This window comes from Capricornis sumatraensis, chromosome 14 (genome assembly GCF_032405125.1).
Source record: "Capricornis sumatraensis isolate serow.1 chromosome 14, serow.2, whole genome shotgun sequence".
Classification (NCBI taxonomy): Eukaryota; Metazoa; Chordata; class Mammalia; order Artiodactyla; family Bovidae; genus Capricornis; species Capricornis sumatraensis.
Window position 1 is genome coordinate 40,212,472 of NC_091082.1, and position 144,179 is coordinate 40,356,650.

Consider the following 144,179-nt stretch of genomic DNA (forward strand, 5'->3'; position numbering starts at 1 on the left):
GTGGCACACAGCTTAGTTGCCCCAGGGCATGTGGAATTTTCCCAGACCAGGGAGTAAACCCCTGGGCCCTGAATTGGCAGGTGGATTCTTAACTACTAGACCACCAGGAAAGTCCTACAGTAATTTTTTTCTTTTGCCGTAGTAATTTTAAAAATTTATTGATTTAGCCATGCCAGGTCTTTAGCTGTGGCATGTGGGATCTTTGATCTTCTCTGTGGCACACAAGTTCTTTAGTTGTGGCATGTGAATCTAGTTCCCTGCCCAGGGATCGACCTCAGGCCCCCTGCATTGGCAGCATGGAATCTTAGCCACTGGACCACCAGGAAAGTCCCTATACTTTTGTTTCTAGCTTTTCCTTCTCCTTTTCTTTATATCACCTGTCAACCTCAAAAATAAAAGTCAGTTATTTTACCAGCAAAATGAGTTTATTTGGGAATAGCAGAGAATTACAATTCAGGACAGGCAAGTTTATGGTGAATCATGGGTAAGTCTAGAGAACAAAGAAGGTTTTGCTTTTGTTAGGTTTTAGAAGGAAATTGCTAGAGTTGTTTTCAACAAACATTCATTGGAGAAGAGCCAGAGTCGGAGGCTGTGGCAGTTTCTCATTGGATGCAAGTGGGAGTTAATGCATTTTTTCTGAGTGAGGGAAGGATTTTCTTTCCTTTTTTAAGAGCAGGAGATAGGGATTAAGAACTGCCTTGCAATGCAGGGGATGTGGTTTTGATCCCTGGTAGGGGAACTAAGGTCCCACATGTCTTGGAGCAACTAAGCTTAATCACCACAACTAAAGAGCACACACACCACAACAAAAAATCCACTTGACACAATGAAGATCTTGCGTGCTGCAATTAAGACTTGACACGCCTCCCAAAATAAACAAATCTTTAAAAAAAAAAAAGCAGGAGATAAAATTGCTCTGTGAACAATGTCCTCCCCTATACCAGAAAAAAATTAACATTCTTTTCTTCCTTCTTGCTGCTGGTTATGCAGATTGCAACAAGTGGCAGGTGTGTGAGAGCTCCCTCTTTAGGGCTTTCTGACTCCATTGAAGATGACGGTTCCTTTATTTTCATATTTCCTCCTTTGGTCACCATCTTCCTTTGAGAGCATGCTTGACCAAGAGTCAGGTTTTCCAGATCTAGAGCTTTTGGTCCTTGGTGCCAGGGAGGGGCTTTATTGGTGGCTGTGCTCCATGTCGAAGGGAAAGTGCAGATTGAAAATCATTGAGGCCACATTTGAGGAACAAAGAAAAGTAGGAGGGATAACTATCAGGCATTTCCCATCTAAAGTCTATGTCTTATCAAGGCCTTAAACACTGGAGATCATCTTGAACTGGTAGGCTATTACCACCCTAGCAAACTTGGGTCTACTCACCCATGCACAATAAAGCTTATCTACTGACACCTGATTGTTGTGGAGGAAAGTGTAATGCTTATTGCAGGGCACCAAACAAGGAGTCCAGGCAGCTAAGTCACTTCAGTCGTGTCCGACTCTGTGCGACCCCATAGACGGCAGCCCACCAGGCTCCCCCGTCCCTGGGATTCTCCACTGGAGTGGGTTGCCATTTCGCTGCTGCTTAAAAGATCCGAACTTCCTGATGGCTTTCAGGGAAAGGTCTTTAAAGATAAGCTGAGGGAGGGGAGTTGTGGGGTGCATGCTCAGCTCATGGAAATTCTTCTGATTGGTTGGTGGTAAGCTAATTGGGAGTCAACATCATCAATCTTTTGGTTCCCACCTGGCTTGGTTTCTATGTGCTTATGAGCAACATATAGCTAACGTCATCCACTTGGAGGGGCTTTCATTAGCTGCAGAACAACTCAAAGGGATATAGCTCAGAATATTAGCTATAGCCCTTGAGGAGCTAAAGATTCTTGACTTTATGGCTAAACTGTGATTATTTTGTCTTACTTGATTGTTTTTCTTTCTTTGTGCATTTTCTCACTTCTATGATTAAATTTATTCTTTGAAACTTAGGGAAGGCAAGTGGAGGACATGCAAGGGTGAGATCTACCCCAGAAGGCCTCATAGGGTCCTGCTCAGTTACACTGGGTATATGTCATTCTTACAAAGGTTTAACGAGCACAAAAATGATTATGCAAAGCAGAGTTAAGAGTAATATAAGTTCAGTTTGTATTATGGTTCTAAACCATGAGCCCAAATGTAAAGGTAACACTAAATAGGTTTAAAACAAACAAAAACAAAACAAAAAAAACCTAGGGATCATCAGGTGAAATTTATTGTAACCAATGGGCTAGTTTCCTGATCTTTATGATTGAGTTTTTAATCTCTCCAGAGGCATTTAACTATGTGTAACAGGTAGTATTTGCTACTGAAAAAAATGCCTTCTTGTTTAGCAAGTAGGTAATGAGGGGATATGCAATTTTCCAAAACTACTTTAGCTAATGAGTCAGGTGATCGTTGCTGGGCTGCTATGCTTTGGCTGTGGAATTGACTAGCTCTCCTAATGTTAGGGAGTTTGAATCATGCTTTCATTGGAACTTATTCTGACCTAGAGGAGAAAGTCTCTCCCTATGGAGGCAGACTCAGAGTCAAGTAGGCTTCTTTTAAGAGGTGAATGAATGGGAAGCTTCAAATGTTTTACTCTGCAGCTGATGTCAAGTGATTGATGAGTGAAATTAGCAATAGTGCTTGAGACAAGTGAAAAAATGTGTTACAGGATGGACGAAAGGGTCACCACTGTTGTGAATAGATTGATGTCTCTAGGGGCAAACCCAACAATTAGGTAAGTTTCCCCCTTTTGTAGTAGATTGAAAATGTGGACAAGAGCATTGTCTTTCCAAGAAGAGGGAGAGGATAAGGCAATAATAATAGAGGAAAAAGTTACGCAAGTCTGGTCCAGTCATCTTGGGAAAAAAGATGTGTCCTTCAGCTGTTATCTACTTCAGTTCCTGGTCAGTTTGATTCAGTGGTCTTCAGAGCTTGTTATAGGATGGGATGCCAGGTGGGGTCTTCTTTAGCTGTGAGATGGTTACTGTCGTTTAGTCGCTAAGTCGTGTTGGACTCTTGCAACCCCAAGAACTGTAGCCTGCCAGGCTCCTCTGTCCATGGGATTTCCCAGGCAGAAATACTGGAAGTCGGTCGCCATTTCCTTGTAAGATGTTTACTCAAGGTTCAAGTTTCTGGTGTTCTGGCACATCTGGGTAGTGAGAAGGACCTCTGTGTCCAAGGACATTCACAAATTTTATTCTTATTGATTCCAAACCAGAAGGGTTGGAAATGTTAATTTGGAAATTTGTAATCAGATATATGAGGAAAAAAGAAGACTTTAGGATCTAGTCCAGCTTATATGTATATAATAAAACTTTAAAGAAAACAGGACAAGGATCTAATATCTACAAAGGTGCAAACATAATTTCTCTCCCCATAATTTTCTCCCTTTTATCAAAAAAATCATAGTAAAACTAATTTGTTTGTATTATATTTGGCCTGATTATTTACATAAATGTAGCAAGAATAGTGATTGACCATAGTTCTTTTTAAGATTACTGTGCTGGAACCTTACAAGCAAGGTGCTAGGCTTAGTTTTTCCAAGAAATTCCTTAAAATTGGTCATATCTGAGTCTATGTATCTCTCTCTCAAATATGACATTCCAGTCAAAGCCTTGGCAATGTAGTTAATATTTCCTGTTGTATACTATTATAAGAACAAGTTCTCACTGAATTCATGTAAATAACTAACAGTACTGTCAGGAAAAGAATATTTAAAGAGTTCCCAAATTCTGAAGGGATCAGGTAGGAAAAGATGAGTATTTCATCTTTGTTTACAACTACTGTAAGTGACAGATGCTTAAGAGAAAAATTTCCTTAGATGTGGAAAAGAAAAAATTAGGAGACTAGCATAAGAAGTCATAAAGATTATAATCATCCTCTAAAAGACTTCATTCAGGAAAAGTAGAACATTAGGGAACCAGCATAAAAAATCATATGAATTATAGTCATTCTCATTTGTTCATTCCATCTCCTGTAATTCTTGTTGATCTTGGGTTAGTGGCTTTATGAATCAATCAATTTTCCATTAAAGCTTTATAAGTTTTTACCTAGTTCAGTGTTATGATCTTAAAGTTATCAGAAATCTGCATTCTAATTATTTGGGGCAGGGGTCTTTTCCACGATTCTCCTTGAAGATGAAGCATTTTTATAGGAATATTTTTGCAAAGCATCAGAGTAAAACAGTAACTCTCTATGGTGACAAAAGCCTTAAATGTCCATTATTAGAGATCCAATAGGAGCTCATTATAGTAGAATGGACAAGGGAATTTGGTAAGTTCTATGATACACATTATAAGATAATTAGAATTATGAATGGTGCATGTGTGTGTATGTGCTAAGTTGTGTCTGACACTTTGTGATTCTATGGACTATAGCCCACAAGGCTCCTCTGTACATGGGATTCTCCAGGCAAGGATGCTGAAATGAGTTACTGTGTCTTCCTCCAGGGACTCTTCCCAACCGAGGGGCAGAACATGTCTCCTGCACTGGCAGGCAACTTCTTTACCACTAGTACCACCTGGGGAGCCCTTATGAATGGTAATAATACACCAGAAATATCAGATTTCAAGGAATGTTATATTTATGAAGCATTTATAACACAGATGCAATATAAAGAAGGCTTAGTATTATTTACTTGACAATGCTTCCCATGCACTTTCCCAAATAAGTCCAATTAGTTTAATATCTCCCTTTTTATGAACAGAGAGAACAGATCCTCTGAGATGCTCCAGGGCCCTCCAAAAAAATCCCAAAGTTAGTTTAAGGTCAAAAAGACTTCAATTATAGCTTGATTTGGGGGAAGATTTTCAAAAATATCAAAAATTTTGGACGTGACTAAATTGGATCACAGATCATTATAAAATAATATTTATTCATTTAACTAAAGTGACAAAAAGATTTCAAAGGTTAGAGCATTGTTGCTGGGGCAAAGGAGGAAACTGCCTTCCATTTTTTTAAAAGCAGGAGATAAAATTCCTATGTGAAAAATGTCTTCCCTTATCCTAAAAGAAAAGTAATATTCTTATCTTCCTTCTTCCTTGTTAGGCAATCTGCTCGGAGTGGTACCCGCATGAGAGCTTTCCCCTTTGGGGCTTCCTGATTCCGTTTAAAATGAGCTTTAACGGCAACTGAAACGGGAGATGGTGATGGACAGGGAGCCCTGGCGTGCTGTGATTCATGGGGTCGCAAAGAGTCGGACACGACTGAGCGACTGAACTGAACTGAACTGAAACACTAAACACTACACAAAGGACTTGGGCTCTGGACTGACCATCTAGGCACCCATTCACTCCTCACTAGAGGTAGTTAACTAACTTTTAAATCCTGTAAAATAAGGATAAGATAGTGTTACCTACCTCATAGGGTTGTTACTGTATTCTGGCATACATTACAATGACATTGGCATTTAATTCTAATAAGAAGATACAGGACTCTGCGTATTCTGTAGATTTTCAGGCCTAATGACCTCTACATTACTGCTTTACATTCGAGTTTGCCCTTTTCTGATGCCCGTTCGCATCTCTTACTTTCAGACCTTTACTTTCCAATTCTAAATCTATAGTATGTTCCAATTTCATCCCATTTGTATTTTGAAATTCCATCCTTCATGTTTTGTATACACTATCTCATTCCTTAATAAAAGCAAATTAAGAAACAACTTAAACATTTTTCACAAACTGAAACGTGCACATGGCAGACACCAACTCACCGGAATACACCGCTTTGACCAGAGCGCTGCCGGGAGTTGTAGTCTGACGCACTGGCACGTACCTCCCCGCCTCTTCAGTTTGAAAAGCCCGAGAAAGGGCTGGTGGGCGGGGCGTTGAGGTTGAAGCACGCTCGAAGCCCCGCCCCCATCCTTTCCATTCTGAGTTCGCACTGGAGGGGCGCGCCCGGCCGCGGAAGGGGCGTGGCTTTTTCCTGGGGCGGTGCTGCCAAGGCCGGCGTGCGCGGGGAGGTCCTGGTGCCCCTCTGAGAGGGCGGCGGGAGCGCGGGGCGGGCCTGGCGGGAGGGTGGCGACCCGGCAGGCGGGGCGGGGGCGGGCTGGCTCTGGCTCCTTCTTCCTCCGCATGTGGCTGGCGGCCGTAGAGCAGTTCAGTTCGCGCACTCCAAGCTACTCGCGTCCCCTTCGGGCTCTCCTCGTGTCTCCGGAGCCATGGCGTTTGCCGAGACCAACCCGGCGGCATCCTCCTTGCCCAACGGCGACTGCGGCCGCCCCAGGGCGCGGCCTGGAGGGAACCGGGTGACGGTGGTGCTCGGCGCGCAGTGGGGCGATGAAGGCAAGGGGAAGGTGGTGGATCTGCTGGCGCAGGACGCCGACATCGTGTGCCGCTGCCAGGTGAGGCGGCAGGGCTCTGACGGGAAGCCGGCCCCTTAGCTCGGGCCCAGAACTCGCATCCACCGTCCGAAATAAGGTGTCACCTTGAGGTTCTTCCCTCTTACTACGAGCTGCGGCGACGTGGAGAAATGGCGGGAGGTCGGAGACCCCTGACCTGGGTCTCGGGCTGCGGGCTCGAGATGGCTCAGGAGGAAAATGCGGCTTGACTCTGAGAGGCTTTGAGATGCGCGATGCCTGGGGAGTTGCAGTGTTCGGTCCGAGGACCAGTGCTCAAACCCAGGACTGGGGCCGGGGTGGAGATGGGAGACCGCTCGAGCTTGAGGAGCTACCGCCCGAGGCCTGCTGGCGACTCCGCGCAGAGACCCTAGGGGGCCGCAAAATCGTCCCCGTCATCACCCATCCGCCCAGGGGATACCAAGTGGGCCGAAACGCCCGGAAAGCCAGACTCGCCACTCCCCCACCTGCAGGCCCGAGCTTGCCGAGCTTTGCCTCATCGGGTCCACTCTGTTGACAGGAGAACCCACTTTTGGGCTTAAGGGCGGTTTATAACCGTGTAATGGCCCCGTTTTTTACTCGGTACCCGGTATACTAAGGAAGATTAATTTTACTTGTTGGTCCTAAAGGTGGGCATCCCAGCTCTTTTACGAGTGAGGCAAATGAAAGAACACCACAAGTGTCAAATCTAGTATTTAGAAATATTTACATTGTTAACGCTCACACCTAGAGTGAACTTTCGGGAAATGGAATAGTAATAATATACTTCCTACCGGGAGACACGTGGTTTTCAGTATAAACCTTCTTCCTATTTGTCGTTTGCTTTGAAGCAGCCAAGAGACTAGGCCTTTCTAAAGGCTCATAGGTAACTGTTACGAATTTCAAAATTCGAAATAGTTGAGCAATAAGCCCTTTCAGAACGAATGGTAATGTCTGAAGTTAACTGCTGTTTAGGTTGGAAGAATGTTTCTTCTTCATGAGCTGTGTACATGGCATAATAGTGCTGTGTGCATTCTAACAAGTTCGTAGGCCTGCTCGATTAGAAGTGTTCTACCTGAAGTTGAATACCATTTTGGCAGGCAGAAAAAAGTAATCATAAGTACATCAAAAGTTAAATGAGAAAATCTTGTTTTTTGCTTGAGGAAATCCATCCTGCCCGTTTCTGGGTTAAGATCGCTGTTGCACCAATTGCTTCTTAGTATTACCACTAACACTGCCACCACTTATCTTCTATTCTTCCACCTCTCTGGCTACACACGTAAGTAACATAGGAGGTTACTTCATGACACCCCTAAAGGTGTTGCCTCACACTACTGTAGGAGCTGCTCCAGAAGACTGACCATCACCTTCCTTTTCTCTTAAGATCCTAGATTGCTGTGCTATGGCAAAGTATGGGAATACCTAACTCTTTCTGGGCAGGAGGAGAGGTTGAGACCCCTTTATCTACTTCCCTGTCATTTCTGATATCTTCCTAATACAGAAAGGGTTGTGGTTTAGTTGCTAAGTCCTGTCTGACTGTTGCAAACCCATGGGCTGTAGCCCACTGGGCTCCTTTGTCCATGGGATTCTCCAGGCAAGAATACTCCAGTGGGTTGCCATTTCCTTCTCCAGGGGATCTTCCCAACCCAAGAATCGAACCTGGGTCTCCTGCATTGCAGGCAAATTCTTTTATACAGAAATAGCTAACATAAATAACAGAATAAATATAGATTGTAAGAAGTTTTGGGGGATGTAACCACTTTGCATTTATTCTAAAAGATCCTCAATTTTAATAATCACTTTGAAAAGAAGTAGAACTTACTTGTTGGTTGGAGAGGGTATTACCATGTTACTGTAAAAAGTAGTCTTGAAGGAGGTCATGGGCTGATCTGATCTGATGCCCTTGGAAAGTCTGGAGAGAAATGATTGAGAAGGAGCCAAGTTTGGCTTTAGAATGTTAGCTGAAGATAGAGGAGACATGTATGAGCAAACTTGTTAGGCTTGACTTACCTGTAAAATTTTGACTTACTACCTTCCTTATATAATTTAAAAAATTTATATTCTTCTAGTGTTTTATGAACCCAAAGGATTCTTATTTCTTGTTAATGCTGGTAGATAAGTAATGAATAGATTTAAGAATATCCGTTGTGATTCACTTTGGTAACTATATTATTTGGTCAGTCCCAGTAAGCTGACATCTTAGTGAAGTTCTCCTGACTTATAAAATTGATAGTTATGGACTGTTGAAATTCTTAAGATGTATAGAGAGCTGGGAAAAGTCAACTTTTGGAAGGACATTTTGGACTTGAATTGCTCTGTTTGATGATTTAAGTTTTGTGTATTATTGAAAATAATATGCACTTTTTAGAGTTTAATCAGTATATTTTGTCATATTCATGCCATAAACTCAGACTTTTATAGTGTTTCTCCAGAAGTGGTATACACATAATGTGTCTCTAATGGAATCATAAAATAAGGAATTTCTCCCAATAAAAATACAGTTTTTTAAAAGAAAAGCTGACATTGCATTTAACTATTTATTTTAAATATAAAATGTCTTTTTGGAAAGAATAGGTGCAAAGCTTGTGGCATTTTCATCATCATTTTATTTTATTTTTCCTTTTCATCATCATCTTAGATTTGGGACTTATAGGAAGTTATAACTTGTTAGATACTTATACTTTAGATCCTTAAATAAGTGTGTAGGACTTGCATGGATGGATGACTTAATTCAATAGGTCTTGTAAGAAAAAGAGAAGAAGAATTACGTATAGGACCAATTTCTGGCGTAGTTCATTCATCCAACAATCACATAACAAATATCTATAGGGGACCACTTAGCCCCAGAGTTTTAGCTGACAAAGGCAGGGCTTGTGCTCACAAGGCGTTTATAGTCTAGTGGACAACTGTTACTTAGAAAAGTATTGCCAGGGTGGGGATGGAGAAGGGTGTTAGTGTGGGTTTTTCAAAAGGTTAAAATATGGGAATAGGAAGGCCCCTTCCTGGCAACTCAAAAATAGTTTTATTAGAAGGTCTATTACTGTCCCCCCACCCCAATTCCCTCAAAGTAAATTAGTCTCTATTTTCTTTATTTCGTCGAATAGAAACTACAGAGATTTTGACTATTGTACTTTATATCAGGCTTTAAGCATGGGTTTGTTTATTGTTCTGGTGAAAGTAAAGCTTGGTAGTCTTGGCTATGACAGGCATGAGGTTAGTTGCCTGTGATCAGGGTAGGTAGAACAGTATTTCCTTTCTTTGTGTTTTTTCCCCAGGGTTTTAATGTTAATAAAGAGGAAATACTAAGTAAAATTAATTATAAAGGGAAAGTGTGTCCTGTCACATGCTATATGTAAAGTTGGCCATAAAACTAAGCACAATGAAAAAAATGTTTGTAGCTAGATGTGGGTATCTGCTGAAGGGTCTGAAACCAGCTATTAGCAAGTGATGAAGAAATGCAAAAGACATACCAGCAGCAACTGAGACTTTCTCCTTGAAATACTCAGAAAGGTTGAGAGATAATTTAAAAGAAAATAACTTCAGTGTTTTTTTAATGCCTTGACCTTATACAGCTAAAATTATCTTCTAAACCACCTTCCATAATTTTGAAGCTGGTGGAGAATTAGCATTTAAGGTAAGCCATTCTTCCAGTTTTATAACAATTGCTGTTTCTTTGTCTCATATCAGGATTGTTTTCTATATATAGTATTTTCCAAGATTGTACATAAGTGATTACCACTGTGTGGTGTACTTGGTTAAATCTTGCTTTCTTGGATTATTGTGCTTTCCCTAATATAATGCTTTCCAGGTGGCGCTAGTGCTAAGAACCCACCTGCCAATGCAGAGTGGGACACAACTGAAGTGATTTAGTACTATTAGAATGTAGGTTTCTCAGAAAGAGGACTCATTCCCTTTTTGTTTTCGTCCATAGCACCCAGTACTACATGAGGCAGTGTGTGCTTAGTCACTCAGTTGTATCAACTCTTTGCAACCCCATGGACTGTAGCCCGATAGGCTCCTCTCTCCATGGGATTCTCCAGGCAAGAATACTGGAGTGAGTTGCCATGCCCTCTTCCAGGGGATCCTTTCCAACCCGGGGATCGAACCCAGTTCTTCTGCATTGCAGGCAGATTCTTTACCATCTGAGCCACTAGGGAAGCTATGTGAGGCAGAGAGGAAGTAAATACTTAACAAATATATGTTTTGTGACCTGGATCACCCTTAGAAATTTCTTTGAATTCTGTAGTTTAGCCCTTTCCTGTATTATTTTAATACGTGCTCAGTCGCTTCGGTTGTGTCTGACTGTGACCCTGTGAGCAGTAGCCCACAAGACTCCTCTGTTCATGGGATACTGGAGTGGGTTGCCATGCTCTCCTCCAGGGGATCTTCCCCGCCCAGGGACTGAGCCCACATCTTCTGTGTCTCCTGCATTGCAGGCGAATTCTTTGCCACTGAGCCACTGGGGAAGCCTTATTATTTTTAATATATTCCTGGACAGTTTAATTGACTATTGATGTGAGCTTAATGTGGAATCCCCAGCATTCCTGGGATTAACAATTGTTGCATAGTATTTTTAGCTAGTATTTTTTTATGTTGTACTATTAAGTTCAAAGGCTTTACTCCTTTAAAGTTTTATCTCCTTTATCTATGAGAAAATAGGTAACTGATAATTGTATAATTTTTGTGCATTTCCTCAACAAATTTCAGTTGACTGCCATGTGTTTCTATTAAACAGTTTTTCTTTGCTGAGGGCAGTAGATCTCTAAGTTGTTCACTATTTAAGCTTACTGTATTAGTATAGATAATATGGCATTATCTTTATTTTTGAGGCATAAATTTTTAAATTATATGAACTTATCTTCAATAATCTGACCAATATTATTCTGTTTCTTTAATTTTGGTGAGAAAGGTTGGATTAGTTTGGTAGTTTTAAGTATCTGTAGGAAAAATTGTTGCCTAGAACAAATCTAGAGTGAACTTGTAAATTGATAATGTACTTAATAGCTTACTTAACAGTAATTGGATACAAATCTACGTATGTTTTGGGGACTAAGTCAGTATTGACACCAAAGATTAATGTGGATTAGCTATATAACAGTAAGTGAAGATTGGTGATGTTAGAGTACTTTTTATCAGTTGAAAAAGGGATGTTGAGGTGTTCAGTATTGTCTGGGGAAAGCATTTGAAAAGAACACTGAAGTGTGTATAGCACAGGGAACACAATGTTTTGTAACAACCTATAAGGGAAAAGAATCTGAAAAAGTATATATATGTGTATAACGAATCACTTCACTGTCTACCTGAAACGAACACAACATTGTAAATCAACTATGTATTGTTGTTCAGTTGCTAAGTCGTGTCCAACTCTTTGTGATCCCATTAACTGCAGCACGCCAGGCTTCCCTGTCCTTCACTATCTCCAGGAGTTTGCTCAAACTCATGTCCATTGAGTCGATGATGCCATCCAACCATCTCATCCTCTGTCACCCCCTACTCCTTGCGCCCTCAATCTTTCCCAGTATCAGGGTCTTTTCCAATGAGTCAGCTCTTGGCCTCAGGTGGCCAAAGTATTGGAGCATTAGCTTCAGCATCAGTCCTTCCAATGAATATTCAGGGTTGAAGATTTCAGCTTGTGATTCATCCAGCCCAGCATTTTGCATGATGTACTCTGCATAGAAGTTAAATAAGCAGGGGGCTAGTATACAGCCTTGATGTACTCCTTTCCCAGTTTGGAACCAGTCCGTTGTCCCATGTCCAGTTCTAACTGTTGCTTCCTGACCTGCATACAGGTTTCTCAGGTGGCAGGGAAGGGGGTCTGCTAGTCCTATCTCTCTAAGAATTTCCCACAGTTTGTTGTATGCTTCAATTAAAAAGAAGGGGGGGGGTGACAGTTAATAGAGGACAGTTCCCATGGCTACTCTGGCTCCAAGATGGATGGTTCTTTACATTGAACCAACTTTTAATTATATTTAATTCAATGTAATAAAATTCCTCTTTAAAAAATGGGAGATCCATGACATTTTTAAAAATGGGTCTTTTGTCTATATTATGTTTTGAAAACCCATTTAAAGGAAGGGTTTTATTCATGAGAGAAATTTTTTTTGACTTGAAATCTGCAGTTCAATGTCAGTGTATTTTAAGAAAATATCTCCATAAACGATTAGGGGAGTTTTTATCTGGCATTTATAAAGAGCTGCATAACATTGGTTTATGCATTTTTTTGGTTGCATGTCTGATCCTTCTATCTATGACTGTGGTCATCTCTGACCCTTGTTAAGTGTGTATATTAGAGCACACACATGCACCTAGAATCTGGAGCTTCTTAATCAGAAACCTGAGATCCTCCAAGTCTATTCCTCTTCCCATTTTCCTTGTGAGTTGTTTTATAATGTAGTTTAAGGTACAAAATACAAGATACCTGAGATTTTTGTCATCCGTGTAACACTTATCTGTGTATGAGACTGGAAGGTAAATGTAATCCTGTAAGGTAAAGCAGATGTCTTAAGCCTTTAAGAGATAACTGAGCAGTGCACTTGGATGTCTTTGCTAAAAAGAAATTCAGATACCCTGTATATGTTTTCCTAGCTAGTGTGTCTGGTTACTGTCGAATAGTTTAATTTGATCAGCTTACTGCTGGTAACTTAAACCTGCTCTACTGTGGAATCACAAGCTAATTGCAGTAATTTGAGTGTTTTTATAAAAGAACAGTCATCTTTGTTTATAATTCCTTAATTGCTGCGGATTGCTGTGTTTTAGTATTGGCAAATAGTGAAATCAACAACAGGACATGGGCTGGAAGGGTCTTTACCAAGAAAATCAGCACAGGTAATCAGCACCAACTCAAAACAAGACTGTTAGGTTTCTGAGGAGCTTGAAGACTAGATATGAAGTGGAAACCCTTTTTTGGTTGCTAGAATAGTTCAAAGGTATGGGTCTGAGCATTGCTACTCTCTGCTGTAATCCATAGTGTTTATTCTGGCTTTTTTTTGATTGATGTTCATTTTGAGCTCTATGATTACAGTGTAGTATTCATGTATTCAGAGGAACAAGGACAAAGAGAAAACACAGACTATTTTGGAGGCCAAACTAAGTGGCCTGAGTAATGCCTCTGTGCTATGTGCATGAAATTGTTAGCCCTTAACACTCTTGCTATTAGATAGAAAAGAGATGCCATTCTTTCAGGCCTGTAACATTGACTGTTTCCATCTCCTCTCACAGCAGAAATTCACTTAGTTGGAGTGATTTTGGAAAGAGGAAGACCTAGTAGCAAACTAAGTCAAGACTCAGGAGTCACTTTTGCCGACTAGTGTCATTTCATTCCATTCTAAAAAAAAGTTTTTTTTTTTCTTTTCCTTTCCTTTTTCTTCTCTTTCCTCTCTTGGACCTTCTTAGAAACTTACGTATAACAACATTTCCTGATCCAAACTTTTATATAGACTTGGGCTTGATAGCCTCTGGTTCTGAGGAGCTATGGGAAGAAAATTTAAAACACTTGTCATCTGACTTTATTAAGTTTAAAATCAAATTGGGGAAAAAAGTGTACATGAAAACAGTATAAAAGAGCTAAATATTCTTATTTTGAAATATACAATCTAAAACCCCAAGAAACCAACCAATGGAGCCCCAAAGTGGCTTCATATTGAGTGGCAAGTCTCTTTGAGGAAAATCATAAGTTTATAATGGCTTTTATGATATTTAAGAGAACAGTTACAAAACAACTAAATAATATTATATTATCCCTATGTCCTCCAGTACCATGTTTTAGAGGTTTATTCTTGATGGCATAGATATTAAAATTTAGAAATTAATTTTTTAAATTAGTTTTTAATTGAAGTATAGTTGATTTACAAGTATTAGTTTCAGGTGTACATAAGTTAATCATCTTAAATTCAGTTATTACTAGTGCAGGATGTGAATTTAGAGAATGGGCTGTATACATACCATCTTGCAGGGACTTTGCTTTGTGAATAATTTGGATTCTTTACAAACAATGGAAAAGAGACTGTCTTAAGCAAAATGGGGCTATGTTTAAAAGAATACCTAGATGGCTAAACCTTGGAGTGGCCTGGCCTTAGGCAGCTCCTTGGATCTCAGCAGGCAGAACTGGCGGTTTTTCTCTTTAGGATGCTCTCTTAGGTGATAGGCATCTCTCACAATCAAATTCCCGAGGGAAGCTTGATTGGCTCAGGCCTGGATCAGGTTTCCTCCTCTGGATCAATTACTGAGGCCAGAGGGGATGATTACACATTATATGATTTATGAAGTAAATGGTAAGGGGGAGGGGAGGCAGAGGGACTCAATGTACTGAAGGTATAACTGACCTTCAGTTCATTTCATGGGAAGATAAGAAATGAGGAAACAATTCAGGGTTATTCTCATTTGTAAGTTGTTTTCTAATGTATTGTAGACCTTTGGTGCTTTTCTGGAGGGAAAATGTGTGGTGTTAAATAGGTTTTTATTATTTTAACTATAATTAAAATAATGAGACTTAGCTGTATTGGTTTTAAAACCCTAAAAGTACATACAAGAAATTTTGCTCTTCATCTTGGAGAACATAGAATTTTAGTTCTGCTCTCCCCCACCTCCATCATAATAATATTCTAATTTATTTCAATGAGGTACAGTTGTGTGTTTTTTGGTCATTAAGAAGCTTGTTTAATATTTATATTCAATTTTAATGTAAAAATAATGGTCAAAGAAAATCAGTAAAATAAACACCAAATTAGAGGATGTTTTTGTGATTGTGGTGAGTGCTGATTGGATGACTGGATTTTTTCCTTTAAATATTCTTCACTTTAATATTGTTAATTTCCTTTTGTTTTGAAGAGGTGGTAGAATGGCTTTATTTTCAAAGAATTGTAGAGTTTTACTTTTCTAAAATTATCATTGTTGTTGTTGTTCAGTTACAAACTCTTGTCCAACTGTTTTTGACCCTAAGCACATTAGGCTTCCCTGTCCTCCACTATCTCCCGGGGTTTGCTTAAGTTCATGTCCATTGAATCGGTGATGCTGTCTAACCATCTCACTAATTAGTCCATATCAAATAAGTACTAACAGTATCTAGAACTTTATTGGTCACTGTGGGGGAAGCAAAGTATTGAGCCCTTGTATTTAAAGAGTTTATATTTGTCATCTTATATCCCCGCTGAATTTTACATTTGTTCTTGTTATTTAATGTAAGAAAAATATATAAGGCATTATAAACTTATGTTTTTCCTCAGAGACTTGCCACACAATATGCAGCCACCTTTGAGCCCCACTCATTTGTTTAATGGGGTTTTAGATGGTATATTTCAAAATTAAAAATGTTCAAAAGTGAAGACATCTAAGATTCATAAAGAAATATTTTCTCAATTGATATGGTTGATCTGCAAAACAGCATTAATTACTGTTCCACAGCTCCTTGTTTCTATAACAATTGAACATATTCTGTTTTTTAGTTAAGTAGTATAAAATACACAGCTTTGATATTTAGAAGTATTTGTTAAATGCTGCATGAATGAGTGGGATCATAAGTGTTATGGGAATTTAGCAAAGCAGCAAGAGGTAGTTTACATATAGCTATTAATATAAATATGTGGTTAATGTTGTATCTGGGAGGATACTTTTCCAAATTTGCTTTGAGGTATCGTTTAAAAGTAGAATGAAAGATATATTTATCTTCTATCATTTATCTGGCCTTCCCAGCGCTAGTTAGGAGAAACATTAAACATAATTAAACATATATGTCCTTGCTACTTATCTAGGTACATACTGCAGAGAGTTGCCCATGTGAGAAGCTGTTCATCGCAAATGTGGGAGTCTGCAGTTTAGAGTACAGTTGGGCCTCCATATCCATGGGTTCTCTATCCAAGGATTCAACCGTCAATCAAAAATAAATTGAAAAAAAAAAAAATCCAGAAAGTTCCAAAAAGCAAAACTTGAATTTGCTATGCTGGCAACTATTTACATAGCATTTATGTGGTATTGGGTATTATAATTAATTTGGAGATGATTTAAAGTATCCCTGAGGGTTTGCATAAGTCATATGCAAATGTTGCACTATATAAGGGACTTAAACACTTGTGGATTTTGGTGTCTCTGGGGGTCCTGGCACCAATCTCCTGTGGATACAGAAGGAGGACTATCTGCCCTGGTAATGTGGTCGTGGGTGTTGGTGGTTGGGTGAGACTGGCAATGGTAGTTCTACTGAAACCTCTTTGTTTTTGCTGTCTGCTGCTAACATGTGACCCCTGCTTGGACCTGTGTTTCAGAACAATTTCCTCAGCTCCCAAGAAGAATTTCGTATATTCCACACAATTTATGGGCTTCCCTGGTGGCTCAGATGGTAAAGAATCTGCCTGCAATGCAGGAGACCTGGGTTCGATACCTGGATTGGGAAGATCCTCTGGAGGAGGGCATGGCAGTCCACTCCAGTATTCTTGCCTGTAGAGTCCACATGGAGAGAGGAATTACAGTCCATGGGGTCACAAAGAGTTGGACACGACTGAGCGACTAAGCACATTGCACACAAAACTTACACATATTTTAGGTTGGCATCCAAATAGGCAGTTGAAATTTGAAGCTTCATCTGAGGCTTTTTGTGACATGACCCTATACTAAAAGTTTTATCATATATAGATTTGTCAAAAAAATGCCTTATGAGTGGCTCCGTCTCAGTTCACCTCAGGACTCTTCTGCACAGCAAGTGTTTCAAGATTAGAAGCTTTTACACCCCAACCCTCGTAGGGCACTAGTGACCAAACATACTAGCTAATGCACACATTTTCTCCCTTAACTCCTCAGCAGGATAATTTAGGGTTATTCTTGAATATATTTAACCATATTTTCCTACTCAATCAAACAATTTAAGTGGGATTTAAACCATATAGTAATCCTTACTAAGGCATTGACTATTGAACAATCTTGTTTAATGTTTGAATGAGCAAGCTGTTCACGAAAGTGTAATTTCAAGCCTTTTGCAGCTGAACTTTTCCAGCCTGAACCACCACCTGTGTGTAAACTTGGAAGAACTCAAAGAATATATATTGCCCTAAAGTCATTTATCACCAGTCACAATGACCTGTTTCAAACAAACAAATACATCAGCCACTATCTTTCCATCATTACGTCCTGTCTTAGTAAGATACTATCTAAGAGAGTACTAGGCTTTGTTATACACAAAAACAACTGAGTTAAAAATTATTTATCCAAATGACTATATTAGTATATCTTTAAAAACAACTGTAAAAAAAAATGAGTAAAGAGACTTATTTTAAAAGTCTACATCAAAATTACAAAGTAGATAGTTTGTTTTATATTAAGCAAATGAATTAAAAAGGAAACCGGTTCTGCTTAAATAATAACATTTTATTGATTGTTTCAAAGCACTAGTACTTTATAACAGTTTAATATGAATTCATTAAATTTAGTGTTTTATAACAATTTAGAGTAAATAGTTATAATAACATTAACATTTTCCTAAGATTTGAAGAAATTTTAATGAGTTTTCATACTCTGAAAATATTTTTCCTGAAACTTGGAAGTTTCCTAAATGACAGAAAGTTGTGATAAAAAGGCTAATTTTGGTATGAGGGATAGAATGAAAGAAAACCCATAAAAACCAAGTAAGAATTGTCCTGTGGGTTATTTAAGAAAGACTAAGATCAATATGTTCTTTTTTTTTTCCAGTATATTCTTTAGTTTATGTAATGTTTTAGGATTCTGTCAGAGTTGGTGATAAACTTGCCCAGGGTAAAATAATAATAAAGTATGTACCAGGAAGTATATTGCAACATTGTTAATAAAGACGAAAGATTGGAAACAACCCAAATGCCTTTCTGTGGGACCAGTTTAGTAAATGTATGTGTCCTTATAAAAAAGAATACAGTGCAGCTGTTGAAAGAATGAGGTTTTCCCTTTGCAAGGTTATAGAGAATGAGCTTTAAGATTTGTTAGGTAGAAAAGCAATTTGCCCAGGTATGTATCTTTGCTATTATTTGCATAAGTGGAATATGCAAATATGTGTTTGTATATGCAGAATTACTTACGGAAGGACACAAAAAGCAGGTGGAAACAGCAGCCTTGTAGCAGGGAAGGGGAGAGAAGAGTACGAGAGAGACTTCACTTTTTACTGTACATCCTACTGTGCCTTTTATATCCATTTGCAGATATTGCCTACAAATAAGTAAACAGTAAAAAAAAATATTCACCTGTTCCTTTGATGGTATCAAGTGAAGGAGGTATTGCTTAAATCCCTGCTTCTGTCTTCCTGTGTCTTGTCACCTACCTGTTATCTGGTGGACTTCAGGCTACCACTGCCAAGTCTTTTTTTTTTTCTTTTAAACATACATGACATAACTCTAGTCTTTAAGCAAGGAATTCTTTGTACAGTGCAAAACACTGTAAATAAGTATTTGCTTTGTTGAAAATTTTTTTTGCAGGACCTATTCTGGCATTTTTGTGAATTCATGATGACGGTAAAAGTACGTAAATTTGGTAGCCTTGTGATCAAGTTAAACCAGTCATGTCCTGCAAAGATGTTGTTAAACTTTTTATTTGTTCAGATATATTCCTAGTTTGTTGTTTATTTTTAAATTATTGTTAGTGTTCTGTAGATGTTTAAACATAAATTGATTTGTGTCTTTTCCTCATGCTTTTTAAGCTTAGAAATTAGAAAAATTGTCTGATCACTTAATACTGTCTCATTTGTACCTGATTTTTTTTTTTGTACCTGATTTTTATAATTCAGTTTCACATTTTGTTTCATAGAGTAGAAATTTCACCATGGATTTTTACTATGATGCTCAGCTTTAGAAGTTCCTTGACCCAGTGTATTACTTTAGCCAGAGACAAGCAGATTCAAGGAACTGGTCACTAACCAAGCTCACAAGACTGATTTTAAAATTTAAAAATTAGTCTTCAGGATAACTAATAATTGAGGGAATTGCTTGGGAGATATCCTAGTTGATAAATCAATATAAGAATAATAATTTTAGGTCAGAGTTGCTTGTCACACTTTTAGGACAATGAGAATTATATGAATATTTCTATCAAGTTAGGATAGATTACTTTTTCAGCTTTAAGGATATTTTAAAGATCAGTGTCATGGATAATTAAGTAGATTGCTACATGTTCCACATAGTGCCAGAAACAGAATAACAAGCTGATTCTTCCCTGTACTTTGTTCATTTTTTTCTCTCTTTTTAAGATGGAATATGTCTTTCAGTCTTCCAGAAATCTGAATTCTCCAATTTCTAGATCCTGTTAGGAATAATCACTCAAGTAAGGAAAGGAGAGAGGATGGCCAAACTGTTGTAAGCCTCTAGAGAATAAGTATTCGCGGCAGATACTTGGGTTGCCTCAAGTAACATTGTCATTTTAGTAGGAAATCATTAATTCACTTTGGAAGGAATTATATTGCTTGTCATATTCATTGTTAGGTTTAGTTTTCCCAATCTTGTATTTCAGGGAGGAAATAATGCTGGCCATACAGTTGTTGTAGATTCTGTGGAGTATGATTTTCACCTTTTACCCAGTGGAATAATTAACCCGAATGTTACTGCATTCATTGGTAAGTATGTAAACTGAACTTAGGGATTTTCTTCCCCCAGTTGATAATAGTGTTTATTTTTCATTAAGCTTATTTAATCTCTAATCAAATGATTTTTTGATTGCTTATTAATCCTGACAGTGGTACCTCCTGGAATATACCTGACTTTCACTGTTTAACACATCTTTTAGATCTTTTAGCCCTAATACTTTTTGGAATGATTACTTTGCATTTATTTCTTATTGGCATTCTTAACTGTGTAGCAAAGTGTTGGATCATCAAATCAGGTTTCCAAGCACTATGAAGCATAGTAAGAAAAGCGAGAAGTCTGTGTTTCATGGATGGATTCTGAATGCTTGTAACATAAGATGCAATCTGACATTTTCTCTTCTAGTCTTTTATTTTTAAAAATGCTAATCACAACCCAGTAAATTGATTTTATGGCCACTAATTGGTTTGAGTCCCCAAGTTGAAAGACTCTGATCTGGTTCAGTTTGCCTAAAACTATATAACTGGTTCCTTTCAAAATAACAGTTTCACTTCATTTCAAAGAAATTTCAAAGCTTGTTGAGTGTCGTTTTAAGTGTTTTCTATTATGTGTATTATGTTCTATTGTGTATTTACATTTTACTACTTTTTAAGACTTGGAGTCATTTCCGTGGTAACTCCCTGATAATTAGAATGTTCTACTAATCAAAGTGTATCACTCTTCTACTGTTCTAGATAAGGATTATTATAAATGTCTTTGTTTAAATATCATTATGTATTACAAATATAGATGTCTAAAGTTGGGATTTATATGTGTGTATTTTTTTTTTTAAGGAAATGGTGTGGTGATTCATCTACCTGGATTGTTTGAGGAAGCAGAAAAAAATGTTCAAAAAGGAAAAGGTATGAAAGAATGAGTCTGCTTTGTCTGGTAACCAGTTATTTGTTTTTTGGGGGAGATGGGCGGGGATAAAGTTTTAAAGGGACTCTCATTCCAGAAAAAAGTCACATTTTTATCTTCTACTTTAAAATTGCAGGTTATTGTAGGACATAATTTTTATGTCTTAATTTTTATTTATTTTAATAAATTTTTATTATATTTTATTCATTATAATCAGTGTTCTAAACAAAAGACAAGCATAGCAAATTCATTGTGTAAGTCCTGATGTTTTACACATTGGTTGTCTGCAAACCTTATCTTTAGGTAGCTAGAATTACTGTATGTTGGTGGCACGACTCTAGGAAACAAGCTCATTGTGTCACTTGTGCTTGCTAGCATCTTCTTCTGCACAAACCAAAATTAGCTTAAGGCAGTTTCAGGAAGCCACTTAGCCCATTTTGTACACCATTAGCCTCATTTCCGAGAAGATCTGGAGGTCCCTTGGTTACTACTACCCAGGACAAAAGAGGGTTGTTTAGATCCCTCCCTCCAAGTGAGGTAAACTCTTCTATGCAGTATATCCACTTCCATCTAAAAAAAAAAAAAAGAGAGACTTGATTTCCTGCCTTCTCTTATGTTTTCTGGAGTTTTGAAAGTCCATTTACATTCAGTTTGGCTGCCTTTCTAGGGTTTGAGGGGACTGTGACAGTACAAATAAAACATAATTGAGAAAAATCATTAGTGTAGTTTCCCCTTAACTCATGTTTAATACACTAAGTCCTATTAAATTTTTAAAGTTTATCTTTCATGCATAGAAGTAGCAGTCTATCCATCCTTAAGTGTTCCTGACAACTAAATCTGACTTAAAAGAATCCTGTCTTGCTTCTCTCTCTGCAGTCTTCCCTGAAATTTTACCTGTTTGTGTGTCTGCTTTCTTTAATTGGTCAGGTCGAGGTTCCCATGCTACTCTCCGCTGTTCTTCATCCCCCTTTACAGTTTTGCCCTCCTGTTTTTCCTTCTGCCCTACCTAACTCAGCTGAATCCACCTTACTGAATTTCTTTGTAATATTTACTTTGTAATATTGCCTAAGCTAACTTTAGAATACGTATGTGTTTACATGTCAACAACTATGGGAGGGCTTAATATCTTCTTTATAAGGAATATTTTTAAAACAAATCTTTGAATATTATCAAAAGTAATTAATTTTTACTATTCAAATGCTAATTTTCAAAATTAGTATTTGGTGGCTTATCCTTAGAATACATATAACCTGGGCTGGGTGGCTAATCCTTAGAATACATATAACCTAAGGTTCTGTCTTTAAAGAAAAATATTTAAATTCATTTATTTATTCATTCAACAGTCATTTTCTTTGAACATTTATTGGATGCCAGACCCCGTGTTATGAAAACTCATGACTCCTACTCTCACGCATTTACACTTAAATGGGAAGATACATAGATCTTCTTATAATTCAGTGTGATAAGTACAGTAATTGATAGTACTTTGGAAGAATTAGTGAGAACATTTTATTATTTTGTTTAATCACATTTTTTGTAATTGTCTTGAGAAAGGGCACTATTCCCAAAATTAACTCCCTTTTCTCAAAATCCTGCCCATGCTCTGCTCCTCACTCCCCACCGCTGACAAAATGGTATTTTGTAGCATTTGTGTTTTTGGATGCTTAAAAGTATTTTATGTGGCTATGGCTGGCTTGAGTTTGGAACAGCTTAGAGCAAAACATTTAGAAAGATAGAATTTGTGAATGAGTTTGTATAATGACAGATGAGAAAATTCTTGTTAAATATATTTCCTATACAGAAGAAAAGATACTAAAATGATTACTTCAGTGAAAAACACTTTTTAAACATTGTATTTCTAAGGAAATTAAGATTTAAAAATTATTATACAAATGTTCAATTAAGCATGTCTATTCTTCCCTTCCTTCTAGGTCTGGAAGGCTGGGAGAAAAGGCTTATCATATCTGACAGAGCTCATATTGGTAAGGGGATGCAGTATATTAACTGTCTTTTTATCAGAAACATATGAAAGCATTTAATAGATGATTTGATCTTTAATTTTATTGAAAACTAAGTAGGATGAATTGTAACAATTGAGTTTAAGTACATGAAATATTATTAATATTTTTTTTCTGTTTCTGATAAGGACTAGGTTAAGATTACCTACTTCTGAAGAATTAGCTAATCAAACGAATAAGTAGTATTTCAAGAGGCTTTACTACTTCTGTTTGAAAATAAATGATTTCAAATTTGCACATATTATTTATTTGCACATATTATTAACCTATTTATATCTTTATATTTATGGCTCATTGTCAACAAGTATATTGAGACTTTGCTTTTTATTCATTGTGATAATGTTCCTTTTAATTGGAGTATCTAAACTATTTACTTTTAGTATAATTAGTGGTATGGTTGAATTTATATTTACTCTTTGTTTTCTATTTGTTCTTTTTTTTTCTCTCCTGATTTCTCTGGGATTTGATTTTTTTTAATATTATCTCCACTATTAGCTTATGAGGAAGAGAAAAGGGAGATGATCAACATAACCCCCAAATTATTCTAGAGTCCAAAACTTGCAGAGAATATCTTAGTAAAATGAGCTTTATAGAATTGTAGGGTAGGCTATTCCAAAATTACTGTCTTAAGGACTCATTTGTAAAAATATGATCGATTGCAATAAATAGGAATGAATGATCAGGTATATTTTCATAATAATATACCAGTTAGGATTGTATTTGTCATAAGGAAGCTAGGCTGAAGGGATTTGTAACTTAAGTAATTTAAAACAAAATACATTTTGCTTTCCTACATTACTTTTGAGTCAATAACAGCTGATTTTGTTTTTTCTCCCTCAGTATTTGATTTTCATCAGGCAGCTGATGGTATCCAGGAACAACAGAGACAAGAACAAGCGGGAAAAAAGTATGTTCGGGTTTTTGTGGGTGTGTGTGTGAGCAGTTTTAAGCATATCTAGTCTTTTTTTATTTCAATTCTAGGCCAGAAGTTTAAGAAAAATAGCTATTAGACTATCCTGTTTAGATTTCAGAGAAAATCAGTAAGATCATGAAAATAACCATCAAGCAAATAGCATAAATAGAAAACATTCATAGTAACTTAATTCTTTGTGGTCAGCTGACCATTAAGAACTGGATCTTTCTTTTCTAACTCAGAGCTTGTTTTGATCTATTTTTAAGTTTGGGTACCACAAAAAAGGGCATTGGCCCAGTTTATTCTTCCAAAGCTGCTCGGAGTGGACTCAGGATGTGCGATCTTGTTTCTGACTTTGATGGCTTCTCTGAGAGGTAACTATCTTGTATTTCGAAATGGAAAGAGCAAATGGATTTTTAGAATTTTTAAAACTCAATATGCAAATTGATAAAAATCTGTATTCTAGTTGATTCGTGGTGGTTGGCTTTTTTGTTTCTTTTGAAATACTAAAGTTATTTTTTATTACATTTGAATTGGTCCTTAATTTGAGATTAACTTCATGAAAATAACATGATGTCGATATCATATGAGTACCCCCAGAAAGACAAAGCCAAAATTATATTTAAGGATTGGAATTTAGAATACTTTACGGAGAAATAGACATGTTTCCTGGGGGATGTGGCAGTGCTATGGTGGGGTCTTCATATCCTAGGGTCTTGATCCTTAGATTTTCAAGTTCAAAGACATTGCTGTATCCTTTCACCTAGAAATAATTAGGTTATCAAGTATTTGTGAACTAACATGTATCAAGCTCAGCTTGAAAAGTAGGAATGCCACCTTGACATTTAATCACTGTAGAAAAATCTCCATGGGAAACCTAATAATCATCAGTAAACTATATGGTGTCTCAATGATGAGTTAGTTGGTTGCATCTAATAACAGCCTCAAAGATCACTCGCTGTATCCATTTTCAGTCAGCAGTTTGTCTGTCTGCATTGTTAGGGCACCTCCAGTGAGAATATTGGAGACAAGTTGCTAATGTCTGCCGCTGACTCTCCTAAAAGCATTATTTTAGACCATCCCCTTTTATCTTTCACAGAGTATAATATAATTAATTCAGATTTAAGTCTTGTGGTTACAGATTTGAGTCATTCTCTGCTCCTCCTGCCCCTCACACATCACCTTAATTATATTGTTGATATTCATATCAGCAAAACATATTTTGAATGTATCATTTATTCATATGACTGACCTTAATTAGATTCTGTTTCTCAGAGTGTAACTTCATTTTGGGGATTGTTATTAAGACCACTTAACTCCAGAAATCACTTGAATGGAATAAAATTATTCAGAATATTTTAAAACAGAGCTAAGGTCTTGATTTATCTGTTTTTTCTCAGGTTCAAAGTTCTGGCTAACCAGTACAAATCTATATACCCTACTTTGGAAATAGACATTGAAGGTGAATTACAAAAACTGAAGGTAAGTCTGAAAGCATATAGGCCTAAAAGGACGTGGCATGTTTGAGTAACTTTACATGATGTGGCTTTAACAAAACATCCAGTGGGAACCAGGGAGCAAGAATAAAGTATTTGAAAAGGAGTCTGACAGGCTACAGTGAATGAGATCACAAAAAGTTAGACATAGTAGGAACCAAATCATAAGTCTTATGTTGATGTTATATGCAGTAATAGGAAGGTTAGCTACTCAATAATTTTGAGCAGAAAAAAAGGACTAACTTTGTATTATATTAAAATCACTCATAAGCATTTGGAGGATAGATCAACTAAGGGACAAATGAGAGATGATAACTTTTAAAGCTAACCAGCACATTTAGGACTGATACCCCAAAGGGTCTGTTAAAGGGACAGCTCTAAAGCACTGTACTCTTTAGAGACATAGAAGGTTATTGACCAAAAATTAGGACCACAGTTGGTGCCTAAGTTGGTCAGTAATCAAGTTGCCTATCCTCTCCACCCTTCCCTTCCTCCAAAATCTTTGGAGTTTCAAGCTGCTGACTGTTACTCTTTCTTTCCTGTGAATAAGTATGACATCAGTTCCAGAACTGAATAAGAATTTACATACCTTATATGTCATTTTAGAGTTGTAGCAGACCTTAGGTATACCTACTCATTGAATTTCTTCTGAAAAAGTGACCTTCAAGGGACACTGTGAATGTTAGGTATTTGGATTTCAGTATATTGCTTAGAATAGACTGCCACTTTGTTTTCATTCTGTCATTCAACAAATATTTTAAATTTATTAGTAGCAATTTGAAAATATTTACATGCTAATATACAGGTGTATTTTTTCAATTCTATTCTATACATATTCCATATGAATGTAAAGGATATGAATAATAGTGACCAGAATTAGGTAAGAAGATTCTTAATAGGTGTTGAACAGTATTCCCCCCTTATCCTTGGTTTTGCTTTTTGTGGTTTCAGTTTCCTGTGGTCAAGTGCGAGACAACTCTTAAATTTTAAATTTGAGACGTTCTGAGTAGCGTGATGAAACCTCTTGCTGTCCTGCTCCGTCCTGCCCAAGACATCAGTCATCCCTTTGTCCAGTGCATCCTGCCCATTAGTCGCTGACTAGCCATTTCCCTTGCCAGATTGACTGTCCTGTTATCACAGTGCTTATATTCAAGTGACCTGTTTAACTTACTAATGCCCCCAAGGTACAAGAGCAGTAATGGTGGCAATTTGGATACACCAAAGAGAAACCATACAGTGAAACTTCTTGACTTAATAAGGAAAGAGAAAAATACGCTGTGTTTGCTAAGGTCTACAGTAAGAATAAGTCTTCTTTCCATGAAATTGTAAAGAAGGAAAAAGAAATTTGTGCTAGTTTTGCTGTTGCAAAAGTATAACAGTGTTTTACACAATTATTATATTATTATAGTATATTGACATAAGTGTTCTATTTGATTATTGGTTATTGTTGATCTCTTGATGTGCCTCATTTATAACTTAAATATTATCAAAGGTGTGTATGGATATAGAAAACATAGTGTATGTAGAGTTTGGTATGGTCTGTGGTTTGAGGCATCCCCTGGGGGTCTTGGAACATATTCCCCTAGGATATGTGGGGGGACTGCTGTATGTTGAACCAGGACTTTAAGGAACATGATGAATGGTACAGTCATTCCAGCATTAAAAATAAAGGACTAAAACAGGAAGAAGCATGAGACTGGCTGCTAGAGCCAGAGGGGGATTATGTGTCCATCAATTGGTATAACATACGCAGTGAGTTCATGAGTGGATCTTGGAATTTCCATACTGGTCTGGCTAAACATGGTTGAAACTAAATTTTATTGCAGTTATACTATAGGCTTTGGGGGAACTCTTATTTATATTTTTAATTGAATCTCTAGAATTAAGCAGTATTATTATACTTTAAACATGTTTTGAGAAAGTTTTATCATGTTTATGTGAGTTAGTATTGATATTACTAGTAATACTGCTAAGGTATTTTACTGTAATGGAATACAGTGGGAAAAGAATATTAGTAATCAATTATTGATACTTGCTTGCTTGGCAGTGTCACTGGTGGCCCTCACAACATTTTGAGAAAGACTTTGATGCGCTTATGGTTATATGGACTCTCAAGTGCTGCTTTTTTAATACCTACAAAATATAAAAGCACAATATTCAGTTCTTTTTATTTTCCTAAAAGCTGGTATATGAAGTATGAGTACTGGGCTGTTCAGAAGATTGTTATCATTATTTGCAGTGAGGTTGAAGTAGAACCTTTGAGTTTCATTGTATTTCTGCTGCTGCTGCTGCTAAGTTGCTTCAGTCATGTCCGACTCTGTACGACCCCATAGACGGCAGCCCAACAGGCTCCCCCATCCCAGGGATTCTCCAGGCAAGAGTGGGTTGCCATTTCCTTCTCCAATGCAGGAAAGTGAAAAGTGAAAGTGAAGTTGCGCAGTTGCGACCCCATGGACTGCAGCCCACCAGGCTCCTCCGTCCATGGAATTTTCCGGGCAAGAGTACTGCTTCTCTTCAAATAGTGTCTCTTTTCTGGTTCTGCAGAATCAGCATGAGAGACCAAAGCCAATCCAAATGTTGCAATAGGGTGAGCATTGTCACCAGTCCCTTTCTCCTTTCCAGTTGTCAGTTTTCATCGTCAAAAGTTGGGTAGTTTTTACTCACATAGTTTACATTGTAAATTTAATAGTATACATCGAGCTTGGTTTTTGTCTTTGTATATAGGGTTATATGGAAAGGATTAAACCAATGGTGAGAGATGGAGTTTATTTCCTGTATGAAGCTCTCCATGGACCACCAAAGAAGATCTTGGTAGAAGGTGCAAATGCAGCACTACTAGATATTGATTTTGGTAAGTGAGATACAGTTTACAGGGAGCATGACTGAGTCCTAAACTGCTTAAGGTATGCATAATTAATGTTAGCATTAAAGGATTTTAGAATAAGGCTTTTTGCTTGTATATTCAGAAATGATGAAAGTTTGTCATCTTATCCTAACCCTTTTTTAAAAAAGGGAATATTTTGTGTTTTGCAGTTCATTAGAAAAATGAAATCACTCTTTGGGTCAATGGGATTTTTGTTGTTGTTTGGTTTATAGCAATTCCAGACTGTATTTCCTTGGAACTGAAAGATGATTAGATGAATTCTGTGAAAGAACCTGTAATTCAACTTTTTAAAAACTATCAAGAGCTAATAATATACATTGTTACTAAGCATGCACATCCTAAGATCTCTGGAAGTCTGTTTAATTAACTCCCTGGATGTGAGATTCTGAGTTTAAAAATTTGATGCTTATCATCTTCAAACTACTGCCTTTGTTGGCCTTTCAAGCTAAACCTGATCTCTCAGTATAAGACTGTTCTCAGTTGTTACTAACATTTCATTGACTTTTGACTCCAAGTAAGCCAATTAAAGTGTATTTCTGTACAGTAGGTATATATTCTTGATATCATAATATGCCTATCCAATCTGGAAGAAAGCAGTGTCTAATTAGCATAGGGGATAGTTCAAGTATAAAGAGGATCTTGGGGTCAGGGTTGAGGAGGGTAGGAAGTACACCTTTGATTACTCTTGTCATTTCTGGGGTTTTTTCCCTGAAGAGACATCAAAAGCTCATAAACTGTGGAATACCACAGAATTCTTGGTGTACTTTTGTCACTCCAGGCTGCTGGGGTATCCGTATCAAGGGAGTAAAATAAATTTACTCCTGTTTTAAATTAACAGGAAAGTATAAAATATAAATCTACATAGTAGGATAACACCAGAGTTTTGGCATTAAATTAGGTGAGTACCTACTGGACAGAACCGAGTAATTGCATGTACTCAAGGAGCATCTGTAGTATAGCACTACAGCTATAGCTTAACCACCTATGTTTTTATCTCTACAGACAAAAAGAATCAGGAATAAAACATCGAGGCTTTGAAAGGGTGGTTCCATAAGTCTGTCAAATACCTAGAATATACTCAAAGGCAGAATTTTAAAAAATAACGTCTATCATTTGTGTATATTTTACTGTTTGTTTCTGTTTTTAGGAACTTATCCCTTTGTGACCTCTTCAAACTGTACAGTTGGAGGTGTGTGTACTGGCTTGGGTATGCCCCCTCAAAACGTTGGAGAAGTGTATGGAGTTGTGAAAGCTTATACAACTAGAGTTGGTATTGGTGCCTTTCCTACAGAGCAAGACAATGTAAGCCTGTTTCTCAGTAAATCTGATTCAAAAGTTTGAAAATTAAAAATCATGCTTTTTTTCTTAATGAATTATTGTCTTTTATGCATTTCACTTAATTTGCAAGATTAATCAGCACCACTTTAAAGAAAATTACATATACCTTTATTGTTAGTGGCAACAGATTGGCAACAAAAGGGGAGAGATTAGTGGGCACTTAAAGGTAACTGTAATTGCAGGCGAGTGAAGGTGGGTTACGAAGGGGATTAAGATAGTAGAGGGAGAATTTAAAAATGACAGGTATCTTTCACCAAGAGCTTATTAGGAGTCAAGGTTGAGGAAAGTGGTCTCCAGACATTGTCTAATCATAGCCTACTGTTTACTTGGTGGTGACCTCAGGCCAGCCACTGTTTAATTGCTATAAACTTAGAAGCTCTTTGTATCCTCACAGCAACTCTGGGAGCTGGGTGCTGTTACCATCCCCATTCTACATATGGGGAAACTGAGGCCTGGAGAACTGAAGGAACTGCCCCAGGCCACACAGATAAACAAGGCTGAAATTCAAACCTGACAAAGCAGTATTTTAGTTGTAATTCCGTGAGAATATGTGTAATAATGAAATGATGGCTTTAATCAGAAAGGTATAAATTAAGGAATAGATACATGATAGATGGGAAAATTAGGTTGTAGGGAGTGGCTGTAGCTTAGAACTTTGAGCATTGTTTTCAATTTTAATTTTCTTCAAAAGGACATTGTGGTAGCAACTACTAGATGGGAATTTGCCTTATGGTTTTCAGGAAAATCATCAAACTACAGTTCTTAGAACAAATTGGACTAACTTACCTATTTTAGTAAATATTTATTAGCAGCTTAGTTTTTAATATGCAATATTTATATATGTTAATCTAAATTTTTAGAAGTTATCTGTATAATGTAAAAAAATGTTGGTCTTAAAACAGTAGTTAAAAAATAAAGTCAAAAGTGAATGTATTTCAAATAATGCCTCCTTCACATAAAATCTATCTCTGTGAAATTATACCTTCCAATTTAGTTATTTTTTCTGAAAGATGTTTATCTCTAAGAAACTTCATGCCTTGTTACATGATCTATACCATGTTATGTGATCTACTAGATTTAGAGTATTGGTATTCTAATCCTAAAGTTTTATTTTCCGTTCTTTAGGAAATTGGAGAATTATTACAAACAAGGGGTAGAGAGTTTGGTGTAACGACAGGAAGGAAAAGAAGATGTGGCTGGTTGGACCTTGTTTTGCTCAAATATGCTCATATGATTAATGGCTTTACCGCGTGAGTATTCTTAGAAACACGTACTTCATAAATGACAGTTCATGAGTACAGGTTAAATTTTGTGGAGTGCAAACTTGAGGTAGTGCACTAATACAAAAATTTCACTCTTTAGACTCCAAATGAAATTGCAGTTCAGAAGTGGACCAAAATACAGGGGAGGGGTGCATAAGGAGAGAGAGAGCCTAGTTGTTCTCCCTAGACATCCAAGGTTGGGAGAGAAAATCTTGATGCTCTTACATGCAGATAAGTTCAGAGGGAGGTAAGACAGGCAGGTAGAAAGGTGAGTAGGTAGATAGATGGAGCAACATAGAGTGTGTATATCAGAGGGGAGGCAACGTAACTGGTTCAGTGGATAGGCTTGATTGACATCTGACTTCTGGATTCAGATATCAGATCCATACATTATGCCATGTGACTTTGGGTAAGATAATCTTTCTATGACTTTTTCATCATCTTTAAAATCTAAATAATAGTACTGTCTACATCAAAGGGGTATTTTGAAATCTAGATGAGAGTATATAGCATGCTGCCTGGCGCACTAAAAATGCTCAGCAAAAGTTGCTATTAATATTGTATACACATAATAAATATAAAAATGTATTCATGTTTGTATTATTTAGGCTTAACTTTTAGCAAATATTAGAATAAAGGGTAAAAAAATAATCTGTGGACAAGAATCTCGGACCTAGTGTTTTATCTAATTTCTATAGATTTTCCTAGAAAACTGTTTTCCAGTCAATTTATTGGGAGATTTTGATGTGTTATGAAGAAATCATCACTCTCATTTGACAATTTCTGACCAGAAGGGTAGTGTTAAAGGCGAATGAAGAAATGAGGCTTGATCGCATATGTGTTATGTAGCGTACACGTATCTTGTCCTTCACGTGGAATAGTCAGTTTTGCTGTGTCAGCCACAGAATGCATCCTTTACTCCAGGCCGCCCTCTCTGGATATGTATTAGTTGATCCTGAGAAACTGAGCGAGAGGATGTGGATCTATCAATCAGTGAAAATCTGTTACAGTTATTAGAAAAGTGATCAGTTAAGTCATTGTTTTTAATAGAGGAAAATATATCCATATATTGCCGTGTAGTGTTTTATGTGTGGTATGCTTTAAAATATAATTCTAACCAGTTTTCAGAATTGCTTTGAAACTTTTAGCTTTGTATGAATTCTCCTTTACTCCTTCATCAAGTTGTTGACATCTCCTTTTCTTCCAAAATTAGGTTGGCGCTTACCAAATTGGATATTTTGGACATGTTTACGGAAATCAAAGTTGGAGTTGCATACAAATTAGATGGTGAAATTATACCTCATTTTCCAGGTACTCTTTTATTAGGTGTATGTATCAGAGCAATTCATAAAACTCTTCTGTATAATTTATGATATACAGCCACAGACTTGAAATGCCCTTTGTGAACAGTACAAGTATACTCACTAGCATTTGTTTCATAGTTGCTGTGGATTTGGGTGCTGTGTCATGACAAGCTTGTGTTCACACTTGAAATAGGAAAGAAGAGACATGGTACCACTGGGCCCAGTTATGCTGCTCCTGAATCTTATCTTCCCTACTTTGAAAGTAACCTCTCTGTAGGCATTCCTTGAGAAATGTGAGATAGGAGAAAAGAGCCCTGCTTGTCAGGGTAAGCAGGCTCTTAATACATTAACCCACTGTGTCCGTCAAGCTACAGGAATGATTTTTTTCTAACTTATGTGTCTAAAGTAGATGGATGTAAGGAGATTTCCTACTAGAGCCAGTGAGTTTCTTCAGGCATATCTTTAGTTATATGAGTTCTTCAGTTACTCAGGAAGTTCCAAAAATGTTTTCATTTTCCAGAAATAGAAACTGTTAAATTGTTTAGTCATCCTGGAAGACTAAGAATATGTCAAATGAAGAAATATTGACTAGCTTAATGGAACTTGGTAGACTGGTAGGTTTTTGACCAGTCCTTGGGAATTGAGAACTGTGAGTTCTTAGAAGCATGTTTAAAGTCATTATTTGTTAGCTGACATCTGGGCCATCTCCAGTTTGGCTTCTTCTGACTATTTTTTTCCTTGATTGTGGATCACTGTGTCTGTGTCTTATGACTTTTGGTTGAATATTGGACATTGGGCATAATATGTTGTAGAGACTTGGATTCTGTTATCTTACTCTGAAGAGTATTGGTTCTTATTTTGGTTTATTTTAGTTGAATTACTGGCTTGTCATCCTGAACCTTGTATAGCTTGGTTTTTTTTATACTTTGTTCATATAGTATATGGAGAATGCAAGGTGTTTCCCAGATCTCTCTAACCTAGTGTGAGAAAGTCTCCAAGTTGTCTCTGTGGGTCTTGGCAGAGCTTAGGTTTAGGCCTTGTTGAGGGGTGGATGTGGGGGGTTGGGGGAGCGGGCAGGGTGAGGGAGAGTCTGTAGTAGATTTCAAGCTAAAGTTTGGTTTTTACTTTTAGTGAACAGCCTTTCTGTTGTCTCAGCTGGATGCCAGGAGAGTTAACAAGGTGTAAAGAGATCTTTCCAGTCTGGCAGTGCTGGAGCTCCAATATACCCTGTCCCTTCCCTTTCACCAGCACTGCTTGACCTCTAGAATCTTTGTCCCACTCAGCTGTGTGACAGCTGCTATCCGGTAAGCCTCCCATGGGACCGTGTATGTATAGTTGAGCTTTAGCCATGGTACCTTCATACCCATTTCTGGCGGAGGAATACCATCTCTGTATAGCTCTCTCCTCTCTGATGCTTGCCCTTGATGATTCTAGCTGCTTCAGCTTTCCTGAAATCTGATATCTATGTTCTCAGGTCAGTGGGACCACCATTCCCTACTGACTCCAGTGTCCTGACTTTGCTTGATCAAGAAATTGTCTCTGGCAGAGAGTTAAGTAGTTTCAGGAATTGCTTGAGTTTTCTTCCTCTCAGAGATCACAGTTTGTGCTACCTATTGACCGCTACCTGGAAAGAGCTGTCATGTATTTTGTCCAGTTTTACAGTTATTTATGCTAGAAAAGTTCGTCTAGAACCATATACTCCATCGTGGCTAAAAGGAGAAGCCCCACTGAGTCTCTTGATTTCTTCTTCTATGGTCTGTCGCAAGCAGCGCGACTTAGTGTGGTTCCTCACTTTCTCTAGATGTCCACGAACGTTCCTAACATGATGCATTCTCATTGTATCATGGATCATAGGAGAGAACTCGTGTATCCATATATTCTTATTAAACTTTTTATTCCACCGCTTGCAGAATCCTTTCATCCTGTACCTTTAGGATCCAGTTCTGTACATATTCCTTTTGCTCCTACTGGTAAATACTGGCTCAGTCCCACAGATCCTTCAGAATATATTTCCTCTCCTCCTTTAGCAGGCCCCGTGACTTCTTGGCCAACTTATGTTTGCATGTCAGGAGAGGAGGCCCTGAGAGGCTTCTGCATCATCCTCAAGCCAGGGGAAGCCTCAGCCATTCTGCAGGCCATCAGTGAATCTGTAGAAGGATTCAGCCAAATGTCTCAAAAGTCTCAGGGTCCCACTTTTTTCTCAAACAGGATCTGGCCTTGTCATAGCAGATTCGCTGGATTTGAGAGTTCAGCTTTCTCTGGAGCTCTGCCGTCTGTATGACTGAGTCCTAAGCCTGATCCTCAGCTCTTCCTGCTCTCCACTGTAGGAGATGAGATTCTCTCTAGGTGTTTCCATTAACCTTTGATTGTCTTTGTCCAGTTCATGAATGGCATCCATCCAGAGCTGTTTCCCTTGTGCTCATTTCTCAGTACGTCAGCTATTGCCAGTGCCTTACCTCCCACCATGCATCCCAGTTCACCTTCTGTGAACAGTTGCACTACTAGAACATGCCAAAGGCTGTACTCTCTCTACCACTAGCAATCATCCTCATTGCCAGCCTGCTGGCAACAATCCAGCTTCCACACCCCATTCTAGGAGCCTTCTTCCTCAGACCACTCCTGGCACCAATTGTCTTACTTTTGGTTCCCTGGGAAACAGTCTTATGTTACAGAGATGTACGTGTAGGTAGTTTGTTCACAAGCGCTCTGAGCAACAATGTCTGTAAGGGAGGGAGAAAGAAGTAGCAGGATTAAGCAGCAGTTGAACTGCCAAGAAGTTCCATGAAGAACCCTCAGTTGGTCCCATGGGAAACTCTAGGACTAGAATAGTCCTCCGGAGTAGTCCCAAGTTAACGTAAATAGGCAGGTCCTTCATATCCCCATTTTGATTAGTCATTGGTATGGGCTGCTCCAGGGATACCGCTGAGGAGATTCTGAACTGTGCGTTCTCAGCAGGCAGTACGCCCATAGCTGGGGGATTAGCGTGTGACTCCTGAAGAGGAAGTCTGGACAGTGTACCATAGCATCCACCATACAACCTCCGGTCAAAGACACTGTTCTTGTTTTAGTACATTTTTGGCTTCTATTAGGGAGTACAGAGAAACTGGTTAGGTGAGATAATGAAGACATTTTTCTGCTAAGTCTTTGTATACAGTCACAAAAACAAATAGAGGATTTCCCAGGTGAGAGCACGTATGCAAACCTTCTTTCTGTGACATTGCTGCCGTTATACGGATCCATAGCCCCCAATCCACCGTATGGAAGTCTAAAAAGCTCTGCAAACGGAAAGTTGTAAGTTTGGCACCAAAACTCATTTGACAGCAAAATGTGACTTGAACTGATGTTAGAATTAATAACACTATCCACTTAGGGTGAATAATCCTATTGCTGCAGAAATATGTTTGATTATGAAATACTAGATAGTGTACTGTTCTACCTCCCTAAATTCTGAAAAATTATAGATTTCAAAACATTTATTTGGCTCCAGTGTAAGAGATAGTGAACCTATGATGTATTAAAAACTCATTTGACAGAAGGCAGTGTACACCATGGGCAAATATATTTATTCTTTAACTTTCAGCAAACCAAGAAGTCTTAAATAAAGTTGAAGTTCAGTATAAGACTCTCCCAGGATGGAACACAGACATATCAAATGCAAGGACTTTTAAGGAACTACCTATTAATGCACAAAACTATGTTCGATTTATTGAAGATGAACTTCAAATTCCAGGTAAATATACTTTATGAACAACTATTTTTTCTACTTTTGATTTCAACTGTCTTTGAAATAGGATAAAACAGATTATTCCTCTGTAGAGTACTTATGATTTGCACAGATGCCCAGGAAAAGATAAAATATCTTTCCGTAATCCTTCACATGCCTCAAGACAATATATTACCTCTCACCCTTTTTGACCCTGTTTTTAATTCTTTGTTAGTCTTTTTTTTTTCTTTTTGCCCTATGACATTCATTCTTATTTCTTTCTCCCTCTTAGTAATAAATCCTTTTGTCTTTACCACCATCAAAACTGGTTTGTGATTTCTTTTCCACTTGAGGTTAAGCCACCCTTGAGAGTTGGTGAAGTTTCTTGACTAGATTTTAGGAAATAATAGATGCAGAAGATAGGAAATCCAACTTGAAAAAAACGAAAGAATAAAGAATAAAACTTCTTTATTAAAAAAAAAAAAAAGCTAGCCAAGGAGTTAGACATAACTAAATCATGGCTATGAACTAGTAATGTGAGATCTGTCTTTTAAAACATTGCTTTTTTCCCTTTGGTACTGTTGGAGATTTCAGAGACAAAAGGTAGAGTGGAAAATATCCTCTGTATAAAATCTGTTGTTCACTTAACCTGTTTTTATATTGCTGATTATATTTGTGGTTCATCTCCAAACATGAATCTTGTTTTCCATATTGCTAGCTGTGTCTCCCAGCTTGATATTAAATCTTGTAAGCATGTTTGCTCATTGTACTTCGTCAGTGTCTTCTGAAATATAAAAAGCAGTGAGTTTAACAGTGACATCTATAAAATGCCGTAACGGTTTGCCCATGTCGTGCCGATGAGGAGAGATTCCCCTAGACTGGTACAGAAGCCAGATTCTCAGGCTGTGCAAATTAAATAGTATTCTCTTCCAGATATTTCTACTTGTTGTGAGATATGCACGTTACAGTGTCACTTCAGTGTCCTCTTACTGTCATCTATTTATTAAAGATGCCTATCTTTTCTAGTTAATTAGGAATTTGATTAAAGGTTCTTTAGGTCTCTGCTGGTTTGGGCCAGTATTTTACTAATCACTAGGAACTGAACAGTTGTAAATATTGTACAATTAATACAGGAAAATTTTAAGGCATATTACCCTGTCCTGGATGTTGACTGCACATTCTGTTTAGAAATTGGCATAATCTGCTATTAGAGGAAAAAGATAGCAAAAGACATGGGGGGAAAGTTAAATGGTAACACTGAGAAAAGTGGGGGATCTGTTAATCCCAAAGATTGAACATTATACATGGACTAATGCTATTCTTATCCTCTTTTTCTCCCTCTCAGTTAAATGGATTGGTGTAGGTAAATCCAGAGAATCTATGATTCAGCTCTTCTAAGGATTTCCAGTGATGCAAGAAACACTCCTGGAGAGGCGGGGAAAGGACTTTCTTAAATATTTCGTTTATGATCTGCAAATTCCAAGAATAAAGACATTGAAGTGAGTTTTAAGCCCTACAGTTGTTTCCAGTCTTTGAGATGGATGGCTGGTGTGGAGATACACTTTGGCATTTTCCAGTGTCAGCTTCCTTAGCTGGCATAATTGCCAAATCATTTGTTGCTCCTGCTGCTCATGGTGCCACGTTTTCTTTGAATGTTTATTAATAATATAATCAATGTTGTTTGAAATCTAAAATAGAATTACTTTCAGTGTAGTTTTCTTCATTATTGTTATTGTGTGTTCATAGGTTTTACCTCTATTGAATGGTAAGAACAATTAATGCAGTTTTGCACAAATATTTTTACATTCTGATCATTCATTTCTGTCACTGTAACCTTTGTTGTTCGAAAGAAAATGATAAGAGAGAAGTCCTGTAAATTTTTGTAATGCTATAAATTCTGTTTAAATTGTGAACTGTTTATTTTCTGCTGAGACCATTGCAAATTTGAGCTTTGGTGGTAGGAAGGGATTATATTCATGAGTCCTCTAATTTGTACAGAACACAAAACTTATTTCTCTTGTGTAAATTATTTAACATATTGAACATTTGGGTAAATGTTCAAAGAAAAAAAAAAAAGTGTTCCCTAAAATAACAATTGTAATGTTAAAAAACTTAGTCATTAAAAGATCTGTTGTGATATTTGGTGGATATTTTTCTTTAATTTCAGACATTAATTCTGAAATGTATAGCTTTCTTACCATTATTTCTAAAGTCAGATGGGTTGATATTTGAACATCGTGCCTGCCAGTATGCCTACAGAGTCATCTATAAGTGTCCAAATGAAACCAACTTGTTGGTCATAATTTTGATCATGCCTTTATTTCTTCTTTCTTGAAAAAAAAAGGGTGTTATTTTGACTATTTGGCTTAACATACTGCATTGTAGATTATCCTTCAATGAACTATTTTAAATGTTTAAATTAGGTGCCACTTAAATTTATTTTATTATACCATCAATAGCTGATTAAAAAGAACCAACTATTTCTAGTATGTTTTGTGTATTGTGTTTTTGTTCTGATAAGAGAAATAATAGTAATACTACTAGTACGTATAAGACAGAGTTTTACCTTTATAGTGTGTGGGGGTAAAGTGAGGAAAACTCAACAACAGAATCTTTGAAAGGATCTAAGTGTCTTTTATCTTTACTAAATGTATTTAGATAGTTTTTAGAGTCCATTATCTTGGCTATAAGCTTCACATTATTAAAATGTGTTTTTAGTAATGGCCCAGAAGCAAATACAGTGAGCTGTTTGCGGACTTCCCTGGTGGTCCAGCGATTCTGCATTTCTACAGCAGTGGGTGCAGGTTCAGTCCCTGGTCAGGGAACTAAGATGCCACAGGCTGAGCAGTGCAGCCAAAAAGTTAAAAAAAAAGTGAGCTGTTACTAATTAAATTGGTTGAGAGAAGATGTTCTTCAGATACAGTTAAGTCTTTAAAATCTTAGGCAACTGTATTAAAATAATCTTTTGTTGATCAAGTATATATGCTGGGTATTAGGTATGTGATAAGTAAGTACACAGTCTTCCTAAAGTTTATTGTAGTGGGGAGAGCATGCTAAACAAACATATGCTAGGATGGAAAAGTACTGGAGTGCTATGCAGGAGAACCTAATCTAAATTTGGGGAAGGTCAGAGAAGGCCTTGAGTAGAAATAGCATTTAAACAGACCAAAAAGATAAGTGGCTGGAGTACAAAGTAGTCAATATGCAAAGACCTAGAGGCTTGAAATAATTTGGAAAGTTTGAGCAGCTGAACAGAACAGCAAGGGACTGGTGAGGCTGCTGAGGCTGGCAAGAAAAACCAGAGGAAGGTAAAGCCAAACAACCAAACCGTGTTTTATATGAGGACTGTAGGCTAATATGTGTATGTTTCAGGAGGCATAATGACTGCACAGAACAACCACTGAAACAAAACTCTGAATTGTAAAACTTAGTAGAAGGGAAATAAATGACAGAACAAGATATTTCAGTGTGGAGAGGACCTGCCTAGTATATATGTTTATATATATTACTACAGTTAAATGGGAATGCCTTCCCTTCACAAATGAGTATATGAATTTAATGCCATTCCAACCAGAATCACCATGGTGTTCCTTGTAACTGGACAAAAATTATTGAAACTTAGGTGAAAAAAATGAATATGTAAGAGTATCTAAGATATTTTTGAAAAAGGAATGTGTTGAGAGAGGAGGTTTTTACTCACCAGATATTAAAGCAGTATAAAGCTACTAAACTGGAAGTATGTGATACTGACATGGGAAAGAACAGATATGTAAGGGAAGTGGACTAGACGTTCCAGAAATAGATGCAACATATGTGGGAACGTAATGTAAGCACTCCATTTCACTGGGAAAAGAATACATTAAAAAGAATGATAGCAAAACAATCTCAACATAGAATAGAAATTTATAATAGAATAAAAATTAAATTATAAAGTTTTAAGTAATAAAAGTAATATCAGAAAATATATGCTCTTAGAGCCTTCTAAAGAAAAACAGGAAACTTGGAAACCTTAAAGAAAAAAATGCAGAGATTTGACCAAATTAAAATTTTAAAAACACTATAAACAAAATTTTTAAAAAACAACTGAGAAAAATAAAAGTTTAGAAAAAGTCAACAGAAAAAACTGCAATAGACCACTGACAACCAGTAAAAAGATAAGCAAAGCTTTCATTTGGGAGGCTTCTTGTCTTAAGTTCTGTGAAATATTTCTTTGAAAAATACCTCTAATGTTTATCGTTTTGTCTCTGGCATGCTTATTAGTTAGATGATGGACCCAATTTATTATTTCACAACTTAAGACTAAGGCAATGGAGATGTATGTATATTAATACATTTGCGTGTATATATACATATATATGTGTGTATATATAACTGTTCTTGGGGGTGGTTTATTAACTGATAGACTTCACCTTGGGGTGATGAGTAGGGGACCAACTACTATGCTTGGGGAGTCCCTAAGGAACAGAATGTTTAAGATTCTTTTCTTTGGGAGCATTTCTTTAGAGAACCTCTATCGTTTTGCCTAGGGAGCTGATCCCTAGTTGTCAGGCTTTCTTCTTGTCAGTATAGGGATATTAATTGTTCTGTATGGAGACTTTCAGTTAACCCTCTCACAGTAGCCCTCTGCCATACTGGGTTCTGCATCCAAAGCACCTTCAGGGTCTGTGATGCCAGGAATCTTCCTCCTTGGCTACATCTTTAGGTTCTTCTTTTTTTTTTTTCCCTAACAGTGATACAGTTATTGAACAAATGTAATTATCTCCTTAGCTGGTCCCACAAATAACCACTGGACTAAATGCGAAATGGTTTGGCGACATTAGCAACAAGACTGGTAGTAGGGCCTTAAGATGCAGGTGACAAACTCTTTAAGGCTGATCTTGATTCCCTGCCCTAGGCTGGCCAACTGATTGGAAGAGAATTTGCAACGCCTAAATATTTTTAGGACTGTAGCCATCAGGATACACACTTAAAGGTAATCCTGTTAACCATTAGTTTAGTCTAAAGGAGCCACTTAAGAATGCCAAATGTTTTGTTCAAAATGCCGTGGTTACTTTAGTTTAAAACCCTTTCTTTCAAAGCCACCTCCCTTCACAACAGTAGTGCTCTGGCAGTGAATTGAGTGGTCTAGGATTCGATGAAACTGTGGCTAATTTCTGGTCCCAATCTGGAAAATAAAACAAATTAATGGTTTTTTTTAAGACTACTCAGTTTTAACACACTGTCTTTTCAGCAACAATTGTGTACAATAACAAAGTGATTTATAAGGTTTAAAACAAGGAATATATTTAAAAGATGTCGGGGGGAAAGGGCTTAATCAAAAGGTTGTTTTTGTGGTCCAATCTCTGATTGAGGCATGTTATTAGATTATTCCAAAATGTAAATAAAATGAAATAAATTGCATAAGTTCGTATTCTTACGTTCTAATTCTGGATACTCCCTTGGCCCTTTAAGCCCTAATAGGTCACTTTGTATCATGTTTGTATCAGAATGTAGTTGCTACCATCCCTAAATACAGACCCATTGGAGTGCCCTCATGTTTTATACGCCCTTGGCTGCAGTCACCAGCAGTTCTGCTCATCTAAGGGTATGGGTTCAAGGAGCTTGGGTTGGATACTGCAGTCATCACATCTACACCTAATGGACCAAAGACTGGAATGTTTCATGATAGTGTAAAAACCTTTATCAGGTACAGTGCTATTCCCAAAATTCACAGGTCCTCAGAGGCCCGCTGATACTATCACTGCCTCCAACAGACCAATGAACTTTCCCGAGTTTACAGGGCTTGTGAGAGGAGGAGCCCGCATTTGACCCAGGATTATCAGGCCCCAAAGTCCCTAATCTTTTCATTGTTCTCTCCACCTTCCATAGCACTTCAATAGCATTTAAAGAAATAAAACATTTCTTAATATTAAGAATGAATAACATTTCATTTACTCAGGAAATATAGCTGGAAATGCCATCTCTGGAAGATTTTAAAAATCAGATTTAACTAAATGTGATGCTGTCCGTAGTTGGTAACCATATGACTTCTCAAAGCTTACTATTGTATTGAATAATAACTCTGACCTTCTTAAGGATTACCTTGTATTCCAGGGAAATATATTAATGATGTTTAGAAGTGTTAGGAATCCTACTTGATAGCCTTAGTGATCTTTGTTATGAGAATTATGATGGAGCTGAATTAGGTACATTTAACCAGGAAAATTCGGGAGTAAATGTTTTAAGAACACAGCAACATTTGGGGGGGGATTTCTCCTGCTATTCCACTTAGTGCGTATATATACCTTCTGACGGTGGTTGCTATCAAGTCTGAAGTATACTATACAAATTTGGAGGTGGGGAATATTATGGAAAGAACTGAAATGATTTTTTAGACTTCTATATCATTTGACAAAGTCAAATTATTGTTCATGTGGATTTGTGTGTGATGACTGCTTTTAAATGCATTGCTGAAAAATGAAGTGCAAAATTAGTTAAGAACTACAGAGAAAATTTAACCAACTTGCTGAAGAATCCCATGTATTCCAAATGATTTAATGATTTAGTATTATTTAATATTATCACTTTGGGCAATTAAATTTTATTAAAGGGTAACCTTGATTATATATGATTATTACTTTATGCTCTAGTTTTAGAAGTTAATCCCAGTGAAAGATGTCATTCCAGTGTATTAGTTATTTTTTAAAAAAACAAACATTTATTGTGGCACATGTTTGTTCTTGATCATTAGTAATAGCTAACAGTTTTGGAGGTTTCTTAATATTATGTACAGGCATGATGCTAAATTATTTATATGGGTATCTCAGTTCTATTAGGTAGATACTATTTTTATCCTTTTTGCATGTGAGAAAACTGAAGGTCAGAATCTAAGTGTCACACTGCTACTAAAAGAATATATTTTATTTTGGAAGAATGAGGTTTTTTAATTATTTGGCACCAAGGTACATAAAACAAGGGCAACTTTCATCTGAGGGGCCATCTCACCCTCCCAGGCTATAAATTCCCTGAGAACAGAATCTTCTCTTCTACTGTGTTACTGTGTCTTGCACATAGTCAATGCTTAATAAATATTTCCCAAATAAATGGACCCCTATGTGCTGAGAAAGAACTTTTACTGAGGAGGAATTTCTTAGTCAATAACCATAATCTGTCATGGTCTGTATGTAATCTGTTCTTCAGTTGTTCCCAAATAAGAGGTAAGAACTGAACATGAAATGCAAATTGCTAATCTAGACATGAACTTGGCCCTCAAAGTCTGATGACAAAGACTGGTCAAATGGATAAGATTTAAAAACAGTCTTACACTTCGATAAACACTGTAATAGTACTTTCTCTTATTCTGTGAAAGGCCTTTCCCCAAATACTCCTTCAAGGAGTCAGTTTCTTGAATTAAACAAAAGCCCGATTCAATCAGTGCTCAGCTTCGTAATAATTCTGTTAGGTCTCTTGCAAACCAGCCCTTTGCCTGCCTGATAGTTGTTTATAAAATAATTGCCACGTAAGTATCTCTAAAATCCATGTAAGGTGGTTCAGTTCAGTTCAATTGCTCAGTCGTGTTCGACTCTTTGTGACCCCATGGACTACAGCACGCCAGGCCTCCCTGTCCATCACCAACTCCCAGAGTTTACCTAAACTCATATTCATTGAGTTGGTGATGCCATCCAACCATCTCATTCTGTGTCATCCCCTTTTCCTCCTGCCTTTAATCTTTCCCAACATCAGGGTCTTTTCAAACAAGTCAGCTCTTCGCATCAGGTGGCCAAAGTATTGGAGTTTGAGCTTCAACATAGTCCTTCCAATGAACACCCAGGACTGATCTCCTTTAGGATTGACTGGTTGGACCTCCTTGCAGTCCAAGGGACTCTCAAGAGTCTTCTCCAACACCTCAGTTCAAAAGCTCAATTCTTTGGCACTCACCTTTCTTCGCAGTCCAACTCTCACATCCATACATGACCACTGGAAAAACCATAGCCTTGACTAGATGGACCTTAGTCGGCAAAGTAATGTCTCTGCTTTTTAATATGCTGTCTAGGTTGGTCATAACTTTCCTTCCAAGGAGTAAGCGTCTTTCAATTTCATGGCTGCAATCACCATCTGCAGTGATTTTGGAGCCCCCCAAAATAAAGTCTGACACTGTTTCCACTGTTTCCCCATCTATTTGCCATGAAGTGATGGGACCAGATGCCATGATCTTAGCTTTGTGAATGATGAGCTTTAAGCCAACTTTTTCACTCACCTCTTTCACTTTCATCAAGAGGCTCTTTAGTTCTTCTTTGCTTTCTGCCATTAAGGTTGGTGTCATCTGCATATCTGAGGTTACTGATATTTCTCCTAGCAATCTTGATTCCAGCTTGTGCTTCATCTAACCCAACATTTCTCATGATATACCCTGCATATAAGTTAAATAAGCACAGTGCAAATATACAGCCTTGACATACTCCTTTCCCTATTTGGAACCAGTCTTGTTTTATGTCCAGTTCTAACTGTTGCTTCCTGACCTGCATACAGATTTCTCAAGGAGCAGGTCAGGTGGTATTCCCACCTCCTTCAGAATTTTCCACAGTTTATTATCATCCACACAGTCAAAGGCTTTGGCATAGTCAATAAAACAGAAATAGATGTTTTTCTGGAACTCACTTGCTTTTTTGATGATCCAATGGCTGTTGGCAATTTGATCTCTGGTTCCTCTGGCTTTAAGGTGGTGCTAGTGACTAAGAACCCCCCTGCCAATGCAGGGGACATGAGTTCAATCCTTGGGTTGGGAAGATCCTCTGGAGGAGGGCATGGCAACCCACTCCAGTATTCTTGCTGAAGAATCCTGTGGGCAGAGGAGCCTGGCAGGCTACGGTCCATGGCGTCACATAGAGTCGGATGCGACTGAAGCGACTTAGCATACAGGGACGCACGCATTCTGTGCTGCTGCTAGACAGACTGGACACCTGGGACCCTTTGCTGCAGTGCTATAATGCTTACACCTGGAAAAACTTCTCCAGTAACAAAATATTAGTACAAAGAAATGAAAAGGGACTAAAAATAACTGCATGCAGGCAGTTGGGGGAAATTATGGACAACAAGATACAAAAAGAGCAAAAATCCCAACTTGCCACTTTTGAGGAGCTGGAAGCAAAAAGAGCATCTCAGGAGCTTTGGCACTGCACATGCCCCCTGCACACACCACCACCAAAGAGGTGGGCAAAACATCTAAGCCCGATCCCTGAGCACACCTCTACTCACATCCCATAAAAGGAACCAGCTCTACCATCTACCAAACAAGGGAACCTGTTACTTGTTCTTCCTCCTTCCTGCAGCTAGCACAGGAGCCCCAATACAAACCTTGCCTGAATTTCTTGTCTGGCCTCTAGTCAATTTCTATTGCTTGGGGAAGGCCTAGCACCCTGGTCAGTTTCACTGCCTGCCATCATCAGCTGCCTGAAGCCCTGGTTCCCAACTCGGCTGTACAAAGGAATTATCTGGGGAGTTTCACAAATTACTGATGCCTGGGACCTTCTTCCTCCCACCAGGAGATTCTGACTTAATTGGTATTGGGTATACCCTTGGCATCTGGATTTTTAAAAGTGATGTAGCTGAAGTTAAAAACCTTCAGCCTAACCCCTGCAATCATCTCCTGACCCTTCTTATTCCATCTTGGTTCCAGTCTACTCCCATCCTGTCCCTTTTTCTTCTTCATGGTTGGAGTAATCTTTTCAAACTGCAATTGTAACTGTGTCACCTCCACCCCCTTAAAACGTGGGGGCTTCCCAGGTGGCCCTAGTGGTAAAGAACCTGCCTGCCAATGCAGGAGACGTAAGAGACACAGGTTTGATTTCTGGGTCAGGAAAATCCCTTGGAGAAGGAAATGGCAACCCATTCCAGTATTCTTTCTAAAGAATCCCATGGACAGGGAAGCCTGGTGGGCTACAGTCCACAAGGTTGCAAAGAGTTTGACATGACTGAAGTGACTCTGCATGAACCCCTTAAAACTTTTCCAAAACTTTCCCAGTAATCTCACGCTAGAGGCCCCAAACCTGAAAATGGCTCATAAAGCCCTCCTTGTTCTTCTTTTTTAAAGTATTTATTTATTTGGCTTCATTGGGTCTTAGTTGCAGCAAGTGAGATCTTCAGTCTTCCTTGTGCCATGTGGGATTTTCAGCAGAGGCATGCAAACTCTTATTGCATCATGTGGGATTTAGTTCCTTGACCAGGGGCTGAACCCAGGCCCCCTGCATGGGAGTACAGAGTTATAGTCACTGAACCACCAAGGAGGTCCCCAAGCCCTCCCTGACCTTGTCATCTCTTTAGCCACATCCTTCTTGACTTCTGGGCTCCAACACATTTATTTTTTAGTTCTTCAACCGTGCTGTGCTCTTACCACAGTGCCTTTGCACACACTGTGCCGAGTGAAGCTCTTCTCCCATTTCTTGCCTAGTTAACTTGTAGCTCATCTTTCAGCTGTCAACTCATCATTTTTCTGACCATTATATGCTCTTATAATACCACATAAACTGCTTCATAAGACTTATGGCCAGTGAAATTTTATGCTTATTTCTATGCTGGTTCCCCCCTGAAGCTCCTTGAATGTAGAAACTTTGGGTCTATTTCTGCTTCACATGGTGTTGCTAAAACCTTTCACACTGGCCTATAGTTACACTCTCAAATTAGTTACTGAAGGAATATGTATGAACAAATGAAAATATGCTTCACATCAGATCTATCACCAAGTTCAACTGATGTCAGCTCCAAAATATCTCCAGGACCCATTTATTCCTTTTTGTCTTCACTGGTGGTCCAAGCCACCATCATCTCTGGTCTCAACTACTAAACAGTTTCCTCACTGGTCTGCAGACCCTCCCTCTTATTCCTCTCCAGTGTCCTAACAGCAGGCAGACATCTTTTTAAAATCCAAATAATATGCTATTCCTCTGTTCAAAACTATTCCAAGTCTTTCCATTGTTCTCAGAATAGAATCCAAGCATCTTACCACTCTCACCCTCACTGACTACCCACCGAACTACACTGGCCTCGTTTCTGTTCCTCAAACATGCAAGCCCTTTCCAACTTTCAGGCTTTAGCACTTACTGCTGTTTATATGATTCATTGTTATTTTCCAGGGCCCAGCTAAAATTGTATACAGATATTCCCTGACTGCAGTATTAAAAGTAATCTCCCTTGGCTACATTCATCTCTGTTTACTTCCCTAACAGCACTACTACAGTCTAAAGTTCTTTTTAAGATGTACTTGGTTATGCTCCGTATGGGCTTTCCAGGGGGTGTCAGTGGTAAAACAAACAAACAAAAACGCCGCCTGCTTGCCGATGCAGGAGATGTAAGAGACAATGGGTTCGATCCCTAGGTGGGGAAGATTCCCTGGAGGAGGGCACGGCAACCCACTCCAGTATTCTTGCCTGGAGAATCCCATGGACAGAGGAGCCTGGCCAGCTATGGTCCATTGGGTAGCAAAGAGTCAGACATGACTGAAGTGACTTAGCTCATGCTCCATATCCCCCATTAGCATGTCAGGTCCATGAAAGCAGATGTCTTGTTTATCCTGGTCACCGTACTCCCAGCAGACAGATAGTTTGTACTGGGTGTTCAACCAGTAACTGAATCATCTTATAGCTGCCAGCTTCCAAGATGGATCCCAATGATTCTTGCCCTCTGGTGGTATCCATGCCCTTGGGTCCGACTCCCCTCCCACACCGTTTCAGGGCTGACTGTAATATGACCTTCAAATTTAAGCCATAAAAGACATTGCAGTTCCCACCGTCATCTCAGATTACTCATTTTAGGGGAAGATAACTGTCACACCATCAGGATGCTCAGCATGGAAAGCAAGACTCCAGTCCCCAACCAGCCTGTGACAACCATGTGAGCCATCAGACTTGACAACTATATGAGTGACCCACCTTGAGGGTGGATCCTCCAGCCCTCGTTGAGCCTTCACATGATGAAGCTTTCCCTGTCATAGACTGCTACCTTGAGAGAGACTCTGAGCGAGAACTGCCCACCTGAGCAGTTCTCAAACCCTAACCCACTGAAACGATGAGAGGTATTAATAAAAATCATCATTACTGATGTTTTAGGTCACTGGGTTTTGGAATGATTTGTTACTCCACAATAGAAAACTAACATACCTCAATGAGTGATCAACGGAGCCCTGAATATTTCAACATAAATTATCTCTTGAATCGGTCAGGCTTCAAACCTCACTAAGCAGGAAATGATCCTAGGCCACACTTTCAAGTGCCATATTTTCCATATTTCTATCAGAGGCTTTAACAATCTTGCAGTACAAGTGGGACGCTGTGCAATTAGCTTTAATTGCTCTCCTGTGAATTCTTTATTCGGTACTGTCTTTTCTCTCTCCTGAGGCTCTGCCGTATGAGTCTTCTTCCCATTTCCCATGAAACTTCCTCAGTTCAGTTTAAGAGCAAGTTTTGGGCGTGTAATATCTCTGCACATGGCCTAGACTGATGACTTAGCAGCTGCTTGCTTGAACAGGTTTTTAGGTCTCTAAGCCTCTGTTTCCTCTTCTGCTAAACGGAGTTGGTAAAAATACCTACTTTGTGGGGACAGTACGACTCATTGCAACGGTGAGTGTGATACACGTATGAGTAAATCAGCGCACTTTGGGCACGTGACAAATATTTTAAATTTTAACAATTATCCTAAAATGCAGACTTTGAATCTCTGTTTTATAGACAGAAATGTTCAGAAAAGTCGAGTGTCCTGCCTGACACCCCACAGCTAGAATGTGCCAGGCCTGTAGCACTCTAAGGCCTGAGTTCTGCTCACTGCCTCGCACTGCTCCATCCATGGATCTGCCACCGCCTCCCAGCTGCTCTTCTCACCTGCTGGCTGTGTCTTCTGCCCGTGCTAAGCAGTCCAACAGGCTGACGCTAAGCTAATCATCCAACAGAGGAAGCTAAGCTAACATCCTCTGAAGCTGACTGGGTTGCCCCCTTGACTCTGAGCCTATAATGGCTCTGATTATGCAGATTCAACTTTCCAGGCTCCTGTAGTTCCTCTTCAGTTCCAGCCACTCTCGCCCACTCTGCCAATCTGCATTTGGCTTCCCACTTCTGTTCTACCTTGCTCAATCAGGCCCGGTCCTCTTGGGGTTCCTCCCTGCTCTGCTACCCCGCCCCCCAACAAACCTCCCCCTTCTTCTCATCCACTGCCTCTGGTATGTCCCCTTGTTTCTTTTGCTACCTGCAAGTCTTATCCTCGAGATCAAGCTTAGGTCCCCAAGGGTGCATTCTGCTCTCCTGGCTGCTCCAGGCCGCAGTGATCTCATCTTTCAGCTGCTGCTCCTCTACTTGGTACTTTTTCCCAGGGGGCTCAGTGGTAAAGAATCTGCCTGCCAATACAGGAGACTCAGGTTTGATCCCTGGGTCAGGAAGATCCCCTGGAGAAGGAAACAGCAACCCATCCCAGTCTTTTTGCCGGGAAAATCCCATGGACAGAGAGGCTGGGTGGGCTACAGTCCATGGGGTTGCAAAGAGTCAAATATGACTTAGCGACTCAACAGTAGCAGCAGCAGCCTCTGATAGGTTCATTACTGCCTTATCTTCCCAGTTAGATTGTGAGCTTCCTGAGGCTGAGATCATAGTCTGGACTTTCTTTTAGCTCCTCTCATGGCACTTAGCCTGGGTATTTTCTTTGCTAAACATTCACCTGATTCTATAAGTTTGAAAGAAATAGGAATTGTCTTTTGACATAAGCAAGAGAGAAACCTCTTGTGCCTGTCTAACAAGACTTCTTTATAGCAGAGAAATGGTAAAGAAGTATTTACCATCACTTTGGAAACTAGAGGTCACCTAGATTCCCTCATACAAAGGAAATAGATTTCACACTCAGTCAGCCTCCAAAAACTGCTTCTACAAGGATGGGAGCCCCAATGATGCTTCCCAACCATCCCTTCTCTTTTCTAATCCCACCTCAGCCCCAGGTGGTGTCCTCCACCTGAAACCGACTTTAACATAACCCTCCCAAGGTCCCCTGATTCCTACCACTCCATACCTCCTCCTCCAATGACCTATCTCGGCCCTCACCCTCCTCCCTACCCCCTCAGCTCCCTCTCTTCTCAGGCTCCAAACTTCTCTCACCTCCCAGAACCCAGATTAGCCTGCTTGCAGCTTCTTATCCCAACTCGCCCTGTTACTCTCTGGTCCTAATCACAGCTTCATCCATCACCAACCCTATGCCTGGCTCCACTCCCCAAGATCTGCCTGGTTCTGCTGGGTTCCCACTCTTCCCAATTGCTATTTTTTCCTGTCCCCTTGGGACTGAGTCTCAGCCCTGCTCTGGCATTCCCTCCAGGCTGCAGCTCTTTGTTCAGGGGAGAAAAAAAGAGGGGTAGATTCTTCCCATTCCCCATCCTATTCCTCTCACTATACTTCTACTAGTTTTGTTATTTTTAATTTCAAGATTTTTTAAAAAGTGGCTCATTTTAAAGAAAACTGTTGAATAGATAGTAGTTCAAGTGATGCTCAGCTGTGACAGAGGTAAAATAGCCTAAAGGGCCAGCACAGACCTTGGGCTAGGGCTGAATTCTGTGTCTGAAATGGCCTGGGTCTGGGTTTTGCTTCTCCTATTTTCTGTGACTTGGGGCTGTCTCTGCAACTTGGTCACTGTAAAGTGGGGGAAATAATAGCATTTACTGCAAAGAGCTGTTAGAAGGACCAAATATATGCTTGCCACCGTGTAAGAGCCCCAGAAGTATTGGGGTTTACTCATTTAGAAAGTCTGTCAATAGAGCAATCGATACTGTGACTAAAATCCAAAGTGTCAGTGATTACAGGAATATAGTCAAGTTTAAGGTCCTATCCACGTGTACTCCCCAGGGTCATTTCTGTGGGGGGCCTTGGCCCCTCAGCACTCACACACGGGCTGCAACATGGAGAAATACTACAGAGGGAACTTAGAATTTTTGAAACGTACCTGCAAATATTAAATAATTGTCATAAATTCATTTAAAATGAATGAGGAGAGGAAGATCCTTCAACAGTATGGCACAATAACAAATTTGTCAAGTGACAAGGGGCTCCGAGGAGTGGTCAGACTTGAGCTTGCTTTCTACCAAGGACATTTATGAATTTTCAGCCTTAAAGTCTCCTGTACGAGAAGCTAGGAAAGCAGGATGTAGCCCAGGGGCAGCTCTCTAAATTCTTCTTCCTGCACCAGACAAAAGTGAATACCCCTCCCTGCCAGTGTGACTGGTCCCAGACATGCTCCCCGAGACAGCAAGCCCACAGGAGATGCTCAAATGTGACCCAGGCAAAGTTGCTCTCAGACAATAAGAACCCTTGATCTGACTTACCCATCTTGTAAAATGGCAAAGAATAGTCTCTTTGGTAAGAGGTTTCTTTATACCATGGTTCGGCAGGCTTTGAACATCTTTGAAAACAGATGTACCGAATGAGTGTTTGTTGGTCTAATTGAGGCTGATACTGACTTTTCTTCTTAGATGGAATTTCCAAGTCTATGAGAGGTCTAAATGAAAATAGAAACAGCTTGCTAAATGCCCACAAAGTAGAAGAAAAGCATTTCATTTTCTCATCAGCTGAAATCTATTCCCTAAAAGTGGCCTGAAGGCTTCTAACATAGTATTGACAAGACTCTGTAACTCCAAGGTTAGCCCTAGCAAACTTGTCAGTAGACGGTTCAAGGATTCCAGACCCTTGTTCTTCCCTTTAGCATCCCTCCTCCTTTCTAATCACAGGTCACAGAAGGTGACCTGCATCAAAACTTTCTCTAGATCTGTTCAGGCACGGCTATTTCCCAGTGCCCTTTTGAAATGTAGTTTTTGTACGCATATCTAGTTCCCACAAGGTACTAGTGCTTTATTTTGACCAGACTAACCACTATGGTGCATACTGGTGTTTGATGACCCTGAAATTGGTTATAACCTTCCTGTACCTCCAGATGAGTATAATGTGAGCTGTGGGCTTGTCATATGTCGAATTTATTATGTTGAAGTATGTTCCCTTTATGCCCAGTTTGTTGAAAGCTTTAATCATGGTGCGCAACATCACTAATCATTCAGTTCAGTTGCTCAGTTGTGTCTGACTCTTTGCGACCCCATGAATCACAGCACGCCAGGCCTCCCTGTCCATCACCAACTCCCAGAGTTCACTCAGACTCATGTCCATTGAGTCGGTGATGCCTTCGGGCCATCTCATCCTCTGTCGTCCCCTTCTCCTCCTGCCCCTAATCCCTCCCAACATCAGGGTCTTTTCCAATGAGTCAACTCTTCTCATGAGGTGGCCAAAGTACTGGAGTTTCATCTTCAGCATCAGTCCTTCCAATGAACACCCAGAACTGATCTCCTTTAGGATGGACTGGTTGGATCTCCTTGCAGTCCAAGGGACTCTTAAGAGTCTTCTCCAACACCACAGTTCAAAAGCATCAATTCTTCGGTGCTCAGCTTTCTTCACAGTCCAACTCTCACATCCATACATGACCACTGGAAAAACCATAGCCTTGACTAGACGGACCTTTGTTGGCAAAGTAATATCTCTAATCATTAGGGAAATGCAAATCAAAACTGCAATAAGATATCACCTCATACCTGTCAAAAAGGCTATCATCAAAAAGACTAAAACTGACAGGTAGTAGCAAGGATGTGGAGGAAAAAAAGTCATCATGCACTGTTGATGGGAATGAAAATTGGTTGCATCTGCTATGGAAAGCTGTATGGAGATTCCTCAAAAAAAACCCCTAAAAATAGAACACCATATGATCCAGCAATTCTACTTCTGTGTGTTTATCCAAAGGAAACAAAATCACTATCTCAGAAAAGATATCTGCTCTCCCATCTTCACTACAGCATTATTTACAATGGCCAAGACATTGAAATAATCTAAATGTCCATTGATGAATGAATGGAAAAAAATGTGTGAAACGTATATACTATGAAATACTATTCAGCCTAAAAAAGATGAATAGCCTGCCATTTGTGACAACACAGATGAGCCTTGAGGACATTATGCTAAGAGGTTAAGAAAGACAAATACCATATGATCTCACTTTTATCTGGAATCTAAAAAACTGAACTCATAAAAACAGAAAATAGCATAGTGATTGCTAGAGGTGAGGTTTGGGGCCTGGGGGAAATGGATGAAAATGGTCAAAAGATACAAACTTCCAAATATAAAGTAAATAAGTTATGGGAATGTAATGTACCACATGGTGACTATAGTCAACAATGCTATATTGTATATTTGAAAGTTGCTAAGAGAAATAGATCTTAAAAGTTCTACCCACAAGAAAAAAATTGTAACTATATGAGGTGACGGATATTTATAAACATTATAGTAATCATTTTGCAATATGTACAGGCTTCCCTGGTGGCTCAGCTGTAAAGAATCAGCCTGCCAATGCAGGAGATGTGGGTTCAATTCTTGGGTTGGGAAGATCCCTTGGAGGAGGAAATGGTCACCCACTCCAGTATTCTGGCCTGGAGAATCCCATGGACAGAGGAACCTGGCAGGCTGCAGTCCATGGGGTCCCAAAAGTTTGGACACAACTTAACAACCGAACAGCAACAATAACATATACAAAATCACTATGCTGCATACCTTAAACTAATAAAATGTTATATATAAACTATATCTCAATAAGACTGGGCAAAATAGGGTTTCAAAATGCCATCTCATTCTATTTTGTGTCGATCTGGAGGGTTCTACATATTATCTATCTCTGGGTAATGACATTATGGATAATTTAAAAATTTATGATTATCAGTGTTTTCAAATGTTCTAATGAACACGTGTATTTTTGAACTGTAAAGTAGAGAAGGTGAGCTACCAAATATGTGAAAAAGATTAAATGTGGGGTGAGATTGAAGATCCCATGAATCTCAGCACGCCAGGCCTCCTTGTCCATCACCAACTCCCGGAGTTCACTCAGACTCACGTCCATCGAGTCAGTGATGCCATCCAGCCATCTCATCCTCTGTCGTCCCCTTCTCCTCCTGCCCCCAATCCCTCCCAGCATCAGAGTCTTTTCCAATGAGTCAACTCTTTGCCTGAGGTGGCCAAAGTCCTGGGGTTTCAGTTTCAACATCAGTCCTTCCAATGAACAGCCCAGACTGATTTCCTTTAGAATGGACTGGCTGGATCTCCCTGCAGTCCAAGGGACTCCCAAGAGTCTTCTCCAACACCACAGTTCAAAACACGACTGAGCAACTGAACTGAACTGAGATTTAAGAACATCTTAATCCAATCATTCTGAGTAGGATGTCATCTTACTTGATTGTATAACTGTGATTAATCACACTGAAACAGGTGACTGACATTATTTAATCATAATGCATTATGTTTATATACTTGGGTAAAACTTGATCATGATGTGCCTTCTTTAAAGAGAAGAGTTTGTTAGCAGAAATGGGATGCCTCCGCCTGAAGTTCAGGAAAAGAAAGAGCAAGACTCTGACTGTGTGTGTGGTTCTGGACAGTGAAGCGATGCTGGATGGGCGGGAGATGTTCTGTTGAAGACAGGTGTGGAGAAGCACCAAGAATTCCTTCTCACCTCTACTTGCTTTTGTTTTGTGGTTAAAAGGTTCTTGGTCCTAGAAAGTGGGTCCCTCACATGGTGGGCGGGAGCACTTGTTTTCCTATGAAAGCTGGTCTCCTGCTGTGAAGCAAAACATTTGCCTTCTGATGAATGGGTCAGTCTCCTGTGAGTCTGTGTTCTGCCTGTTACTGTTATCTGGTCGCTTCTGTGCCATTGACAGCCATGGATGGCTCCCGAACTGGATCCTGGTGAGTGCTCCTACACCCACCCCTGCTAGACTGGCAGCCTGTTCTGACTTTGCCCTGGATGTTTCTATGGAACCAGAATCATCTCCATTTTCAAGAATACTGATGGTGTTCTGGAGACAAGACTTTTACTCAAAAGGGGGACTCTAATTCTGAAAATATCACATTGGTGGGAGAATACATCTGGGGAAGGTAAGCCATAGGCATCTGTCTGTTTAAATTATGAGTATAAAGAAGTTAGGCCTGGTCCTAATAATTGCATAATTTCCTGTCTTGTTTGTTTGTTTCATTTTTGCTTGTCTTTTCCTTATTCTTAACCAGAAGTTTAAATAAAGTCATTGGTTGACAAAACATTGACTAAGCTTTTCCCCTAAGACTAATCTCAGGCAGGCTCAGGTCTTGTCAGAGCCAAGGTTCCCTTTGCCTGAGCGTCCTGTGGTAAGAGGAGGGGCAGATAATGCAGCCGAGGGAACGGTCAGAGTCCACAGAACACACGTGGAGAGTGCCCTGTGGAGCTGGCTTCTGGGAGAGTGTTTCAGTTGTTTCCTTCCTTGTTTATCTTCTGGCAAAGATCATGTTCCTGACAAGATTTTGATACAAGAATGTATTTGAATTAGAACAAAGAACCTTGAACCGTGAATCAGAAAGTGTGGATCAGTTCACAACTCAGCTTTTACACCAACCAGCTACATGTCAGGCAAGACATGTCTTTTCTCTGGCTACATCTTATTTATCAAATAGAATCAGAATTTAAAAAGCTAAAGCTACTTCCAGTTTGATCATCTATTACGTTTGGTCTGTGTGCTATTCTGTCGTTGCTACGGCTCCCTTTTCTTTACTTGAAGAATAGTCAGGAGTTGACTATATCAAAGGCAATTAGAGAAGAAAAGTGGTTTCTAAAATATACTATGATGATGAACTCAAAATAATAGCAATCATATTTTGAGTGCTTACTATGTTCTGGAATTTTACATCAATTATTTTATTTAACAGATATGCATATTGATATTCAGAAAGGATGAAAACTGCCTAAAATCAAATATTTCATAAGTTATTCAAATTGATGTTTCTAACTGGATCATTGAAAAAGCAAGAGAGTGCAGAAAAACATCTATTTCTGCTTTATTGACTATGCCAAAGCCTTTGACTGTGTGGATCACAATAAACTGTGGAAAATTCTGAAAGAGATGGGAATACCAGACCACCTGACCTGCCTCCTGAGAAATCTGTATGCAGGTCAGGAAGCAACAGTTAGAACTGGACGTGGAACAACAGACTGGTTCCAAATAGGAAAAGGAGTATGTCAAGGCTGTATATTGTCACCCTGCTTATTTAACTTATATGCAGAGTACATCATGAGAAATGCTGGGCTGGAAGAAACACAAGCTGGAATCAAGATTGCTGGGAGAAATATCAATAACCTCAGATATGCAGATGACACCACCCTTATGGCAGAAAGTGAAGAGGAACTAAAAAGCCTCTTGATGAAAGTGAAAGAGGAGAATGAAAATGTTGGCTTAAAGCTCAGCATTCAGAAAGCTAAGATCATGGCATCTGGTCCCATCACTTCATGGGAAATAGATGGGGAAACAGTGGAAACAGTGTCAGACTTTATTTTGGGGGGCTCCAATATCACTGCAGATGGTGACTGCAGCCATGAAATTAAAAGACGCTTACTCCTTGGAAGAAAAGTTATGACCAACCTAGACAGCATGTTAAAAAACAGAGACATTACTTTGTCAACAAAGGTCCGTCTAGTCAAGGCTATGGTTTTTCCTGTGGTCATGTATGGATGTGAGAGTTGGACTATAAAGAAAGTTGAGTTCAGAAGAATTGATGCTTTTGAACTGTGGTGTTGGAGAAGACTCTTAAGAGTCCCTTGGACTGCAAGGAGATCCAACCAGTCCATCCTAAAGGAAATCAGTCCTGGGTGTTCATTGGAAGGACTGATGTTGAAGCTGAAACTCCAATACTTGAGCCACCTGATGTGAACAGCTGACTCATTTGAAAAGACCCTGATTCTGGGAAAGATTGAGGGCGGGAGGAGAAAGGGATGACAGAGGATGAGATGGTTAGATGGCATCACCGACTCAATGGACATGAGTCTGAGTGAACTCTGGGAGTTGGTGATGCACAGGGAGGCCTGGTGTGCTGTGGTTCATGGGGTCGCAAAGAGTCGGACACGACTGAGTGACTGAACGGAACTGAACTGAACAGCCTCCCCAAACTAGAAAATAGCATTGAAGTGCCTGCTTTTTTCCCCTTCCTGTTAAAATCACTGCAGAAAGGCAGAAACTGGTTAGGCCAAATTTGTGATTTTATTGAGAAGGAAAATGAGTGTCAGGAAGATTAAGTTATTTGATTGAGTTAAAATGTTAAACTAATGGTATTTCTTACATTCCTTTGATGATGTAAATAATTTTATATTATTGCTAATTATAAAAGTAGTATATATTCATCATAGAAAATCTGGAAAATAAAGAAAAAGATAAAAAATGAAATACAAATATCAATAATCTCACTATTCATGAAAAACCAGTGTCAATAGTTTGGTGTATTTCCTTCCAAATTTTTCCATCCATATAATTATTATTGTTATCATCGTTGCAAATTGTGATTCCCAGTTTTTCATTTATTAGTCCAACTTTAGTACATTAAGATTTAGGAAAGTGTCTTACCTGGGAGACTTCTTCACACTATAATCATAATGGACTCTTGCCAGCTGCCCAGTGTAATAACCATGGAGATCCTTTCCTTGGTGAACAATGAATATACTAATGGGGACAGGAAGGAGAGAGAGACAAAAGGAATTAATATGATTAGCTCTTTACAGAGGAAAACCAGCTGTGGTATAGTAAAAAAATATATTCAGTCTCTATCCTCAGTTCCTGGCACAAAGGTCCTAAAACCCTTGGAATCTCTTAATAGGAGTGTCTTGTTATCCAATTTTTAGGATTCATAAAGAAATATTTGACTTGTCAGGTATTAGTTTCAAAATATCAAGAGAAAAATAAAAGAATATATAAGGCCAGTGGGGCAACTGTTGATAATTACTGACAGATGGAAATGGATAAATGGATATTCTTTATACTATTTTTTTCTACTTTTGATATTTTTATGAACTTTCACAGTGTTTAAAAAGAAAGTCTAATAATTAAATGCATAGGGGCTAAAAATGAAGAAGCACTGTGAAGGTCAAAGCACAAGTTACCTGTAAGCCTGGAGGAGGGGTTCCAGCCTTGCCTGGGTGGGTTGGGCTGTGAGGACGTTTGGAAGCACAAGCATAAGTGATAAGGTGGAGAGTCGGGGGAAATCTTCTGGGGCACGAGATGAGCTGGGTGTTTGCAGCTGAAACACAGCAGTTTCAGGAGGAGCCGAGGGCTCATGGTGCCCAGAGCTCACATTTTGAATAGATCTTCTTTATAATTAGTTACTTTTCTTTTAGATGATAGTTATAGCATTATGTTGTTGTTGTTTAGCTGGTTAGTTGTATCCAACTCTTTTTTGACCCCATGGGCTGTAGCTCACCAGGCTCCTCTGTCCATGGGATTTCCCAGGCAAGAATACTAGAGTGGGTTCCCATTTTCTCCTCCAGAGGATCTTCCCAACCCAGGGATCAAACCCATGTATCCTGCACCGGCAAGTGGATCCTTCACCACTGAGCCACCAGAGAAGCTGTACAGCATTACACCGGCATCTTAAAATGATATGTAGTTGTATTCTGTTATTTACAGATTTTGTTTCAGGAGAGTATCAGGGACATTACGAAATATTTATTATAAACCACGGGAGAGTGTCATCTGAAAAAACTGAGAACCACTGATATAGGTAATAGGGAATCTTTGTAGGATTTTAAAGAAAAACCATGATGAATGCGATTTTTGTTGAAGAGAGATTCTGCTGGTGGCAATGTGGAAAACAAATCTGATGACAATCTGGCTAGAAGTACAAAGACTGGTCAGGAGGTGATCATAGTAATGTATGTGGGATGTAGGGCAGCTTTGAACTCTGTGCTGGAAAGTTCACATGGGGAGGAGAGGCCTGGCTAAGATGACTGCTAGGAGAGAGGGTGAGGATGAAGAAGAAGGAGGACATCGAGATGAGGCTTCAGACACTGGCACACAGGCTGCCACTCACCAGGGGACAGAACGCAGGAAAGTGACCCTGCTTGAGATGATGACTGTAGAGTCTGTGGTATGTGGGGTCTTTGGGGACCTTCCATAGGTTCTTACTCCGTAGATGCCATAAGATTTCAAGAAGAGTCAACAGAAGGTAGTACATAGCTTTGCATGGAGCAGCTCATCAAGTACGTGTTGAATGATGAATGGAAATTGAAGCTATGCCTCCAGTTTGACCAGAATTTATTAACTATGCATAATGTATACTACAGCCAACAAAACCATCCCAAAGAAAAAGAAAAGCAAGAAGGCACAGTGATTATCTGAGGAGGCTTTACAAATAGCTGAAGAAAGAAGAGAAGCAAAAAGCAAGGGAAAAAGGAAAAGGTATATCCAACTAAACGCAGAGTTCCAAAGAACAGCAGAGAGACAGGAAAGCCTTCTTCAGTGAACAGTGCCTAGAACTAGAAGAAAACAGCGGAAGGGAAAAGACTAGAGGAAAGACTCTCCAGGAAAATTGGAGATATCAAGGGGATATTTCGCCCAGAAATGGCAGAGACCTAGTAGATGCTGAAGAGATCAAGAAGAGATGGAAAGAGTACATGGAAGAACTGTATGAAAAAAGATCTTAATGAAGCAGATTACTACAGTGGTGTGGTCAGTCACCCATAGCCAGACTTTCCGGAGAGCAAAGTCAAGTGGGCCTTAGGAAGTACTAGTGTTAATAAATCTAGTGGATGCGATGGAATTCCAATAGCACTATTCAAAACCCTAAAGGATGAACGTATTGCATTCAATATGTCAGCAAATCTGGAAGACCCAGCAGTGGCCACAGGACTGGAAAAGGTCAATCCTCAACCCAATTCCCAAGACGGGTGGTAGCAAAGCATGTGCTAACCATCACACAATTGCACTCATCTCCCATGCTAGTAAGGTCGTGCATAAAATCTTGTATTCTAGGCTTCAGCATTATGTGAACCAAGAACTTCCTGATGTCCAAGCTGGGCTTAGAAAAGAAAAGGAAGCAGAGATCAAATTGCCAACATTTGCTGAATCATAAAGAAAGCTAGGGAATTCCAGAAAAACGTCTACCTCTGTTTCATCAACTACGCCAAAACCTTTGACTGTGTGGATCGTTATGAACTGTGGAAAGGTCTTGAGGTGATGGAAATAGCAGACCATCTTACCTGTCTCCTGAGAATCCTGTATGCGGGTCAAGAAGTAACAGTTAGAACCCTGTATGGAACAAATGACTAGTTCAATATTGAGAAAGGAGTATGACAGGGCTGTCTGCTGTCACCCTGTTTGTTTAACCTATCTGCTGAGCACATCGTGAAAAATGCTGGCCTGGATGAGTGACAAGCTGGAATCAAGATAGGCGGGAGAAACATCAACAACCTCAGATATGTGGATGATACCAGTCCAATGGCAGAAAGCAAAGAGAAACTAAAGAGCCTCTTGATGATGGTGAAGGATGAGAGTGAAAGAGCTGGCTTAAAACTAAATATTAAAAAAACTAAGATCATTTGCCATTACTTCATGGCAAATACCGGTGAAAGTAGTGAGAGATACCCTCTTCTTGGGCTATAAAATCATTGTGGATGGTGACTGCAGCCATGAAATCAGAAGACATTGCTTCTTGGCAGAACAGCTATGACAAACCTAGACAGTGTGTTGAAAAGCAGAGACATAATTCTGCCGACAAAGTCCGTATAGTCAAGCTATGGTCTTCCCAGTGGTCACGGATGGTTGTAAGAGCAGGATAGTAAAGAAGGCAGAGCCACAAAGAATTGATGCCTTCAAACTGTAGTGCTGGAGAAGACTCTTGAGAGTCCCTTGGATAGCAAGGAGATCGAACCAGTCAGTCTTAAGGGAAATCAACCCTGAATGCTCATTGGAAGGACTGATGCTGAAGCTGAAGCTTCAGTATTGTGGTCATCTGATACAAACAACTGACACATTGGAAAAGTCCCTGATGCTGGGAAAGATTGAGGGCAGAAGGAGAAGAGGGCGTCAGAGGATGAGATGGCTGGATGGCATCACCGTGCAGTGGACATGAACTTGGACAAATTTCGGGAGAAGGTGAGGGACCAGGGGGCCTGGTGTGCTGCAGCCCATGGGGTTGCAAAGAGTCGGACATGACTAGGTGACTGAATAATGACAACAATGTGCCATGCACAGTACAGGGTTCTGCAGATACAAAGCTGACTCAAAAGCAGTCCTTGTCCTTATCATGCTCTTTATGTGCCGAAATCATGACCTGAATAAAGGGTCAGTGGGACACAAAAGAGGGAGGGCTGTCTAGGGTTTGAGCAAGTCAGTAAGAGAGGGAAGAGATTCCAGGTGAGGGAATGATAGAACCCATCTCTCAGACAGAGTTGTGATCAGAGTGGAGTGTGTGAGGCCCAGTGGGGACTTTGCTGTCTAGCTGGTGCAAAAGGCAAGTGCTGTCAGCAGGGCGGGTCTGCCTGTCTATGCAAACAGGACCTCAGGGAGCTCTGATTTTCAGAAAAACCACAGTGTGTCTGGGCCTGCCCAGTGGCTAGGATAATATGACTGAGCCCTGAACAGTAAATAACAGCGGGGGATTAGGTCATAAGAAGAAAGAGGAGCTGGCACAATAATAGGGAACAAATGACATTCCTGAGGGCAGGGGAGTGGGAGACACAGCTTTCTTAGGTGCCTGTCCAGTTTCCAAGCCCCACCTTGGGAAGATTTTCTCACTGGATGCTCTGTGAAGCATCCACCTGGAGTTCCAGAACAACACTGATTTCTCACGGTTGCTATACCATTTGCACTAGGCTGTGTTTTGACTCTGGGTTCCTCACTGGCATGAGTCCGAGTGAGCAGCCTAAGCCTTGCTCCTAGAAACGGTCTGTACAAGCCGTCTGAGACTGGAGAAGCCCCTCACCAGCACCAGGTAACGTGCCCACCCCAAGTCCCTCGGGAGTCTCCCTGGGTAGCTTTTTCATTTTTTAAATTTGTTTTATTTTGGCCGCAACACGTGGCATGTGGGATCTTAGTACCCTGACCAGGGATCCCACCTGCAGCCCCTGCAGTGGAAGCGGAGAGTCTTAACCCCCAGACCCCCAGGGAAGTCCCTCTCCGGGTAGCTTTTGAAGTGGAGAGAGTAGGAAAGTGTGTAAGCAGGTGGGTGTTGGAGGCAGGGCTGGGTGGGGTCATGGAGAGGTTTGAGGAATGAAGGCATGGTATGCTTTTCTTCCAACTCTTTGGGTAGACTTTCCAAGTTCCCCCACGTGGTCTTCACCTCAGAGAGGAGAAAGCTCTAGATGAATGGGGTAACATGTCAGCGGTTTGGAAGAGAATGTTTATCTCCTAAGAGATAATGCCTGGCTTGGCCTGGCACTCAGTCCTCCCAGAGGCTTCACAGTACCCAGCCTCTCCCGAGGAGGAGCTGGGTGTGAGGAAAAGATCAATTCATGAGTAGGAAAGCAGGGCTGGCCTCCAGACCTGGTTTGGGAGCCCTGCCCTGGACTCTGCTCAGACCCACTTTACTGACTTGGCTTGTAAGATTCTTGAGTCAGCCGTAGAAAGGCCTTTTCTCCTCCCTGGGTGGGAGTAGGAGTCTGGGCACAGTATTTACCAGTCCCTGACAGCTTGGCTCTTTGAGGTAACACATTCAGTCTAGACAGGAGCAAACCTGTTCCCGGGAGGGTGACTGTAACCAGAGCAGGATCTGGGCTTCCCCGCAGGCAAAACTCAACACCCAAAGGGGAGGATCCCTCTGGGGCCACTGTGATGGTGCAGCGCTGTGTCTGTGCTGGGCCTCATTGTTACAAAGCTTCGCAGAGATGATCTCATCTAACTCTCACAGTCCTGTTGCTAGGTAAACATCGTTAACATCCGTTACAGAACAGGAGACCAAAGCTCACAGAGGTTAAGTGGGCTTTCTAAATAACACCCAGCTGATAAATGCCAGAGGCATGAGTCAAACCCAGTTCTCTGAACTCCATATCACATCCAGAGTCATCTCTGTGTTGGTGCGATGACTTCTTTTTCAGAAGAGTTCAGCGTTACTTTTGTGTGAACTCTGTGATTCATTGTGGGCAGACAGGAAGTAGATATCCTGTACCAGAGCAATAGGAAGAGAAATAGACCCAGCAGTGTAACTGGAGGCTGCTTTCAGCTCAATAAAACAAGTGCTTCTTGCAGGCTCTGAAGTGTGCTAGATGCCAGGGCTACCGTGATGAGAAACACTGTCTTTCCACCTGCGAGTTCATTACCAGGCAAGGAAAACCCTCCTCAGGCCTAATCATATAGAGCGGGGTAAGTGCTGCTCCAGTCGGGAAACAAAGGCTCAGGGGGAATAAGTCTCTTACTAAGGACAGGAGCTGGTAAGTACAGAAGATGGGAGACCACCATTCCCACATCCTCATGCTTTCATTCCCCAGACTCTACTAGCTTCACAAATCTCCTCAAGGAAGAGGGAGCCTCAGTTTCCCCAATAAAATGGGGTTGGGGAGGGCTTCCCTGGTGGCTCGTCATAAAGAGTCTACTTGCCAGTGCAGGAAGCACAGGTGTGGTCCCTGATCTGGAGAGATCCCGCATGCTGCAGAGCAACTAAGCGTGCCACAACTAGTGAGCCTGGGCCCTAGAGCCCAGGAACCACAACTGCTGAGCCCACGTGCTGCAACTGCTGCAGCCCCCGTGCCCTAGAGCCCGTGCTCTGCAACAGAACCAGCCATGGTAATGAGAAGTCTGGGCACCGCAGCTAGCAAGTAGCCCCCACATGCCACAACTAGGGAGAAGCCTGCATAGCAACAAACCCCCAGCACAGCCAATAATAAACAAATAGATAAATGAGATTTTAAAAAATTATAGAAATAAATAAAGTGGCGGTGATGCTATCTCCGTTAATGACTACATGAGAGTCAACAAGACGTGTGAACATCCTCGGTGACTGAAGTATCCCATTGGTGTTGCCATCTATCATTCAAGACAGGATGATCTGACCTTCACAGCTGCCCCTTGATGTCTCAGAGATCATTTCAGTCGATGTTTTTAAAGTTCATTTAAGCCCCAAACAAATTCTTTGTCTTTTGCACACCACAGTGAATTTAATCTACAGTGATCTTTCCAGGAGCATTCTAGGCCCCACAAGTCAACACAATACTCAGCCCTGCCCCTGAGTAAGGCTAAGATAATTTGTATCTAATGTAATTCTTTTATGAGAATTTTATGTGGTCACCACTACTCGTGAATCACTTAATATTTAACTTTATGAGATGCCCCGACTGGTTTGTAATTCAGTTTTCCCTACTATAGCCCAAGGCTTAGGCATTTAAGGATGAATTAATTGGGTAAATGCTTACAGAGAGGAGCAGCAGAGGGCAGACCTTCTGTGGATACTGTCAATCACCAGGAGGCCAAACCTCAAACGCATGCCAGAATGAGTTTTTCTCATTGATTCATTCATTTTCAGTTTTCCAACAAAGGTGCACAGAGGTCCTACCAACTGTGGCAGTCTGCTAGGCAGAGTGGCCTATGAAACAAGACCCGCCCTGGGGGCTGACCCGGAGATGTCAAGGGCAGTGACCAAGAGCTCAGATGTTGGCTCCGGACCAGCGGGTTCAAATCCTCCTTCTGCTAGTTCACTACTGTGGAATCTCAGGACAGTCACTTAACCAGTCCTTGCCTCAATTTCCTTCCAGTCACTGTGAAGATTACATGAGTTAATATACACTTAGAACAGTGCCTGGCACATATTAAGGGCTGTATAAGTGTTAACTATTATTCCAGTGGGTGATCTAGACAGGAAATAAAGAAACAGAAAATAACTGAAAGTTGTAATCGGAGACATACAGGAAACCAAAAAAGGTGTGAGAAAGAGAACTCACAGAGGAAATGAGATAGGTGAAAGGAGACCTCCCCCAGCCAGGATGGTACCATCTTCTGCTCACTGAGCAGCTGATAACAGTGGAGGCATGCTGAGTGAAAGAGGGCTGGTTGAACCGAGTAAGAAGATTAGCAGAGAGTTGAGAAGGCAATGATGCAGGGGAAAGGAACATGTCCTGAAATCCTGAGACATGAAAGAGTGCGGGCCTACTGAAGCAACAGAAGAAAGATCACAGGGCTGGAGTTAAGAGGAGGTTGGAGACATCAGCAGGGTCTGTTTATGTAGGGCTCTGCAGGCCCTGGCAAGTGTGGAGGCTTCATGCAAAATGCAATAATTGCAGGGTTTGGTTTTATTTTTTTGACTATGCTAGGTCTTTGTTGTGGCACTTAGGATCCCTAGCTGTGAAGTGCAGACTTAGTCGACCTGCAGCATGTGGGATTCTAGTTCTCTGACCAGGGATAAAATCTGTGTCCACTGCATTGGAAAGTGGGTTCTCAACCGCTGGACCGCAAGAGAGGTCCCAGATTGCACGGTTTTATGCAATGGAAGGCTGTGATCCCATTTATGTTTTACGGGGTTCTCTCTGGAGAATGGATTGGAGGAGGACCAGAGTGGCCCTTGTTTTAGGGGAACAGGGGAGAGGCAGTGGTGGTCTGGACCAGGTTGTGGCCGTGGAGATGAAGAAAAACAGTCTGATGGAGATAGACCCTAGAGGCAGAATTGAGGAACCTGCTGATGGACGGGTCCACTATGCTGCAAGGCAGGAGGGACACAGAATAGACAAAGACCTGCCCCACAGGGAGCACTCAGGTGGCGAGTGGGGGCCCCGTCTAGTGCAGGCACAGTGTGCCTCTCTGATGGATGAGCCCAAGAGAGCTGGATGCAGCCCAGCCTGAGGACGTCAGCAGCCCGGTGCCTTCTGCTCTGTGTTCCACCCCAACCCTCCAGCTCCCCATGGGCTGCCTTAAGTCAGGTCCAGTGATTCTGACTTGGCTCCATTTAGCTCCAGGCGTCAGCAGCCAGTGGAGGATTGTCTCCATTTTCCCCAGGAGATGAGACCACAATTAAACAGGCCCGACAGTGGTGGGCAAAAATCTCAAACACACACACGGAAAGCCAAGGGCATGTGGGGAGGCAGAAATCAAGTAATTCTGGAACCCACCCCTTTCTCTACACCCTCCTTCCTCCGCATGTGCGTTTCAGGGAGGGAAGGATAGGCACTATACTTTCTCTAAAATAGGACTCTTTTTTTAGAGAAAGAACATCTTTTTAAGAACAAAGCATCCTTCCCTTCCTCCTTCAGTGATTTCTGGAAGCAAAAGGACATATCTTTGATGACTAAACATTGTGGAAAATAACGAAATACTAAAATTTGGAGTTGCCAGTTCGCTTGGATGCTGCCATAAATGTAGGATTTTTTTTTTTTTTAAACAACTTTTTCTAAGCCCAAAGAAATGTCAGTAGAACCTCTGGCAGCAGTTATCTCTAAATCAGGGAGCAAGCAGCAGGGCGAATAATTCTAGTCCCCCAGGAGTCTATCTTCCATGCTGCAGCTCTGGAGGTGTCTGCATTTGGAAGACCATTACCTGGGTGGGATTGCTGGACGGCGGTCAATAAATTCTCGTAGCCGGATGGCAGTCATGATGGATAAGATTCTGAAAAAAAAAATTAAAGTGAAGTTTCTTTTTTTTTAAAAAAATATATTTATTTTTATTTATTTATTTATTTTATTTTATTATTATTTTTTTAATTTTAAAATCTTTAATTCTTACATGTGTTCCCAAACATGAACCCCCCTCCCACCTCCCTCCCCATAACATCTCAGTGGGTCATCCCCATGCACCAACCCCTATCCTGCGTCAGACATGGACTGGCAATTCAATTCTTACATGATAGTATACATGATAGAATGCCATTCTCCAAAATCATCCCACCCTCTCCCTCTCCCTCTGAGTCCAAAAGTCCGTTATACACCGCTGTGTCTTTTTTCCTGTCTTGCATACAGGGTCGTCATTGCCATCTTTCTAGATTCCATATATATGTGTTAGTATACTGTATTGGTGTTTTTCTTTCTGGCTTACTTCACTCTGTATAATCGGCTCCAGTTTCATCCATCTCATCAGAACTGATTCAAATGAATTCTTTTTAATGGCTGAGTAATACTCCATTGTGTATATGTACCACAGCTTTCTAAAGTGAAGTTTCTTATTGCGAGTTTATACACATTTCCCAGGCATGACTACCTAGTACTACAAAGTCTGTCTTGAAAGTAGAAGGAGCATTCATAGCTTCTGCTAGACTGTTTAGGGAAGGAAACAGACTCTTTAAAAAAATTATTGATTTATCTGTTTATTTCTGGCTTTCTTCAGTTGTGGTGAGCAGGGGCTACTCTTCATTGTGCTGTGCGGGCTTCTCACTGCGGTGGCTTCTCTTGTAGCTGAGCATGGGCTCTTGGAGGCTCGAGTGTCATTTGTTGCGGCACGTGGGCTCAGTGGTTGTGACTTCCAGACTCTAGAGCTCAGGCTCAGTAGTTGTGGCACTTGGGCTTAGTTGCCCTGCAGCATGTGGGATCTTCCGGGATCAGGGACCAAATCTGTGTCTTCCGCATTGGCAGGCAGATTCTTTACCACTGAGCCACCTGGGAAGCCCCAGGAAATAAACTCTAAAAGAAGCAAAAAGAAATGGAAAGCATAAGCCAATACACAGAGGCATGCTGTTCTTCAGCAGCAAAAAGTACTGTGTGAGTTGGGGACGTAGCCTCCTTTGTCATGCTTCTTGAGGTGTCTTCCTACTGCACCCACTTGTAGGCTAAGCACTGCGTCTTCCACATGCCCTCATAACTAGAGTTCTGGAAATGAGTTAGGATCCTCAAATCAGATGTAATTGAGTGAGATTTGGAAGGTGAAAATGAGACAGGGGCTGATTTCTGCTTCTTTGCCTTTTTCTTCTGGTAAAACTGGTTAAGACAATGTGATGTTTCTTTCTGCAGCAGAATGCCAGTGTCCAGTCTCCAGCTTTGAGGGTGTAAGAGGCAATCGTGCTGAAGCAATGCTGAGTGCTGTGTTTAGTGTTCAACAGCAGCTTCTTGAGGGCAGAGAGGCAGCTGGAGTGGCAGTGCTGCTAGCTTTGGGACCAGGTTCTTGAACTCAGTTGTCTGGAAGCAACTTCCTGATCAGGGCACAGGTAGCTGCTCTTATGATGGGTCAGTTTTGTGAAGATGTTCTAGAAGCTTCCTGGAGGCCTTCCCCAGAGCCTACTCTTCCAACACTTCCAATGATTTTATAACCGTCTCATTATCTACACTGAACTCTTTTCTGTTCATATGCTGGCTTCAGTTTAAACCTATAATATATAGTGTTTCTCGGAGAAGGCAATGGCACCCCACTCCAGGACTCTTTCTAGTCTAAACTTTCATTTTGCATCTGCTCATGTACTGGAGAGGACTTGCCATAGAAAACCACTGCATCCAAGTATTCACTTGAGAAAGAGTCTACAACAGGGAGGACACTAAGTGCCTGGGGGGACAGAGGTGGGAGAAAGCCTGACTTTTTTAGTTTACCTTCGGTGTACCTTGTGAATTTTGTACAAGGTGTATATATTATGCTTATACAAAGACAGCTTGGACTCCAACTTGCATCAACACGGGGTAGCAGGAGAACATTGTACTGAGACCCATGTGACTTGTGGTCAGTCTTTGCCTCGCTAGAGTGGAACTGTGTGCGAACAGTTGTGTCCTCCCTGAAAGTCACATATTGAAACTCTAATCCCAATGTGATGGGATTTGGAGGGGGAGCCTTTGGGAGGTAATTACCTCATGGGCATGGAGCCCTCGTGAATGGAACTAGTGCTCTTATGAAGGAGACCTCAGAGTGTTCCCTGGCTTTCTTTCTGCCATATGAGAATACAAGAAGTCTGCAGCCTACAACCTGGTAGAGGGTTTCATCCGAACCCTACCATGCTGGCACCCCAATCTTTGACTTGGGCCTCCAGAAACGTGGGAAAGAAACTTCTATTGTTTACAAGCCACTCAGCCTCTGAAGCTTGTTACAGCAGTTTAACAGACGCAGGCACCAGCTAAGTACGTTGCTGATTATGATATCTTTCTGGAGAGTTATGTGAGTCAATGATGCATGTGTGTTTTCTAACCTAAAAATCATGTTGGATAAAAGAGACTCTATGAGTTTCTATTTATGAGCATTTATTATGTGTACAGTAACACGTATTAAGGAGCTTTCTTGGTGGCTCAGTGGTAAAGAATCTGCCTGCCAATGCAGAAGATACAGGTTCGATCCCTGGGTTGGGAAGACCCCCTGGAGAAGGAAATGGCAGCCCACTCCAATATTCTTGCCTGGGAAATTGCATGGACAGAGGGGCTTGGTGGGCTACAGTCCATGGGGTCATGAAAGAGTCAGACATGACTTAGCAACTAACTGCCACCACCACCAACATGTATTAACTCCTATCAGCCTCCCAGTAATCCTATTAAGTGTTTATCACTACACGTTACTGACAAGAAAACTGAAATTCTGAGAAGTAAAGTAGCTTCTGAGGATCCATGGTTAGACTCCCTAGCTCCAGAAACAGTTGTGTTAACACAGTGCTGTGTCGGAACAACCACAGGGCACCCTCACCATCAGCCAAAACAAAGCTGGGAGAATACATAAGAAGCAGTAACCAGGAGGGAGAAAGAACTGGGGAAAAAGAGTGTGATACCTCGCTCTTTTCCTTGTATAACTTGTTGACTTCTGTCCACAGGCCAGCTGGTTGCTTTACTTCACCTCTATGTTTTTCAAGCAACTTGTTTGAAAAGTTTCAAACAAGATCCTGATAGAACAGTTCGGCTATCCAACAGAATCTGTTCATTACAAAGTGTGTTTTTACTTTCAGCACTGGTGTGTTTATTTTAAAAAAGAGAAAAGAAGGCAGAAAGAATGAAAGAGAGAATCTGAGCAAACACAATTGAGCTCTCTTTTAAACTCAGAAAACATCACTGCTGGGATTTCAGTTCACTAGAAGTGACATGCCGGAGAAGAATGCAAGATATTTAGGACATTTGTGCTCCTAACCAAGACAACACCAAGTGTGCCTTTGATGGTGGAGTGATTGCTCAGTGCCTAGAAATTCTGAATCAGCACCATGGGGAACATCAGTCCTGGGTGGCTGTGACTTGGCTATGTGGTAGAAATCCTTTCAGAGGAACACATTAACTCACTTTGAGTCTAAGCCTAAGCTTCCAGAATAATCAGAAGACCTTGTCTGGGATGGTGACCTTGCCATTCTACATCTTTAGAGAATGCCTCTACCATGTGTGCTGCCAAGTCACTTCAGTCTTGTCCGACTCTGTGCAACCCCATAGACGGCAGCCCACCAGGCTCCCCCATCCCTGGGATTCTCCAGGCAAGAACACTGGAGTGGGTTGCCATTTCCTTCTCCAATGCATGAAAGTGAAAATTGAAAGTGAAGTCGCTCAGTCGTATCCGACTCTTAGCAACCCTATGGACTGCAGCCTGCCAGGCTCCTCCCTCCATGGGATTTTCCAGGCAAGAGTACTGGAGTGGGGTGCCATTGCCTTCTCCACTACCATGTGTATAGGGTACCAAATCACATTTTGTGTGATTAGCTATCATCTCTTGAACACATAAGAAAATGTAGCTTGCAATAGATATGTCAGTGCATTTTATTTTAGTTAATCTTAAAAAATAGAGTCACCCACCAAATCAGAATGTGACTTAGGTATGAACATATGTTAAACTTGCCATCATTTACAAACTCACAGCCAACACTGCACAGCTGTTGTTAGAGGCACCACAAACAACATATCTTTTATCACCTTTAAAATGTATAATTTCTTAGTTACCTTAATAGATTCTCCTTCTGATGTGCCCATAGTAAAATTCTTCCAGAACAAATATGAGTTCTGCCTATACTGTCATCCTACCTTTCATTCAAACTCACATTAATTCTACAAAACCTTAAGCTTTTTTCTTTTTTAAAAAAACTGAAATACAATATGCTCAGACTGAATAATGCTATAAAATAGTATTTAAACCAACCATAAACAACTATTTTAAATTTTTATATTTCATGTATGCACATATATATACATTCATATGTGTATATGTGGGGCTTCCCAGGTGGCTCAGTGGTACAGAGTGTCCCTGCAAGCAGGAGAAGCAGGCTGTATCCTTGCATTGGGAAGATCACCTGGAGGAGGAAATGGCAACCCATTCCAGTATTTTTGCCTGGAAACTCTATGGACAGAGGAGCCTGTTGGGCTACAATCCATGCGATCACAAAAGAGTCAGACATGACTTAGTGACTGACCAACAAAAAATGTGAATATTATTTTCTTGGGCTCCAAAATCACTGCGGATGCTGACTGCAGCCATGAAATTAAAAAATGTTTGCTCCTTGGAAGGAAAGCCATGACAAACCTAGACAGTGTATTAAAAAGCAGAGACGTCACTTTGCCAACAAAGGTTAAGCTAAAAACCACACTAAGAGCTATGCTTTTTCCAGCAATCATGTATGGATGTGAGAGTTGGATCATAAAGAAGGCTGAGTGCCAAAGAATTGATGCTTTTGAACTGTGGTGCTGGAAAAGACTCTTGAGAGTCCCTTGGACAACAAGGAGATCCAACTAGTCAATCCTAAAGGAACTCAACCCTGAATATTCTTTGGAAGGACTGATGCTGAAGCTGAACCTCCAGGACTTTGGCTACCTGATTTGAAGAGATGACTCATTGGAAAAAACCCTGATCGTGGGAAAGATTGAAGGCAGGAGGAGAAAGGGGTGACAGAGGATGAGATGATTAGATGGCATCATCAACTGAATGGACATGAGTTTGAGCAAACTCTGGGAGATAGTGAAGGACAGGGAAGCCTGGCATGCTGCAGTCCATGGGGTTGCAAACAAGTTGGGCATGACTTAGCAACTGAACAACAACATAGACAGCATATATACTTAAAAACTTGAAAACACAGCAGGCATTCTATTTCATATTTTTTGGTTTTCATTTAACAATATATTATGTTAAAATTAATACAATATATTAAAATTTTCTACACTGCTACAGAATATTCTTAATTCTAATATTTAATGTTCTTTTGTGTTGTTTAGTAAGGCTCAGCTATTACTCTATTTAAAACAGTATCTGGAGAAGGAAATGGCAACCCACTCCAGTATTCTTGCCCGGAGAATCCCATGGACGGAGGAGCCTGTTGGGCTACAGTCCACGGGGTTGCAAAGAGTCGGACATGACTGAGCAACTTCACTTTCACTTTTCAGTATCTCTGATAACCTGTTAAGTAAGTAAAAGTTTTGTACTAGGGTGAAGATAATGCTAGTCAAGAGATTTCTTTAGACCTGACCTGTTTGTCTTGTTGTGATAATACATAACATTAAGTTGGTCTGGGAATATCATATATGACCTAATTCATAATTTCATAGCTTAAAAAAGAGCCAAATTTTAAAAGCTTGAATGATCAGGATAGTATTTATCAAATTTAATAATTACTGAATACATGAAAATACATTAGTTTCAATGTTACTAGAAATTAAACAGTACATGAAGAATCAGCTTATTCAGCCAGAAAGCATGCATCTGAACAGCATGTCTTCACTCATTAGAGATGTAATCGTTGATCACATGATTGTGAAATAGGATTGTTTTGTAGAATTCTGGAGATGGAGTTGAGTCTTTTCTGTAATCTCAAAGTACAGTAGACACTTCTCTGTTGTGGGCCCAAAGCCACAACCACTAAGAGCTTTAAACTGTCAGCAGCTGGAATCCCAACAAACAGCTGGATCAAACTTCATTAGGTAAGAACTTACATAGCCATGGGGAAGAAATGATTCCATGATTCCTGTACATAACTGGCCTGCCATCATTTGTGGAATACAGTCAAAAAGTAAAAAGGACTGTTAAAAATCTTTGAACTTTAAAAAAAAAATAAAATAAAATAAAACAGTATCTTCTTCACTCCCTGCACTCCTCATCCATGTTCTATGCTTGATTTTTCTCCAAAATACTCATCACCACCTGCCATATTGTGTGTTTACTTAGGTATCTTGTTTATGTCTGTCTTCCCCATTGGAAAGAGAGCTTTGAATGTCGTGTTCATGGCTGTATCTCTAGGACCAAAGATGATAACTGACACTTGGTAGACATTTAACAAATATTCTTTGAACAACTGAATGTGCTATAATTTATGAAACCCAGCTCCCTAATGTTGGACATTTTGGTCATGCTGAGCTTTTATATGTTTGATGCAGTTGAATTAATTTCTAAGGCTACGTTCCTAGAAGTGAGTCAAGGTTTGGGCATCTTCATGGCTCTTTCTTAGGAGGATTTTAGTCACTTTCAATAATTAATTTTGGTACCTAAATCACTATGGATAGACCCCTAGGGCCTAGAAATTAAAATTTAATAATAGAATTTTTTTTCATGCTGAGGTTCAGGAGGTGAACTAAGGTAAATATATATGAGATGCACATTTCAACAAGCTTCCTCAAAGTTAATATTCAAGATATCCAACATGCTGACTTCAGGATTTATTTTGGCAACTTTCTGGTATTGTATATTATGGATCAATCAAAATTTTATAAAATATAATAGCAACAAAAAGCCTGATAAATTCTGCCCATTTATGGTAATATTTCTTAGCAAGTCATGAAGGAACTTTCTCAGCCTGATAAGAAACATCCATAAAAACCTACAGCTAATATCATACTTAATGGCGAAAGGCTGATTTCTTCTTAAAATCGAGAACAAAACAGGATGTCACTCTTACCTCTCTACTCAACATGCTGCTGGAAGTCTTAAGTGCAATAACGCAAAAAATGAAATAAAAGGCATACAGACTGGAAGGAAAGAAAACTGTCCCTATTTGCAAATGACATAATTGTCCCTGTAGAAAATCTCAAGGAATCTACAAACAAAGTCTTAAACTAATAACTGTTTTTAATAAGATCATAAACACATAAAAAATAAATATACTTTAAGTACAAAAAAACCAATTTATAACACAACTATTTACAATAGCACAAAAAAAAAAGAAAGAAAGAAAGAAAGAAAATACTATGTAATACTATGTATAAATCTAACAAGACATGTTTAGGTTCTATATGCCAAAAAGTACAAAAAACTAATGAAAGAAATTAAAGACCTGAGAGACACCGTGTTCCTGGATTGGAAGACTCAACATTGTAAAGATGACAATTCTCCCCAAATTGATTTGATTTCTCTGGTTGAACTTCCCAGCAATATTTTTGGTAATAGATATAGACAAGTTTTTTTCTAAAGTTTCTTTGGAAATGCAAGGGAAATATTAATAAAATAGCTGAAGTAATTTTGAAAAAGAGCAATCCTGCTTTGGTAAAAAGGGGATGGGAAAAAACTAGCGCTCAGCTCACATCTATTATCAACTAGACATTTCACATGTGTTATTTCACTCGGTCTTCATAAGAGTACTGAGAGTTGTTTATTGGTATCCTGAATTTGTAGAAGATGTTAAATTACATGTTTAAGGTCATATAGTCCCCAGTAGCTCAGTGGGTAAAAATCCACTTGTAATGCAGGAGATGCAGGTTTGATCCCTGGGTCAGAAAGATCCCCTAGAGCAGGAAATGACAACCCACTCCAGTGTTCTTGCCAGGGAAAACCTATGGACAAAGGCTCAGTCCCTGGGGTCTCAAAGAGTCAGACATTACTGAGTGACTAAACACACACACACATATACTAAGCACAGCCAGTAAACAACAAAAATCCAGATGTGGCTGATTCCAAAGCCTGTCTGCCTTCTCCTCTAGGGCCACTGATTCATTGATTTACTCAGCAAACATGTAATGATCAACTACCTTCCCGTGGCATTGTACCAGGTACTGGGAAAAAGCATTTAGCCAAAAGTATGTGGTTTTGCTCTCCTGCTATGTGGTAGAGGAGATGAAGTCAGATACAAATGAGAGTCGCACAAGGCAATGTAAAACTGAAGCTCAGTAATTGCTGAAATAGAATCCTCTGACGTTAGCTTTTAGGTAGTTGAGGGGCTGCATCCCTCCTCCCCTCTTTCAGAATTCTAAAGGAAAAGACTCTAAGAATGGATAAGTCACATTTGTTTCAGGACATTTTCCCTGATAGGAAACATTCAAGAAGCTCTCCTCTTGGAGATGGGCTTTCCGAGATTGAGAAAAAGTTTGTAAAAACTGACACCGACTTTTATGGTAGGAAAGAGTTAAAAATAAGATTTGCTAAATCAAAGGTTTACGATGTCAAATGGATCCAGCAGCAATTACCTAGTAAGTTAATCAGCTTGTGGACCTTAAGCATTAATACATGATAAATAGCAAGTTATCAGGCTTCCCTGATAGGACAGCTGGTAATGAACCATCTGCAGTGCAGGAGACCCTGGTTTGATTCCTGGGTTGGGAAAATCCTCTGGAGAAGGGATAAGGCTACCCACTCCAGTATTCTTGGGTTTCCCTGTGCTTAAGAATCTGCCTGCAATGTGGAAGACCTGGGGTTGGGAAGATCCCCTGAAGGAGGCATGGCAATCCACTCCCAGTATTCTTGTCTGGGGAATTCTATGGACAGAGGAGCCTGGTGGGCTACAGTCCATGGGGATTGCAAAGAGTCAGATGCAATTAAGCACAGCAGAGCACAGCAAATTATCATTTAATTCATCTGTCCAAAGAAGGGCAGAGACAGGATATTAGTGTCAGGGTCCCTAGTTTCTGATGTTGTTTATCTGGTAATTTTGGGAAATAGAAGGGAGTGGCATATAATCCGGTATACACATGGCAACAATTTGCTTTCGAAATGTACTGCGTAACACCAGAGTCCTGGGTGTCTCCTTTCCTTGAAGGTGTGGCATCTGTATTCTGTACCAGGGGAAGTTGGGCCCCTGGAGCAAGCCAGGTCCTAGTAATCTGACAGTGCACAGAAGGTATGTGGGATGGCCGGCTTTCTCAGAATTCCTATGACCCGCCCTTGCTAGGAGCATGACAGTAGCCTCGCTGACTGCAGAGTTACTCTGTGGCCAAGGCAATTGCTCCCAGCTGCTTTTGAGCATGTGTGTCATAAGAGGACATTTAGAAAATAGTTTTGAGTAACTGAGTTACTTGCTTCTGTTTCCTCAGGAAGCCAGGGTTCCCAGTTCAAGAAGGTTGGTTACCCACTTGCTCTCTTGCCCTTCCACATTCCTGCACCCAACCCCCAAAATCCTACCATGAATTTTGCTGCCTGAATGTTGTTTCCTTCCTCCTTTTCTAATCTAAATTCCACCCTTTATAATCTTTTACTAGGACTCTGAGTTCCAAATGGTCTCTTGTCTGCCCCTGAATTCCCAGAGCCCTTGGTTAATTCTATGATGCACTTTGGTTCTTATTGGTTCATTGATTTCTGAACTCATTTATTCACCATTTAAGAAAACGTTTAATGAGTGGCAGTTTTGTGCCTGGCCTTGAATAAAGCTCTAGAGATTCTTCGAGTAAGATAATAGTTTCATACAATGTCTTGCCTCTCAGCTAAAGTTATGTAAGCTCCTGGATGCTGCAACCATGTTTATTTTTTCAATTAATAAATTTGATTGTGCTGGGTTGTAGTTGTGGCATGCAGGATCTAGTTCTCTGACCAGGGATTGAACCCGGGCCCCCTGTGTTGGGACTGTGGAGTCTTAGACACTGAACCACCAGGGAAATCCCAGAGCCACGTTGTTTTGATGGTCTTTATCTTCCCTCTCCTTGTCCTCCTACCTCACTGTCTTGCAAAGTGTTCCGCATTCAAGGAAGTGCTCACTGCATACTTCAGAATGAATAAATAAATGAAAGAATCAGTCAGTCAGTCAGCCCACTTAGTAATCTGGCAATCTAGTTAATAGGTTTTAAACTTTGTTCTTCCTGTATCATAAAGAGCCAGTTGCCTTAACATAGGTATATCCCGTTTCTAAGAAAAAAATGTTGATCTAGAAAAAGCTCTTCAAACAATTCAAAATTGAGATACGAATATTCAGTTTCCAAAAGAATTCTTCACTTTACAAAATGGTTTGCCACAAAGTTTCTTTATATTGTGAGCTCTTGTCCCTAGAGCATTCAAAATGCAATCAGCTATTCAGTAATGCAACCACTAAGTGAGAAGACAGAGGTTTGGGCAGTAACTGGTGTTACCTGCTTAGGCTGAAATGGGTAGAGACCTCCTTGTTCTTAAAAGCAGTCCTCTAAGGACAGCAGTTATTTTAGCTGTCTCCAAGTACTGCCAAAGCTCACTGCAGAGTTATAGGACTTGATTTTTTTTACATCATTGAAAGGGTATTGTGATGCACTGTGAGTTAGAAACTTTTGGTAGGTAATGCCTTTCAAGTCTTGGACTTATTAAAAATAGAGAACCTTTGGTCTCCACGAGAGCCAAGCTGTATATGAAAGAAAGGATAAAAATTGGTGTGGAAAGGAAAACCATGTGGCAAGTAACCTGGACTATTTAATCACTAGAATTTTCTATAAAGATTATTCCAAAGACAACATAAGATCAAAGATCAGAGAGGTGCTGTACTGCAAGCACTACCCTTTGCAAGCTAAAATTGAGGATAACTTATATGCGGAGTACATCATGAGAAACGCTGGGCTGGAAGAAACACAAGCTGGAATGAAGATTGACGGGAGAAATGTCAGTAACCTCAGATATGCAGATGACACCACCCTTCTGGCAGAAAGTGAAGAGGAGCTAAAAAGCCTCTTGATGAAAGTGAAAGAGGAGAGTGAAAAAGTTGGCTTAAAGCTCAACATTCAGAAAACAAAGATCCTGGCATCTGGTCCCATCACTTCATGGGAAATAGATGGCGGAACAGTGGAAACAGTGTCAGACTTTATTTTTTGGGGCTCCAAAATCACTGCAGATGGTGACTGCAGCCACAAAATTAAAAGATGCTTACTCCTTGGGAGAAAAGTTATGATCAACCTAGATAGTATATTCAAAAGCAGAGACATTACTTTGCCGACTAAGGTCCGTCTAGTCAAGGCTATGGTTTTTCCTGTGGTCATGTATGGATGTGAGAGTTGGACTGTGAAGAAGGCTGAGCGCCGAAGAATTGATGCTTTTGAACTGTGGTGTTGGAGAAGACTCTTGAGAGTCCCTTGGACTGCAAGGAGATCCAACCAGTCCATTCTGAAGGAGATCAACCCTGGGATTTCTTTGGAAGGAATGATGCTAAAGCTGAAACTCCAGTACTTTGGCCACCTCATGCGAAGAGTTGACTCATTGGAAAAGACTCTGATGCTGGGAGGGATTGGGGGCAGGAGGAGAAGGGGACGACCGAGGATGAGAGAGCTGGATGGCATCACAGACTCGATGGACGTGAGTTTGAGTGAACTCCAGGAGTTGGTGACGGACAGGGAGGCCTGGCCTGCTGTGATTCATGGGGTCGCAAAGAGTCATACACGACTGAGCGACTGAACTGAACTGTACTGAGGGGTTGGCCCCTGGAACAAATGAGTCTAGCTCTGCTTGGTCCAAGACTAGCTTAGGCTCCCTCCTGCTACTACTGAAGGTATGAAAGGAGATGGTTAATTGGTCCTCTGTATGTCTTCTTTGGAAAAATATTTCTTCAAGTTCTCTGTCCATTTTCTAATCAGTGTGCTAGTTTTTTAGCTAATGTGTTATACAAATTTTTAATGTATATTTGGCTATTAACCTCTTACCAAACATACCATTTACAAATAACTTCTCCCATTCAGTAGGCTGCCTTTACATTTTATTGACAGTTTCTTTCATTGTGCAAAAACTTTTTGGTTTAATTTACTGTCATTTATGTATTTGTCCTTTTGTTGCCCTTGCCTGAGGATCCAGAAAAATATTGCTAAGACTGACATCAAAGAGCATGCTGCTATGTTTTATGCTAGGAGTTTTATGGTTTCAGACCTTACATTTAAGTATATAATCCATTTCAATCTTTGAATATGGGGTAAGAACATAGCCTAGATTTATTTTATCGTATGTAGCTGTCCAATTTTCCTGGCACCATTTTTTTTAAAGATACTATCTCTTCCCCATGTGTATTCTTGCTTTCTTTGCTGTAGATTAAGACTAAACCTACAATATCTCTGAGGTATGCCTGCAGTCATTTTGAGGGCTATGAATTGGTATCTGATTATGGCTTTGATCTGCGTTTTCCTGATGATTAGTGATGTTGATGAGTTTATTTTTGAGCTCTCTATTTTGTTCCATTGATCTCTGTGTCTGTAATTTTGTCCAGTACCATATGGTTTTGATTACCATAGCTTTGCATAGTTTGAAATCATGGAGTATAATACCTCCAAGTTTTTTTCTTCTTTTTCAAAATTATTTTGACTATTCAGGGTCTTTTGTGATCCCACCCAAATTTTAAGATTGTTTGCTTTAGGTCTGTGAAAAATGCCATTGGTAGTTTGATAGGAACTGGGTTAAATCTATAGACTGTTTTGGGTGGTATGGACATTTTAACAATATTCATTCTTCCAATCCAAGAACACGAGATATCTTTCTATTTCTTTATATCATTCTCAAATCTTTCATGAATATTTCATAGTTTTTCAGTGTATAGGTCTTTTACCTCCTTGGTTGTTTATTCCTAGGTATTTTATTCTTTTTGATGCAATTTTAAATGAGTTTGTCTTCTTTCTTTCTCTTTCTGACAGTTCATTAATGGTGTATGGAAACGCAACAGATTTCTTTGTATTGTATCCTGCAGCTTTACTGAATGCATTGATTAGTTCTAATAGTTTTGTATATTATATATATATATATATAAAATGATCATTTCTATATATATTATTATGCCATCTGCAAATAATGACAGTTTTACTTCTTTTCCCCAATTTGGATACATTTCATTCTTTTTGTTGTCTAACTGTTACAGCCAGGACAACTAATGCTATGAATAAAATCCTAATACTTTGAATAAAAGTGGCAGGAGTGGGCATTCTTGTCTTATTCTTGCTTTCAGCTTTTCACAATTGAGTGTATGTTAGGTGTGGGTTTACCATATATGGCAGTTTATCATATATATCATATATATGCAGATATTGTAGATGCCTGGGAATTTCCTGAAATGCTTTGAGAGAAATTATTAATAAAGGCTTGTACTTATCTAGCAGGGTTGTTTTTTTTTTTTTCCTGGGAAAATGGAGTTTATGGTCATCACAGGAATCCAGTGAGATGGAAGGGGCTTTCCTCTCAATAATTCACTCATAACCTTAATGCATGTTTAGCAGATTTATAAATGTTTGTTATATTTGACAACAAGGCTTCACAAAGTATTTAAGTAGATGAAAGCACAGCTGAGTTTCCAAAGGCTGTAGTGTGGAGCAAAAAGAGAACTTGATTGGACAGAATTCATTGTATCTCTTCAGCATCTGGCCATCCTTAAAGAAATGCCTGGCCTTCCAAAAGGAATTTTTTAAAAATTCCTAAACCTTATTGGATTCTTCCAAGGTAGTAGTGTATCTGTCCTTCCTTTTCAAGCAGTGACGGCATCTCGAAGCGTGCTGATGCCCGAGGTTCTAACTTAATGGGCCAGCGGTGGGGGAGGGGGAAGGTGTGGACACCAACATTGTTTAAAAACATCCCAAATGACTCCAGCAAATTGTTGGCATTGAGAAATTTGGTCCTCAGGGTTCTCCAGCCTTCCTAATCTCACATGTCCTCGCTAATGCCCTTGAGGTAGTCCCTGGGTCAGGCAACAAGCTCTTCCATGAGATAAGAAACTAAGGCACAGAGAGGTTCATGGGCTTCTCTGATGCTGTGCAGCCAACGAGCCAAGATTGGAATCAGTGACTCCAAAATAATAACATCACCTCTTTCCCCAGCAACTGATGACATGAACACAGACTACACGTATGAAGACCAACTGGAGGTGAGGTATGACCACCTGTGTCAAGGATATCACAGAAGGGTATGAAACAGTTCTGAGCCAACTGTTCCTCCTGATCAGACACAGATGCACAAAATGGATACTTTTGAAACCATGCAAGGAATGAAGCATTAATTTCCTCTTTAAAGCCTTCTTTCCCTCACATTTATTGCTATTGATTCCATTTTCTTAGAAAATCTATCAAGATCCACAGACTTCCTACCACCTGGGTTCTTAGCTCTGTCACTGAAAGACACTGGAAAATTCTCAAAGGTCCCTGTAATTTAGGTCCAAAAGTCACTACAAATCTGCATTTGCATGTGACAGGACTACAAAAACTTCCCTGCTTGCTTTGTTTCTTTTTTCTCTCTATTTGTTGGCTGCACTGTGCAACATGCACAGTCTTAGTTTCCCAACCAAGGAGTGAACCTGTGCCCCCTCGAGTGGAAGTTTAGTGCCTTCACCACTGAACGGCCTGTGAATGTGTGTGTGCTCAGTTGCTCAGTCATGAATGACTCTTTGCAACACCACGGACTGCTGCTCTGTCCATGGGATTTTCCAGATAAGAAAACTGGAGTGGAAAGCCATTTCTTATCCTAGACAAAACAGGTTTTTTATGTGGATAAGACATGACTCTAATGGAAGAGGATGCCAGACCAAAGTTACATCAGTAAGGTGGACAAGTTGATGCCAGCCTATAAAGTGGCAAAGGATGGGCTACTTCTGTTGCTTGGTGGCAATGCTTCCAGTGATACAAAGGTGAAGCCTTTCTTTGTTACCATTCAGAGAACCCGAGAGCCCTTAAATGGAAGAGTCCCCCAAAGGCTGGGTTACACAAGCCATTTTCCAGGTCTGGTTTTCCCACCACTTTATCCCTGAGGTAGAGAAATATTGCCTAGAGAAGGACATCCTATTCAACAGTCTTTGGCCAAAAGTGGTAATGACAGGTCCACAGATTACAAGCAGCCCAGCTCCATGGGCCCTGTGGAACCAATTGGCTGAGACCGAATGGTTGTGTTTGAGCTCGAGTTCTCCCTCTATCCGATCCAGCTCACTTTGTTCTATTACAGAGTTAGTTCCTGAGACTCTTTCCCAATAAACCACCTTCATACAATTCTGTCTCAGAGTTGTCTGTTTCTCAGTGAATCTTAAAAGAGTTGGTTCTGTGAGTTGTCTGAGGAAATAGACTGAACTGAATTTTGGAATTGCATCACCCAAGACTACTGGTGAGCACATCGCCACCAGTGGCAGGTGGAGCAGGGAGAGCCGCTGGCATTCTATAGCAGAGCAACTGTTAAGACTTCCACTTAGAGGACATGAAAGGAAGGAATCCTTGGGCAGGTGCAGTTTCTCAGGCATTGGAAAAGCTGGAGAAAGAAGTAATTATTACAGCAATGGAATTAGATGAGTACCACTGTGCTTTGCAATAAGATAGAGAATATGAGGATGATTAAGCATTAACTTAAGCAAGATGTGAAACTGAGGACCTCCCTTTGTAGCACATAGAAAGACTCTCATTTGTTGTGGCAGGAAGGTGGAAACTGATGAGAATCAGTCTCAGGACTTAGGCACAAGTGTAGTGAAGTTCCAGAGAATAGTCAACAAATTTGCCATGCCAATGTCAAGGCCATGATTGGAGAGGAGTGGCAACTTAAGATTTGGGATGAGGAAGAAGAGGTCAATGTACTTGGGAACCTTGAAAACAGCCTTGTATGAATTTCTAGACCTGCAGAAGTGAACTACTCCTCTCTTTAAAGGGTTATTGTTCCTCTCTTGCTTGAAGATCATGCAGAGTCCATGTTCCCTCTTTAGAATCTACCCACTTTTCCTCTTCTGACCATCAGACAATACTTAGACCAAGTAACAACGTAACCTGCAGGGAAGTGCTGGACCTGCTTAGAGAGGAAAGAAATTATGAGTCAAAAAAATATAACCTGAATTCTAATCATAAGGAAAGTTTAGACAAGCTGAAATATTTCTACAAAATAACTGGTTTGAACTCTTTAAAAATGACAAAGGAAGATTAAAAAAAAAAAAAAAAGCTAAGACACTCTTCCAGATTGAAAGCCTAAAGAGATAAGACAAATAAAAGCACTCTGTAATCTTGGACTGGATCCTGGCCCAGGTTGTAAAAGGGCTCTGCAGCCCACCCAGACTCCACCTGCTGGAGTCCCAACTGAAAGTATTCAGTCCTTCCCTGAGAATTTCCCATGACTGAAAAGAGTGGTTCCTGAGGCAGATCACCTTCAGGGGCTGCTTAACTTGGATATACAGAAGTCCAGTCTCCTGGCTCCAATTTGGGACGTCTCTGAAACTCCATTCTAGCTTTGGAACTCTCCATGGCATTGGCTGAGGCCTCTGATGCAAATGACGTGCAGTTCAGCTGACCCTTTTGCCAGATCCTGTTGCTACAGGTGTATGTGTCCTCATTTGGGCCCAACTGTTTGTGACGGCATGGACCATAGCCCGCTGGCTCCTTCTGTCCATGGGATTTCCCGGGCAAGAATATTGGAGCAGGTTGCCGTTTCCTCCTCCAGGGGATCATCCCCACCCAAGGACTGAACCTGCATCTCCTGCATCTCCTCCATTGGCAGGTGGATTCTTTACCACTGAGCCACGTGGGAAGCCATTTCTACAGGAACATACCCCCAAATCTCCGCTAAGCAAACTTCTATCACAGAGTGTTTTCCAGGAAACTTTATGTGGGAGACCCACTCAGAGCTAAAAGACCTCTCTCTTTTAAAGAGCCACAATTCCTGCTTTCTCCATCTGTTTCCAGTCCAATGCTGGGGAGGGGAGGAGGAAGTAGTGACTAAACTGTATTCCATTTAAAGAAAGCTTAAAAGAAGAAAAGAAAGAAAAAACTTTCTTCCTTGATTAAAAAAGTTATTCTCAAGTTTCTGGTGTCATGAAATCTACTAAAAAATCTAAAACTTTGAGAACTATCTAACACAATGCTTCTAATTTTAAATTAACAATTAAAAAATTTCTCTTTATCTAGTAAATCCTACATGAATGTTCAAGAAGAACCTGCCAGGTGCTCATTACTGCACTGGCCGCAGGGAGTGAGGAAAGCCTAGGAGAATCAGAATCAAACCCAGGCCAAAACTGCAGCTCTGCTGGTCAATTCTGCACTTTTGCTGCAAAGTGGGATTAAAAAAAAAAAACCTACCACATAAGGGTCATTCACATTAGGCTTATAGGAGATGATGCCTGTGGCAGCAGCTTGTTAGTTTGTAAAGGTTCGTTATAATTATATAGGGCAGTATAGACCTGTTTCACTCTGACTAATGACTCTGTCCTTTAGGACAATTGCCTATAGTACACTTTTTCAGATATTTTATTTAGAAAAACTGCAAACTCATAAAGTTGAAAGAACAGTACAATTAGCATCTATATACCTTTTACCTAATTGGGGCAGTTTTAAAATAATTATTGAAGTCATATAAATTTTTTTGTGAGTCATTTGAAAGTAGATGACATGACCCAACTAAACATTTCAGTATGTTTCCTAAGAATAAAATTATTTTCTATTGTAAAAAATGAATGAATAAAAAATCTCAGTTAGAGTCAAAGCTCTAGAAGGGGAAGCTCTCCCTCCCTTCTAGGGTAGCAGAGCCTAGCAGAGGAAAAAGAAAAACTCCTCTTCTTTCCTGGCAAGGACTCAGCCAATGAAAGCCATGGACAATTTGTAGCCCTCCCAGCTTCCTTTTCCCCACTATGAAAGCATTCTCCTTCCCTTGTCATGGGGTGACTTATGTGGCTTCCCATGGCTGCAGACCCAGAAATGGAACTCTCATTGATCTTGAATAAATCATCTTTTCTGGAGAAATAACTGTGTCTGTTTCAGGTCAACTTTGGTACGTTGTCTCACATAAGTGACACTAAAAATTCTATAGTATTTACTCATTTCCAGTCTAAATTGACTCAGAATTGTTTTTGAAAGCTGATTTTTTATAAATAATTCAAAACCTGAAGTTAGTGCTGGCTTCAGCAGCACATATACTAAAATTGGAACGAAACAGAGAAGATTAGCCTGGCCCTTGTGCAAGGATGACATGCAAATTCATGAAGCATTCCATATTTTGCACCTTTCCCCACATCAAGACTTGAATCACAAGCTGGAATCAAGAAGACTCCTGGGAGAAATATCAACAACCTCAGACAAAGACAATATCACTCTAATCGTAGAAAGTGAAGAGGAACTAAAAAGCCTCTTGATGAGGGTGAAAGAGGAGAGTAAAAAGCTGGCTTAAACTTAACGTCAAAACAAACAAACAAAACCCAAACCCAAAGTTAACACATCATATTTGGCTGTTGCGTCTCTGGTTTCTGCTAATCTACAACAGAAGCCCTCAGAATTTTGTTGACGTATTATGATAATGATTTGCTCTAAGGGGCCACACTAATCGTCTCATAATATGTCTCAATCCATTATTTTCTCATTTCCTCATAATTCAGCTCAGCTCAGTTCAGTCGCTCAGTCGTGTCCAACTCTTTGCGACCCCATGAACCGCAGCATGCCAGGCCTCCCTGTCCATTCACCAACTCCCGGAGTTCACCCAAACCCATGTCCTCATAATTAAATTTTATGTAAACACTTTTGGCAAGACTGTCACATATCGAATATTGCAGCATATTATATACTTTTAAAGACTTGCTCAAGATGTATGTCAATCATACTTCAATAAAGTGATTAAAAAAAAGACCCTACCAAAAAGTTGGATAGTTCTTTTGCTTGTAGGTTGCAAAAATGATTACGATTAATGGAAAATATTAACTTCTTGGAAGGCTATTAGCGTAGACTATAAAATGAAAGGGAGGGGGACTTCCCTGGTGGTCCAGAGGCTAAGAATCTGCCTTCCAATGCAGGGGACGTGGGTTCAATCCCTGGTCCAGGAAATAAGAGTCCAAATGCTGCAGGGCAGGTACACCCTTGTGCCACAACCACTGAGCCCGTGAGCCACATCTACTGCTGCCCACACACCTAGAACCTGTGTTCCACAGCAAGAGAAGCCCCCGCAATGAGACGCCACTGCAGCAAAGAGTAGCCCCTGCTTGCCACAGCTAGAGAAAGTCTACAGGAGCAGCAAAGACCCAGAGCAGTCAAAAATGAAATAATAAATAATGATTTTTTAAAAATTGAAGGAAGGATAAGAATCACTAAGCCTCAGGAAGGCAAGCATTAGGACAGGTCTTCGGATCCCAGAAGCAGGGGTTCCAGGTCCACTGGGTGCTGAAATTGATATGGCAGTGACATAGCCCATCTGTCAGAGGATAGGATCACATAGACTGTTCAGAGCCACTAGGAAAATAGGATCAGGCAGCCACTCCAACTACCTTCTGTTTACATGATACAATTTACTGTTATACAAAGCTTACGTAAAAAATGCTTTTACTTGCTTTAATTATTTGATTATTCCATCAGACCAAGAGATAGGAAAGTCTGTGAAGAGTCCCAAAGCAATAGAATGTCTCCTGAGCCATAAAATCATTTTATGCCTGCTACAGACTGAATGAATGTGCCACCTAAAAAATGTATATGTAGAAAAAAACCGTATTCCCCAATGTGATGGTATTTGCGGTGTGGGGCCTTGAGAGGTAATTAGAGTTCAATTGAGAGAGGGGCCTCTTTGATGAACATTTTGTTGTTTCATCTCTCAGTTGTATCCAACTCTTCACAATCCCATGGACTGCAGCACCCCAGGCTTCCCTGTCCATCACCAACTCCCAGAGCTTGCTCAAACTCACATCCATTCAATTGTGATGCCATCCAATCATCTTGTCCTCTGTCATCCCCTTCTCCTCCTGCGTTCAATCTTTCCCAGCATCAGGGTCTTTTCTAATGAGGTGACCAAAGTATTGGAGTTTCAGCTTTAGAATCAGTCCTTCCAATGAATATTCAGAGTTGATTTCTTTTAGGATTGATTTGTTTGATCTCCCTGCAGTCCAAGAGACTCTCAAGAGTCTTCTCCAACACCCCAGTTCAAAAGCATCAATTCTTCAGTGCTCAGCTTTCTTTATAGTCCAACTCTCACATCCATACATGACTACTGGAAAAACCATAGCTTTGGATTTTGTTGGCAAAGTAATGTCTCTGCTTTTTAATAGGCTGTCTAGCTTTGTTTCTTCAAAGGAGCAAGCATCTTTTAATTTCATGGCTGCAGTCGCCTCTGCAGTGATTTTGGAGCCCAAGAAAATAAAATCTCTCACGGTTTCTATTTGATGAATATAATGTCCTCTTAAGAACATGAAGACAGAGAGAGAAACTCTGCATGTGCATGAAGGAAAAGCCATGTAAAGACATAACGAGAAGGCAAGTCAAGAAGAGAGCTTTCCTCAAGGAACAAATCAGCCAGCACCTTGATCTTGGATTTTTTAGCTTCCAGAACTGTGAGAAATAAATTTCAAAAAAAAAACAAAAAAAAAACAGAGAAATAAATTTCTATTGGTTTAGCTGCCCTGTTACATAGAGAGACTTGTGGACACAGCGAGGGAACAAGAGGGTGAGGCAAATTGAGAGCGTAGCATTGAACATATACATCCAGTTCAGTTCAGTTCAGTTCAGTTGCTCAGTTGTGTTCGACTCTTTGCAACCCCATGAATCGCAGCACGCCAGGCCTCCCTGTCCATCTCCAACTCCCGGAGTTCACTCAGACTCACGTCCATCGAGTCCGTGATGCCATCCAGCCATCTCATCCTCTGTTGTCCCCTTTTCCTCCTGACCCCAATCCCTCCCAGCATCAGAGTCTTTTCCAATGAGTCAACTCTTCGCATGAGGGGGCCAAAGTACTGGAGTTTCAGCTTTAGCATCATTCCTTCCAAAGAACAGCCAGGACTGATCTCCTTCAGAATGGACTGGTTGGATCTCCTTGCAGTCCAAGAGACTCTCAAGAGTCTTCTCCAACACCACAGTTCAAAAGCATCAATTCTTCAGTGCTCAGCTTTCTTCACAGTCCAACTCTCCCATCCATACATGACCACTGGAAAAACCATAGCCTTGACTAGACGGACCTTAGTCGGCAAAGTACTGTCTCTGCTTTTCAATATGCTATCTAGGTTGGTCATAATTTTCCTTCCAAGGAGTAAGCGTCTTTTAATTTTGTGCCTTCAGTCACCATCTGCAGTGATTTTGGAGCCTCTAAAATTAAAGTCAGCCACTGTTTCCACTGTTTCCCTTTCTATTTCCATGTGTCAAATACATCAGTTCAGTTCAGTCGCTCAGTCGTGTCCGACTCTTTGCGAACCCATGAATCGCAGCACGCCAGGCCTCCCTGTCCATCACCAACTCCCGGAGTTCACTCAGACTCGCGTCCATTGAGTCAGTGATGCCATCCAGCCATCTCATCCTCTGTCGTCCCCTTCTCCTCCTGCCCCCAATCCCTCCCAGCATCAAAATCTTTTCCAATGAGTCAACTCTTTGCATGAAGTGGCTGACTGTGGCTCAGATCATGAACTCCTTATTACCAAATTCAGACTGAAATTGAAGAAAGCAGGGAAAACCACTCGACCATTCAGGTATGACCTAAATCAAATCCCTTATGATTATACAGTGGAAGTGAGAAATAGATTTAAAGGCCTAGATCTGATAGATAGAGTGCCTGATGAACTATAGAATAAGGTTCATGACATTGTACAGGAGACAGGAATCAAGACCATCCTCATGGAAAAAAAAATGCAAAGAAGTAAAATGGCTGTCAAATACATAGCCAGGGAGAATTTGCTCTATGGTGCAAGGAGCTCAATTCAGAGATCTGTGATAAACTAGAGGGGTAGGATGGGGTGGGAGGGAGGTTCAAGAGGAAGGGGACATATGTATACCTATGGCTGATTCATGTTGATGTATGGCAGAAACCAACACAAAATTGTAAGGCAGTTATCCTCCAATTAAAAATAAATAAATTGTTAAAAAAAGACCAAAAAAAAAAAGCTGACCTGTTTGTGGTGCTTTATTATGGCAGTCTGGGCTGTCTAAAACAATGCATTTTATTAGTTTGCCTTCCAGCTATAACCCTCTGCTCCCTGATTAATTTAGTCACTGACAGCCCAGTCACCCAAGCCATAAATCTCACCTCTGGCATCTCACTAAATGATTTCAGCTCTTCCTCTGACTCTTCTTCCTGCGCTGTTCTCAGCTGCCCCTGGACTTCAGTGTGAAGAAAGGTGACCCGAGTCGAGGCGCTGCCTGCCTCCCCGCCTCCCATCCCTGCTTCCTTCTTGGCCAACACAACCTCAGCTCTGTTAGTGCTGCCGTGGGCCCATCCCCAGCGGATGATTCATGACTAACCACCGGCAGTGTGATTTCTCTGTCCTTCCCCGTGGCTTGCAGTAGTCTTATGACATGGTCTGGCCAGTGGGACGTAACAGAGTCTGTCGGGCAGTTGCTGAGCAGTATTTTCCTCACTAATCAATGAGACATCTTTTCCCACCCACCCCTTCCCGAGGGAAAGCACATGTCTGGAGCCCAGCAGCCACTTTGTGGTCAATGAAGGCTGTGCCAGATCATCTGTTGGCTCCTGGGTCTAGAACACTTGTCTCTCTTTGTCTGCCTGGCCGATTTCTATTCATTCTTCCTCTAGGGAGCCCCCGCCATGCACCTGACCTCGAAGGCACCTGGTCACTATGTACCATTTACTTGCCTCTCAGCCTCTATGTGCCTGATGTTGGCATATATCTTCTCTTTGTGAGAAGAAAGATAGTTAGAGTGAGAAATCTGACCTTTCAAAGCCTTGGGTTCAAATTCTCACTGTGCTACTTTACGAGTTCATCTCTTAATCTCTTTCTGTAGTTTGAAAAGTGGCAATAATCATCTTATGTATATCATAAGGTTTTTGTGGAGGGTAAAGAAATGCATATAAAATGTGTAGCAGGTACCTAGTGCATTAATTACTGCTGATATTTCTGTTCTGGTACCTATACAAAATCACTCACAGGATGGCTGAGCTCTGATTCTTAATTCAATTCTGAACTCCTGGCTCCAAGTCCAGTGCTTTTTTTAATGGACTGCAGGGAGTTAAAGATGCAAATGTTTTGCTAATGTCTTGGGCTCAAGTGTGCCGCCGTTGCTGGCTGTGTAGTGAGTGACAAGTACGTACGCATCACTCAGTTACATCCAGATGTCACTGGTGGTCTGGCCACTTAGAATCTAGATAAGATTGCCTCAAACCCGCAATATTGTTCCATGTGGAAGTGCAAAGCCCTCGCGAGATTCAGCAGCTCTGGTGCCACAGGATGGAAGCCATACACCTAGGAAGATGGAACAGTAAGTCTGAAGCAGCTCACTCCTTCATGATTTTGGAGCGAGCGAACAACCCTTGAGTTTGGACTTTGTTTAGGTGAAAGCACACGGGGGTTCTGCCTTTTTTAAAAAATTTTGTTTATTCATTTATTTATTTTTTGCTGTGCTGGATCTTTGTTGCTGCATGTGAACTTTCTCTGGCTGCAGAGAAGGGGGGCTACTCTCTACTCAGTGCACAGGCTTATCATTGCAGTGGCTTCTCCTGTTGCAGAGCATGGGCTCGAGGGCACATGGGCTCAGCAGTTGTGGTGTATGAGCTTAGTTGCCCCACAACATGTGGAAACTTCCTGGGCCAGGGATTGAACCCATGTCCCCTGTATTGGCAGGTGGATTCTTAACCATTGGACCACCAGGAGCCAGTTGGACTTTGGCTCCTTGCTATCACGTCACTGGAAAGTGGCAAGATCCTAGAGAGAAATGCCTCAGATGGGAACCTGGAACATAAGCCACAGTCAAAATTAAGTTTATGGAAAAGAAAGAAATGCAAAAAAAAAAAAGTGTTTGTTTATGTAGATTTTGGAAAAAGAGTCATATTTTCTCTGTAACTTCCGCTTGTCGAGAACTTACCACAAGCCTGACAGGTTGTAATGTCTTTTTAAAGTTCATCTCATCACAGCTAAAGCCACATATGTGCTGAGCAGGACAAGAAACATCTTCCTCAAAGGTAATCTTGTTTTTAAATAGAAGTTTCTCACCCACTCACTCCTCTTCATTCTTTGAAATGTGTTAAGTTTTATATACTAATACTTCCTTCACTTCATACTTAGGAAAGGACAGGATTTTGAGTACAAACACAAGGGCACTGGGAAAAACTAAGTGGTTATTATGACTAACATCCTTTTTTAGTTCCTGAGTCTAGTGTGGGCGGTAGGAAGCAGCGATTGACCAATAACACAGTTGTCACAACACAAAGTTTACAGTCATGTTTTTAGAGCTAACAATAACCATGATAGGATATGAGTATCTGTACTGTTTTCTTGTGGAAATTTGTTTTGTTTCTCTTCCTTTCTTTGCAACTCCACAGAGTACGGCAGACGAGTGTAAATATTTCTCCTTGTCTCCTACGAGTCTTTGAACACTATGTCTGATGTTTCTGATGTTAATCATTTGGACTTTGGCTCCATTGGAAAGTGGCAAGATCCTAGAGAGAAATACCTCAGATGGGAAACTAGAACATAAGCCACAGTCAAAATTAAGTTTATGGAAAAGAAAGAAATGCAAAAAAAAGTTTTTGTTTATGTAGATTTTGGAAAAAGAGTCAGATTTGCTCTGTAACTTCCATTTGTTGAGAACATACCTCAAGCCTGACAGGTTGTAAAAGACTTTGTAAGATTATTTTTCTTAATTCTCACAATGATACACGGTGAGGAATGCAAAATTCATTTTACAGTGGAAGCCAGTGAGGCCTGGAAACCATCAGGAACTCGCCCATAGTTACACAAGCAGTAAAGGCAGTCTTTGAACCCAGGTCCATGTGACCCCAATGGTTTTGGCTTTGAACCATCATTTTTCTATGCTTCCATTGAGCATCCTGTGAGCACAGTGGGAAGAGTGGGTCAGAAGACCTGGCTTGGCACTCAGTAGCACCCTGATTTTGGGTGTTTAAATACTCTGGACTTCTGATTTCTCATCTAACAGCATCTTGTGCCCAGCAGCAGCAGCAAATCATTGTCCCACAACCCCATCCTTCTGTTTCTGTGATTTCCCGTTTTCTCTCATGTGATGACTGATTAATGTGGAGAAAACTTCTGGAAGGATTTTATTGGGCAATGGCCTGGGTGGTTCCATTGGGAGGTTCCTGCAGGAAGAAAAGGAACTGCAGGTAAATTACGATTCCTCTCCCACTCCAGCTTCCTTGGACCACAGCCCTTGTCCTGGACGTGAGTGACTCAGCACTTGGGATAAGAAACAAGGCTGAAGTTGCCAGAGGAAACGAAACAATTCTTATTTACCGAACTGTCAAAATCCTATCATTGCAATTAAGGAGATAGGCAATTAACTGTGTCTTAATTACAGCAGCTGCCACTTCATCTGAATGCTGTAATTTGCACAGAAAATGGGAGGAGACTTTAAATTAATGTGTGTCTTTAAACAACGAAAAACATTGATGGAGCCTAAAGAAAATTGTCAGCAGTGGTCATGGAGGCCCCTCCTAAAAAGAGGCATTGTTACAAGATATGCTTACAGAACGCTGCAATTTTCTTCTGCCTTTGTTGCCTAATGGCTGTATTCTTAATAAATGCCAGAAAGACATTATTATATCCTATTTTGTCTACAATGCAATTTAGTGATTTCAATAGCAAAATCATCTGTGAAGTTCTCTGCAAGTGTCATCTTTTATTTTTTTTTTCCCTTAACTTAGCTTTAAAACAAAGATTTTAAAATAATGAGTCCAGACTCATGGACAGCAAAACAAGCTTTTAAATTTAGGATTTTAAAGGGTAGTCAGATTCGCATCTGTACAACTGTTCTTTGAGGTGAGCTTTAACATCATACCTTACATATGAGGAAACTGAGGCTCAGAGTAGTCAAGAAACTTGCTCAGGGTCACAGAGAAAGTTATGAAGTGGCCAAGTCCAGATGTGACTCCAGAGTTTGGTTTTTTCCCAAAGGCTGGTTAACAGCATGAAGTCAAGGTACCACAGAGGGGAACCCCAAGCCAGGGAGTGGACAGAGTTGTGGCAAATCTAAGGTGAATAACACTTAGAAGTTGCTGGGTGTCAGAGAGGGGGCTGGCAGCTCCGCTTCAGTCACTGGGAGCCTCCAGGGTGGAGGGGTAAGAACATTAAGCTTTCAAGCCAAACTGACCGTGCTTCAACCTCTGTTCCTCCATTTAGAAGCCAGGTGACCTTGGGAAATGTCCTTATTGTGTCTAAGTTTCAGTGACTTCAATGCTCTTCATCTATATTTGGGGACTAGATCAGTTTTGCACAAGTGCTGTGAGGACAGAAAGGGATAATGCAGGCACAGGAAAGCCATTAGCAAATGTTAGCTCATCCCTCCTCTTTCCAGAAGGGATCCCAGCTCAGATCTGGGATCTGAGCATGTGTGGTGGTGGTGATAGGGAGGGTGTTCTGGGCAGTTGCCAGATTAATTAAAAATATCCAGGAGCCTGTGGTAAGAACTAGATCATGTGTTGGGGAGGAAGAGAGTCTAGGAACAAAACCATGATGCCTGGTCTCCAGGACCAGACCAATGTGGACAGCAAGTGCATCAGACTTCATGTTGAGTCTGGCAGTTGAGTTCGAAGCCCTGCTGCTTCAGGTCAGAGTACATCCTGGGACCTGTGTGTGACACTAAATGGCTTAGCTTTGGGGGAGGGGGAGATGCTAAGCTGTGGGGCTGGGCAGTCTCGCACATCAGGAAATCAGCTGCGTGGGCCTGGGTCCTATTTTCCTCTAGCCTCAGTTCTTGTAGCAGAGAAATGACAACTGTGATAGAGGGGAGTACTGAGTGAGGGGCAGGGTTCCGCGGTTGCAAGCTACCACCTTCACCAGCTTGGCTGGGACAATCACTTGTCTTGTCTGATTGAACTTTGACCTCTCTTCCAGAAAGCCAGCATTTTCAATACAATATAGTAATATAGAGATAAAACTACATAACAGTACAGCTGATTCCATAAGTACCTTCGCAAGAGGAGTTGAGAGTTATAGACAGGAGCCTCCCTGACCTTGCCGACAATGACCTAACTCTCCACTGCCTTCCCTTGCTTTCTTCCTCACTCCTCTGACCAAGGTCAGCACCCAGGAAAGGAGCTGATATTTATCATCTGGATCCTAATGTAATCTGAGGTTTGGCTTGCCTCTCTCGGAATAATGAGCATTTTAGCTTCTCCAATTGTAACCCACATAATTACAGAGGCATCACTCATCTAACCACCAGCAGACGTGCTTAGCCAGGAGACCGCGAGGCTCTGTCTTAGAGAGCTGCTAGTAGCTTCCCAGAGAGGAGGGCAGAAGACGAAAGAGCACAGGTGGTGGTGGCCCAGGGGGGCTGCAAGACAGAGGGAGGGTTGGGGGGGATCATCCTAGTGAGCCTTACTGTCTCAACAACTGATATCCTTATTCTCCTGTTGCAGGAGGTTGCCATCATAAGGAAGGCAGACTCTGCATCTCATAAATCTTGTATATCTAGATTTAGCACAGAAGCAACAAATGTTTACAGGCTCCAGTCAACTGGAATTACCATTTGGCAGACTTTAGGGTCTGTGCCCATCATCCTGTCTTTCAGCCGTATGAAGCCACCTGAAACTTTCCTTTGCCCTCACAGAATCACAGAAAGTAGAGCTCAATGAACCTTGGAGACCATCTGGTTAAGTGAGGAAACTGATTAAGACCATAGTAAGGCTTGTTCATTCATTTGAAGCTTCTTACTGGAGCACCTAGTGTGTGCTGGGCATGGTGCTAGTTATCAAGTGTAAAGTGAAAGTGTTAGTTGCTCAGTTATGCCTGACTCTGCAACCGCAGGGACTGTAGGCAACTAGGCTCCTCTGTCCATGGGATTCTCTAGGCAAGAACTGGAGTCAGTTGCCATTCCCTTCTCCAGGGGATCTTCCTGAGCAGGGATCAAACTGAGGTCTCCTGCATTGTGGGCAGATTCTTTACCATCTGAGCCACCAGGGAAGCCCAGTTACCAAGTGTACTATGGTTACAAAATAGGCTGCAGGCAGATCTCGAGAAAGTCCTCATTTCTCTTAACTGTGTCTTTACTTTTTCATAACCCATGGGAAGGCCAGCAAGCCCCCTGAGAGTTCTATCTAAGGTGTTTTGTAGAAGTAATTTAATGAGATTCTCAGGACTAGAGAACAAGAGGCAAAGAATCAGACATGACTGCTTAACTAGCACTCACTTTTGTCTGCTCTGAGTGAAGAGCTTGGAAAGAGACCAAGAGAAACCTTCTTGGAAATAGAAGAAGGTTTGAGAAGAGTTAACGAATCTGTGAAACAGGGGTCAGAAGACACAGAACCCTAAGAGCGAGGAGCTGACAGACGGGCAGAAGTGGGTGGAAGCCCTCAGGAGCCTAAGGACAGAGGGGCTGTGGGTATGGAGGGCTCCCCATCCTGCAGGGGGTGATTGCTGCTCAGCCCCCCACTACAGCTGCTGTTGTAGGAGGGTGGACCCAGGGAACACAGGTCTTCCAGAGTTTTCAGAGAAAACAGATTTCTAATGGAATGTTTCCGACTTCCAGTACCCTGAGCAAGCTGAACAAAGCATGTGGTTGAATTTATCATATTAGCCTTTCATTCTTGTTCTCGCCCCTGTGAATCTCAAAATTAAAGAAACTGCTTACATGAGTCAAAGTAAAACAGATGACCTCTCCTCTTTTTTAATCTCCTTCTTCATATTCTTTGCTTTAACAAAGGTCCCCAAATTAATTATTCACAGTGCTGTAAATGAAAATTTTAATTCAATGGTAGAACTCCATTAGCTGAATCCATTCCAGAGGGTACCCTGGGGGTGCTTTCAACAGCTGAAGATGCGGGGCCTCACATCCCAAGGAGAGCCTGCCTGATTGGGACTCAGGCTCCTGTGAGCAGTGTTGTCCTTCCCTGGTCTGTTCTCCCCAGGCTCCCGCATTGCCTTTTTGGCAACGAGAGCGTGTCCCAGGCAGCTCTCTTTTCATAGACAAGGAAACTTCAGCTTCAGAGCTTTCTCTCTGCCTCTGGAGACTGGCATTCCCAGGTGAACCCCCAGGGTGCCCAGGGTTAGGATGTGGTGGGTTATCTGGTGCCCCAGGAGAGGCGGTCCTGGGGAATAGGTGTGGCCTCATCAGTCAAGCCAAAGAATGGGTCTGGTCCAGGGCATCGAGGATTTTAAACATTCTCCAGGTGGAGCTAGTGGTAAAGAACCCACCTGCCAACTCAGGAGAAGTAAGAGATGCAGGTTCAATCCCTGGGTCAGGAAGATCCTCTGGAAAAGAGCGTGCAACCCACTTCAGTTTTCTTGCCTGGAGAATGCCATGGACAGAGGAGCCAGGTGGGCTATGGTCCATAGGGTCACAAAGAGTCATACGTGACTGAAGTGACTTAGGAGCACTCATTCTTTATTTGTGAAGCTAAGAGTATAATTTTTAAAATAACTTTTAACTGCAGATGTGGAATTTAGGAACATTAAAAATTTGGGACTTACTTGCTTATAGTCACTCCTTACAAGAAGCAGTGGGTGCTTAGAGAGGACTTCTTCTTTAACTGACCTGCTTCTATCATTTCAGCATCTATTTTGAGCCCTTCACTGTCTGCTGAATAAGGACCAAACTCCTTTATCTGACATTCCTGGTCCTCCATCAACCAGCCACCATCTCATTTAGGCCAGCTCTCCGCACAGACATCATGCTCTAATCTCCCTAGACTATTTGCAGTTTCCTGAACTCTTCATAAAGTTTACTTCAGTGCTTTAATTGCACCAACCTGATATGCCCCTTGCTTCATTGTCCAGTTATTAAATTTCAATTATTTGCTTCTTTAAACAATTATTGTGCATTGGAACTACAAATGTAATATGAAAAAGAACTAGACCTTGTCTTGCAAAAGTTTAGAATCAAAAAAGCGAAACAGACATAGAAATAAATGAGCTCTATGCTCTCTCCACTTGGCTAACTCATCATTTCCCTCAGGGCTTCTATATTCCTGTCCACTGGAAAGCTTTTAATGACCAGTAATGGTTGGGTCATGCACCGTAGTTATCATGGTAATTGCCTAATTTCCCCCACCTAGGCTCTAGGCTTCTCAAGAGAGGAGACTTTTAAGATTCATAGTGGCTATTTCAGTACTTGGGAGTTTGGTTATTCAGTATTGGACAGAGGAATGAATGGCTGGGCAAGAGGAAGCACACGGTTCCAGGAAAGCACGAAGAGGGCACACTCACTCCAGTCATTAAAGCCAGAGACTGTTGTCCAGAGATTGCCTAAATTGAGCTCAGGGGATTAATGAAAGTAAGAACAATCAGTTAAGGACTTTGAGTTTCTGATTCCATATGTAAGGTGCTTGGAAATTGCCACTCACTCCACTGTGACATCAAGTGAAAAGCTGAACAAATTGAAAACGTGACTTCTTAGATATGCAAGAGATGTGAAGTCACCGGACTGCTGCCTCCAAAACGGGAGAGACAGAAAGATGAATACAGAGACTCACTACTTACTGGAGCAGAAACTCAGGAGAAGAAACTGCGTGAGAACCAGTGCTAGGGTAGGAAAAGCTAAAATGTTATTGATAAATCACTGAAGGCTCAGTGTGGACAAGCGGCAGAGACAAAAACTCCAGGGGGACCCAATCAAAAAGGGGTCCCACACTTTTGTGAAAATAAGAGAAAGATCCCCTCATGCTTTTGGCAGGGGAATGTGAAAAGGAAACATTTGAAATGCACCAGAGCATTTTGTTCTTCTTAGCAAGGCTGGAAAGACTATTTTAGCAGACTCCAACCTGCTGGGATATTACTGGAGCCTAAGTGACCTAGAGGAAGGGAAGTACCCAACTCCAGCCCACTCTAGCCATCCTGTCCCACCTGAGAGGGAGAGACTGAGAAGCACTGGTGAAGTTCATAATCCAGCAACACGGGCTCACTGCAACTCCTGAGACCAACCACAGGGCTTTAGACCCCCTCCCCCTGCCCCACACTTCACCACCACACGACCAAAGTCTACTTACAGCAGCTTCTTTTACCTGGTATATCATATCAGATGTCAAGGGAAAAAATGACAAAACATATTAAAAGTCAAAAAACACACTCTGAGGAAACTGAACTAGTATCAGAAACATTGCAAACTCAGACATGGCAAAGCTATTAGAATGATCAGACTAGGAATTCAAAACAACTATAGTTACTGTGTTAAGGGCTCTAATGGATAAAGTTGAGAGCATTAAACAACAGATGGGCAATGTAAGCAGAGAGGTAGAAATTTTGAAAAAGAACCAAAAGGAAATGCTGGAAATCAAAAGCCCTATAACTGAAATGAAGAATGCCTTTGATGGACTTATCAGTAGACTAGATGTGTCTAAAAGACACATAAACTTATGCATGTGTAGGTGTATATAATCGAGTACAATTGAGCTTGAGGATATGGCAGTAGAAACCTTCAAGACTAAACAGCAAAGAGGAAGAAGTCTGAAAAAAGCAGAAGAGAACATTCAAGAACGGTTGGACAATTGTAAAAGGTAATATATATGTAATTAGAACATCAGAAGGAGAAGGAAGAAAGAAAAGGACAGAAGAAGTATTTGCAAACTGATTGAGAAACTTCCCAAATTTATGTCAGATACCAAGCCACAGATCCAGAAAGTTCAGAGAACACCATGCAAGACAGCTGCCAAACAACTACACATAGACAGATATTCAAATTACAGAAAATCAAAGATAAAGGGGAAAAAAATTATAAGATAAAGAAAAAGCCGGTGGGGGGTCAGGGATGGGAAACACTTTACCTATAGAAGAACAAAGACAAGAATCACACGCAACTTCTCAAAAATTATGTAAGCAAGAAAAAAATGGAGTGATGTATTTAAAGTACTGAGAGAAAAATTCCAACCTAAAAATATGTGCCCTCTAAAATTTTCCTTTAAAAGTGAAGGAGAAGTAAATAAATTTTTTCTGACAAAACTGAGGAATTTCTTGCCTTGCAAGAAAGGTTAAAAGAAGTTCTTTAGAGAGAAGGAAAATTATATAGATCAGAAAATTAGACCTACATAAAGAAAGAGCATTAGAGAAGGAATAAGTGAAGGTAAAATACAAATACTTACTTTTCTTATTTTTTATTGATGTAACAATATTTTGAACAGTTTGTTCAAAATAATAATAGCAAAAATGTACTCAATTATATATGCCTACACATGCATAAGTTTATGTACATATGCTTATATGTGCTTCTATATAAGTGAAATAAATGGCAGCAATGACACAAGGGATGGAGGGAGGAATTAGGATTATGCTGTTATTACCAGGTACTTGGTCTCACCCTGAAGTTATATAGTGTTATTTGAAAGTAGAGTTGGGATATTTGAAAATGTATATTCAAACTATACAGCAACCACTAAAACATTTTTTATAAAGAAGTATAACTGAGATGCCAAGAAAGAGAGACAATGGAATCTTATAAAATGCCCAGTTAAAACCGCAAAAGTAGAAAAAAGAGTGAAGGACAATAATAGGAACAAAGAACAAGGGCAACCAGTAGAAGAGTAAAAATCTTGTTAGATAATGATCCAACTCTATCCATGGTGGTCTGGTTGCTAAGTTGTGTTCAACTCTTGCAACCCCATGGACTATAGCCCACCAGGCTCCTCTGTCCATGGGATTTCCCAGGCAAGAATACTGGAATGGGTTGCCATTTCCTTCTCCAGGGCACCTTCCTTACCCAGGGGCTAAACTCATGTCTGCTCTACTGCAGGTGTGTTCTTTACCAACTGAGCCACAAGAGAAGGCTATATCCAAAATCACTTTTAATGTCTTTAGTCTAAACACCCCAAATGAAAGACAGAGTTTGTCAGAGTAGGACAAAAACAAGACCCAGCTATACGTTGTCTATAAGAAACCCACTTTAAAGTCACATATAAATTAGAAGCAAATGAATGGAGAAAGATATACCTGTTAAGACTAATAAAAATAAAGTGAGACTACCTGTATTTGAATCAAAGCAGGATTCAAAGCAAGGAGGATTATTAGGGCTAAATAGGGGCATTACATAATGATAAAGGGGTAAATTTTCAAAGAAGACATAACAATTCTTAATGTGTATGTGTCTAATAGCAGAGTGTCAAACTACATGAGTCAAAAAAAACTAATAGAACTGCAATGAAAAATTGATGTCTCCATTATTGTAATTGGAGGTCTCAATGCCCCTCTATCAGAAATGTACAGATACAGCAGGCAGAAAATCAATAAATACATAGTTGAACTCAACAATACCATCAGTCAACTAGATGTAATGGACATCTGTAGATTGCTTTATCCAACAACAGCAGAATATACATTCTTCTGAAGCTTACATGAAACACTCACCAAAATAGGTCACATTCAGGGCCATAAAACACACCTTAACAAATTTAAAAGAACGGAAGTCATACAATATCTCCTGTCAGACCACAGTGGAATTAAGCTAGAAACCAAAAACAGAATGATAGCTGGAAAAGCTCCCCAGTACATGGAGACTGAACAGTACATTTGTAAATAACACATTCATCAAAGAAGGAACCTCAAGAGAAATTAAAACATATTTTGAACTAAATGAAAATGAAAATAGAACTTAAAATCCATGAGATGCAATGAGAGCATAGCTTAAAGGAAAATTTTTAGCTGTGAATGCATATATTAGAAAGAAGAAATATTTAAAATCAAGAATCTAAGTTTTCTCCTCAGGAACATAGAAAAAGAGCAAATTAAATCCAAAGTAAGCAGAAGAAAAGAAATAGTAAAATTTAGAGCAGAAATCAATAAAATTGAAAACAGAAAATCAACAGAGAAAATCAATAAATTCAAAAGCTAGTTCTCAGAAAAGATTAATAAAATTGATAAACCTTTAGGCAAGCTAAAAAGAAATCAAAGAGAGAGAACACAGGTTACTAATATCAGATGATAATAATGATAATACTATGAACAACTCTATACCCACAAATTTGAAAACCTAGATGAAATGGACCAATTCCGTGAAAGGCACAACCTGCCAAATTTACACACAAAATAACAGACAATTTGAATAGGTTTATATCTATTAGCTCAGCTGGTGAAGAATCTGCCTGTAATGCAGGAGACAAGGGTTTGATTCCTGGGTCAGGAAGTTCCCCTGGATAAGGGATAGGCTACCCATTCCAGTATTCTTGGGCTTCCCTGGTGACTCAGACGGTAAAGAATCTGCCTGCGATGCCACAGAGCTGGGTTTGATCCCTAGGCTCGATCCCTGGGTTGGGAAGATCCCCTGAAGGAGGGCATGGCAACCCACTGCAGTATTCTTGCCTGGAGAATCCCATGGACAGAGGAGCCTGGTGAGCTACAGTCCATGGGGTCGCTAAGAGTCGGACACAACCGAGCGACTTTCATTTCACTTCTTCATGTCTATTAAAGAAACTGAATCAATTTTGGTGCCTTCCAAAACAGAAAGTATCAGACCCAGATGAGTTCACTGCTAAATTCCACCAAACATTGAATGAACAAATTAGACTAACTCTCTATAATATCTTCCATAACCTATTAAAAGGAATTTTTTCTAATCCATCTTATGAGGTCAGCATTGCCCTTATATCAAAACCAAAGACATTATGAGAAAGAAAACTACCAACCAATTATCTATCATGAACATAGGTGCAAAACTCCTCAACAAAATACAAGTAAATTGAATCCAACAATGTATAAAAAAAATTATATTCCATGATCAAGTGAGATTTATCCCAGATATGTTAGTCTGATTCAACATTTGAAAGTCTAGTAATGTAATTATCACTTCAGTTCAGTTCAGTCACTCAGTTGTGTCCGACTCTTTGCAACCACATGGACTGCAACATGCAAGGCCTCCCTGTCCATCACCAACTGCCAGAGCTTGCTAAAACTCATGTCCATAGAGTCAGTGATGCCATCCAACCATCTCATCCTCTGTTGTCCCCTTCTCCTGCCTTCAGTCTTTCCCAGCATCAGGGTCTTTTCCAATGAATCAGTTCTTCACATCAGGTGGACAAAGTATTGGAGTTTCAGTCTTTCCAATAAATATTCAGGATTGATTTACTTTAGGATGGACTGGTTGGATCTCCTTGCAGTCCAAGGGACTCTCAAGAGTTTTCTCCAACACCACAGTTCAAAAGCCTCAATTCTTTGGCGCTCAGCTTTGTTTATGGTCCAACTCTCACATCCATAATGACTACTGGAAAAATAGCTTTGATTAGATGGACATTTGTTGGCAATGTCTCTGCTTTTTATTATGCTGTCTAGGTTGGTCATAGCTTTTCTTCCAAGGAGCAAGTGTCCTTGAATTGCATGGCTGCAGTCACCATCTGCAGTGATTTTGGAGCTCAAAAAAAATAAAGTTTCTCATTGTTTCCATTGTTTTCCCATCTATTTGCCATGAAGTGATGGGACCAGATGCCATGATCTTTGTTTTTTAAACACTGAGGTTTAAGCCAGCTTTTTCACTCTGCTCTTTCACTTTCATCAAGAGGCTCCTTAGTTCTTCTTTGCTTTCTGCCATAAGGGCGATGTCATCTGTGTATCTGAGGTTATTGATATTTCTCCCAGCAATCTTCTTCCAGCAATCTTCTTGGTTTCATTGCTTCATTGATTTCAGCAATCTTCATCCAGCCTGGCATTTCACATGGTATACTCTGCATAGAAGTTAAATAAGCAGGGTATATAAGATAATAAACTCTATATACAATATAACCCTATTGTATATAAGACAGTATACAACCTTGACATATTCCTTTCCCAATTTGGAACCAGTCTGTTGTCCCATGTCCAGTTCTAACTGTTGCTTCTTGACCTACACACAGGTTTCTCAAGAGGCAGGTAAGATGTGTGTCTGGTATTCCCATCTCTTTAAGAATTTTCCACAGTTTGTTGTGATCCACACAGTCAAAGGCTTTGGCGTAGTCAATAAAGCAGAAGTAGATGTTTTTCTGCAATTCCCTTGCTTTTTGAATGAGCCAAAGGATGTTGGCAATTTGATCTCTTGTTCCTCTGCCTTTTCTAAATCCAGCTTGAACATCTGGAAGTTCATGGTTCACATATTGTGAACCCTGATTTGGAGAATTCTGAGCATTTCTTTGCTAGCATGTGCTGCTGCTGCTAAGTCGCTTCAGTTGTGTCCGACTCTGTGTGACCCCATAGATGGCAGCCCACCAGGCTCGCCCATCCCTGGGATTCTCCAGCAAGAACACTGGAGTGGGTTGCCACTTCCTTCTCCAATGCATGAAAGTGAAAAGTGAAAGTGAAGTCGCTCAGTTATGTCCTACTCTTTGCAACCCTGTGGACTATACAGTCCATGGAATTCTCCAGGCCAGAATACTGGAGTGGGTAGCCTTTCCCTTCTCCAGGGAATCTTCCCAACCCAGGGATCAAACCCAGGTCTTCCACATTACAGGCAGATTCTTTACCAGCTGAGCCACAAGGAAAGCCCACTAACATTTTTCAGTACGGTATTCGAAGTCCTAGGGAAGGCAGTAAGATGAGAAAGGAAATAAAAGGTATTTTATTGCCTTTTAAAAATAAAAGGTATTTATTTCCTCTATTTACAGTGAGAGAAAGTGATCAGTGACTGAGGTAAGGAGAGGGGATCAACTGTAAAGATGATACAAGGCAGTTTTTGAAGAGAGAGAACTACTATATACCTAGACGGTGGTAGTGGTTACCAGCTTTCATATCATTATTAAAGCTTATCAAATTTCTCACTTAAGATAGATAAATATTTTTTGTATATAATACCTTGATTAAAGGAAAACAGGCATTTTAAAAGTGCTTGTACAAGACTTTGCCCACAAAAATTCTGGTTTTACTCATTAGGTGTGGGGCCTAGGAAAGCTGTTGCCCTTCTGACGGCTCATGCTCCAATTCTATAAGATGGCGAGAAAAGTGTCTTAGAATTACTATGATGAATACATGGGGTAAGTAATGTACCTGTCACCAAGTTAATGCTCAGTCCACATCAGTCCTGGTGATAAAGGTAGGCCAGCAGGAGAAGGAGAAAGCATACCTTAGGCTTAACAGGCACAGAAATTGAGGCAAAGAGAGCATTCTTTGCTCAACTGTGAGACTTGCCCCCAGTTCCTCCAAACTGGAGGACAGGTGACATTTTGAAGAAAAGTGATATTTTCTGTGGGGCAGGAAAGCTGCTTAATCACGTTTCTGGAAACTGGCTCAAGATGACTCCTCCTAAACCAGACTGAATTGTTGTTTTTCTCCTGAGAACTGAATTGTTTTTTCTCTTCTTCAACTGGTCAGGGAATTTTGAGTCAAGACTGAGTCACAGCTATGCTATGCTGTCCAAGAAAACAAACATTGTTTTTGAAGGCACCAAGAAAATGTTTGAGTAAACTAAATGTTCTTCTGTAGTTATAGGTCATCTCCAACTCACGATCTTTGAACAGTTCACTTGAAAATGGTTATTCTGTTTATAGCAGAGTTGGTACACTGGATATTGTTTACACTTAAGTTGGTCTTGTATTGTCTTCCCCAATCTGTCTTGGGACCACTCTTTTAGTGTCTTCATAAGAAACAATAAAAAATTTACTAGTTACTCCAAAGCTGGGCAAACCAGTTCAATGGCCTCAGTGCAAGAGGGAAAAGGAAGAAAATCAAGTGAATGATTGGTTTCTTTTTTTCCTAATCATTTTTCCCCCCTCTGATTACTGATGTAAGGGCTGTGGCTCTACATTTGTCTTTTTTAATTGCTCCCAAAACCTAAAAAAGTCCAACTAGAGACAGAAAATCTGGTGAAAAAAGATCAAAACTATTCATATTAAGACTTTTGTTTTTTGTTCTGTTTTCCCAGACTCAGTAACATTACCCAAGTATGTTAATGATAATGACAGTGTTTTAAACAAAACGATTGAGCAGCCCTGTCTAAATGTCAACTAGCCCATCAAACAATGCACTTTTAGTGATTATAGAATCACAGAGTCACATGTTAGAAGCAATCTCAGAGAGCCTCTTGGTGCATCCCTTGCATCTTAGAAGAGACAGAATTCAAGGAAACAGCAGTAACCTGTCAGGGTCTCAGAGCTTAATCTGCTGAAACAAGCTCCATACTCTTTTATGTATTGAATGTCTGTGATTACATGTGATGCTGGGGTACAGATTTACAAACAACAAAAGCTGGGGTGTAAGGTATTGTTTTTTTTTTAAATAACATGTTTATATATCATTTTCTCATTAGAAATTTGTCAGAGCTGGGGGCACTCTTGAGCCTTTGAGGGATTTAGAAATCAGGGAAACTTGATGTATTTAAATATGCAATGGCTATATACTGGCTTAGGAAGGCAAGTTTGAATCTCTAAGTGTTTGTAGGTTGAATTTCGTGATTGCTTTCTTCAGGGCTGTCAATTCCATACATGTCTCTTATATTCTCCCCCTCATCTCCCCACTTCATGGAGTCACCTCCCTCTGGTCTTAAAGCATCAAATCTAAAGGTGGCCCTGAATCTAGTTGGGAGAAATGCTGGGGAAAGTGGACTCTCTGGAAGTCCCTTCTAGGACCCAATGCCCATTGGGAGAGATTTTTGTTTTGAGGAAGATAACTGCTCTGATTTTAGATGACCAAGTAAAAGACAATTATGTTAATCCTCCTCAAGGGAATCAATTTCAATTATTTTCGTTCAAATGGTGAGTCACTTGTCCCACTGTCATTGAGTGGACACTTTATGCTTTACTTTTATCATACGATCACATCACAGAAAGTGAGAAAGACTTTTAATACTATTTCTTTCATCTCTCAATTCTGCAACTGTTGTGCACAGTTTTAATTATTGTAGCTTTCAGTTCAGTTCAGTTCAGTCACTCAGTCGTGTCCAACTCTTTGTGACCCCATGAACTGTAGCACGCCAGGCCTCCCTGTCCATCACCAACTCCTGGAGTTCACTCAGATTCACGTCCATCGAGTCAGTGATGCCATCCAGCCATCTCATCCTCTGTCGTCCCCTTCTCCTCCTGCCTCTAATCCCTCCCAGCATCAAAGTCTTTTCCAGTGAGTCAACTCTTCACATGAGGTGGCCAAAGTACTGGAGTTTCAGCTTTAGCATCATTCCTTCCAAAGAAATCCCAGGGTTGATCTCCTTAGAATGGACTGGTTGGATCTCCTTGCAGTCCCTGGGACTCTCAAGAGTCTTCTCCAGCACCACAGTTCAAAAGCATCAATTCTTCGGCACTCAGCCTTCTTCACAGTCCAACTCTCCCATCCATACATGACTACTGGAAAAACCATAGCTTTGACTAGACGGACCTTAGTCGGCAAAGTAATGTCTCTGCTTTTGAATATGCTATCTAGGTAGCTTTAGGGACCCCTTAATTACCTGAATGGGCAAGTAGAGACAGAATTTGTTGTCCTGAGAGACCTGTGGGCACCTGACCTTTGGCACTGATCTTCAGTGCAAAGGACCCCCAAAGAATCCCTGGATGCTTTGTTGTTCTGGTTTGACAATGGCCAAAGGATTTTCCTGCCAGATCTCTCCATGGAGAGTGAGTTAATCACAGTGGAGGCTTGCCCTACCTCTTAAAATTCTAAAACCACAGGTCAACATTAGCATTCATTTCTCACTGGAAATACGCATGGCAACTGCCATCATGCCACACCCCTACTCCTCTTGGACTGCAAACCAGTACATGCTCATTGCAGCAGTTATTTGCTATTGGTCTCACTTGTTTGCCAAGCCAAGTCTGCTGATCTATTTTGGCATGTAAGATCCATTAAAGATTTATTTTTATTTAATTGGACAGCCCGATTTTGTTTGGCTGTCTAACTCAGTTTTAGTTTCCTCTTTGTCACTTCGTTCATGGTTCAGCTCATTTCCTTTCCTTTGTCATGGGCAGTCACATTGTTGATCCTATTCACCTTGCAAATCCCCAAGCAGAGCCTAACAGTTTTCACTTGAAAATGCAGTATGGTTGCCAGTTAAAACACAGGATGTGTGCGTGTGTACTAACTTGCTTCAGTCATGTCTGACTCTTTGCAGTCCTATGGGCCTGCCAGGCTCCTGTGTCCATGGCAATCTCTAGGCAAGAATAATGGAATGGGTTGCCATGCTCTTCTCCAGGGTATCTTCCTGACCTAGGGGTTGAACCTGTGTCTCTTTTGCCTCTTACATTGGCAGGCAGGTTCTTTAACACTAGTGCCAACTGGGAAGCCCAAAATACAGGATACAATGGGATATGATTTATAGGGTACTATGCAAATTCATGGGAAATAGATGGGGAAACAGTGGAAACAGTGTCAGACTTTATTTTGGGGGGCTCCAGAATCACGGCAGATGGTGATTGCAACCATGAAATTAAAAGACGCTTACTCCTTGAAAGGAAAGTTATGACCAACCTAGATAGCATATTCAAAAGCAGAGACATTGCTTTGCCAACAAAGGTCAATCTAGTCATGGCTATGGTTTTTCCAGTGTTCATGTATGGATGGGAGAGTTGGACTGTGAAGAAAGCTGAGCACTGAAGAATTGATGCTTTTGAACTGGGGTGTTGGAGAAGACTCTTGAGAGTCCCATGGACTGGAAGGAGATCCAACCAGTCCATCCTAAAGGAAATCAGTCTTGAATATTCATTGGAAGTACTGATGCTGAAGCTGAAACTCCAGTACTTTGGCCACCTCATGCGAAGAGTTGACTCATTGGAAAAGACTCTGATCCTGGGAGGGATTGGGGGCCGGGGGAGAAGGGGATGACAGAGGATGAGATGGCTGGATGGCATCACTGACTCAATGCACATCAGTTTGGGTGAACTCTGGGAGCTGGTGATGGACAGGGAGGCCTGGCGTGCTGCAGTTCATGGGGTTGCAAAGAGTCGGATACGACTGAGTGATTGAACTGAACTGTGCAACATTTGGGATATGCTTGTATGAAAAAGTATTTATTATTTACCCGAAATTCAAATTTAACTGGGTTTGTCTTCCTTGGTCATCCAGTTCTTAAGAATCTGCCTGCCAGTTCAGGGGACACAGGTTCAGTTCCTGGTTTGGGAAGATTCCATATGCCTCGGAATCTTAAGCCTGTGCACCACAACTACTGAGTCCACGCCCTAGAACCTGTGATTCTCAAGAGAAGCCACCACAATGAGAAGCCCACACACAGTAACTAGAGAAAGCAATGAAGACCCAGTGCAGCCAAAAACAAGAGAAAATTTAACTGGCCATCTGCATGTTTATTTGCTAAATCTTACCACCGTAAAAACCTCTGTGCATCTGAGACATAATAATGTACAAGTGGGGCCCAGATCCAACTCATGAACTGGCCTCTCTTCACCTCTCTATCTCCAAAAACCACTGTCCTTTCACTGTTAAGAATTCTGGTGTCTGTGTTGTAAGCAGGGGATGGGGTACAACAAGATAAACCCAAACATAGTTTATTGTTACACTGTTGATATGAATAATAAAATTTAATTGCAAATTGATTTATTTTTCTTTTAACTGAAAAGCAAAATGATAAAAGCAAAAAAGAACCCCATAAACGCAGGCCTTCTCTTTGGGCTCTCCTACCCACTGTCTCTGAGCACCTCTGAACCATCACCAGTTCCTGTGGATCATGAACATACCTTGGCCACCACACACGTATCATTTCATGCAAAGATGGGGTCAATAAAGGACAGAAATGGTATGGACCTAACAGAAGAAGAAGATATTAAGAAGAGGTGGCAAGAATACACAGAAGAACTGTACAAAAAAGATCTTCATGACCCAGATAATCACGATGGTGTGATCACTCACCTAGAGCCAGACATCCTGGAATGTGAAGTCAAGTGGGCCTTAGGAAGCATCACTATGAACAAAGCTAGTGGAGGTGATGGAATTCCAGCTGAGCTACTTCAAATCCTGGAAGATGATACTGTGAAAGTGCTGCACTCAATATGCCAGCAAATTTGGAAAACTCAGCAGTGGCCACAGGACTGGAAAAGGTCAGTGTTCACTCCAATCACAAAGAAAGGCAATGCTAAAGAATGTTCAAACTACCACACAATTGCACTCATCTCACATGCTAGTAAAGTAATGCTCAAAATTCTCCAAGCCAGGCTTCAGCAATACGTGAACTTTGAACTTCCAGATGTTCAAGCTGGTTTTAGAAAAGGCAGAGGAACCAGAGATCAAATTGCCAACATCCGCTGGATCATGGAAAAAGCAAGAGAGTTCCAGAAAAACATCTATTTCTGCTTTATTGACTATGCCAAAGTCTTTGACTGTGTGGATCACAATAAACTGTGGAAAATTCTGAGAGAGATGGGAATACCAGACCACCTGACCTGCCTCTTGAGAAATCTGTATGTAGGTCAGGAAGCAACAGTTAGAACTGGACATGGAACAACAGACTGGTTCCAAATAGGAAAAGGAGTATGTCAAGGCTGTATATTGTGACCCTGCTTATTTAACTTCTATGCAGAGTGCATCATGAGAAATGCTGGGCTGGAAGAAGCACAAGCTGGAATCAAGATTGCTGGGAGAAATATCAATAACCTCAGATATGCAGATGACACCACCCTTATGACAGAAAGTGAAGAGGAACTAAAAAGCTTCTTAATAAAAGTGAAAGAGGAGAGTGAAAAAGCTGGCTTAAAGCTCAACATTCAGAAAACGAAGATCATGGCATCTGGTCCCATCACCTTTCCCATCACTGGGAAATAGACGGGGAAACAGTGGAAACAGTGTCAGACTTTATTTTTTTGGGCTCCAAAATCACGGCAGATGGTGACTGCAGCCATGAAATTAAAACATACTTACTCCTTGGAAGGAAAGTTATGACCAACCTAGATAGCATATTAAAAAGTAGAGATATTACTTTGCCAACAAAGGTCTGTCTAGTCAAGGCTATGGTTTTTCCAGTGGTCATGTATGGATGGGAGAGTTGGACTGTGAGGAAAGCTAAGCACTGAAGAATTGATGCTTTTGAGCTGTGGTGCTGGAGAAGACTCTTGAGAGTCCCTTGAACTGTGAGGAGATCCAATCAGTCCATCCTAAAGGAGACCAGTCCTGGGTGTTCATTGGAAGGACTGATGCTGAGCCTGAAACTCCAATACTTTGGCCACCTCATGCGAAGAGCTGACTCATTGGAAAAGACCCTGACGCTGGGAGGGATTGGGGGCAGGAGGAGAAGGGGACGACAAAGGATGAGATGGCTGGATGGCATCACTGACTCGATGGACGTGAGTTTGGGTGAACTCCGGGAGTTGGTGATGGACAGGGAGGCCTGGCGTGCTGCGATTCATGGGTTGCAAAGAGTCGGACACAACTGAGTGACTGGACTGAACTGAACCCAGTGTCTCTGAGCACCTCTGAACCATCACCAGTTCCTGTGGACCATGCACATAGCATGGCCACCATACACGTATCATTTCAGTCTTGGGAGTCATAGGGAACTCCTGCTGGCTTCTCAGTCCTTGTGTTTAGTCTGAACTTGAAACAATTTCTTTTTATTCCCACCTGAGTTGGCCTAGCTCCAGAAAAACCAAACAACCTTGACACTGATCAGTGGCTATGGAAACATAGGTCAAATTCCTTTGTGGCAAGACTTCCTGTGAAAAATATCTTCAGGACGTAGCCAGTGATCTTCTTACATAGAGAAAAGTTTTGTAATAAATGACCTCTGTGTCAAGAGGGAATACTTCGCCTCACAAAACTCTTTCACAGAAAACAACCAGAATGTTCAAAGGGTGGTTTCATTCACATTTTGCCTACTTTCAAAACCTCAAATGGCAATTAACTTAGCAAATGATTCTTGTATCTACGCAGGCGAGCTGTTAATATAACGTCACACTGTTCTCATAGCAGAAAGCAGAATCTTGGGGGATAGCATTTCCAACAATCTCTTTCAAGTACTTCAAAGCAAAATTATCAGTCTTCTGTATTCTGAGTTTCCACATCCTGCTCTTTAAATAAATGTGAGAAATATTCGATTTATGTTAACACATCAGTCCCCAGAGGAGTTACCCATAGGAAATCGATGCTCCCATTTCTATTCCTTGCCGTTTAGATGTATTACAAATCCAGGTAGTTAAAGTCCTAAAATTAACTAATTCAGTCATGGAGAAGGAAATGTAAATACGAGTTATATAATCATAAGAGAGAGACCATCTGTGTAAGCAGATAGCATGCACCTTGAGGGGGAATAAGGATGTTGAAATAAATTACGTCCAGCGACTTCCCTGGTGGTTCAGCGGTTAAGACTTCAGCTTCCAATGCAGGAGGTATAGGTTCCATCCCAGGGAACTAAGCTCACTTATGCTTCACGGCCAAAAAACCAAAACATAAAACAGAAGCAATATTGCAACAAATTCAATAAGACTTTAAAAATTGTCCACATAAAATTAAAAGATGCTTGCTCCTTGGAAGAAAAGCTACAACAAACTTAGACAGCATATTACAAAGTTTGAGAGTTGGACTGTAAAGAAGGGTGAGTACTGAAGAATTGATGTTTTCAAACTGTGGTGGTGAAGAAGACTCTTGAGAGTCCATTGGACAGCAAGGAGATCAAACCAGTCAGTCCTGAAAGAAATCAACTCTGAATATTCATTGCAAAGGCTGATGCTGAAGCTGAATTTCCAATACTTTGGCCATCTGATGAGAAGAGCTGATTCACTGGAAAAGACCCTGATGATGGGAAAGATTGAAGGCAGGAGGAGAAGGGGGTGACAGGATGAGATGGTTGAATGGCATCATCAACTCAGTGGACATGAGTTTGAGTGTACCCCATGAGATAGCGAAAGACAGGGAAGCCTGGTGTGTTGCAATAAATGGGGTTGCATAGAGTCAGACATGACTGATAGACTGAACAACAATAACATTAAAAAATTAAAAAAAAAAACCGTTAAAAAATGATAGCTCATGTCCAGACTGCAAGATGCAGGATGGTCTAGCCCATCCCTGGTCCCCTGAAGATCTGAAGGACTCCGGGAGTGCCGCTGCCTGAGAGACCTGAGCTGTTTCCCTTCTCCAGAAATTACCCTTGGCTACAGAGGTCCATCCTGCTCAAGGTCACATCCTCTTCTTGGGGTAGCCTGTATCCAATGACTGCTATTTGTGAGGGTATAATGCCTCACATGCCTTGCCCCAAATCATGACAACTCTGAAGGGGCATCCCAGTATTAAAGTTCCCCATGGGGTCAGCTGAGGCTTTTGTTGAGACCACAGCACAGCCCAACTTCTCCTTGCAGTCATTTCCCTCTCTTTCTCCAGGGAGTTTAATCCCAAGAACACACTCTCTAATAAGCTTCCTGCATGTTGATCTCCATCTCACAGTCTGTTTCCTAGGGACTCAACCTGTATCTGTTGCTATCAGCAATAGTCCAAGAAGAGGACGCTAAGATGGGACTGTGCAGCTGAAGCACCTGTTGTCCAGTTGGCAAAGTTAACTTCATAATTGGTAGTTGTGGACCATCTTAGCCCTGGTAGAAGGTAGCAGTGCAAATGATAAAGCTTTGACCAGTAGTGAACTGGGATGATATGCCAGTGAAATGAAATGCACTCATAGGTGAAATGTATTACACATTTAAGAAATGAGGGGGAAAAGGAATTAGAAGGACAATGGATTTAGATGGCTATTTCTGGGAGGCAATTGATGCTTTGGAAAATGAAAGGCTGACAGTGATTGCATAGATTACGAGGTAGTTACAAAAGTCAGAGGCTTTCTTGGCAGCATATAAACGAATCTGTAGCCCCTGTAGCCAAAGGGCAGAAAACTTAGACCAGCCCAGGATTTATAATTGAAAGAGTAGCTGAGCTCTAGAGAGTGTGGAACACTCAGCCTAGAAAGGTTTGCTCTGTCCAAGTCAGGACTCTCTTGAGTAAAGAATGGGATCTGGAAATACAAAGTGCAGATGTCTGGGTTGATGCTCCTGATTCTTCTGTCCACAGAATCAGCTCCCTTCTCCATATTAAGGTCTAATGTCTATCCCGACAAGCCTTGAGACACTTTAGAGGCCATTCCCTTGTGTGACAGAAGGCACCTTCATTGGGGTCTGCCCTCACCTGTCCTCTTGGTTGGTAGGCCAATAACTAGCATGAAGAGAGACCATTCTCCAGCTCGCTGGGAAAGAGCTAAATTTGCTAAGGGAGAAAAGGAATTATACACTGAAGGGGCTGCAGGGCCTGGCCAACATCTCCTGGAGGGAGCCAGCAGTGTACAGAGAGGCCAGGTTCTCAGAGTGCTGAGTCTGAGAACGGGGGGTAGGGGGAGAGTGGGGGAAGTATTGACTATATTTTCTTATTCTCTGTGTTCTTAGTGCTCTGGCATCTGGGTCTTTGATTCTGTAGAGACTGCTACTCCCAGGGCTACTCATTCCTAGAGAGAGCAAATAACTCTCATGGGAGTGCACTTCTCATATGCACACCAACCCATCCTAACCCCATATTCCCCAGCTGTCTCCTTTAAGAGACTCCCACACACCAAGCCAGTATCACCCCAGGGCTGGGTATGGGACAACTGCGGACACTCTTATAGTCCAGAACCTGGGGAAATTATTCAAACTGTGCAGTCTTAAATCTACTCAGAATACTGTTGCAGGAAGTGGGGGGGCCCTTCCAAGGCCTGAGAGTGGGCTCTTGTCTAACACTCAGAAGCAAATCGTCTGAGGAGACAAAGCGAAAGACTTTACTGGGAGGGGGCGCCCAGGTGGCGAGCAGCAGGGTGAGGGAACCCAGGAAAAGTGCTCTGCCACGTGGCTCACAGTCTTGGGTTTTATGGCAATGGGATTAGTTTCTAGCTTGTCTCTGACCAATCATTCTGATTCAGGGTCTTTCCTGGTGGTACACACATTGCTCAGTCAGGATAGATTCCAAAAAGGAGGATTCTGAGAGGTTGGTAGGACATGTGGCATCTCCTTTGGACCTTTCCTGAATTTTCTGGTTGGTGGTAGCTTGTTAGTTCTGTGTTCCTTACCAGGATCTCCCACTGTAAAATACTTAAACAAGTGGTTACTATGGTACCTGGCCAGGGTGGGCAGTTTCAGTCTGTGTCTCCCCTAATAGTACCTGCCTCACTTATTCCTTTCCAAGAAAACCCTCCAAAGGCTTTGGGTCACACTCTCCTCTTCCTTCTTCTGACTCGAAGCCATCCCTTCTCTTTCCCCATGTGGTTCTGCATGGGTGTCGTGCCTCCTGTGTCTGGGTATCTGTGAGTATAATGTCTTCCTTCCTAACAACCATTTCCATGTCTGCTGTCTTACCAAACCCATTTAGACAAATTCTGGGTATATATTTATATTATGAGATAGAAAATACAGTTGGATAAGGGAAATTTTATAGATACTGGAGCCTTCTCCTGGGATATAAGATTTAACTCTCTGGCAAAGATCCCGGGCGACAGAGCAAAGATAGCTCCCAGAAGATTGGAGGAAGCAATGGCCCGTGTTCAATCAAGTAGATGTGCCAGAAATGCTGTGGCAGGAAGTGGAGGGAAAGGTCGGAAAAGTGGGCCATAATATATCTGTACAGTATAAGACTGGAAAACCCACCCCAATGACCACATGCTGCAGGAGGTAGGAGGTGACGGGCAGGTCAGTTGGTCAGCCAAGGGACCAAATCTACACAGTTATGGAGATGGTTAACAGAACATGTGTTGCTAAGACACTATAGATGGGCACCAAACAACAGGCAATATCAACAGTCAGAAAAGTAAAGGACAGACAGGGGCAGCTGCCACAATTACAAGTCACAATCCTTTTCCCATTTTCTGGTCCTGAGATAGTTTTCAGACCCACTGATTGAAGAAGAAGCTGGATTATTTCAAGGAAAACTCCACAACATCACAATTGTATGTAGTAATGTTTGTCCTAGGCTTTCTACAGTGATTTTTGTGGTTATTTTCTTGCATAATGACACTGATCACCCTTAGAGTTAGATGATCATGGCACCCCTGTTTGAATGGAGACATATTAGGACCAGGTAATAAATGGTATTCTGGCCTGAGTCTGGCTTATAGGGAGTCCACTGGGCTCACTGATCTATCTGGTGGTCCTTTCCCCAGGACCTGAATGTACAATCATGATGGACATACTTGGTGCTGGTTTTACCCCGGCATTGGTTCCTTGGTCTTTGAGATAATAGCTAGTATAGTTAAGCAGGAAGAGAAGGGGTCTTTGGAACTCTCTTCTTCTTCTCTGGATTAGTGAAGACAGTAAAACAAAACCAATACTCTGTCCTGAAGTGCACACTCAGTCTCCTTAGTCAGGTCTGGCTCTTTGTGAACCTGTACACTGAAGCCCATCAGGCTCCTCTGTCCACAGAACTCTCCAGGCAAGAATACTGGAGTGGGTTGTCATGCCCTCCTCCAGGGCATCTTCCTTACCCAGGGATCGAAACTGAGTCTTCTGCATCTTCTGCACTGCAGGCAGATTCTTTACCACTGAGCCACCAGGAAAGGCCATTCCATCCTGGAGGAAATGGCAAAAGTCAGATACAGAGATGCAGGGGTAGGGAATGAGAGAAGTTTTATGATATGGAGAGAAAATGAGACTCCCATTCATCTCTTGTTAAGATTTTCCAAGTGCATCTGGGAGGTACAGAATGGATCCTGATAATAAAGGTTTACCTTGGAGAGAACTGTGTTGTTATTTTAAAAACTCATTCAGAATAATCTCCACATTGGCCAGTTTTTCCAGTACTGTCTTTGGAGGGAAGCCTGGAGGACCACACACCCAGCAACCTTTCCTGGCCAGCCTGGAAGGAAGGTGACACACCTTGGAAATAAGCATATTGGAAACAGACAGGAAAACAAGTCTTGTATGGGCCTGATGACTGTACTTCTGCAGAATTCCTGTCCAGGGCTCAGGGCCAAATGGGTCAACCACATCCAGCCAGGCTGCTGTGACCTCCTTGACCCCGTCCTTTCGCCTTGTAAAATGTCACAGATCACCGGCACGTTTTGTTCAAAGTTTGGGTAGATATTAAAGATGGCTGACTTTAAAACACAGATGATTGGATTATGTGAGATGTAAACAATATTTTTAAGAGAATCATAGCCCTGGAGTGGATGAAATTTCTGAAGACAGGGCAAGGATTCTGTGAGGACTATGGTGGGAACTAGACTAGAGGCTTGAGAGACAGATGGGGAAGACAGCCTGCACGGTCGCTGCTCTAAATGCCTCGTACCCTAGGGACTATCCTCTTAACAGTCACTGTCGAAGCCAGTCATTGCAAGGAAGAGAAAGAAAAGGAAACGAAGGAAAATTAGGGCAGGATGATAAAGGGCCAATGGAAGTTTGAAAGATTAAAGGTAAAAAGTAAACGTAAGAAAAATAAAACAAGAACAATCAACAACCCACTAAATCTGAAAGGTAATGAAAAACAATAAAGGGCAAAGTGTCTGAGATTTCAAGCAGAAAAATAAAAGGCAAAGTCCTTTTATGGGCTAGATTAAAAGGTTAAAAACACGCAGAGATAGATTTTAGACAGAGTAAAAACATGGGCAAAAAGGAATTGTATTTTTCTTTCTTTGATAGGAGCTTCCCTGGTAGCTCAGCTGGTAAATACTCTGCCTGCAATCCAAGAGATGCCTGTTTGATTCCTGGATCAGGAAGATCCACTGGAGAAGGGAATGGCTACCCATTCCAGTATTCTGGCCTGGAGAATTCAAAGCGTTCTGGGTCGCAAAGAGTTGGACACGACTGAGTGACATTCACTTTTCTTTGATAGGAATAAAAAGAAAAGAAAATCAGGAAAGAAAAAGTAAGAGCAAAAAGGCTAAACATGAGTCTAAAGTCAGATTAAAAATAAACAAACACTGAAGGCACACAGCACATGTGGCACTGGGTGATCCTTAGGCCAATGCTTGGGTGCCCAGCCCAGGAGGCAAGGGCTCAGCACCCAGTCTCGGGAACCTACTCTCACTGTCAGGTTTTGCTAGAACAAACCCTCTCATGTGTGTTGGTTGCTCAGTCATGTCTCACTGTTTGTGACCCCATGGACGGTAGCCCTCCAGGCTCCTCAGTCCATGGAATTCTTGAGACAAGAATACCGGAGTGGGTAGCCATTCCCTAGTCTAGGGGAATCTTCTGGGCCCAGGGATCGAACCCCAGTGTCCTGAATTGCAAGCAGATTCTTTACCATCTGAGTCACCAGGGAAGCCCCAAACTTCTCATGGTTATGACCAAATTCTAAATCAGTTCCCTCTGAAATTCGATCTCCTTGACCCCAAAATAATATTTCAAGCCCTGGAAAATGCTGAAAATGTGAAAGGGCAAGACATTGAGAGGAATGGGGGTTCTCATGCTCTTTCCTACCCAGTCAAGGAGGGTTGTCCCCAAACTTTGAGACCCTCAAACAAGATGACAAATGGTGGCCGAACCTGTGGAAGCTTGAACATCTTGCCTTATTGTTTCTTGAATATTGCCCCCTGAAAACCTTCAATAAAGGTCAAAAGCAGGTTTTAAAAAATGTAAATGATTCATTTGGAAATAATTTCAAGTGTATAGAAAGTTGTGAGAATGTTCCACAAAGAATTCTTGAGTCCCTCGTTATCACTATCTGAACTTTTTGAGAGCAAGCTACATTCACAACACCCTGCCATCCCTAAACACTCCAGTGTGTGTTTCTGGATACAACCCTTTTGTGGGTTGAATAGTGTTCCCTCACTCAGAATGTGGTCCTATTTGGAAATAGACTGATGGAATTAAAGGTCTCGGCATGAGATCACTTGGGATTAGTGTGGTCCCTAAATCCAGTGGACTGATGCTCTTATAGTAAGAGGAGAGGGCAAAGAGGGACCCAGAGACATACAGAGGAGAAGGCCTTGTGAAGATGGAAGCATCACTAAAGTGATGCTGCCACAGGCCTGGGAATGGCAGGGATTGCCCGCACCCTTCAGAAGCTAGCAGAAAGGCATGGGGCAGTTTTGCCCCCGGTCTTCAGAAGTGAACCCTGACTGACATCTCAATTTTGAATTTAGCTTCCGGGTGGTGCTAGTGGTAAAGGATCGGCCTGCAAAATACAGGATACACAGGAGATGCAGGAGGTGCAGGTTTGAGCCCTGGGTCAGGAAGAGCCCCTGGAGTAGGAAATGGCAACCCGCTGTGTATTCTTGCTTGGGAAATCCCATGGACAGAGAAGCCGAGTGGGCTACTGTCCCTGGGGTTGCAAAGAGTTGGACATGACTGAGCGACTGAACACACCCACTCCAGTGAATAGATTTCTCTCATTTTAAGCTCCACTTGTGGTAATTTGTGATGGTAGTCCTAGGACGCTAATGCAGACCCTTCAAATGAGGAACTAACAAGGGCACAACATTAACATCCAGTTCACAGACCTCCTTCAGAGTTTGCCAGCTCAGCCAACTCTCTTTCCCTTTTGGTTCAGGATCCAGTCTATCCTGGAACACACAGTGCATTCAATGGCCACATCATTTCAATCTCCTTCAACTTGGAGTAATTTCTCAGAGTTTTTCTGTCATTAATGTCCTTTAGATTTTTAAAAAATTTTGTTTTGTATTGGGGCATAGCTGATTAACAAACAATGTTGGATAGTTTCAGGTGAAGGGTGAAGGGACTGAACCATATGTATATATGTATCCATTCTCCCCCAAACTCCCCTCCCATCCAGGCTGCCACGTAACAATGAGCAGAGTTCCCTGTGCTATACAGTAAGTCCTTGTTGGTTATTCCTTTTAAATGCAGCAATGTGTACATATCCATCCCAAACTCCTTACATATCCCTTCTCCCCATCCTTCCCTCCAGCAACCGTAAGTTCTTTCTCTGGGTCTGTGAGTCTCTTTCTGTTATAAGCTCATTTGTATTATATCTTTTTAGATTCCACATATAAGGATGTCATGCAGTGTTTCTCCTTCTCTGGCTTACTTCACTCAGTAGGACAATCTCTAGGTCCATCCATGTTGCTGCAAATGGCATTATTTCATTCTTTTTAAAGGCTGAGTAATATTTCACTGTATATATGAACCACATCTTCCGTATCCATTCCTCTGTTGATAATGTCCTTTGGTTTTAAAGAGCACAGGCCTTTTATTCTGTAAGATGACCACAGATATGGTTCTGTTTGATACTTCCTTTTGGTCAGACCTCACTATTCATTCTTGGCAGCAACACCATGGAAAAGAAGCTGGGCTTTACATATGGCATAAGATGTCATCCTGTCTAGCCATGGGACATTGATTTGATAGCTTGGTTGTGCAGGCATCTTCCAGATTTCTCATCAAGTTATGACTTTCTCCTTGGCAAAGGTAAGCATTTAGTGGGGAGATTGAGATACCAAGCTCCTAGTTCTTATCAACCTCCACTAATCATTTTGCATTCATTGTGGACCCTTACCTGAATAAATCACTGCAATGGTGTCGTATGATGGTTTTCTATCTTCATCATTTTGTTTCCATTTACAGCTTGGCAGTCTACTATAAGAAAGAGCTTTCACACACACATCCCATTAACTTATTTATTCATTTATCAATACAGATTCTTGTTTCATTTAATAAATGAAAGTAAGATATTATCATACCATTTTGATGTTTAGATTGTCCCAGATTTAGCCAGTGGGATCTCCTTCAGCTTGTTCCTGTGTCCTTTTGACACATCCTAGTCATTCTTTAAGCATCTCATTACTTTCTGGCATAAGAAGATTGCCAGGCTTATTTTATTCCCGGTTCCTTTTAGTAAAGAATGGTAGGGAGAAACCAATGTTAGATGGTCCATATGCTCACAGCTACTGGGATGTTATAATTTCTGGGCCCTCTCAGCTGATAGGGCTAGAGTTTGTTTATATGCCTTTGTGTATCTCTCTCTATATATATCTGTATATATCATCTATATCAACCTATGTATTGCAGGTTTATATTTTTATGTTTATATATTTTAAAACTATGAACTTATTCTATACTTATAATCCAATACCTCAACAATACAAGATCCTTTTCAGTCTTTCCTTTTCACCTCCCATCATCTCTCCAGCCTGGTTCTCACTGCCCTCCCTACATTTACTCACTTGCTCAAGTTACTTATTTGCTCAGTGTAACCCATTCCAAGCTCATCACGGCCTCCATGGGGGACACCTCCCTTCCCCCCACCTCCATGCAGCTCAGTCCCTCAATACTAAGGCCTCTGAGAGAGGACAGGAGGGAAGAGAAAGCTTGAAAGCAGTTTAAAAGAAAAACACGGAAAAGATAACTCTCCTGGAAGCCAGCTGCAGAAGGTGAACTTTGATTTTATAGTACACGTTTTGCCCTTAATGAAAGGAGGAAGTAAAAGGCATTACATTATGCTCAGTCAGAAGAAGAGGCCTAAATTTCCCCTGACTCCACCATGATATCCACAATTAAGTAAAACTGATAGAAGAAGAAAGTGGGCTGGTGGGAGACCAGAGAGAAGAAAAAAGAAGAAAGGGGTGGAGAGAACCTCAGTGGCAGACATAAGGCACTGACGCTGGAGGCAAAATTCCTTCCCAGGGCTTCTTCCTCATCATCTGCCATTGGGGCCACCCCAGATCTGACCGTTACCCCTCCTGGGCCCAGCCTTTCTTTGTCCCCAATACCTCTTCTCTTGGACCACCAGCACTGGGGTTCCCTCAGCATAGCCCCTCCCTGTGGGCCCTGAGACCCAACGCATTTTCCTTTTGTCCTTAGGATTCACACTGCCGTCTTTAGCACTTTGGGATTTCCTCTGCCTAAACTCCTGTGCTATAGATAACAAGTTGGCTCTGAAATCAGGCAGCCCTAGAATTAAAAATCCTACTTCTTCAACTGTCTAGCTTTGTGTCTTTGGGCAAAGATACTTTGAGTATCTCTGAGTATCTATTTCATCACCTTTAAAATGCACGTGACAATATAAACCTTACAGGGCTGCTTGAGTGTTATGTGAGTAATTTAGCGTTCCTTTTCTCCTTGCACAAATCAGGATGGCTGATTTTAGGCTGCTTGTAAGTTCCTATTTGTTCAGAAGCCAAAGTCCAGTGCAGTCTTGGCAAAGACTCAGAGAAATGACCTTGTTTGTCTACAATGAAACACTTTCTTAAGAAAACATTGCTATGAAAAAGGAGATAGAGCTAATAGCAAAAAAAATTTCAGCCGTAAAAAACTTCCATGGCTCAGTAACCTGGAGAAAATTGATAAGGAATAAGAAATTGTTTTGAAAGAGAGGAGAAACAAATTACGTAATAGTATAAGAATTATATACTGAAGTATGTAATTCAGTGGGTTCTGGCAGAAAGAATCCGGGATTCAAAGATTTAGGTCTAGTCTCCCTTCTCAAAACTGCTTCATTACAATCCTAGTATCCCTCTTTGTTACTTACTTCCTGGGTTGTGCTGTAAATCAATCACAGGGCCATTAGGGGAAAAAAAAAAACCAGTTACTGGAAAAACCTGCGCAGGCTCATAGGGAGGGCTCTTGACTAACACCCTCCCCATAACAGCCTCTCTACTGTCTGTCCAAGACACACTTTCTCTTTCCAGTGTGGTTGAGGACTCCTAAAGGAAGTGAGCCCAGCCACCTGGAATGAATGTGTCACTTGAAACAGGAGTGAATCCTCTTCCTTCCTCTGAGCAAGGACCACCCTTTATTTTGGCAAAGATGCTGATTTGCAAATCTGTTGTAAGGGGCTGGGGGTGTGTGTCTACAGCCCATCCTGGGAGGCTTCAGCACTGAAGTAACTCAAGAATCTCCTTATAAATCAACCTCCTTGGAGGAAGGCATGGAGGCCTAGGTGGCTCCTAGAGCCTCCAGCATAGCCTCCTCCTTGACGCTTTGTTCCTTTTAGCCTGGTCCGTACCAACAGGCCTATTTCCAGGCAGCACTGAAAAGTTGCTTTGTGACTTTCTGATATGCAAATCTGGCTTCAGAACTCAGCTCTCAGCAAACTGCTTCTGTAATTGAGGCTGGCTGCCTCCAGGTGGCACCAGAGTGCCGTCATCCTGAAGCGGATCCGCTCTGGGATAGAAGCAAGAATAGTTTCTCTCCCCCACGAGTTCATTTACGGAACTACTGCCAAGATGAATCTTCTTAATGATGAGGTTTCTTCTCTGCTCAAAGCCCATCAGAGGCTTCCTGTTGTCTGCTGAATAAAGCCAGACTGTCAGTGGTCTGGGCTTGAGATCAAGCTGAGATTCAGTCTTGTCTGAGCAAGCAGGATGATGGAAGAGGCTAGAGTAGACGGAGGAGGTTGTCTAAGTCTGGGGGAAAGAGTTGAAGCAACAAAAACAATGAGCGTGAGGAGGAAGCCCTGATGACCATGTCTTTGTGTCTTTGCAGAAGGGCACTGCAGGCAGAAATTGCAGGCTCTACTTTCACAAAAGACTCAGGACTCACTGTGCAGGTAATGAAATGTGACACAGGCTGGGGGGTTGGGGGTGGTGGTGTATACCTCCAGGCATGCACGACACCTGTGACAGCGTCTGGTAGCAGCCCTCACCGACCTTCATGGGCAGCAAACAATAAAGGGCCAGAGCCAAAGGACATGAGGGGACCCTGTGAGCACATAAACTCCAAGGACCCCACAAACATGGAGAGGCTTTTGCAAAGTCAGATAGCCTCTAATTAAGGGTGTCAGGGCAAGAGCCGGCAAAACAGGGTTAGGACTGTTGCTGAGGTCTCATTCCCACCTCCATGCTGAGAGACAGAGTGGTTGTCTTAGTGTGTTCTAGCAGCGAGAGCAAAATACCACAGACTGGGAGGCTCATACACAGCAGAAACTTCTTTCCCACAATTCTGGAGCTGGAAGTCCAAGGTTAAGGCACTAGCATGGTTGAGTGGGGTTGAGACCTCACTTCCCTGTTCATAGCTGATGGCTTCTCACTGTGTTATCACATGGTAGAAGGAAGAGTGGGATCTCTTCTCTAAGGGCACTAATCCCACCCTTGAATGCTCCACCATCATGACCTAAGGCCCCATCTCCTAATGCCATCACTTTAGGGGTTAGCATTTCAACATGTGCATTTTGGGAGGACACAGACATTTAGACCATAGAAATGGCATACACTTTATCATACTGGATGGTTTTCTGGTTGTTATTTTTTACTAAAGTAACTCAAGAACATCCTTTTCCCCTTTTCTAGACACTTGCTATTTTATGACCAGAAGAAAAACCATTATTATGTTTTTCCTGTCACTGCACTCAAATACATTTGGTCAGATATTCTTTTTCTACTCCTGGACAGTCTCTTGGGCAAAGCCTATAACTTCTTCAGTCTTGAAAAGTCCCAAGCTTTCAGGAATTGGGGTAGTTTCAGTTTTGAATGTAAAGTCAGAGCTTCATCTTCCAGCCGATGCAAAGCTGAGGCCTGACTAGCAGCCTTAGGGGAAGCTCCCGTTTTTCCTGTTGCTCAGCTCACTCTACTACCTCTGGGCTCTCCAGAGTTGGGTGCAGCGGGAGAAATGAGAGTAACTTTATTTTTGGCTGTGCTGGGTTTTCACTACTGCTTGTGGGCTTTCTCTAGCTGCAGCAAGCGGGAGCTCCTCCTCCTTGTAGTGCACGGGCTTCTCATTCCAGTGGCTTTTCTTGCGGCGGAGCACAGGCTCCAGGGCGCAGGCTTGGTCGTTGTGGCACACAGGCTTACTTGCCCTTGGCGTGTGGAATCTTCCCAGAGCAGGGACTGAACCTGCATCCCCTGCATTGGCGGGTGGACTCCCAACCACTGGACCGCCAGGGAAGTCCCTGACGCTTCTGATGGTGAAAGGGATGCTCCTAATATTTATGCTGGGGCAACTGATCTAAGTGCACACTCTCCTCGAGATGAGTGCTAAGCCATCCTCAAGGCCTGGATGGCCAGGCTCTGGCCTGCTTTTGCAGTCATACTTACTCTCACTCCCACTTCTGAGAGCAATGCGCCAGTGTTCAGGCCAAGATACATTACCCTTTCCCACACCTCCAACTCCCCCAGGCTTCTGTGCTTCCTTGGGAACCTGGGTGTCATCTGCTGTGTGACTGTGGGCACATCACATGTCCTCTCTGAGTCTTGCCTTCTTTACCTATGATGGGGAATAATGCATCTATTCCTCGGGGCTGTGAGATTAAATGATGTAAATTATGTGAAATTGAGATGGGAACTTCCTGTGACCATTCAGATTCTAGAAATTTTTTCCTCGATATTTTTTCTGGTCTCAATTTCCAGAGAAAAAGAAAACCATGAATTTAGTGTGGAGGGAGTGACGAAAATGGCACAAGTATCTTTATTTTTATTTCTCTGATTTTTCCCCGCATTCATTCCTCACGTCCCCACCAGCTCACATGGGGAGATTTACTTTCAATAGAGTGAAAGTGTCTCCAGAGATTTGACAGTTTTGTCCAGCTTGATCCTACAACTGCTCTTGGTACGGAGTAAGAACTCAGTAGATATTTGTTGAGTAGATATAGTTTGTAATATAACAATAAGAAATAGGTTGATGGTGCTGTTTCACCGACTTCCCTGTTTCCATTTGAGGGTCACAGCTCTGAGCTTGTTTGAAACACGTTGAGCCCAATTCCGTGCCAGATGTGGGGGGCCGGGCCTCAGATGAACAGATGAATGAGAAGACCCTTGACCTTTAAAAATCTAAAAGGGGAGAAAGGATACAAATATAAGTGAAAATAACCCCCTTACTTTCTTCAACTGAGAAGTATTACAAGTATCTTAGTGCTCAGAAAACACGAAAGTCCACACATTTCATCGATCAAATTGTATACAAAATTGTACATTTAAAAAACTTTTAAAAACCCTCTTTTTGAAAATGCTTGACTTTGCCTTTTTTATTTTTTCTCTTAAGCTATCTGATAAAGCCTTGCTTGCAACACATTCCTAATTTCCTAACAGTAGTGATTCCTAAAAATGACATGCTATAAGCTTTTTATATTCTCACCCTGGATGTTAACTTATAGTGAAGATCCCTTAAAGTTTAATCAGTCATCTAGCTCAAAACGGAAATTATGAATAGCCGATTACACTTGGTTGCCAGATGGGACCCCTGTGATGAATAGCTTCACCTCTCTGACTGTAAAGTAGAATGGATAGTACCTCACAGCTGAAGACAGAAATGATCCTCTGTGTTAAATGTACATGCAAATTCAGAATAGGTAGGAAATTAAGTGGAAGGCAACGGGACAAGTAGGGCTTCAGAACAGGGAGCTGTGGGGTCTGCAGGGCAGCTAGAGAAATGACCCAGAAATCAGAGCCAAGGAGGCGGCAGTGGATGGGAAGAGAAATACTGACAAATGAGGCGGTTTCGGTATTTTGGAAAGAGACCGATTTAAGAGCCATTGTGAGGGTTAGCAAGGCCAGCAGACCCTCATCTGCTCTGCATTTAACCTGGAGGCTGAGCACAGAGGAGGGCTGCTTGCCCCGCCTAGGTCCTACTGCTGACCTGGCAAAGTGAGAGTGTGAGTCACGATAACTTCCGACTCCAGTGTCCTCGGCTGCTTCCTAGAGGGTTAGGCTAGGCCAGTGGTTCTCAGCTTTTACTAGAAATTAGAATCATCTAGGGCGAAGAGGAACTAAAAAGCCTCTTGATGAAAGTGAAAGAGGAGAGTGAAAAAGTTGGCTTAAAGCTCAACACTCAGAAAACAAAGATCATGGCATCCGGTCCCATCACTTCATGGGAAATAGATGGGGAAACAGTGGAAACAGTGTCAGACTTTATTTTTTTGGGCTCCAAAATCACTGCAGATGGTGATTGCAGCCATGAAATTAAAAGACGCTTACTCCTTGGAAGGAAAGTGATGACCAACCTAGATAGCATATTCAAAAGCAGAGACATTACTTTGCCAACAAAGGTCCGTTTAGTCAAGGCTATGGTTTTTCCAGTGGTCATGTGTGAATGTGAGAGTTGGACTGTGAAGAAAGCTGAGCGCCAAAGAATTGATGCTTTCGAACTGTGGTGTTGGAGAAGACTCTTGACAATCCCTTTGACAGCAAGGAGATCCAACCCGTCCATTCTAAAGGAGATCAGGTGTTCTTTGGAAGGAATGATGCTAAAGCTGAAACTCCAGTACTTTGGCCACCTCATGTGAAGATTTTACTCATTGGAAAAGACTCTGATGCTGGGAGGGATTGGGGGCAGGAGGAGAAGGAGACGACAGAGGATGAGATGGCTGGATGGCATCATCGACTTGATGGACGTGGGTTTGGGTGAACTCCGGGAGTTGGTGATGGACAGGGAGGCCTGGCGCGCTGCGATTCATGGGGTCGCAAAGAGTCAGACACGACTGAGCGACTGAACTGAGCTGAACTGAGGGAGTTTTAAAAATCCAATGCTGCCTGGGCTTCATCTCCAGACGGTCTGAAGTAATGGGACAGGACAGGGCACAGCTGTGAATGTATTTTAACAACTTTATGGAGATATCATACATATGCCAAAAAAAAATCTACCCTTTGAAAGTGTACGATTCGGTGGGTTTTAGGACATGCACAGCATTGTATGCTGCTGCTAAGTCCCTTCAGTCGTGTCCGACTCTGTGCGACCCCATAGACGGCAGCCCACCAGGCTCCCCTGTCCCTGGGATTCTCCAGGCAAGAACACTGGAGTGGGTTGCCATTTCCTTCTCTAATGCATGAAAGTGAAAAGTGAAAGTGAAGTCGCTCAGTCATGTCTGACTCTTAGCAACCCCATGGATTGCAGCCCACCAGGCTCCTCTTTCCATGGGATTTTCCAGGCGGGAGTACTGGAGTGGGGTGCCATTGCCTTCTCCAACAGCATTGCATAACCAGCTTTAATTTTATAACATTTTTAACCCCCAAGAGAAACCCATGTACCCATTAGCAGTCACTCTTATTTCCCCTCCACTAAGCCCTAAGCAACTACTAATCTACTTTCTGTCTCTATAGATTTGCTTTTCCTGGACATTTCATAAACAAAATCATATAATATGTGGCCCTTTGTGATTGGCTTCTTTCTCCTAGCATAACGGTTTCAAGTAATTTCCATGTTGTAGCACGTGTCAGTAAAGAATCCACGTGCAATGCAGGAAATGTGAGTTCGATCCCTGGGTTGGGAAGATCCTCTGGAGAAGGGCATGGCAATCCACTCCAGTATTCTTGCTTGAAGAATTCCATGGACAGAGGAACCTGGAGGGCTACAGTCCATGAGATCACAAACAGACATGGCTGGGTGACTCACAAACACCCACCCACCCACCCACACACACACACACACACAATATTTCATCATCTAGATATACCATATAATAAGCATGAATAGTTTTTAAAGTACTTTTTAAAAAATAGAACTTATTTTTGGGAACAGTTTCAGGTCCACAGCAAAACTGAGAGGAAGGTACAGAGTTATCCTGTATCCTCCTGCCCCCACACATGCACAGCCTCCCCTACCATTAACACCCCCACCAGATGGTACATTTATTACAGTTGATGGACCTACGGAGGCGCATCATAATCACTGAGTCCATGGTGTCCATCAGGGTTCACTCTTGCTGGTGTATGTTCTATGCATTTGGACAAATGTATAGATGATAGACATGTATCCATCATCATAGTATCACACAAAGTAGTTTCACCTCAAAAATCTTCTGTGTTCCACTATTCATCCTTACCTCCCCTTGAACTCCAGGCAACCAATGATCTTTTTACTGTGCCCATAGTTATGCCTTTTGCAGAATCTCATATGGATAATTTAAAAGATCTAATATGCAGCTGTGATAAATAATCAGTTCAGTTCAGTCGCTCGGTTGTGTCTGACTCTTTGCAACCCCATGAATCGCAGCACGCCAGGCCTCCCTGTCCATCACCAACTCCCGGAGTTCACTCAAACTCAACGTCCATCGAGTCAGTGATGCCACCCAGCCATCTCATCCTCTGTCGTCCCCTTCTCCTCCTGCCCCCAATCCCTCCCAGCATCAGAGTCTTTTCCAGTGAGTCAGCTCTGTGCATGAGGTGGCCAGAGTACTGGAGCTTCAATAACCAGTAGGTGGTCATTATGACTGTGCTGGGCTCCATGGTGCTCATGGGTGGGACAGGAGAGCCAACCAGAGCCTCTGTCTGGCAAAGCCAGTCTCCAAAAGTGCCACATCTGTGTCCAAACTTACAGGCCAGAAGAGAGCTTGTACCTCGAGTTTGGACCCCATTTTTCAGTGAGGTTGACTGTTGTGCTCTGGGAGCTGGACATGTGTGGGTCTGTAGGTGAGGAATAGCATACCAGGGCCCTGGCTCAGTGTCTTTGTGATCAGAAAGGTCACAGATAAGTCCTAGAAAAAGGTGCTTCTAAAACCCAAAAGGATTTCATGGAGTTTAAGAGGCTCCCCTGTTGTGTAGAAACACAGATTTAGTTGTGAAGTCATCCTAATAAATTCACTGGTTGAACAAACTCGTAGCTGTGCCAAGTTCCTCTTCTGGAGCCTTTGTTCGGCCCTTTGACCCTCCCACTACTAGACTCTTGCCCGTTAAGTGGGTTGATGCCAACCTACTGAAATTACCATTCACTGGGTCAGAAAAGATGGTCTCACCTTTTCACAACTTGGTTGGAATCTTTACTGTAGCCGGAGGTGTTTCAGCAGCTGTTCAGACCATTAATGGGAAGTGGGTTCATACTTCTGTCCCTGCCTTTTTTTAACCTGAGAAGAAACTTAGTGCTTTTCAACACTATCACAAAGCAAAATGAAGATGGATGAAGGCATAAAACTCGTAAATGCAGCTGTGAAGTCACCTCCCATTATCCTGGGGTTACAGAAGGGACCCCTGGTTCCACTGCCACCCGCAGTCAGCTCTAGCGATCGTTGTAAAATATGAAGGAGATAATGTTCTTCCTTTTGGCTTAATAACCTCACAATGACTTTCCTGTACTTAGGATGAAATCCAAGACGCTTAACCTGGTTGAGAAAGACTGAGGGATCTGGCCTTTGCACTTGCTTTTCTCTCTCTTTTCCCGTCAGTTTATTCACAGCCCTCTGTCTCAGCGTCAATGTCCTTTCCTCAGAGATGCCGTCTCTTTCTCCTTTGAAAGTGAAAGTCGCTCAGTCGTGTCTGACTCTTCGCGGCCCCATGGACCATACAGTCCATGAAATTCTCCAGGCCAGAATACTGGAGTGGGTAGCCGTTCCTTCCTCCAGGGGATCTTCCCAACCCAGGGATAGAAATCAGGTCTCCTGTGTTGTGGGCAGATTCTCCCCGTTCTTTCTTTTTCTTATGGCGCCCTTTACTGGCTTCATACAGCTCCTCACCTTTAGTCATTCTATTTTTCTTGTGTTAGTTTCACAACCTTTCCCCGACTAGACTGTACGCTCCATGTGGCGTTGGTACCTGCTCTGTGTGGTGCCTGGCTGTGATTTCATACTCAGAAATACTTGTTGAAGAAGTGACAGAATGCGCTGGTGCATGGATGGATTCCTGGGAGTCCGGAGTCCCGGGGCTCAGGTCAATGGTGAGTGGGTGTTTAGCACCAGGAAACAGAGGCTCAGACCCCAAGCACGTTGTCAAGAAGAGAGATTCATGGTACCAGTGATGGCTTTACAAACAAGGCAGGTCTGAAAGGTGCGGCAGGAAAGGTGCGTTAGGGAGAAGGTAGGTGACCACCAGATCTCTGAGCTTAGCGTGGTTCCCCAGGCTGTAGAACATGTTCTGAAATCTGGAAATCTAGACCAAAGGTCAGGGGAAGCCTTGCGGATATTGTTGCTGTTGGGGTCATAAGAGACTTTTCTCCCTCCCTTGAAGGCTAGAATGGAAACCTGGCTTCCCAGGGGGCTACCTCCTCCACAGGTAACCTGAAGCACTGAGGATGGCCAGAGGTCATGGTTGCCCAGGAGCCACAGACTGGCACCCAGTGCAGGGAGGGGAGTATACCTTAACGTCCTCTCAGAAGCCAGCAGTGTGGGCAAGCCATGGTCTGCCTCCTCACTTCTGGACCACAGAGGTGGCATGAGGTATTGGAAGGCTATAGGTGTAGGCAGAATAACGGTCCCCTCCCAGCTGTGGTCAGAGAGATGCCACGCTGCTTGCCTTGAAGACGTGTGGTGACCTCTAGATACTGGGGAAGGCAGGGAAATGGATTTCCCCTTTGCCCAAGATATGATGCCCACCTCAGGTGTTTATAATCGGTTCATAGCTCCTCCCAGTCCTTAGGTGATTTACCAATCAGGAGACAGTTTTAACATAAGCAAAGTTGCCTGGCAGTATAGCTGGCATTCCCATTTGATCTGGTTTCCCGGGTGTGGTAGGCAGCATAATGAATGGCTTCCTGAAGGTGTCCACCCCCTAACTGCTGGAAACTGAACATATTACTGTTAAGTGGCAGAGGGGAATTGAGGTAGCAGATGTGATTAAGGTTATTAATCGGCTGACTCTTAAAATAGGATGATTATCCTGAACTATCTGGGTGGGTCCTTGCAAGTGGAAGAGGGAAGCAGGAGTGTTAGTGTCAGAGGAATACAATATGAGGAGGATCCAGCAGACCCTTCCTGGCTGAAAAAAGAGGGATCACGAGGCAAGAAATACAGGAAAAGGCACGCAATAGAGTTTCTCCTAGAGACGTGCCCAGCCAATGATTGATTCTCATCCAGTGAGACCGGAGTTAAAATTCTAACCAACAGAACTAGGATAGATTTGTGTAGTTTAGAGCTGTTGAATTTATGACAATTTGTTACAGCCACCCTGGAAAACTAATACAAAGGCTCACCAGACCTGGTGCAAAAAGACTAAGATCCCAGACTGGATATAGACAAGTGTTACTGAACCAGGTTCATTTTGCCCAAGGCGCAGCAAACCAAGACACAGAGACATTGAGGTTTGCAGCAAAGAGAGTTTATTTGTAAGGCAGCCGTGTGAGGAGATGGGAGAAAACATCTCAAATTTACCTCCCTGGAGGCAAGGAACTTGGGGTGCTTATGGGACAAGGAGTAAAGAAGCAGGGCAGCCTGAAGTGTGAGAAAGCTGACTGGATAAAGGGGTGATCATTCTGCTCACGCACACTCACAGGGGCACCAAGTTGCACACACCCAGTTGAAGGATCGATGGTTCTATCCAGTCTCAACCAGCTCAGCTCCAACTACATGCTGCTGACTCTAAGGCCCTAGATAACAACTTGGGCAAACATCTTTTTAAAAATATATATATATTCTAAACTTTATTTGGCTGTGCCAGGTCTCAGTGGTGGTAAACAGGTTCTTCGTTGTGGCATGTGGGATGTAATTCCCAGACCAGTGGTCCAGTCTGGGTCCCCTGCATTGGGAGCGTGGAGCCTTAGGCACTGGACCACCCGGGAAGTCCCTCGGGCAAACGTCTTGTTGTTCAGGCTATGGGCTACCTGGAGGACGTGCAAGTCTTAAAATGACCTTGATTAGTGAAGACAAGTGAGGTGGATTTGACCAATAACGTCACATTCTGAGGTTCCAGGTGGACATGAATTTGAGGAGGCCATGTTGGTCTTTTGAGGTGGCACCAGTAGTGAAGAGTGGGATTCCCTGGTGGCTCAGATGGTAAAGCGTCCACCTGCAATGAGGGAGACCCAGGTTCGATCCCTGGGTTGGAAAGATCCCCTGGAGAAGACAATGGCAACCCACTCCAGAACTCTTGCCTAGAAAATTCTATGGATGGAGGAACCTGGTAGGTTACAGTCCATGGGGTCGCAAAGAATTGGACACAACTGAGCGACTTCACTTTCACTTTCAATGGTAAAGAATCTGCCTGCCAATGCAGGAGACATAGGAGATGGGGGCTCGATCCCTGGGTTGGGAATATCCCCGGGATAGGAAATGGCAACCCACTCCGGTATTCTTGCCTGGGAAATATCATGGACAGAGAAACATGGTGGGCTATAGTCCATGGTGTTGCAAAGAGTGACATGACTAAGCGCATGCACCCACAAGGGTTTACTATGTCTCTGGCACCCTGCCAGGTTCTGGAGGAAGAAGTTCTGTAAAAAAAGGGACTAAAGGCCACAAGCAAACTAGGATTGTGATAAATATCCTGAAAGCCATGAGCAGGGGCATCCATGCGAATCAGTAGGGGTGGTAAGGAGGCCTTAGAAGGCCAGTCTGCAGAGCAGAGCTGAGCTCCCAAAGCCAACAGGGACCACCTGCACAAAGTGAGCTGGAGAGCCTACACATGACGGGTGGGTGGGGCCCAGGGCCTTGGCAAGTTCCCAGTGGAAGAAATCCAGCGAGACTGGGGCGGGGGAGACGGAAGGCAGTGATGTGAACTGAGCTCGTCTAGAGCAACCTGTGAGAATCTGGAGTAGTAAAGAAGACGTTAGACCACGTGTCAGAAGATTCCTTCTTGCCTGGAGGATGGGGCTGGAGGAGGTAGGGAGATAAAACAAGACACTATCGCAGCCTTCCTGGAGAAAAGATGCTGAGAGCTTGCCAGTTCACAGGTCCTCAGGAAGGGGTCTAGGTGGCTTGGAGAGGCTCTCGGGGGGAGAATGAACAGGACTGAGCTGGTGACTAGACTTGGAGTGAGGCAGGAGGAAGAACTCAAGAGGCCTCCCAGCACAGGTAAAGAACAGTGCCGTTTATTTTGAGGGAGATTCTCCCAGCATAGGTAGAAAGCAGTGCCGTTTATTTCGAGGGAGATGCAGGAAAGAAACTGCCCAGTCATTTGGGACAAACAGCTCAGAAAAGGCTCTGCCACCCTGAGCAGTCCTCTGGGAGCTCACTGTCCGTACCTACCTCGGGTCCAGGCATGACGGAACCACCACTCTGCCACGTGTGGACGGCCATTGCTCTGTCCTCCACATGGCCCAGAGTGAGGAGACGAGGGAGTGTATCCCCATCACCTCCAACTGTGAGCCCAGCATTTGGAGGATGTTTAGAATTATGGACAAGAGACTTCAGGTCCCACTGAGGTTCTCCAGAGGGAGGCAGGGGGGCCACGGCCGCGTTCCTTCATACAGAATCTCCTTTAATTTCTGAAAACAGCCTTTTCAGATAGCTGGTGTGATTCCCATTTTGAGAGCTGAGGAACTAGCTGAAGAAGGTGAACATCCTGATTAAGATTGCACAGCCAGTAAGTTGCAGAGCCAAGGCCAGTTTCCTGATCTGGGCAACTCTCTTTTCTTTCCTGGCCCTCTGTCACTGAAGGAGGGCATCATGGAAAACATGCATCAGGGGTCCTGGGGTGCTTCAGGGTGAGCACTGACGCAGGCCTGATTTCATGCGGTCAGCTTGATGTAAGAGGATGTCCGTCTGTTTCAGAGACTCTGCTTCTTCTGTGAGGATGGGTTTGAAGAGGGTTGAGTGTAAGCGAGCTCTTTCTGGAGTGCTTACATAACATTTTTGAAAGACATTCGTGCACTGTCTTTTATTCTGCTTCCAGGCAGAATAAAGTCAGCCACAGAATCAAACTGATCACACTCATAAATTCACAAGATGTAAGGAATTGTCCTGACAAGTCTCTTTTATTGTTTAATTAGTTATTTTCTCAGTCTCCCAGCTCCAATCCCATTGCCCTTCTCCTCCTCCTCCCCTGCCCCTCTGTGCATACCTAGACATATATCTAATGCATCTCCTTCCAGTCCCCCTTCCATCACACATATGTGTGTGGAGACATCCTTGATAATATAGAGTGTTGTTTTGTGTGCTGTTTTAAAATTCTCATAAGTGTTGTGCTATAAATATTGTTTCTTTCATTTTGAGCTTAACAGTATGATTTTGAGAGTTATACATGGTTTATGCAGACTGGGTAATTGCTTCTGTCTACTGCAAAGTATTTCACCAAATACCTGTAACATATGTTGCTTGTTCATTTCCCTGGTAAGGGCCCCTGGTTGCCTCCAGTTCTGTGACAGCATCCAAGTCTGTGTGAAGCTCTTCACACACATGTCTCTTTGTGAACTCGTGATGGTTTCTCCAGTGTATAAACCCAAAGGTGGCTTTCCGGGGGTTCTAGGGATACATGTAGAAAATGCCCTTGGAAATGGCTCACCAGCTACCCTCGAACCAACAATGCTCAAAGGTCACATTTCCCCACATCCTTTGCCAGTATTTGATATAGTCTGGCTTTCTCATCTTGCCAACTTGATGTGTATAAAGTGGCATTTTGTTGACTCAGTATGATTCTCCCCAAATCCTAGTATCCATCATCATCTTTGCTAGGACTCAAGGGAACATAATGTATCAAGTGTTGTGGTAAGTGTATTTCTACATGGCTTACAGTCTTTCTTTTCCTGACATACGTTAATAAGTTCATGATAAAAGTGCCTGCCTCACAGTGTTGTTGTAAGGCTGATCTAAGAATCTGGCCCCAGTTTGTGCTCAGGAGAGGCAAGGTATCATCACTGTCATAAACTGTGAGTATAAAGTAAGTGTCACAGTGTTTGCTCCAGTAGAATGTAGACTCCATGAGAAAAGAGATTTCTGTGTCTTTTGTGCGCAGCTATATCTGCAGAACCTAGAAGAGTGTTTGGCTCACACTTAGTGCTCAGTAGGAATTTATTGAATGAATGGATAATAATAACCGTAAGCTGCTATAATGATGGTGATGATGCTTATAAAGTAACTAGCACCGTGGATGGCACATAGACCTCAAGAAGTGTTAACTAATACAGTTGGCTCTTCTTAGCATTAACTCACGTCACAAAAGCCCCATGTCTTTGCTGATGCTTTATTCATAGGAGGAAGTTAGGCCACTGATTTTCCAAGCTGGCTGTATTCTGAAATCACCTGAGGAGATGTAAAAGTAATTGATGGTTAGTCAGTCTTTCAATATGCAGCTCACCTCTTGCCTCTCATCACAAAACGCTAATTAATTTACAAAAGGAAAAAGAGTCCTTTTACAACAGAGAAGTCTGGCAGACACCATCTTAATTAAATGATCAAAGTAAATGTCATCAGCAACAGGAAAATAAACAGTGGACCACCCAAAAGGATACAATGAGAACACAGCATCATTTCTGTGATATTCTTGTCAAAGAAGAACGAACTGGATCCCTTCATAAGGAAATGTTGGACAGACCCAAGCTGAAAGACATTCTACAAAATAATCTTCAGAAGTGTCAAGGTCATGAAAGTCAAGGAAAGGCTGAGGAATTTTCCAGACTGAAGAAGCCTAAAGACACCTGACCAATAGCTGTAATTCATGATTCTGAATTGGACCCTTTCCTGTAAAGAATGTTATTAGGACAACTCGTGAAATGTGAATGGAATCTGAGGACTAGTTAGTAGAGCTATAGCAACATTAATATCCTGATTTAGGGTTTTCTATTGAGTCAGACACGACTGAGCGACTTCACTTCACTTCACTATTGAGGTTATATAGGACAAAGTCTTTGTTTGTGGGAAACAGACACTAAAATGTTTGGGGAAGATGGTGCATGAGGTTGGCAAATTACTCTCACTTGGTTCAGGAAGGAATTTTTTGTATTGTGTTTGTATCTTAGTTCAGGCTGCTATAGTAAGATACCACAGACTGGGCAGATTAATCAACAGAAATCCATTTCTCACAGTTCTGGAGGCTGGAAGTCCAGGGCCAGGGTGCCAGCACTGTCAAGTTCTTGGTGAAGGCTTGCTTTCTGGTTGGCAGGTGACTGGATCCTCATGTCACAGAGAGCAGAAAGAGGAAACAAGTCCACATGTCTCTTCTTATAAGGGCACTAATCCCATTCATGAAGGCTACACCCTCATGACCTAATTTCCCCAAAAGTCCCACCCCCTGATTACCATCACACTGGGGGGTTAGGATTTCAACAGCTGAATTTGAGGGGACACAAACATTCAGTCCAGAGCACCTTCCAACTGTTTTGTAAATTTGCACTCATTTGAAAAAATATTAAAAATGCTAGCTGGTTCCAATTTAAAGTTGATTTAACTGGTGAGGGGTACAGCCTGGTCTGCAGGATTTAAAAAGTTTCCCCAGTTGTGACGTGTGGCGCCAAATTTGAAAATGACTGTGTGTGCTGTGCTTAGTTGCTCTGTCGTGTCCATCTCTTTGTGACCCCATGGACTGTAGCCTGCCAGATTCCTCTGTTTATGGGGATTCTCCAGGTAAGAATACTGGAGTGGATTGCCATGCTGTCCTCCAGGGGGTCTTCCCAACCCAGGGATCGAACCCAGGTCTCCTGCATTGCAGGCCGATCCTTTAGCATCTGAGCCACCAGGGAATGACTAAGTGGGATCACTTCTGAAAGATGATGAGTTAATTTTCTGTGATGAATTATTTCCCATAATCTGAAAGCCCAGAACTGGGAAGTGTTTGAGAGAGTGGTGGATCTTCATGTCCTGGTCTGTAAGCTCAGGCAAAGGCCAGGTTGTGTGAGAGGGGTGAGGGTGAGCTTCCCTCTTGGGGATGGAAGTGCCAAGACTTGCTAGGACTACCTCACCCGACCTGCAATGCCTTGACACCTGCAGTTGAGCCCCTGCCTCATGGAGAGGATCTTGGATGATGGCTGAAAAGCTCACTTGTCAGATGAGACCGGGTTTCAAGTCCTGGTTTTGCCCCTCCCTAGCTGGGTAACATGGATAATTCACTTCAGTTCACAAGCCTTAGATTCATCCCACAAACCTCCTCATAGGATTATTGTGAGGATTAAATGAAGTCATTAGGGCATAAAAATCAGCCAGCACAGTGCCCAGAATGGAATAAGCATTGAATTCATGCTAGCTATGTAATATAATATCAGCATAATGAAGAAGGAGGTGTGTGATTTCCTGAAAATATTACTATTACCAAGAGTTTTTGAGTGTATGTGTGTCCTGGGAGATTTTGCAGCCCAAGAAGGGGAATAGTGTGCTGACAGCTACATCAGTTAAGAGAGCTAAGACCCCAGGTGGGTGGGAATAACCTTGCCATCTGTCCTTCCTCCCTGCGGGCAGGCCTGGCAAACTCTGAGCGGTGAGTGTGGGGCCCGATGTGGGGGCCTAACTTTGGCCAGACTCCCCTCAGCTACAATCTCTTCACCACTGAAGCATTAGAAAAAATTCCTGTTTTCAGGAGGTGTAAGGTCCAGAAGGGAGTGGTGAGATTAGTGGAGAAAAGAGGGCAGTGGTGACAGGAAGAAGCCCTGGGGACAATCCAATGTACCTTTTTATCTGAAGATTTTGAAGGGCACGGTCCAGTTTTGACAGTGTCTTCGGCTTGCATCTTGCTAGTACAGAGCCGCGGAGAACAGTTGTTTGAAGGGGAAAGGAGGTTAATTGTTTTAACTTGAGCAGAGCAAACTTGGAAAGTCAGAAATCCTCTCTCTTCCAATAGGTCTCCGGTCCAAAACCACACCTGGCCTCGCATCCTTCTAATGATAATCCCCACAGAGTTCCAGGTGTTCAGCCCAGTGACTGATGGTGAGCCCTGCCGAGTTCGGAGGGACAAGATGGAGGCTATATATAAATCCGACAAAGTTTCAAAAGGTAAAAGACGCATGACCGATTATGAAAGCCTACGCTGCTCTGGGAGAGTGCCGAGGCTTCACTTCTGCCCTGGCTGATCCGCTGTCTTTGTTCCCTCTTGGAAGACACGGCAGTTTCTCCACCGCAGCTCCCCATTTGTGGAAAGAGGTGAGATTATCCGCCCAGTGGGACTCATCTGGGCGAGGCACCTTTGAAGGCCTCAGGGCATGACAGCGCGCTGCGCTCTGAAGGGCAGGTGCCAGGACTCCCAAAGGCAAAGGCGCCAGGGCCAGCTGACGCCTCCTGAGGCGTCTGAGAGCCCGGTGGGGAGGGCGGGTGGCAGGCCACACCTGCAGTCATGATGAGGACTCCCGGGAGGACTGCGCGGTGGAGGCCGCCGTGGAGCGAGGTCAGCGGGCAGCCCAGGAAGCAGTCGGGCAAGACATGGCCTCTTGGAAGGCGGCGGCTGGCACGAAGCTCTGCTCCCGGCTCAGCTGCCGTCGCCGAGCCACACGCATCGGCAGGAGGAGGCCAAACCAGGCTGATGCCAGGAGGGAGGAAACTCGGAGAAGTCGCGGAAGGTGAACGCAGAGCCGCTCAACAAGATCCTGTCTCTAGAATTAAGATGCGCCCTGTTAGGGCGGATGGTCTAGGGCCAATCCAGGCTCTCCAGAGAGGCAAGGGCTGAGACATCACCTTTCCTAATCCCTTTATTTTATATGATACAAGTGGGAACTCAGGCCTGGAGAGTATTGGTGACTTGCCCAAAGTCTCACAGCTGAAGAGCAACGGAACAGCCAGTCATTTCTTACTTGGTTATTATATTCAGTATAACCTAGGCTCCCTAAATGGTTCATCAGGCTCTTTCGTTAAGTCGTATTTGAATCTTTGTGACCCCATGGACTGTAGCCCACCAGGCTACTCTGTCCATGGGATTTCCCAGGCAAGAATACTGGAGAGGGTTGCCATTTCCTTCTCCAGGGGTTCTTCCTAACCCAGGGATCGAACCTGGAGCTACTGTGGTGTCTTCTTTTCTGTGTATGTGTGTGTGTTTCCTGACAGCTCTCCTAAAAGCAGCTAGGTCCCTCTCATCTCTGCTAAACAAATGCTGTCTCTACCTAACCCAAAATAAATAAATCAAGACCAAGCATCACTTAAGGGCAGCATTCCTCTCGCTCATCTCTCTTGCATCTGCCAAGTAAACCACTTAATGCAAACAAACTCTACTCCCACGCCTCAAAAGTGATGTTGATTTTTTCTGATTGCGACATTACTTTGCTCATTATGGAGAATTTGAAAATCATGTAGAAATAAAACAAAGAGAGTGACAAAAGTCACTTGTAATCCAACAAACTCTGGAACAATCTGTGTTAAAATTTCAGTCCTTTTTTTTCAAAGATCACTTATTAAAACAAAACACAAACTCAAACTAATACCAACAATGACATTTTGGATTTTTTTTTCTTTTCTGATATTAGAGCAGGAACTTTTCCATGTGATTAAATAGACTTTGAAAATATAATTTTATTTCCTCACTTAGCTCTCTCTTTGTTTCTATAACCAGATTCCTATTGTATATTCAAGTTTCCAACTTCCCAGTATTATATGTAATCTGGTGATTATCATCCTTGCACACAAATTCCTATCCACATCTCAGACATCATGGACATCTCAGACATCACCTGGACCGTTGAGGCTGTCCAGGTGAAATGGTCTGAAAACTGCTAATTCTGAAGCTAGTGGAAGCTGAAGACATCATCGAGGTTGCTGCTAACTGCGGGGTGGGGGGCGGACCTGGGTCCCCTGGCCTCCTCTGTTCCAGGTCTGGCCTTCCTCTGGGCTGCCTCAGTCCTGATCACATTTACCCTGACAAGGGACTCAGCTCCTTCTCTGGTTTTCACAAGAGAAAATCACTTAAACAAAACTGTGATGTGTTTAGAAGATATTGCTGAAGATTTGGGGGTCCCTGATGAGTTGTCCTTCCCCTCGTTCCTTATTCTGTCCATCCTGGAGCAGTGTTTCCTTTCTGTCATGCAGTGCTGTGACCTTACTATCATTGGTATGGCATGAGGCCACCTAATACCCAGCCCCTTAAGAGTGGGGCTCATCTTCTAGCTAAGTAATCATCTCAGCAAAGACAGTTCTCAGCCTTAGAGGAATTCTAGTGCCAACAGTGAATTCTTATATGTAGAAGAGATTGGAATGTTCCAGGGGAATGACTGAGTTGAATGGTATAAAAAGTAGGCATTGAAAGATGTTTGAAGCCTAGAATTAGATGTGGGATAATAAATATAAATAACATAGAACTAGAAAAAGTCATTTTAAAATTTGTATGGAATCACTGCTGCTGCTGCTGCTGCTGCTGCTGCTAAGTCGCTTCAGTCGTGTCCAACTCTATGCGACCCTGTAGATGGCAGCCCACCAGGCTCCCCCGTCCCTGGGACTCTCCCGGCAAGAAAGCTGGAGTGGGTTGCCATTTCCTTCTCCAATGCATGAAAGTGAAAAGTGAAAGTGAAGTCGCTCAGTCGTGTCCAACTCTTAACGACCCCATGGACTGCAGCCTACCAGGCTTCTCCGTCCATGGGATTTTCCAGGCAAGAGTACTGGAGTGGGGTGCCATTGCCTTCTCCATGGAATCACTAAAGGCTTCAAACAGCAAAAATATCTTGAAAACGAAGAATCGAGCTGGAGGAATCACATTCCCCAACTTTAGACCACACTACAAAACTACAGTAATAAAGCAGCATGGTACTGGCATGTAAACAGAAATATAGACCAAGGGAACAAGATAAACAGCCCATAGATAAACTCATGTACTCATGGTAAATTAATCTACAACAAAGGAGGCAAGAATATACAATTGAGAAATGACCATCTCTTCAAAAAGTGGTGCTGTGAAAACTGGACAACCATGTGTAAAAGAATGAAATTAGGACATTCTCTAAAGTCATATACAAAAATAAGCTCAAATTGGATTAAAAACCAAATGCAAGTCTGGAACCCATAAAACCCCTAAAGAAAAACATGGGCAGAACACTCTTTGACATAAATCAAAGCTATATATTTTGGGATCTGTCTCTTAAATCAAAGGGAGTAAAAGCAAAAATAAACAAATGGGACCTAATTAAACTTAAAAGCTTTTGCACAGCAAAGGAAAACATCGACAAAACAAAAAGACAAGCTACTGAATGGGAGAAAGCATTTGCAAATGATCTGACCAATGAGGGGTTAATATCCAAAATATATAAAAAGCTATACAACTCAATTAAAAAAAAAACTATAATTTTAAAAATGGGCAGAAGACCTGTGTAGCCATTTTTCCAAACACATACAGATGGCCAACAGGCGCATGAAAAGATGGTCCACATTGTTAATCATCATAGACATTAAAACAGGAATAAGATATCACATCACACCAGTCAGAATGGCTATCATCAAAAAGAATACAGCAAATGTTGGTGAGGCTGTGGAGAACAGGGAACCTTCATACACTGTTGGTATGAATGTAAATTGGTATAGCCACTGTGGTAAGTAGCATGGAGTTTACTCAAAAAACTAAAAATAGAGCTGCCATATGACCAAGCAATTCCACTCCTGGGTATATATCTGAAAAATGAATGAAAAAAATAGTTTGAAAAGATACATGAACCCAATGTTCAGAGCAGCATTATTTACAATTGCCAAGATATGGAAGCAATCTAAGTATCCATCAACAGATGAATGGATAAAGAAGACATGATATGCATATGTGTATATATGTATGTATACATATGCATATCATACAATGGAATACAACTCAGCCAAAAAAGAAGGAGATTCTGTCATTTGTGATAACATGGATGGACTTTGAAGGTGTTCAGTTCAGTTCAGTTCAGTCGCTCAGTCGTGTCCAACTCTTTGCGACCCCATGAATTGCAGCACGCCAGGCCTCCCTGTCCATCACCAACTCCCGGAGTTCACTCAGACTCACAGCCATCGAGTCAGTGATGCCATCCAGCCATCTCATCCTCTGTCGTCCCCTTCTCCTCCTGCCCCCAATCCCTCCCAGCATCAGAGTCTTTTCCAAGGAGTCAACTCTTCGCATGAGGTGGCCAAAGTACTGGAGCTTCAGCTTTAGCATCATTCCTTCCAAAGAAATCCCAGGGCTGATCTCCTTCAGAATGGACTGGTTGGATCTCCTTGCAGTCCAAGGGACTCTCAAGAGTCTTCTCCAACACCACAGTTCAAAAGCAACAATTCTTCAGCACTCAGCCTTCTTCACAGTCCAACTCTCACATCCATATATGACCACAGGAAAAACCATAGCCTTGACTAGATGGACGTTAGTCGGCAAAGTAATGTCTCTGCTTTTGAATATGCTATCTAGGTTGGTCATAACTTTTCTTCCAAGGAGTAAGTGTCTTTTAATTTCATGGCTGCAATCAAATTACCATCTGCAGTGATTTTGGAGCCCCCCCAAAAATAAAGTCTGACACTGTTTCCACTGTTTCCCCATCTATTTCCCATGAAGTGATGGGACCAGATGCCATGATCTTCGTTTTCTAAATGTTGAGCTTTAAGCCAACTTTTTCACTCTCCTCTTTCATGTTCATCAAGAGGCTTTTTAGTTCCTCTTCACTTTCTGCCATAAGGGTGGTGTCATCTGCATATCTGAGGTTATTGATATTTCTCCCAGCAATCTTGATTCCAGCTTGTGTTTCTTCCAGTCCAGTGTTTCTCATGATGTACTCTGCATATAAGTTAAATAAGCAGGGTGACAATATATAGCCTTGATGCACTCATTTTCCTATTTGGAACCAGTCTGTTGTTCCATGTCCAGTTCTAACTGTTGCTTCCTGACCTACATACAGATTTCTCAAGAGGCAGGTCAGGTGGTCTGGTATTCCCATCTCTTGAAGAATTTTCCACAGTTTATTGTGATCCACACAGTCAAAGGCTTTGGCATAGTCAATAAAGCAGAAATAGATGTTTCTCTGGAACTCTCTTGCTTTTTCCATGATCCAGCAGATGTTGGCAATTTGATCTCTGGTTCCTCTGCCTTTTCTAAAACCAGCTTGAACATCAGGAAGTTCACAGTTCACGTATTGCTGAAGCCTGGCTTGGAGAATTTTGAGCATTACTTTACTAGCATGTGAGATGAGTGCAATTGTGTGGTAGTTTGAGCATTCTTTGGCATTGTCTTTCTTTGGGATTGGAATATGTTACGTGAAATAAGTCAGACAGGAAAGACAAGCACTGCATGATATCACTTATAAGTGGAATCTAAAAAATACAACAAACTAGTGAGTATAAATTTTGTCTAGTCAAGGCTATGGTTTTTCCAGTGGTCATGTATGAATGTGAGAGTTGAACTATAAAGAAAGCTGAGGGCTGAAGAATCGCTGGTTTTGAACTGTGGTGTTGGAGAATACTCTTGAGAGACCCTTGGACAGCAAGGAGATCCAACCAGTCCACCCTAAAGGAGATCAGTCCTGAGTGTTCATTGGAAGGACTGATGCTGAAGCTGAAACTCCAATACTTTGGCCACCTGATATGAAGAGCTGACTCGTTAGAAAAGACCCTGATGCTGGGAAAGATTGAAGGTGGGAGGAGAAAGGGACGACAGAGGATGAGATTGTTGGATGGCATCACCGACTCAATGGACATGAGTTTAGTAAATTCTGTGAGTTGGTGATGGACAGGGAGGCCTAGCGTGCTACAGTCCATGGGATCACAGAGAGGCGGACACGACTGAGTGACTGAACTGAACTGAGTCAGTATTGAAAAAGGAACAGACTCACAAATACAGAAAACAAACTAGTGGTTACCAGTAAGAAGATGGGAGGGGGTAGGACATATGCGTTGGGGATTAAGAGGTACAAATTACTCTATAAAGTAAATAAACTACAAGGACATATTGTACAACACAGGGACTATAGCCAATATTTTATAATAACTATAAATGGAATATAACCTTTAAAAATTATGAATCACTATGTTGTACACCTGAAACTTACATAATATACATCCACAGTACTTAATAAGAAATTGCCAAAGAATAAAAATAAAGAGCCAGCTATTAGTTTCAGAAACAACAACAAGAATATAAGTGACAACACAAGTATTTGTTTACATTGCCGGACTTGAAAGTCACCATTTTAATGTGAAAAAGCTGACTTAGTCTAAGGGCCTAGGCCTGGGCTATCCATTTGCCTATAAATAACCTGAGAATGATTGATTAGAAATGATTAGAAAATGAAAAATCAGTAGAGATTCTCTTCTGCTCCTGAACCATGCCCTTAACCTTCAGCCCCCTCCCCTGTCCCCTGCCCCCAGCCTTGCCCAGGTGACTCAGCAGGGCATCACGCTACTGGTGTGCCTCAACTCTTCTCTCCAGAAGAACCACCTATTAGTGCCACTTAGGACCAGCTGTAGATGCTTCTAGAAAGCTGTCACTTCTGTGACTGATGTATGTATTAAAATGGATATGAACTATGGAATGACTGGATAGTTCCTCATACTAAGTTTTGCTCTTTTAAATATTTATTTTTATTTACTTATTTATTGGGCTTCCCTGGTGGCTCAGTGGTAAAGAATCTGTGTGACAATGCAGGAGATGTGGGTTCAATCCCTGGGTTGGGAAGATCCCCTGGAAAAGGAAATGGCAACCCACTCTAGTATTCTTGCCTGGAAAATTCCATGGACAGAGCAGCCTGGCAGGTTACAGTCCACGGGTTATAAGAAGAGTTGGACATGACCTAGAGACTAAACAGCAATCTTAAAGATGAACCTCTAGAAAATTATGAGTCCAGTCGCTCAATTGCAAAATGGTGAAAGCTGGCAGAATGAACCTTCTGGAGGCAAGGATGGAGCTCAAGAGGCACATTGGTGCCCTTAAGTGCCTAAGTGGTGCACTTCCTTCAGAAGGTATTTATGAAGGTTCAGACATGTTTCCAGACCTCAGAGACCCTGTGAGACCAGTAAAAGTTTTTAAGGACAAAAACACTCTAAGACTGGAACCCAGACAAATCCCAGGGGAAAAGACACACGATGGGGACCTCATTCATGAAGAAATTGTGGAGCCTGTAGGTCCTGAGGCCTCGAGCATTCTGAGGCCGACTCTGGGACACAGAAAAGGAACCCAGCTGGGTGGGGCAGGAAATGTTCCGTGGAAACATCAGGAATAACTGATGCAAAGTGGAGGCAGCAGGCCTCCCTGGCCCAACCTGGTTCTTTCCTTGAATGTCAGCTGCCCAGGCCTTTGTGTCCTGCAAAAGCTGCCTCATTGGGGTCCACCAGTATCAGTTCTGTTGGTTGAGCTTGATGTCTATTTCCCATGGGGTTGGTATTTTCTTGTGTAGTTGGTGTCTCCTGATGGGGGTCAAAACTGCACTCAGGATTTCCTCATGCTTGCCTGGGCCTGGGGACTGCAGGGAGGGAGGCAGGCTGTGAGGCGATGTGTCAAAAGGGCTCCCTCCTTTTCAGCGGCACACCTTTCAAACCTAAATGTCCCAGCTCATGAGTCCCCCAAGGCTGCCCCAAGGCAGTCTCAGCGATGGCTCCCCAAGCCTGCCCTGTGCACTTGGCGGGCAGCACCCACAGAAGGCTCCACCCGAGGGCACTATCTTCTCACCTTCCTGCCTTGTGCTGTGGCTTCCTCTTTTAATTCCATCCTTACCTGCCACCTGGGCTTTGAGGATTTGGCGTAATTTCTAAGTCATTATGAGCATACCCTTGGTTTCCTTGTGTGCTTGTGATTTTAAACAATGTCTTTCTAAAAATATTGTTTAGGGATTTTTTT

The 144,179-nt window shown here is 41.6% G+C and overlaps 2 protein-coding genes and 1 non-coding gene across 6 annotated transcripts; 2 read left to right on the top strand and 1 right to left on the bottom strand.

Annotated features, from left to right (window-relative positions):
- The first annotated feature begins 6,103 nt into the window (after positions 1-6,103).
- On the top strand, positions 6,104-38,119 carry ADSS2 (adenylosuccinate synthase 2). 3 transcript variants are annotated; one of them, XM_068985904.1, is made up of 13 exons: positions 6,104-6,349; positions 19,772-19,874; positions 20,676-20,744; positions 22,674-22,724; positions 23,601-23,667; positions 23,940-24,047; positions 25,074-25,155; positions 27,894-28,020; positions 29,201-29,355; positions 30,517-30,641; positions 31,867-31,964; positions 35,538-35,687; positions 37,006-38,119. In XM_068985904.1, exons 1-13 carry the CDS (start codon positions 6,167-6,169, stop codon positions 37,056-37,058), a joined length of 1,371 nt encoding a protein of 456 aa, XP_068842005.1. In that variant the 5' UTR covers positions 6,104-6,166; the 3' UTR covers positions 37,059-38,119. The 3 variants fall into 3 exon arrangements, with proteins under 3 accessions (XP_068842005.1, XP_068842004.1, XP_068842003.1); XM_068985903.1 differs by having other exon boundaries at positions 6,106-6,349; positions 35,547-35,687; XM_068985902.1 differs by having other exon boundaries at positions 6,106-6,349; positions 22,683-22,724.
- A 2,613-nt stretch (positions 38,120-40,732) lies between these two features.
- On the bottom strand, positions 40,733-66,038 carry SPMIP3 (sperm microtubule inner protein 3). Of its 2 annotated transcripts, none has more exons than XM_068986596.1 (4): positions 65,983-66,038; positions 57,100-57,195; positions 50,980-51,056; positions 40,733-40,824 (listed from the first exon to the last, which is right to left on the bottom strand). In XM_068986596.1, the coding sequence occupies exons 1-4, from the start codon at positions 66,036-66,038 to the stop codon at positions 40,733-40,735; spliced, it is 321 nt and encodes a 106-aa protein (XP_068842697.1). The 2 variants fall into 2 exon arrangements, with proteins under 2 accessions (XP_068842697.1, XP_068842696.1); XM_068986595.1 differs by having other exon boundaries at positions 50,980-51,152.
- Positions 66,039-84,256: 18,218 nt separating this feature from the next.
- On the top strand, positions 84,257-84,363 carry LOC138090932 (U6 spliceosomal RNA). The gene has a single exon (XR_011145903.1). It is a non-coding gene; the product is annotated as a U6 spliceosomal RNA (small nuclear RNA).
- Positions 84,364-144,179: the final 59,816 nt, after the last annotated feature.

Bases quoted from the DNA above. Each gene is read 5' to 3' on its own strand.
- ADSS2 (XM_068985904.1), top strand. From the start codon at position 6,167: ATGGCGTTTGCCGAGACCAACCCGGCGGCATCCTCCTTGCCCAACGGC. The intron at 19,875-20,675 runs GTAAGTATGTAA...TTTTTTTTTAAG, and splicing joins GAATGTTACTGCATTCATTG to GAAATGGTGTGGTGATTCAT. The intron at 35,688-37,005 runs GTAAATATACTT...TCTCCCTCTCAG, and splicing joins AGATGAACTTCAAATTCCAG to TTAAATGGATTGGTGTAGGT.
- SPMIP3 (XM_068986595.1), bottom strand. From the start codon at position 66,038: ATGACTGCCATCCGGCTACGAGAATTTATTGACCGCCGTCCAGCAATC. The intron at 57,196-65,982 runs GTAATGGTCTTC...TGTCCCCATTAG, and splicing joins CGTCCAGCAATCCCACCCAG to TATATTCATTGTTCACCAAG. The intron at 51,153-57,099 runs GTAAGACACTTT...ATTTTCATTTAG, and splicing joins AGTGTGAAGAAGTCTCCCAG to ACCTCTCATAGACTTGGAAA.